This window comes from Canis lupus, chromosome 25 (assembly GCF_011100685.1).
Source record: "Canis lupus familiaris isolate Mischka breed German Shepherd chromosome 25, alternate assembly UU_Cfam_GSD_1.0, whole genome shotgun sequence".
Classification (NCBI taxonomy): Eukaryota; Metazoa; Chordata; class Mammalia; order Carnivora; family Canidae; genus Canis; species Canis lupus.
In genome coordinates this window covers 7,293,782-7,399,645 of record NC_049246.1, presented here as the reverse complement: position 1 = coordinate 7,399,645, position 105,864 = coordinate 7,293,782, and the positions used below count along the sequence as shown (strand labels likewise).

General features: G+C 41.4%; 3 long non-coding RNA genes across 5 annotated transcripts; 2 read left to right on the top strand and 1 right to left on the bottom strand.

Moving 5' to 3' along the window:
• Positions 1-45,555: 45,555 nt before the first annotated feature.
• LOC119865897 lies at positions 45,556-53,274 on the bottom strand. Of its 2 annotated transcripts, none has more exons than XR_005378354.1 (3): positions 53,120-53,274; positions 52,107-52,221; positions 45,556-46,878 (listed from the first exon to the last, which is right to left on the bottom strand). It is a non-coding gene; the product is annotated as an uncharacterized LOC119865897 (long non-coding RNA). The 2 variants fall into 2 exon arrangements; XR_005378355.1 differs by having other exon boundaries at positions 45,556-46,155.
• LOC111092358 lies at positions 51,252-64,824 on the top strand. Of its 2 annotated transcripts, none has more exons than XR_005378357.1 (3): positions 51,252-51,694; positions 53,146-53,232; positions 63,819-64,824. It is a non-coding gene; the product is annotated as an uncharacterized LOC111092358 (long non-coding RNA). The 2 variants fall into 2 exon arrangements; XR_005378356.1 differs by lacking the exon at positions 63,819-64,824 and adding an exon at positions 56,394-57,074.
• A 2,280-nt stretch (positions 64,825-67,104) lies between these two features.
• On the top strand, positions 67,105-87,729 carry LOC119865896. Its single transcript, XR_005378353.1, has 3 exons — positions 67,105-67,223; positions 83,290-83,475; positions 86,716-87,729. It is a non-coding gene; the product is annotated as an uncharacterized LOC119865896 (long non-coding RNA).
• The last annotated feature ends 18,135 nt before the right edge of the window (positions 87,730-105,864 follow it).

Here is a 105,864-nt window from a genome sequence, read left to right as displayed (position 1 = left end):
CTGAGTAGCTGTGAGAAAAAGAAAGGACATCCTCTCGTTCTAGGAATAGAAGGAACTGAAAACAAGAACGATAAGCTCCTGTGTAGTCCTTGGGTTAGGGGAGAGCACAGAACAGGTAGTCAGCCCCTGTCACCCCAGAACTTGGATTTTAATGCCCACATGGCAACAAGACATGCTACCATAAGCTGATGAAAAGGACAGAATTGGAACCGAACCAAATCCCCTCCTCCATCCACATGCTCAAGTGGCTCTACCTCCAGTGAAAGGGGACTGGGAAAACTTATGCACTGGCATAGAAAGATAGCAGAAAGCTCGTCTTTGGTTGAAAAAAAGAGACACCCCCCCCCCTTTCTCCAAATTCATAATTGCAGGGCTGTGCTTTATCTGAGTTTTGGGCAGTAAATTTATACTACCCATATGGTCCAGCAGCAGCCAAACCAAACATTTTTCATAAAAATTGTTCCCAGATTAGGGAATACAGCTAGGTCTCTTTGGAGGAATGAATGTAAAAGTGTTCTGAAGGGGAGATGTACTCCCACACAGATGTAAAAGTTTGTACAGCAGAGACAACAAAAATCAGGTTGGACCCTTAAAAACCTTAGATAATTGAATGACAATATCTTAAGGATAATATAGAATGAATACATTTAAGTGATTAAATGCAAAAGGAAGGATTTAAAGTCATAAAGACAAGACCATAGGAGAACATAATTGACAGATTTGAAAGACTCACATAGAACTTTTAGAAAAAATATCACTGGAAAAATTTAGTGAGTGTTTTAAACAATAGAGTAGACACCACTGTATAGAGGAACAGTCAAGTGGAAAATATACCTGAAGAGCTTTCCAAGAATACAGCACAGTGAGAGATGAGAAAGATATGTAAGTGATGTTAAGAAACTTGGTAGATAGAATGAGAACATACAAACTATATCTATCAAGAGTTGTCACAGGAGGGGCACCTGGGTGGCTCAATTGGTTAAGCATCTGCCTTCAGCTCATGTCATGATCCTAAGGTCCTGGGATTGAGCCCCAGGCCAGGCTCCCCGCTCAGTGAGGAGTCTGCTTCTCCCTCTGCCCCTACTCCTGTCACAGTAGAAATAGAGTAAAGGATAAGCAATATTAGAAGAGCTGATGACTGTGAAGTTCCTTGAAATGACAAAAGTTATGAATCCTCAGTTTTAAGAAGCACAATCACTCCTAAGGGAAAATACAAATAATGCCACTTTGGGACAGATCTTTTTGAAGATTCAGGATTTTAAAGACAAGAAAAGATGTTCAAAGAAGCCAGAGGAAAAAAGATATAATACCTAAAAAGAAATAAAAATTAGAATTCTCATAGACTTCACAATACACATCAGAAGATAATGGAATTATATCTTCAAATACTGAGAGTATCAACCTAGAATTCTATTTCCAATTAAATTCTCATCTAAGCATGAAGGTGAAATAGGGACACTCTTAAGTTCAAAAGTTTGAGGATTAGGGCGCCTGGATGACTCAGTGGTTGAGCGTCTGCCTTCGGCTCAGGGTGTGATCCTGGAGTCCCGGAATCGAGTTCCACATTAGGCTCCTTGCAGGGAGCCTGTTTCTCCCTCTGCCTATGTCTCTGCCTTTCTCTCTGTGTCTCTCATGAATAAATAAATAAAATCTAAAAAAAAAAAAAGTTGGAGGATTTACTACTTTTAGAGAATGAAATGCAAAAGGATGTACTTCAAGAAGAAGGCAATGCAACCAGGAAGAAAGCAGTGAAATCATGAAGTAATAGTAAGCACAGAACCTGGTAACATGTAGGTAAGTTTAAATAAGTATTAATTGGGCAGCCCCAGTAGTGCAGTGGTTTAGCGCTGCCTGCAACCTGGAGTGTGATCCTGGAGACCTGGGATCAAGTCCCACATCGGGCTCCCTGCATGGAGCCTGCTTCTCCCTCCTCCTGTGTCTCTGCCTCTCTCTCTCTCTCTCTCTATGTCTATCATAAATAAATAAATAAATCTTTAAAAAATAAAAAAATAAAAAAAAGAGAAAACAATATATGGCCATATAAGAGATGAAACCAAGCTAATGGCAAAAACCTAATGGTTAATAACAAATGTGTCACAATATAATGCTAAAGGAACAGTTCAGTGGGAAGATGTAAAAATTCTGAAGTTGGTACAAAAAGATGGTGTCACAAGGTACCATTTACACCAGCATTTAATAACATGGCCTCAAAATATAGAAAGCAAAAATTGACAGAATTACAAGGAGATATCCATAACTATGGTGAAATATATCATAATAAACTTTTCCTGGCAACTTATCCAATAGACCCCAGATTTAAAAATGATGCAATATTTCGGGGCACCTGGGTGGCTCAGTCAGTTGAATGTCTGATTTTTGGTTTTGGCTTAGGTCATGATCTTGGGTTGTGAGATTGAGCCCTGCATGGGGCTCTGTGCTCAGCCCAGAGTCTGCTTGAGATTCTTTACCTTTCCTTCTCCTTTTGCCCCTACCCCTGGCTCAGGCTCTCTTTCTCTAAAATAAATAAATAAAATCTTAAAAATAGGTGATGCAATATTTTAACAATGTAATTAACAAGAGCGATATAACATACATGTATAGAACTCTGTGTGCCTAGCATTAAAGAGCCTATGAGAACTCAGCTTCACCCATCCTGAAGAAAACAAAGCCTCAGTGGATGATGGTGTGTGCAGTGGAGGGGATCTAGGGAGCTGGGTGAATGTGTGGAGGACAGCCCTTCAGTCAGTCTGCCCCATACCTCAGGACTGCCGTGTGAGAGAAGACTGCTTTATTCTTTAAGTGACTGTATTCTTTGGACTGTCTGCTACAACATTTTAGCATTCTACCCTAATAAACCAAAGTTCTATCAAATGTTCTTTTTAAATTTTAAAATGATTTTAGATTTTCAGAGAAAGGTAAATAATAGCACCAAGTTTCACACGCCCTTCACTCAGGTTCCCCTAATATTATCAAGTTTACAGATCTGTAATACAATGATAGAAACTAGGAAATTAACACTGATACAATACTATTAACTAATCTGTGGACCTTATAAGAAATTCTCCCATTTTCCCATTAATATCTTTTTTTTTTGGCCTTATAGTCAATTCCAGATTGCATTTAGCTGTGTTTTCCTATTTTAAAACATTTTAATTCCAGTACGGTTAGCATCCAGTGTTGTACTAGTTTCAGGGATACAATAAATACAGTATTTCAACACTATATGTTACTGGGCGCTCATTGTGAAAAGTGTATTCTTAATTCCCTTCACATATTTCACCCATCCTGAATGGGTGGTGAATCCCATTCACCCACATTCCCAACCCATTTTTTACTTTTACTTCTCTCTCCCTCATGTTTTAGTGTCATACTTGACATTCTTTTATTTGGTGAATCTCTTCATTGAATTTTGATTTTGCTGCTTTTTTAAAAAAGATTTTATTTATTTATTTGAGAGAGAGAGGGTGAGAGAGAGAGAGAGAGCATGAACAGGGGAGAGGGTCAGAAGGAGAAGCAGACCCCTGCTGAGTAGGGAGCCCCATGTGGAGCTCCATCCCAGGACCTTGGGATCATGACCTGAGCTGAAGGTAGATGCTTAACCGACTGAGCCACCCAGGCACCCAATTTTACTGTTTTTGTGCTTCCTACTTTTCTTACTCCTACTTATGGTCTGTCCTTTCTACTCAGAGTACCCTTAAACATTTCTTGAAGGGCTGGTTTAGTGGTCATGAATTCCTTAATTTTTGTTTGGGAAACTCTTTATCTCTCCTTTTCTGTCCCCTTTTCTGTCCTTTCTCTTTCTGAGATCCCTATAATGTGAGTGTTATTATGCTTGATGGTGTCACTGAGTTCCCTAAGTCTATTCTCTTTTTTTCTCTCTCCTGTTCAGCTTGACTACTTTCTCTACTCTGTCTTATAGGTTACTGATTCATTCTTTTGCTTCCTCTAGTCCACTACTTATTCCATCTTGTGTAATTCTTCATCTCTGATTGGTTCTTTTTTATGTATTTATCTCTTTGTTGAGGGTCTTGCTGAGGTCCCCCACTCTTTTCTAAAGTCCAGTGAATATCTTTATGACCATTACTTTAAATTCTCTATCATTACTTTAAGCTCTTGCCTCCATTTTGTTTAGCTCTCCTGCTGTGATTTTGTCCTGTTCTTTCATTGGGGGCATGATCATCTGTCTCCTCATTTTGTCTAACACTCTGTGACTGTTTCTATGTATTAGCAAAGTCAGCTATGTCTCCTGTGTAATGGCCTTATGAAGAAGAGATCCTGAGGGGCCTGCAATATCCCCTGTTCACCAGAACCTGGTGATTCAGGGGTGTCTCCTATGTGTGTTTTGTGTGCTCTTTTCTACAGTGGCTGAGCTGCTTTTGCTTTCAGTCCAGTCATCTACAATGGGTCTCTTTGCTGTTGGGGTAGGATTTGGTCCCTGTGTTGTTAGAGGGCGAGTCTGAGACCACCTTGGGCTTGAGCTGAGTCAGACCACATATTTGCCAGAGATGCAGTAGCATCAAACCACAAGGTACTCTCCCTGTATTGTCCCCTGAGAAGCTTTTGTTGGTGGGCAGAGCCTACGTCAGACTAGATGTCTGCACCTAACCCACAGCTTGGGTGGTTATCTTGCCTTTTCCCTGGGGAGTCACTTTGAAGTGATGCTGGCCTCTCTTGGGGCTTCTTACACATGTTAGGGCTGTTTGATGTGCTATCTCTTTAAGACTGGGGACTCAGTTTACTCTTGCCCTTTAATTCTCCCAGAGATGAGCCAACTGGTTTTTAAAAGTTGCAGGTGTTAAGTCCTGCTGATGAGGTTAGGCTCATTTGGTTTTCAAAACCAGATGTTATGAGGATTCATTTTCCTGGTGTTGGTTCCCCATACCTAAGGTGATGACTCACCTCCCCTCTCCACACCTGCCGAGGTCTTTCCCTCCCATGGGCAGGACTGTGAGTCCAATTAGCTCTGAACCATGACTCCACCCCTCTTACTCTCCTTGATGGGGCCTTCTCATTTCTGGGTTATTTACACTGATGTGAGTGTTATCTAGTTGTATTTGTGGAATGAGTGGAGTTTAGGGTCCTCCTACTCTTCCATCTTCCCCAGAAATCTCTTGTCTTCTATTTTTGACAATTTCTCAGCCTTCCTTTGTCTTCTATGAACTTGACTCTTTTGGGTTTTTTTGTTTGTTTTAAAGATTTTATTTATTTATTCATGAGAGACACAGAGAGATGCAGAGAGACAGGCAGAGGGAGAAGCAGGCTCCTCACAGGGAGCCTGATGTGGGACTCGATCCCCTAACCCCAGAATCACACCCTGAGCCAAAGACAGATGCCTAACCACTGAGCCACCCAGGGGTCCCAAGTTGACTCTTTTGAAGAGTACTGGTCAATTATTTTTTTAGAATATCCTTGATTTTGAAATTTTCATGTTTTTCTCATGATTAGTCATGATTAGATGGTGGTTATGAATTTTTGAGAAGACTACAGAAATTATATTATGGCCTTCTTAATGCATGATATCAGGAGGTTCATGTTGTTGACATGTCCTTTTACTGGTGATGTTAACTTGGTCACTTGGCTTAAGGTGGTATCTGCAAGTTTCCCCACTATCAGGTTACTTTTTTCCCCTTGTGATTAATAAATATCTAATAGGGAGATACATTTAGACTATGTATATATACTGTTTCTCATCATACTTTAGCCAGAAATTTTAGTGACTATAAATAGTTTTGTTTTTATGGGAGGAGGTCTTCCTTTTGCCTGACATCTACATGGGGTGTCCCCACTCTCCCCAGCCAAAGGGTGAGGAAACTAGCTTCTCCTCCTGGTGGGCTGGGTAAGTGGCCAGTGCAGGCAGCCCAGACCCACAGGACCTAACAGTGGATAAGAGGCTATGGTGGGCAGACTGCATGGTCTGGGTAGGCAAAACTTAAGGGGAGATGTGACCAGTGAGGAGTTATAAGCTGCTTGAGAACCAACTTTCTCCCCTTCATGGTGGTAACCTAGGCTTAGCACAATGTCTGGACATGGTAATGTTTCTTATGGGCTGAACTGTCTCTTCCCTCCAAATAGAGATGTTGAACCCTTAATCTCCAGCACCTCAGATTGCAACTGTATTTGGTGATAGGAACTTTAAAGAGGTAATTGGGTTAAAATGAGGCTGTTAGGGCAGGCCCTAATCCAATATGACTGATATCCTTATGCGAAGAGAGAATTAGGACACAGGGAGAGACACCAGGGCCTACAGGCAGAGAGGAAGACCACATGAGCACACAGCAAGAAGATGGCCAACTGGAAGTTGAGGAGAAACCAAAGCTGTTGACACCTTGATCTTGGATGTCTGGCCTCCAGAACTGTGAGGAAATAGCTTTTTGTTGTTTAAGTCACCTAGTCTGTGGTATTTTGTTTTGGGGCAGCTCTGACAAACTAATACAGTGCTGCATAAGTATCTTCTGGGTAGGTAACAGAATGCAAAGGCTATTGACCAGAGATGGAGAGCAAGTTTGCTAAAGTGGTGCTTCTCTGATACTTGGAACATGTGCATGTCACCTGGGCCTCTTGTTAGAATGCAGATTCTGACTCTCAGGTTCTGTGATGGGGCCTGGCAGTCTGCACATCTGACAAGCTCCCAAGAGAAGCAGCAGGTCCAAGGACCACTCTAAGTAGAAAAGCTTTGGACCACCTTAGTGTCCTGGAGTCCTGAGGCTTGCCTTTGAATGGAATGATCTTTGGTGACTTTAGAGGAAGATGGGGAAGCTTAGAGTTCACTTCAGCAATGACTGAGCACTTTCTGGATGCAAACCCCATGCTAGCCTGTGGAGTAACCCCAGGTGGGTGGATCTGCCACAGCTCCTCCAGGTGGAAGGGAAGACAGGCAAGACAGCCTGTCTAAACTGCCAGGCCCTCAATAGTCTGGGGAGAGCCAGTTTTATTCCACTGCAGGTATAAAGGATGAGGCTTGCCCATCAGTCATGCAGGGCCGCTAGGAAGACAACTTTTTCATCAAAGCTTAAGAAAAACGAGATTAGTTTTTGAAAAGAGTGGGAGGCAGCTGAAAGATATTTGTTCATGTCAGTGGCCTTGGAAATTCTAAATGAGATTCTCTTTCATTTTGCTGCCCTTGCCTCCTTCTGTGGAGGCATCGTTCTTCTCCTGCACCTGTCTGTGAAGACACCTGGCTCAGGCTCACTAGGGGTGGTCAAAGTCAACTGTGCCTCCTCAGCCCCCCAACCCCGTGTGATTTTAATATACCTTTTCCTCTGCCAGCAATCAAGACTCCTTCAGGAGCTGCAGTAAGGAACACTTTCTAGTGCTCACATAAATAAGTAACCTATTCTTCACATGGCTCATTGTCCAAAGCTCTAGGAAAACAGTTTGTGATGGAAATTTGGGCACAAGCCATGGCTGAGAATTACAAAATGATGGGATTATTATTATTTATTAATCAACCTATAAATAGCCTCAAATAAAAAAAATCCAGGTGACTTGCCTGAAAGGGATGAAATTGAGGTCCATTTGATTTCTTTAGTGAAACCCACCCCTAGATCAGGAGGGGCCTGGGAGAGGGGCCCACTGGACATCCTGTGGGGCAGAAGGCTTTGTGGGAGCTGGTGTGGGTGGAGGCTAGAATTTCTGTAAGGAATTATTTACACAGGGGTATTAGGCTCAGGAGTTTTTTCTTTGCTTCTTTTGTTAGAAAGGACACACACACCTGTGACTTTCACCTTTCTCCTGTTTTTTTCCCCCCCTGATGGCAGGAGGCCATTTTCATAGAAGCAGAGTAAGTGGGAGGCTGCTTTCTCCTCTCACTCATGCCAGAAGCCCCCACCCAGGGTTCTAACACTGGAAATCTGAGTGTTTGCCATCCTCCCCAGCCCCGTGGCTCTTTACAGGAGCAGTTTGGGAGCAGAGTCAGCTGCCCTTGGGCATGGGCCAGGCTGTTCTCCCTGGAACCTGAGGGCCTCTCAGAGAGTCCCTCTGGCACCACAGGGAATGGAGCAGAAAAGCCTTTGTTGCTTCTGCTCTGTTTTGTTTTCCAGCTTTATTAGGTTATAACTGGCATGGAACATTATGTAAGCTTAAGGTGCACAATATGTTGACTTGATACACATATATTACTGCAAAATGATTAATCACCACCCTAGCATTAGCTAACACCTCACTTCACATAACTACTATTTCTCTTTTGCGGTGAGAATATTTATTTATTTATTTATTTATTTATTTATTTATTTATTTATTTATTTAAAAGATTTTATTTATTTATTCATGAGAAACACAGAAAGAGAGGGGCAGAGACACAGGCAGAAGGAGAAGCAGGCTCCAAGTAGGGAACCTGACATGGGACTCAATCCCATGGGTCTCCAGGAGCACGCCCTGGGCTGAAGGCAGTGCTAAACTGCTGAGCCACCTGGGCTGCCCTGGTGAGAACATTTAAAATCTACTCTTAGCAAGTTTGAGTATATAGTATGGTATTATTAGCTATAATCCCCATATTGTACTTTAGATCTGCAGAACTTGTTAATTTTGTAACTGAAAGTCTATACCCTTTGACTAATATCTCCTTATTTCCTCCACCTTCCAACCCTGGCGACCACCATTCCACTCTGTTTCTCTGGGTTTGGCTTTTATAGATTCCATATATGGTGATATCACATAGTATTTGTCGTTCTCTGTCTGACTTGCTTCATTAAGGATAATGTCCTCTGGTGCATCCAAGTTGTCACAAATGGCAAGGTTGCCTTCTTTCTCATGGCTAATATTACTCTACACATTTTGAAATATTAGTCAGCCATGAAGGCAACCCTTCCATTTGTGACAGCTTGGATGCACTAAAGGTCATTGTATATATTGTATATATAGAGAGAATTTTCTTTATCCACTTATTTACTGGGGATTAATGGTTGTTTCCATACCTTGGCTGTTGTGAATAATGCTGCAATGAACATGAAGGTGCAGATATTTCTTTGAGATCCTCTGTTCATTTCCTTTGGGTGTATACCCAAAAGTGGGATTGCTGGACCATACAGTAGTTCTATTTTTAACTTTTTGAGGAAGCTTCATGTTGTGTTCCATAGTGGCTGCACCAGTTTACAACCCCATTACAGTGCACAAGGATTCCCTTTTCTCTATATCCTCCTCAACACTTGTCAACTCTCGTCTTTGTGATAGTAGCCATTCTAAAAGGAGTGAAATGATATCTCATTGTGGTTTTGATATGTAATTTCTTCATGATTAGTGATGTAGAACATCTTTTCAGTGTCTGTTGGCCATCTGTGAGTATTCTTTGGAAAAGTATCTGTTCAGGTCCTCTGCCCAGGTTTTTTTTTTTTTTTTTAAAGATTTTATTTATTTATTCATGAGAGACACAGAGAGAGAGAGAGTGAGGCAGAGACACAGGCAGAGGGAGAAGCAGGCTCCATGCAGAAGCCTGATGTGGGACTCGATCCCGGGACTCCAGGATCATGCCTTCGACTGAAGGCAGGCGCTAAACTGCTGAGCCACCCAGGGATCCCCATCTGCCCAGATTTTAATTGGACTATTTACTTTTTGGTGTTAAGTTATAGGAGCTCTTTATATAGTTTGGATATTAACCTTTATCAGATATATAATTTGCAAAACCTTCTCCCTTGCTGTGCAAAAGCTTTTTGGTTTGATGTGGCCCCAATTCAAATTACAATGTATATATGCTTTCAAATCTAGTTTTTGGAAAATTACAGATCTTTTCTTTTTACACAAATACACCAAACAATTCAACAAGCCAAACTGATAATGATGAAGGAAGACTAACTATAATTTATAGTTATAAATCAAGAATAGTAGCAACTGGAAAGTCTAACAAACTGAAGACAATACCTACCATGGACCAATGGGAGAAAGTTCTTTCAGAAAATTGTGGAAATTACAAATCCTTACCCATGTACTTTTGTTGCCAAACATTGTGTGGCTGCCAGACTTCTTAAGAGAATGTCCAATGAGTGGCCTCAGTAAATTCCTGTCACATGTTAATTTTGTTTTTTAATTCTGTCTTTTGGTTTCTATATATAACTCATTTAGCAGATTACTACTGAGTAGCCATAATTTGTGGTTGAGTGACAGTGTGAGCCTACAAGTATGGAGGATAGGATTTTCATGTTTGAATCCCTTTAAGACTCATCAGATGGTCCATAGGGGACTTATTGGAAAAAAATATTGCTCTGGGGAAAGCTATAGGATGGGGTGGGAAAGAAGCCATATCAGAATATCTATGAGGCTTGTATAGTTTGGAAACAAAAGTGTGTTTTGTCTCTGCTTTGATTTACTTTCAGTCATGATATTCAATTTGTTTTGACTGTAAAATAATATAGTAAAGTAGGGCATGAGATTATGTTTATCCAATGGGAAAAATATTAAAAAGCTATCAAAGCACTGAGCATGTAAAATCAGTGTATGTGGACTGGTAAATGCTTCCCAAAATTTATTTATTAATAGAATCTGGTTGAATGGCAATGGATGCCCTTACTCAAGTCTCTTGCCTCAGGTCTATTGCCAGAGACTACCAGCCCCCATCCTCCCCTGCCATCCAATGACCCCTCTGAGCCTCTCTCCTACTACTCTGTTTGTAAATTACCTCTCCCCTCTGGCCATACTGGGATTCTTATTGCTCTTCAATCACCAAGACATTTTCCTGCCACAGTGCTTTTGCAATGGCTGCTCTCTCAACCTGGAATTCTCTTCCCTCAGATACCATCATTGCTCTCTCTCTGACTTAACCCGTAGTCCTCTTTCCAAACTCATTTTCACAATAAGGTCTATTATCACCATCCTATTTAATCTGCAAACTACCCTGTATTCCTTTTTCTCTAACTCCTGAATGATTCTTTTTTGTTTTTTCTTTTTAATAGGACTTCTTTTCTTCTAACAAATTATGTAATTTATGTAATTATTGGTTTATGATATTTATTGAGACATGAATCTATTGAGTGAGATTTTGAAGCCCTGGTCTCTAATAATATTTGTAAGATATAGTCCCCCCCCCCTTTTTTTTTTGTGATGCATGGAAGACAATTTTGAACATTGCAGACCTTTCTGATTTGGCACAAGTAACAGGCCCTCATATTGAATTTGAACTGCTTAAAAAAACACAAGTTAAATAAAACTTTTCAAGACTTCTTCCATTAACACTGTTTATCATCAGTTTTTATCCAGTTGGCTTTTAGGCTTGTACACTTGCTTACTCTTATTCCTTATCCTGGTCTGTAGAGGATGCCCCCTTCAGGGTCAAGACACCCATTCCACCAGCTGCTGGGAGTGTCAGCTGCTGAAGGCTCTCTGGACTTTCTTTCAGTTTAAAGGAAGCATCTCACCCAAAGTTATACCTCTCTCTGGGCATCCCACATCCACTGACTAGTTGAGGTGGGGTACAAAGGCCTAGCCTTTGTGACTCATTTAAAGACAGCTCTGAAGGGCCAGAGCTGAAGCTTTCATTCTAGCTAGTGCTTAACCCAACTTTCCTTATCATCCAACTTGCCCTTTCAGTTATTCTTACCACATTCCCCACTAAACTTCCTGCACAAAAATCTTCATCTCAGAGTCTATTTACCAAAAAACTCAACCCAAGACAATTAGAAGTGGGACTTTAGAACTGGATTACAAATCAGATAGGTGGCAGTGAGGAGTCCATCTCTGGCAGATAAAGGGTTTGGAGAATTCCTGGTAAGGCTATAGCAGGACAATTTCTGAAACTTCCACTTGTGGTGAACTAGGATGGGATACTGGTATGCTGATAGAAGGCAATGCACTGGCAGGAGCAAAATCTCATGCATTCAAGAGGTCCTGGGGAAGTAGTGACTCTAAGGACAATGGAATTGGATAACTTATTGGATGCTATCAATTAAAGAGAGACAATCAAAGGCTAGGTGGTAACTAATCACTAATTCAAAGTGATGTGGTAAAGCTAGAAGGCTTTCTTACAACATGTAAAATTTCTCTTATCTGCTTCTTTTTTAATTTTTACTTATTTTATGATAGTCACACACAGAGAGAGAGAGAGGGGCAGAGACACAGGCAGAGAGAGAAGCAGGCTCCATGCATTAGGAGCCCGATGTGGGATTCGATCCCAGGTCTCCAGGATCGCGCCCTGGGCCAAAGGCAGGCGCCAAACCGCTGTGCCACCCAGGGATCCCATCTGCTTCTTTTTTATCTCTTATCACTCCATCAGCAGGAATCTATTTTAGTTCCATTGACTGTGAGAACCTGCGGGGTCTCATCCCTCCTGAGCAGCTGGAAGGAATCGAGTTGTTATGGACACACTTGGCAGGAGTTGGGTGGGGGGTGTCTTAGAAAACCAGCAAGCAAGAGAACTCAAAGCCCTCCAAACCTGGAGAGGAGGAGGCCACCACCTGCTTTCCAACATGTCACAGGGAATCCAGGCAATACTTCGAGGGAAAGGTTTAAAGGATTTTTTAAGAGAAAGTCGCCTTTGATAGAGTTTGCACAAAATGTGTTGTAACGGCTGCGTTCATGGAAGACCCAGCTGCATCTTAAAAAAAAAAAGAAGATAAGTAGCTGGAAGATAGAAAAAGCTGAGGGTCAGGCCCAGGTATTAATTATAGGGGTTTTGGAATCTCATATAAAGTTAAACTTGGAATTTAGCAGTTCTGGTACAGCAAGGTCAAGGTCCAGGTCAGGAATTGCTGGGACCCTCAAATTTGGAATAAGGACATCTGAGTTGATGCATCTGAGGTTCTTCGGTCCCTAGATATCTCTGAACCTACTGGGCCTATAGAAGTAGCCCACTCCTCCCTGTTAAGGACTATCAACCCACCCCCAGTTTTACTTAAAGATAATGAAAGGGCCTCTGCCTTAGAATACAACATGTACCTCCCGCAGGATCTGTTGCTACCCCACTCTCACCCCTCACCCCTCACCCCTGGGGCCAAATAATCAGTTCACAGGTGGAAGCCAAGGGAGTCCATCTGGGACTAGATCCTGATGGCAATGGATCAAGGGTGGCAGAGCAAAACTTGGAAATGGAAAATTTATTGATTGGTAGCAGTCTGATTTTCTGAGAACTTATACAGGATTTAGTATACTATCATGCTGTTCTTAGAAGCTTGAAAAAAGTGATGGCTCACACAAAGTGAAGTAGAAATGCCAGAATTCCACTGCAGACTGGGAACTTCTTCTACTCCCTAAGACCAAAAGGCTTAGAATAGCAGGCATGATAAAGTTGGGACACCATGCAAGGGTGGAAAGCCCACTAGCCCACCGTAGTCCACAGAAGGGCTATGCTTTACCAAAGAGGTAAGGAACACACTGGTGAGGGCTGCCAGCCAGACTGATGGGTGAGTCTGTTAAAATTAAAAACAAAACAAAACAAAACAGATCTTTGATAGCAATGGAGGTGATAAAATCCTGAATAATAGACTCCAGGTGGCGCAATGTTCTTTATGAGCAATAGAGTGGAATAGCTGCCTTTGGGGCATGGTGTGTAGAGAGCCACAGGAATGAGTAATGATGGAACATGTTGTCCTGCAGCAAGATAGATGGGTTGCCAGCAAGAGTATTGTTCAGTTGAAGCAACTGGAAGAAATCAAGGATAGATTATCAGGAGACTGAAGGTACCTGCCTCAATAAAAAGTCAATTCCTTGTTCCATTTTCTCATCTGAACCAGTTTTCAGGACCAGAACCCATTGACTGAAGATCCTCAGGAGGAACAATTTTGTAACACTACAGCAAATGTATGTGGTAATGAGTTTCCCAGTCTTTCCCCAAAGGAACCTCTGTCCATTTTCTTCAGTAATTGTACCCTGGGGACGGGGGAATAACAGGCATTTCAAGGACTGTTGGACACAGGATCCCAGTAATTGTAATCCTGTAATCTAGCGACTGAAGTATCATGCCACCCAGTTGGAGAAGGGACATAAGGAGCCCAGTAGTATAAATAGAGTCCTGGCTAGGCTTTGTTTCACAGTGGTTCTACTAGACCCAGGGACCTACCTTGTAGTCACTTTCCCATTCTTGAATGCATATTTGAACTGGACATACTTGGTAGTTGGAACAATTCCCATATCTGAGCCTAGGAGTACGTGGTAGGAGCTAATATAGTGGGAAGGTTCAGTGGAAACCTCTGAATCTGCATCCTTGCCTCCAAGGTAGTAAAACAAAAATCATATTGTATCCTAGGGATCAGTGACACTCTTAAAGATTTAGGGGATGCATAGGTGGTTGTCCCCCTCATTTACATTTAGTTCACTAGTTTGCCTCCTATAAAACCAGATGGATCCTAGGAGTGGATTACTACCAATTCAGCTAAGGAGGAAGTCAAATTGCAGCTGCCCTGCTGACATCATTACTAGAGTAGATTAATATGACCTCTGGTTCATGGTATATGACCATGCATCTGGCAAGTGTGTGGTCTTCTATTCCTATTAGAAAAGAGTGCTAGAAGCAGTTTTTATTCATGTGGGACAAACAACCGTATACATTTACAATCTTTCTTTAGCTTTTATGTTAACTCATTGCCCTCTGTCATATGAAAGTCTGAAGGGTCCCCAACCATCTGGAAAATCTGTAAAACTTTATATTGGTCTACTATGCTGATGGCATCATGCTAATTGAACTGATGAGCAAGAAGTGGCAAGTATGTTGGAGGCCTTGGTAAGATACCTGCACTCCAGCTGATGAAAGATAAATCTAGTTGGAGGACTACCTTCTCAATATAGCTTTAGAGATCTGAGGCAAGTTGGGATCTCTTTCCAAAATAAAGAAAAAATGATTTCTTCTTATTCCCTCCCCTAGTAAGAACATACCACAATGCTGACTTTGCCTTTTGGGTTTATGTAGACAACATATTCCATGTTTGGACATAATGGTCAGGCTCATTTGCTGAAGAACAAGGAAAGCTACAAGTTTTGAGTGGAGGTCCAGAACAGAGAGGGCTCTATAGCAGGTCCAAGCTGGGCCATAAACTTGGCAGACCTTGCTCAATTTTGATAGAAAATGAAAAAAGGCAATTGCCATTGCCTGAGAAGGCTTGGTGACCAGGGACTCAGACAGGTTTTGATTCACTCCATCAAGTAAGTCACTAGGACAGCAGATGTGCTAATCTACAGTGAGGGAAATGTAGTATGGTTGGTAGAGGAAGGAAATGATGGGTATCAGTTGAGGCCTGAGATCAGCGGCAGCCCTTGGGGCTACACTTTGTCCTATTACATTCAGACTCCTGAAGGAGCTATTCCTGGAGGGGTAAACTTACTACAAATCAAATGGATCCAAGCAGCGCAAGAGTTGGACTAGAGTGGATCCTGTAGTGTGTGTCTCAGAGCCTCCTTTGGGACTGAAGAAGGATCATCTTCTCAGCTGCTAGGTGTGTTGGCTGCTGATGGCTTATAGCTGAGCCCCTCCTTGGCGGAAGCCCACATTTAATGACCAGCCAAAGTGCTGGGTGAAAGGCTAGGCCACTGGCCTTAATGTGTTACATTCTGAAAGGCTAGCCCAGCTTCAGAGCCCTCCACAGCATCAGATGGGGTCCCTTGCAACTGCATTGCCATTCAACTTCTTTCTCTGCCCAAGTCTGTGTCTTCATTCCCTCACAGGTGCTGTCCCCAAAGTCAGTCCCTGATATGCTTCCTATACATATGTATCTTTCTCAGATTCTGTTTTCTAGGTAATAAGACTGACAACACCAGGAGATCCAATATGTCATTTTATTAGATGGTAGATTTGAGGCATTTGGAGATCTGGTGATAAGTAGAGTCCTGGTCCAAGTCCATGTCCCAGTTGGTCTAGAGACTACTGCCCCAACTGTGGTCATTCTCTGGTCTCTGTGTCCCCTGAAATAGTTATATTACCAAACAGAGCCTTCAGATTGATTCCCTTTCCTGTAGTTCTCTGACCCATAGGAAAGACCAAGTGTAGGCCTCTGAGATTGCCACTCCTTCCCAATTCCCCCATCTTCAGCCCAGATAATCACTCAAAAGCAAAATCTCATCCTGGTGACTTGGCAGAAACTAGTGCCATCCTCAGAGATGTGCAGGGATGGTTGTCCAGACCATTTCTTTATGTAATTTCTTTCTCTCTGACACAGGACTGCAGTAAATTTAATCAAGTGGTAACTCCAATTATAGCTATTGTGTATAGGTTGTATCTCTACTTGAAAACACCAGTGCAGCCTCTGACACTTTGTATGTGGCTAGTGATATGGAAAATGCATGTTTTTCAATTCATTTCAAGAAGAGAGGTGCCTGGGTGGCTCAGCTGGTTAAGCGGCCGACTCTTGATTTCAGCTCGGGTCATGATCTCAGGGTCCTGGGATGGAGCCCTCCAGTGGGCTCCATGCTGAGTGGGAAGTTTGCATGAAGATTTCCTCTCTCCCTCTCCTTAGCTCCTCTCCTTGCTCATCTATGTGCTCTCTCTCTCTCTCAAATAAATAAATAAATATTTAAAAGAAAAGGAGATGCTGAAGCAGTTTGCATTTACCTGGAATTTACAGTCATGCCTCAGACCTGTGTTGTCTCTTATATTCTTTATTATAACATAATCCAAAGGTGCCTTGATTACCTAAACATTCTTTGGAACATCAGATCTGTCCACCATGTCAGTCCATACTATGTTGTCAATACTTTGTTGATTTAGATCTGGAAAGGCAGATGACAAATACTTTAGATGCTCTGTTAGGATATAAATGCATCAGAAGATGGGAAATAAACCTCAAAAAATCCAAGATCCTGGAACAGTGGTAAAACTTGTGAACTCCAGTTGTCTGGAGATATAGAAGATGCTTTATAGTGTTGCTATGGTAGACCAGAATGTTCTACAGTATTTCTGGCAAGCTCTGATAGGAGAATTGAAGAACAGAATCCTCAGGTTCTAAAGTGAGGCCATGCCATCTGCAGCAGAGAGCTATTCACTATTTGAGAAGCAGCCCTTGATATGCTACTGAGCCTTGGTAGACACCGAGCATTTGATGTGAGACAGCAAGTGATTGGAGATTTCCATCATGTCCTGGGTATTTTCAGACTCGCCAAATCACGCAGATGCGGCAGCAATCCATCATACCACAGGAATATTACATTTAGGGCATGAGTATACCTGGAAAACACAAATAAGTTATAAGAATAAATGGTCTGAAATCTTCTGCACTTATCTCTCTTATACCGGTGCCTCCCCTATGGCCTCATTGATGCTTTCCTATGACCAGCTGATCAACAGAGAAAAAACTTAAGTTTTGTTCCTAAATGGGTCAGCTCGAGATGTTGATACATTTGATATGACGCTGCATTACAGCTCTACTCAGAGATGCCTCTGAAAGACTGTCGTAGGGGAATGAGGGACATCTTCCCCATGAGCAGAGCTTAGAACAGCATACCTGGCATTCAACTTTGTGTAGGGAGGTGAAGTAGTCTGAGGCAAGGACATACTTGGATTAATGGGCAGTGGTGAATGACTTCGCTATTTGGTCAGTGGCTTAGGAGGAGAAAGATTGGAAGCTCGGAGACTATGAGGTCTAGAAAAGAATTATGGGTACATCTAGGGGAATATGAGGATCTTTGTGTTTACCTCAATGACCAGTTCAAGAGGCATCCTCCACACTGGCTGCCCAGAACAACCAGGTATATAGAGTGATTCATGCAGTGGAAATGATCCAGCCCCTCTCCTTGGTCACCCTTGTTCTCACATGATGAGGCTATGAACAAGGTAGTCATGGAGGTGGAGACTGAGGCTGTGCATAGGCCCAAGGGCATGGACATCATCACAAGGTTGATCCACCTGCTGTCACTGCTGAATGTCAGAACTGTCAAGCAGCCGAGACTGATATGGAATCACCTACAAGGAGACCAACCAGCCAACATCCTGGAAGGAATACTGAGTCATACCTGCTGGAATTATTACTTATTCCAGGTATGTGTTTTCCTTTCCTGCCTTTAGTGCTTTTGCCAGCACCACTCTCTGGTTATTGTTGTGGGATATTTGTTACATCACTTCGGACCAACAGGCCCACTTTACAGGGAAGGAAAATGAAAATGGGTATAAGACCTCAAGATCCACTGGTTCTATTGTGCTGTGCGTCATTCAGAAGTGACTGAGTGACTGGCCTAATAGAACACTGGGTTGGTCTCTTAAAAGGTGTAGGGCAATTGCTAGCTTAGAGATGACACGAAGAGGTTGATACACTGTCCTTCAAGGTAGACTAAAAACATTAAGCCAGTGACTATTACACAGTGACATTTTGCTCAGAAGTAGACAACATGGGTCTAGGAACCAAGTGGTTGTAGTAGAAATGGCTCTTTTTACCATCTTTTTCGTAACCTACTTGGGGGAATTTGTGCTTCTAGCCCCTGTAACTGTAGGCTCAGCTGGATTTGAGTTCCTGGTCCAAGGGGAGGGACGTTTTGTCAGGGGATGCAGTAAGAGCTCTACTAAATCTAAGGTTATGGCTGCTACATGTTCACTTTGGGTTCCTCATGTAAGCAGACCAGTAGGCAAAGAAGGAAATTCCCATACCGAATTGACCCGGGTTATCTTGAGGACAGTTGCTGCTCCATATCCATAACAGAGACAAGAAAGATATGTCTGGAATTTACCGGAATGTTCCTTGGCGCTTTCATCACCAAAAAATAACTATAAATGGACAATTGAAAAACCCATAGTCTGACAAGAGCATGATGGCCAGGGACTTAGACACACTAGAGAAGAAGGTCTGAGTTTTACCTTGTTAGGGAAACAATGTGACTGGGCACACTGGCTGGGCAAGCAACTTAGATCAGTGCGTTGCCTGAAGGTGAGGAGAATCTAGAATGGATTCTAGACATAGAGATGATAAGTATCAGTTGTAGCCTTGGAACCAACTGTAGCAGAAGGGGCTATTGCTTCCTACTGTACGCTGTTTCCTTAGGAAGCTGTGACCAGTTACCACCTCGAAGAAACGGTGACCAGAGTGAACTTAAAACACGGTACAAGTGGATCTCAGTGGTGCAAGGCCAAGTGACACAGCAGATTGTGTGTACCCGGGACCCTATCATTTCAGTGTGTTCTGGGTGACTTTGAGCTCTCAGTGTCTCTGCTCTGCACTAGGGATTTCTTTTTCTTTTTTTCTTTTTCTTTTTCTTTTTCTTTTTCTTTTTCTTTTTCTTCCTTTTCCTTTTCCTTTTCCTTTCTTTCTTCTTCCTTCCTTCCTTCCTTCCTTCCTTCCTTCCTTCCTTCCTTCCTTCCTTTCTTTCTTTCTTTCTTTCTTTCTTTCTTTCTTTCTTTCTTTCTTTCTCTCTCTCTCTCTCTTTCTTTCTTTCTTCTTTCCTCCTTCCTTCCTTCCTTCCTTTTTTTTTTTTTCTTTTTCAAATGCAGGCTGCCTGCTTGCCCTGAAAACCAGAAGAGACCTGGAGAATTAAGAGCCCCCTGGGGAGTTACCCTCAGCAATGACAGACAGACATTGGTCTACAAATACTCCAGCTCCCTCATCTGGTGGGTAGAACAGTTTGGACATGTGTATCTTGCATAGTTTCTTAGCATTTTCATGCGGGATTGACTGGCTGCCCACTGTTTGAGGTGGTTTAACGTGCACACTTCATTAGCTGCTTTCTCTGTCTCACTCCCCTACCTCTCTGTGACTGCTGCTTGTGACTTCTACATAAACTACTTCTACTCAAGTTCTGTGGCAGGTTCTGTTTCTGGGAGAATTCAAGCTAAGGTGGCTTCATTTACCGTTTCTACCTTTATTTTTCTTTCCCATGGATCTCTTACTTAGACTTCTCACTCCATTTGGAAGATGTTTCTAGGGGCAGCCCATCTGCAGTTCCTCCTTCATGGAAGTCAGTGCAGTTCGTGTCACCTTCAGGCTTCAGGGCAAATGGGCAAACATCATCTGGGGTTAACTAAGAGAATAAGCCTCAAGGAACAAAGGCCGCTTAACCAAAGCCATGTGGTATCAGTAGCAGAACTGGGAATAGAATGATTTGCTAAATAAATTGTGTCTTATCACAGACAAGAGGGTTGGTGTAAGTCTCACCAGCCTGGGAGCACATATGTTAATCTTAGGCCTAGATCTTGCCAAGCAGGAACTTAACATCCCTTTAAGAGTGTGCCAATTATTTCTGAGTGCTTCAAGCTGGCATTCCAGAACTCACTCAGAAATCATCTCTTGGGTTCTTTTTCTCCCTCTTGGGCTCCCTGAGGTCAATGTCCACAGCCCTGGAAATGGACAGTGAGTTCCTGATGAGAATGCCATCATCTTTGCCTAGGGGCTTGTCTCCCAGTGCTCTGGCTTCCCTGGTTGATGAGTACAGCCCAGGAATCTTCCATGACTCTCGGCCAGCCATTGTGATGATGTCCCCAGTGAGAATATCCATGTCCTCCCCTAGAGGCTATCTCTGAGGCTCTCAGAGCTGCCATGCCCAGGACACAGGAATGGTCACCCCGAAATACTGAGCACGGAGCCTCTTCTAGGTCTCTGGGACTACGTTGTTGGTACCTGGGCTTTCATCTTCCTCTCTCTTGAGAGGTTCTCCTCCATCTTCTGCACCTTGTGCCCAAATTCCCCAATAGCCCTAAGCCAATGAAAGCATCCACCACCTCCCAAGAATAAACAGCAGTTTTCTTGCACCAAGAAGCCTCCATCCATTCTTAAAAGGTGAAATGAAATAAAATATCTTCAAAGGCAACTAAATACAGAGAATAGAAGTGTACTTTACCTATGGACAATATTTTTCATGATCACACAGAGTATTTCAGCCCCAAGACCCACAGCACTGCCTCAAAAGCCTCTTTCTTCTCTAATTATGGGCTCAGCTTCCTATTTCCATCCTCAAATGGCCCCTAGAGTGGCTCCCCTGGAACAAAGTTTCTTCTGAAGGTATATTCAAGTCTTCCTCTTGTTGTACCCCAAATTCCTTTGAAATGACAGCACTTCTTCTACAGCACCTGCCCTACCCCACCTGGACTTTCTTTGTTCCTGCCATATTTTCAGAGATCTTCAGACCAAGTTTCAAGGCATCAGTGGTATCTGCAAGCAGCCCGAGACTGGAACATCTCGTCTCTCCTTTAGTGGTGACAGTGGGAAGTCCTGTGGCCTTTCCTGGACATACATGAGTAATGAATGCTTACTGAGCAGAGCCACGGGGTCGGGACCTTTTTCATCACACTCATCCCAGCTCATAGTCAGTTTTAAAGCTCAGTTTCAGGTTAGCCTCTGGGCCTAGGCTAATAACAAATGGCCTTTCTGTCTGCAAGTGTGGGACTGTTGCCCAGTGCCCCTTAGAAAGATGGGTGAGAGTGTGAGAATGGCAGGGCCACTCCTCGGAGGGCACCCCCCCACCCCAGAGGCTGGCTCTGGATAGCTCTCACCAACCACCCCAGGGGAAAGTGACCACACCAGGGGAGATGTGCTGCTCACTAGGAAGTGGCTAGACCACATGAGGACAACTAGGTGAAAGTCTTCACTTTTGATGAGAGTTTGAAAGCCTTCCTGGAGTCCCTCTCCCAATCCAGACCTAGCTAATAGAAGGGAGTCTTGGGAAAGCTGACTCATCCTGCTTTGCTCAACTTTGCTCTGCCTCCTACTCAGTCATAAATTGCTGCACAGACCGTGCTGGATAAATTGACATTAAGAGTTATTAAAGGAACGAGTTGACAGTTTAGCAAATGTGCACTCACGGCAGGCGTTGGCGGGCTCTGGAAGAGGCAGGGCAGGGCAGAGTGACTCGGTGAGTCACTGAGCTATGGCCTTGCAGCTCCAAGAGTGGGAAGCAATCCCAGTGCTCGTGGAGGCCCACAGAAGCAGCCATAAAGGAACCCAGTGGTGAATCAATGTAGCTTTGTCTGTGATACTGGGTATTATGGTCTGTGGGTTTATGTAACGATTTGGGTTTTACATGGGGATTTGTGTTTTTAAGCCTGCCTTTAAAAATCATTGTTTTTATTTTTGGCAGCCTAGGGATAATGAATCGTGGTGTGGGTAAGGTCCCTCCTATCCATATGTGAACAGCCGTCTGTACCTTCCTGTCTGTAGTGTTCTCCTGGATCTCCTCCACACCAGAAGGAGCTGGTTAAATTGGATCTCACCCAGCCTGGTGCTTCTCTTGCACACACTTCTCAAACTCTTGTGTTTACCCCTGAAGTGTTTGTGTATGGCTCGTTTTCCCTACCATATGATGACTTCCTGGTGTGGGTAGCTACCTGGCCTTCCCATTATGCTATGGAGACAGTAGGTGCTCCATAAAAATTGTTTGCACCAGTGACTGTGGAGCTGCTTCAAGGGCTGGCAGCTGGCATCGAGAGGAAGACACGTACCTGTGATTTGCGACTTCCTGTACAAGGAAGAAGATATATTTGTTAGGATTTAGTGTAAAATCAGCAGAGACTTGTCTATGACTTAAGTGGCCAGGCTGTAGTGCCCAGGTTTTGTAGAAGGCTTACTTGGGTGTTTTTCCAAATAACTGTGGTTGCCAGATGAGTGACCTCTGGATAGTAACAGTTAATGTTTAATTACATGTTTGCTGTATGCCAGAGAATGTTCTACAGGCTGTATGTACATTAACTCATTTAATCCTCACAGAGACTATTTGAGCTAAGTTTTCATATTATGCCTATAAAATAGATGAGGAAACTGAGGCATATAATAGGCTTTAAGTACCTGGCTGAAGATCACACAGCTAGCAGGTTGTGGGGCCAGGATTTAAACTCAGACACTCTGACTCCAGAGACTGAGCTCTTAGGCAGGATACCACAGCGCTGTTTAGCAAATTTAAACACACCCCCCCACACACACCCCGCAACCCCCATACCCTCCCAGCCCTCCACACACTCCCCCCAACACACACCTACACACCACTCACCCATCCATCAAAAATTTAAGTCTCTTTTGGAATAAACAGCTTATATATAATGACTATGTTTTTAAGAAATCTGTTCAATCTACTTTGTCCCTTTTCCCAAGCCCCTTCTTGGCTGTCAGACTCGATAGAGGACACCCACAGTGAATAGAACCTCTGTCTAGGATTTTGAAAGCAATAATGAACCCTGGAAATGATGACAGTAATTTGGAGTCCACTGAGTTTATTCTGGAGAAATCAAGATAGGGACCAACTGGAAATTATGTGATTTGCGATATGTATGAAAAATTCTCAGAGTTACTTGGTTACGTGGCATTCATAGTGGGTAATGTTCAAGGCGAAACTTCCATGTTTTCATTATGTTTTGATAGTTGACTCATATCTTTATATTATATTCCTGAAAGCTCTGAAAGATGTGTATTGCCCATTAGGGTTTAAGAGGGTATCTGACTCTCCTACTGAGAAGCTGCCTGAGTGGCTTGAATACGTGCGTTGGTCTAACCGTATCATCACTGGCTGACCTACATGGAAAGAGGGATGGCCTGGGTCTGTCTGGTACATCTGGTAAAACTGGGTAACTGCTGACCTCTTTGGGACTGTTTCCTCATCTGTACAGTGAAGGGAACGAATGAGAGAACCTCCACGGTCTGTCTCAGGTCTTAGTCCATGATTTTGAGTATTTTCAGCCACACTTCTGGAAGGCTAACCTTTATACACATTTTTCTTACATGTGTAACAAAACTTTTCGTTCTTGGCACTGGGTTTTTTGGCATAACAGCATCTTCAGACAAGCCTTCTTATCTTGGAAAATAACATTCAGGAAAAGGGGCAATTTAATTTATTTTTTACTTTAGACAAGTTAAAAAATGCTTTCTTCTAGTCTTCCAAATTATTTTCTCTTTATATGACTCCCAACTACTGAGTGGGCAGGGTGTCTGGTAGTCAAATAACCTTTAAATGTAGAGGACCAACCTATGACTGCTTCCAGAGACTGCTCACAGCAATCACTTTGTAGATTAGCAGGTCTTTTAATAGGGATGAAATGCTAGTGCTGCCTGCTGGTCTGTTGGCACATATCCTGGAATTCACTAATGTTGCATTCATATTCTGGATTTGGGTCTTTTGTCCCCTATTACCTCAACACCTCTTTGCTATTAAAAAAAGAATCAATGTCAGTGAAAGACAAAAACAACTAGATGTCAAAACAGTAAGAGATTAGTGACCTGAGTAACAATATAGGCATGCATCGGAAATGCTGCAGGTTTTATTTCAGACTACTGCATTGCCATAAATATCACAATAAAGGGAGTCAAATGAATTTTTTAGTTTCCCAGTGCATATAAAGGTTATGTTTACACTATGCTGTAGTCTCTTATGTGTGCAATAGTATTATGCCTAAAAAAAAAAAACAATATGCAGGGCGCTTGGGTAGCTTAGGCAGTGAAGCATCTACCTTCGGCTCAGGTCATAATCCTAGGTCCTGGGGTCGAGTCCCACATTAGGCTCCCTGCTCCGAGGGGATCTGCTTCTCCCTTTCCCTCTACCCTTCCCCCCTGTTCCTGTTCTCTCTCTCACTCTCTCAAATAAATACATAAAATCTTTTTATTTTTTTTAAGACTTTATGTATTTATTAATGAGAGGCACAGAGAGAGAAAGAGAGGCAGAGACACAGGCAGAGGGAGAAGCAGGTTCCATGCAGGGAGCCTGACGTGGAACTCCATCCCGGGTCTCCAGGATCAGGCCCTGAGCTGAAGGCGGCGCTAAACCGCTGAGCCACCCGGGCTACCCTAAATACATAAAATCTTAAAAAAAAACAAGAACAAAAACAACCTTATACATACCTTAATCAAAACATACTTTATTGCTAAGGTAAATGCCATCCATCACCTGAGCTTTCAATGAGTCAATCTTTTTGCTGGGGAAGGGTCTTGCCTCGACACTGATCTGCTTATTGATCAGGGTTGCTGAAGGCTGGGGTGGCCCTGGCAGTTTTTAAAAATAAGACAGTACTGAAGTTTGCCCCATCAATCAACCCTTCCTTTCACCTGAACACTTAGAGGCCATTGTAGGGTTAATAATTGGCCTTGTTTCAATATTGTGTTTAGGGGATAAGGAGGCTTCAGGAGAGGAAGATGGGAGGATGGCTTTTGATGGAGCAGTCAGCATATACACAACATTTGCCAAATAAGTTTGCCCTCTTAGATGGCCTTAGGTCATGGCACGCCGAAACAATTAAAGTAATGACATTGAAGGTCATTGATCACAGGTCACCATAACAAATGTAATAATCACGAACCAGTTTGAAATATTGCAAGAATTACCAAAACGAGACACAGAAACACAAAGTGAGCAAATGCTGTTGGAAAAATGACATCGGTAGACTTTCTCAAGGCAAGGTTGTCACAAACCTTCGATTTGTAAATAACTTTTATCTGAGGCACTATAAAAACAAGGTATGCGGGCAGCCCTGGTGGCTCAGCGGTTTAGCGCCGCCTTCAGCCCAGGGCCTGATCCTGGAGACCCACGATCGAGTCCCAGGTCAGGCTCCCTGCATGGAGCCTGCTTCTCCCTCTGCCTGTGTCTCTGCCTCTCTCTCTGTGTGTCTCTCATGAATAAATAAACAAAATCTTTAAAAAATATATTAAAAAAAACAAGGTATGCCTGTAATATGTGCCAACATCTATTGAAGACTTAGTTTTGAGATACGGTGGTGAATTAGTGGTTGAGTGGTGAATCAGTGGTTGAGCGTCTGCCTTTGGCTCAGGGTGTGATCCCAGAGTCCCGGGATTGAGTCCCACATCAGGCTCCTCAGAGGGAGCCTGCTTCTCCCTCTGCCTGTGTCTCTGCCCCTCTCTCTATGTCTCTCATGAATAAATAAATAAAATCTTTTTTTTTTTTTTTGAAGAAAAGACTTAGTGTTTGTCAGGCACTGTTTTTTTTTTTTTTTTTTTTTTTTTTTTTTTTTTTTGTCAGGCACTGTTTTAAATGCTTTATACATGTTGATTCATTCGGTTTTCTTTGAGGTAGGTATTATTTTATAGTTCCTCAACTGAGGCACAGAGAAGTTAAGTAACTTGACCAAGATCACACATCTAGTAGTTGTTTTCAGAACTTTGGCTTTTCATACTGGGTGTGGGGTAGGGTGTGAGAAGGATCCTGCTAAAGGATAAAGTACATTTCAACAGATTGGGAAGACTATTTGGAGGGAGATTTGCCAACTGGATTCTAATAATTATACATTAAGATTTACTGTGGAGAAATGCATGGCAACTATTTCTAATCCTGGATGTTGCAGAATGAAAGGCATATATGACATTTTCATTTGTTCATTTGCTATAAAAATATTCATGCAGTATTACTATGTTCTAGGAGGCTGCTGGGTGCTTTAGAAGAAAGAAGCCTTGAAGACAGAGATGTCTGCACTTCCAGATATAGAAAAAAAAAAAAGAGCCAAATAATTAGGAAACATTTCTGGCCTCACCTGATTAGATACCAATGTACAGAATATGAAAAATGATAAGACTTTTAAGATTTGGAAATAACTAGAAAACTATAGTCTTTTCTATGTAACCACAATGGGGTGGGCTATTAGGACTTGGCAAGTAGAATCGTGGGTTCCAAAGAAACAGATCTGGTAGGAGGCAAGTCATATTATCAGAATACCAAGAGAGGTGACCATGCTGGTCATGGCAGTTATGGTAGTTTGCCATCAGGAAACCATCTTTACACACCTGGAAAAAAAAAAAAAAATCACAGAACACATAATGGGATCTCATGGCCTAGAGACGACAAGGGAAAGAACTGAAGATGTAGGGACTTCTCCAAAAAACTTAGGCAATTAGACTCTGCCAATCCGTGAAGAAGAGTTTGGTAGGCAGGTAGAGAAGCTGTGGAGTCATACAGGGAGATCGGTTTATCTCCAATGATCTCGGTGAGGTTTTATAATGGACAAGGTGGGTGATATAAATTAATTTGAATAATCAAAAAAGCTAAAGCCAGAACAATCTCAGTGGAAATGTATAGCAAAACATATATTTTAACTATAATTGTAGTAAGAAGAAAATGAAGGACCCATGGTCTCAACAGCTCTCCATAGGTGATAAAACAGAAGCAACATTGATCAGTTAGGTGGAATTCTACCTTCTTGGTTAACCACATTCAGGCAGCATGGATTAACAGATTGAAAAGTAGACCAAGGGCTTAAAACAGGGGCACCTGGGGTCAGTGGTTGAGCATCTTCCTTCAGCTCAGGTCGTGATCCCGGGGTTCTGGGATCGAGTCCCACATCAGGCTCCTTGCAGGGAGCCTGCCTCTGCCTACGTCTCTGACTCTCTCTGTGTCTCTCATGAATAAATAAATGCAATCTTTTAAAAAGGGGGAAGGGGCTTAAAACATATCCCTCTCCTCATGGCCCCATTCTTGGCCCTGCCTTGTTGAACATTTTAAATTGAAAATTTAAATATAGAATGTAAAATATATATAAAATAGGAAATAATAGTATAACAAGCCTCCATTTATCCAACACCCAGATTCTAGACTTAGCATGACTGTGCTCCACTGGCTTCATCTACCTTTAATTTTCTCTGCTGAAGTATTTTACAGCAAATTTCAGAAAGCACATTACTTTATCCTTATGTAAATTCAGTGGGAATTTCTAAAGATTGAACATTTTCTTTCATAACATAATAACGTTATCACAGCGAAGGTAACAACCATTATTCCTTGGTACCTTCTAATATCTCGATTGTCTCAATGTGGTTATTTATTGCTGGTTTTTTCAAATAGGGATCTAAACAAGGCCCTAACATTGCATTTGGCTATTATGTCTCTTATGTCTTTTTTACTCAAGAGCAGCTCCCCCTGCCACACCTATCCTCTTTTTTGGTCTAATTGCTTGTTGAAGAAACCAGGTTAGTTGTCCTGTGGAATGCCCAGATTCTAGATTTGTCTGTTTTCCTTCTTGTGGTGTCATTTAGCTCATTCATCACATTTCCTGGAACTTTCAGTTAGTTTGATTAGACTCAGGTTTTTTATTTTTGGCAACAATACTTCATAGGTGGGATGGTGTACTTCATATGGTAGCACACAGACACGGCTGCCTGCCTCACTTTTTGGGTTCCTAATGTTGGTACACAGGCTCAGATGGTGATAACCAGTCCTTTCAATATGAAGTTCCCCATTGATAGGATGATGATAGCAGTTTTCCTGGATTAGTCCCAGATAATGACTGTTCTGCTGGTGTCCTGACCAGTTTATTATTTGTTCTTGATTTTTCATTTTTAAACAAGCCCTTGCTGTCAATACTTCTATTAAAATAAGCCAAGATGGATTTGGTAGACCTCTACTTTGTAGTTCTAGCTCCTGCCATACTTTATTTAGAAGTTCATGATATGTGCATGCAGTGAACACAATTTTCACTTTAACAAGTGGTCAGTCCGAGAGGTGACTAGCAATAACCATTTCCTGATGCAATCTAACTAGCAGCTCTCTTTCAAGGACAGCACACAGGGTGTTGATCAAACAAAGTTTGCTTGGATACAATTGGCCAGGGACAGCTAACTCTGTCCTTTTAGAAGAAAGAAGCCTGAAGACAGAGGAGATGTCTGTGCTTCCAGGTACAGAAAAGGACATTGGAGGTGGGACATTTATTCACTGTTGCTGCCCTCAAGGGGCACTTGGTATACTGGACATTGTACAGTTTGATGGCCTGCAAGATGCATGAAGCCACCAGACTGTCAGTCAGTGTGGTCATTGGGAAACATAGGAAATTATGGGACAGGTATACAAAAATGTAGGTGGGAAGAAGAGGTTGAGGTCTCCTTCTAGGGGGCACTCAGGAAGTAGGCTGAATGCTCTTGTATCATCATTTACTCTATGGTTATGTGGCTACAACTACTTATTTGTTTTTGATAAACATTCCTGCTAGCAAAAATCTAAAAAAGGTGGCAGTCTATGTTTAATGGAAAATTAAGCAATAAAATTCTGCTTCTTAAGTAAGTTGATGGTGAATGTATAACTTGCCCTAACATATTTGTCAGTATTCACAGCCCACTCCAGGGCCCATAGTGATATTACTGGCTACGTGAGAACCAGAAGATACAAACCTCATGAAGAAGCATCAGCATCTGCTTCACAAATTAGTAGTTATTTTAAGAAGCCCAGGCAGACCTCAGGGAGGTGATTTAATATGTGCAGCAGCAGAAGTCACTCCTACACATCACTCAGTCAATTATGGCTTTTTGTTTAGATCAAAACACGATTGTTCTAGGTTAATTTTGCTCATTTTTCAATCCCCAATTTTTTGTTTATCTATGGAAAGTGAAGTAATAGCTACTAAGGTCTTCATGCCATTACCAGAAGAATGGTATTTATGGTATTTATTCATATATAAATAGTAAAGACTGATTCATAATAATATTGTAAGAGCCTTCAAATAGAAGTTAATTCCAATAATGTTTGTCTTACCATCTGCTTCATAGAATAAAAATGAAGCTTTTAAGAAGTTCATTCTGTTGAAGGGAACATTATTGTAAATGCTATTATAAATTCAAATATAAGGCTAGCATTAGAGATAAAATTATTTTTATGATGATAATGACAATTATAAATTTTGATGGGGCCAAGTATTTTAAAAACCATGTTTTTACAAAATAAAGAAACCTAAAGAACATAGATATACTTGTGATTGATTGTGATGCACATGTAATTTATAATTCCATCCAACCAAGCTGCAATAGTTTACTAATCAAAACAGAAGCTGTAATTGTCAATATTTACAAATATTTGCATATTATCATAGTTGTTATAATTGAGTGACAAAATTTTTGTGATGAAATATTTATTTATCAAAACATAATGAATTTGATGAATACAAAAAAATATTGTAGGTGGTAGAGCATGCTTCCTCTTTTTGCTGCCAACTTATAGTTTAGGTATGCACATGCCTTTGAGGAATGATTTTTGTAAATCGATGTATGGCATTGAACTTTCTATAAATATTCTGATGGATTTTGGTTATATTTTGTTCAAAATCAGTTGGGCTTTTTAAAATTAGTATATTGAAAGGATGAAACCCCAAAAACTTCAGATTTGAAGCTTTTGGTGAATTTTAATGATTGAGAAAAGAGCTTGTGAAGATCAAGGCATTAAAAATTATCCCTATAAAAAGCAAGAGAAAAGCAGAACAAATTAAACAATATTAGAACAAACTATATTTAAATTTTAGTTTTGAATTATTATAATTGCACCTTGGAATACATTAAATTGTGGGAAGAATTTCTTGATGAAACTTTAATTAAAAACTTCTATTCTGTATTGGAATGAAATAAATTCAGAAGGTCTCTGATGTTGCAGCACCTTCATTTGGTGAAGCCTTGAAAACAATAATAGAGACAATGCATTTAGTGAGTTTTGTCTTATAGAAATATTTATTTTAAAATAGAGGTAAAAGCCAATTCTTTCATTTTTATTTTTAATATTTTTTAGATTTTAAATTCAGGTTAGTTAATATATGGTGTATTACTAGTTTCAGGGGTAGAATTTAATGATTCATCAGTTGCATAAAAGGCAATCTTTTAAAAAATATTTGGGCTAGGGACGCCTGGGTGGCCCAGCGGTTTGGCGCCTGCCTACGGCTCAGGGCTGGTCCTGGAGACCCGGGATTGGGTCCCGCATCCAGCTCCCTGCATGGAGCCTGCTTGTGTCTCCCTCTGCCTCTGCCCATGTCTCTGCCTCTCTCTGTGTGTCTCATGAATAAATAAATAAAATCTTTAAAAAAATATTTGGGCTATAATATTTACACATTTCAAGATAAAGAACATTGGAGAATGAATGAAGTGCTCTGCATGTCTAAAACTGGGGTGCTTAGCAGAACTGCTGAGCAAGAGGTGGCAAATCCAAGCCCTTAATCTCTGTCTCTTCCGGCAGCCCGGGTGGCTCAGCGGTTTAGCGCCTCTTTCAGCCCAGGGCTTGATCCTGGAGACCTGGACTCCAGTCCGACATCAGGCTCCCTGCATGGAGCCTGCTTCTCTCTCTGCCTGTGTCTCTGCCTGTGTGTGTGTGTGTGTGTGTGTGTGTGTGTGTGTGTGTGTCTCATGAATAAATAAATAAAATCTTTTAGAAAAAAATCTTTGTCTTTTCATGTGAGGACACATGTTATCCCTCCATGGCACTGACTGGTTACTCCAGCAATGATGCCATATTGGTGGCTCAGTGTTGGCCTCTGTTTTGGGCAGGTTGGGCACTTGGGGGTTGTGGTAGCCAGGTAAGACTTGTTGAAAGGAACACTGTGGTATGCAGCCTCTATGTAGCAAGCCCTGGGCTGCTGACTGACATGCAGAGAATGGGCTATCCTTTCCACCTGATTAATGAGAACCTCCTCTGCCATGGATGTCTCTGGCAGACATGTGCATGGGCCATAAACATCTTTATGCTTTATAATAGCTCTGAAAGATCCACCCACACATCTCTACCCCAGACTTGTCACCAATTCTCCAGGTCTCTGAGCAAGCAGCCAAACCATTAGCCATTGCTTATGAATCATTATAGATTTGTTTCCCAGGCCATTTCTCCTTTTGTGGGAAGTGGATGACCAGATGTACCACTTGAAGTTCTGCCCCCCAGGATAATTTCTTTCATCCCAGCCTTTCAGGATCATCCTTGAGTGTATGTATCCACTTCTGCCTGGTTCCAGCCTTATCATGCTGATTCATCTGCAGACAAGGTCTATATTTACCTTGTCTTCTTCCAATAACTGGACATAAAAAACTCAGAGGCCATAGGACTAGGTTAAGGGGGAGGTGGTAAAGCAATAGGAACAGGAGCCGTGGGAACCAGAGCCAGCTATTGGTACAGTTTTCCTGAACTTTCCAGACCTGCTTGGTCTTGCCCTCATATATACTGCTTCGAATTTATAATAGAATGTTGGTGTGCATGTCCAATATGGTAGTTTGGTAGATTTAATTCATGAGGGATACTCAATACATGATGGACAGTTGTGTTGCACGGTCAACTTGGTATCCCTTGGTGAGGTATAAAGTCTCTACCAGGGGCCATGAACCAACTTTTAAGAATGGAGAATAGTTGTCAGCAGAGGAGGGCTTTGGAGTTTGCCAGTCATGCTGACAGGCCCCACTAACAGTTTCATACCTTTGGGTCTGGGGATAATGAGAGTTAAGTGGCAGAGCAGCTTGCACAGCAGTCTGAACATGCTGAAGGACTCTGTTTTGTTTTCTGCCTAACTCAAAACTTGCAGCCTCTGGGTTCCTTGGTAAATGAACTACAGCAGCACATACCGTATAATGGTATCTATTGCTTCCAAACCAAAAGAGGGCCACCAAATTTTGTTTCTTTCTTTGTGGTACATGGTGCAAGGGGCAGTGACTTGGTTCTTACTTGAGAGGGAAATCCCCACACACTCCATTCTACTCCACTGAACTGCTGGAAACTTCAATAATGCAGGCCTGCATAATCTTACATGAGGACTGTCTCCAACCCCTGACATGTGGATATCTTACTTAGACATGGAAGGTGCTTGATGTGACCTGCTCACAAGACCAATTCATAAACTTTCATCAGTGTAAAGGACCAGTATGATGTTTTATGAGTTACTGAGATGATCATAGCCTCTCTAAACTACACACACATGATAGATAGATGATAGATAGATAGATAGATAGATAGATGATAATAAATAGATAGATGATATATAGATAGAGTCCTGGTAATAAGGGGTGGGGTAAAGGTAAGTATTGGCCCTGCCAACAAAGTTATAAAATAGAACTATAGCTGTACTTGTCTTTACCTCATCTGATTAAGTTTGCCATATTGTATAGTAATTCTTCATGACCCATCTGACCTTTGCTGTAGCCAGAAGTGTGAGTACTTAGGGATGTAACAGGAATCACCACTCCTTTGTCTCTCATATCTTTGCTGGTAGCACTAGGTCTTTACTGTCCTCTGGAGATGTTTTGCATCTGCTTTACTCTCTTGACTAAGAGTGAGTTTTGGGAAGGAGAGGATAGTTCCTGGGGTTTCCACTTGGCTCTTCCTACCAAAACAATCTTCACTTCACCGATTAGGAAGATGGTGGACAACTTTTGCTAGTTGCTCTGTGTGCCTATTTCCACTATACAGTACATCTGAAACTAGGGATGGAGCTACCAAATGGGCCTACAGTTCTATTGGGTAGACACAACCCCTTCTAACTCCGACCTCCATAAGACCTTACTCTAACTGGTGGCCCACAGTGGAGTTTTGGGTTCTGTGCAGTCAGTGGATGCATGACTGGGAAATCTGAATGAGGCTTATGGATTGTACCAGTACCAGTGTCTTGACTTTGTTATTGTGCTGAAGTTGTATAAGATGTTAACAACGGGCAAAGGTGGCGGGGGGGGGGGGGGGGGCTGTTTGGATCTTCCCTGTACATTTCCCTGTAACTCCTGTGAATCTACAATTATTTCAAAACAACAACAACAACAAAAAACCTTTTTCAAAACAAAAATCTTGAAATATGGTTGTAAAAACTGCTTCTTTTAGTTGGCTGTTGAGACGATCAGAGAAAAATTTCATCTAGTACAATGTAGGTTTCTTTTAAAAGATTTTATTTATTTATTCATGAGAGACACACAGAGAGAGGCAGAGACATAGGCAGAAGGAGAGGCAGGCTCCCTGCAGAGAGCCTGATGTGGGACTTGATCCCAGGACTCCGGGATCATGATCTGAGCCAAAGGCAGACACTCAACCACTGAGCCACCCTGACGTCCCTGTACAGGGTATGTTTTTAATCCATTATATCCACACAAAGGCAAACATATATACACATGCATTTATGACATTCCTAGTCTCTTGCCCATGAGACAGGGACTTGGATCAACTAAAGTTGATCTTTTTGTCATTTCATTATTCATTATAGTGATTTTCTGGTTGGTTTTATGGATCATTGTAAAACCAGTTTTGAATGAAATATGTATCCTTACTTTTTCCATCTTAATTTTTAAGAATGTGTATATCCTTCAGTTGCTAAGTAACATGCCTATAATGTGTTATCACAGTGGTTCCATCTGAATAATTTCTGTAATCACTTAGGAGATTGCTTTAATAGTATATCATCCTAAATGGTAAGAAATGACTAATTCTAGGCTGTTTGGAGAAAACTGACTGAAGTATTTTCTCAAAGGCAGGAGGTTCATCAGCCAAGGAACAGGAGACGGAGCACATGATATATACCTCACTCACAGCAGTTCTCCTTCACAAGTTTATCACTGTCTTTAGTGCCTCCAGATGGAACACACACTCACCAGGAACTTTTTAAAGTCCCCAAAAGCCAAAGGATCCAGAAGGGGAGATTTTTTAAAAAGGAGTATTTTGCTCTAGTGAATTGAAAAGTTGCATTTATTACAGCCATAAATGAAGCATGAGACAGAAGTAAGGCTGCATTGTTCTAGTTCTATCAGTGCAGAAACACAAGCAGAGCAGGAATATGGAAATACCACGACTATCCTAGTTGAAAGGAACACCTGACCAGATATGGAGCAGTGTGGCTGCGGGAGACCCTCTGTGATGTCATCTTCTTCTGCTATTTTTACACCAGGGTCTTGGGACAGGCAGCCAGGGCTCAGAAATATGCTCATTTGAGCTGGGGACCAACAGGATGGAGGCTGTGACTCTGAACCCCAAAACATGGGCCAGGCTTGTGTAGTTCCCATGGGCAGACTCTACCCCAGTCCTGACTATCATATAGAAGCCATTGTCCGGGGTGGTGTGTATAAGCAGCAAAGCACACATCCACGTCTCTTGTACCCTGAAGAAACTGTGTCCCTTAACATTTCCTTCCTTTCTGTTGACTGATTTCCTTCCTCTATCACCAGACTTTTAGAAAGGTTGGCACTGCTTCCACTGTCTACACTTTCTGGCCCTGCATTTTCTCTTCATCTCACTGCAGTCTGGATCCTTGCTCTCCTCCCCAAGTAATCACTAAACTGTTCTCCTAAGGTCAATTGTGACATCCTGAATGCCTGATCCCTGTCCAATTTTCAGCCCTCCACCTGAAGGACATCCCTGCTGTGTTCCACATGGGACACTGTCCCCTCCTTGCAGCTTGTTTCTCCAAGGGTCTTGGCCGCCTGGGTGTGTCTCTCAGTCCCACCTCCTAATTCTCCTGTTCTTCCCCCATTTCTTCTTGATTCGCTTGGCTGACCCTCTTCTTTCTGTCCTGTAATTGTTGGTGACGTAGAGGATTATTATTTTAGCTCTTCCTTCTTTTACCTCTGTCCTGCTATCCTTCCCCCTTTCCCCAAATCCAGAACCACCTTACCCACCCTACTTGGTGCTGGGCACTGTTTGTGCTGGAAATACAGAGATGAATAAGATCCAATCCCTGACTTCATTGCACACACTAGAGTCTAGAGTGAACGTTAGTGTACCATGGCATACATTTGGACAAGGAGTGGTGGGGGGAAATCAATTCTACTTGATGGGAAGGGAGTACAACACACTGGAAGTGTGTGTGTGTGTATGTGTGTGTGATGTTACGTGCATGTGTGCCCAGAAGACTTGTGCAGTTGAGGAGCTGTTCCACTCTAAGAAGGGGAACTTATCTTATTCAGGCAGTGCTACAAATGTAAGTTACCAGAAGACTAACTAGTTGGGGGAAGCTGGCTTTGCCCAGATTTGCAGATGAGTCACTAATTCTTCATATTCCCCCTTTGAATTCTATACTCAGGATATCAAATTATTTTTGTGTCTCTGAGGGTGATTTTAAAAAATATTTAACAAAGTCATCAACACAGATCAATCAGAATGAGTGATTGAACATGATTCTAGAGATGCCCTTCTATGCCATAAGGTGAATCCATTAGGTCCTTGAGATCATAGGGAAGTGTGTGTATGTATGTGCGCACATGTGTGTGTGTGTATGTGGGCACGTGTACGGCATCCTGAAGGAGAGGCTAGGCAGCTAGGGCAGAAAGGAAGGGATTTTGGGGGTCTTAGGACAGAGCAATTTTCCATCTATATGAAGGTATTTCAATATATCAGCATCCTATATGGCCGTACAGAGGCAATCTTGCCTTCCTCCTGCGACTGCAGATTCTCTGAGAACAGATTACACAATCTTATTTTCAAGGTCAGCCCATTAGCATTTCCCCTTTGCCATGTAAGCCACATAGTCACAAGTTCTGGGATAAGATGTGGACATTTTGGGAGGCATGCATTATTTTGCCTACTATAATGCACCTATGAGACAAAAGAGAAAACAAAACCCACAAGTCTCCTGACATCGTGTGAATGCTGGTTAAAGCCTGGGATACATTTCCTGTGAAATATGGTAAAGTGTCGTATGCAAGCAACACACATCAGCAGTAAATATTATCTACTTGGAAAGTTCCCTTACATGACTCAAAAGGAATCTGGTAGACGCTAACCCTGATGATCAAAACATGAAAAAGTTTGAATAAAGTTGTTCTATAAATAAGAGATTAGAAAGAGCAGGGTTTTTTTTAAAGTATGTATTTAAGTAATACATTAAATATTTTAAACAGCCATTTGACTATTTCTGCTATATCCTTAAGGGTTATGTGTTTGAATTGGCCTGAACACTTTTTAAAGATATTTTTGTTGGAAAATAGGATCCTCTAATATTGTGGTCACCTTATATTTGGGAGTGTATAAACATTTCTTTTTTTAAAGATTTTATTTATTCATTCATGAGAGACAGAGAGAGAGGCAGAGACACAGGCAGAGCAAGAGGCAAGCTCTCCGTGGGGAGCCTTATGTGGGACTCAATCCCAGCACCCCAGGATCACTCCCTGAGAGAAGGCAGACGCTCAACCACTGAGCCACCCAGGTGTCCCAGACATTTCTTTATTAAAAATTTAATATATAGTCAAAATAAAAATCCAAATGGTTAGGAGAGTAGATGGTAAAAAAAAATGAGTGTGTGTGTGTGTGTGTGTGTATGTGTCCTGATCCACCCCAGTACTACCCTCCAGAACTACTATTAATAGTTACTTGTGTATCTTTCCAGAAATGTTCTGCCTATAGGCCTATAGAATCTAGCTCCTGTTTACTTTTTGTATTAGTCTTCCCTTGCTTTCTGCTCTAGCCACTCTGCCTGCTTTTTGTTTTTCCAAAACATCTAGATCATTCCTGAAGCCCCAGGATCTTGGCACTTTTCACTTCTCTTCTTGGAATGTCTTCTTTCAGACTCTGCATGACTAGCTCTATCTCATCTTCCAAGGACCAGCTCAAAATTCCTTCCTCAGTGAAGCTTTTCCTACTAGACCCTACTATCATATAATCCTGCTGGTGTTAGTCAGCTTGGGTGACCATAACAAAATTACTACAGACTGGGTGACTTAAATAGCAGGATTTATTTGTCACAGTTCTGGAGCTGGAAGCCCAAGATCAAAGTGCCGGCCAATTTGGTTCCCCAGTGAAGACTCTTTCCTGTCTTGTAGACCTCACTGTATCCTCACCTGGCCTGCGGCGGGAGTGAGGTGGTGGTGGAGGTGGTTGGGTGGGGAAGGAGGCAAAGTAAAGCAAGCACTCTAGGGTCTCTTCTTATAAGAGCACTATCCCCCTCATGAGGGTTCCACCCTCATGACCTCATTTAAACCTATACTTTTTCAAAGTCCCCGCTTCCAGATACCATCCACTGGGGGTTAGGGCTTCAAAATAAAAATTGAGGGGGGGTACTGGGGTACTCAGTTCAGATCATAGCACTATACTAGTCTTCAGAGAACATAGAATGTTACCAGCTAAAATTAGCATCTAGTGTTTTGCTGTTCATGCGCGAGCCCATCTAAAGAACACAGACCTCACCAGGAGGACCTCATCAGTCTTTGAGTCTCCTCTTTGAGCCTCCATGAGATGTCCTAGAATAGTGCCAGCCCTTAGAAGAAGCTAGTGACAGATTTTACTGATGTATTTTCCAACAAGATTATCTCAGAATCACCTGACTACTTTAAACTTTGTCTTGCTTTCTCCACAAAAGAGTAAAAGGAATTATAATAAGTATAATTAGGTATTGTGCACTCCTGGTGCTAGAAGCACTCAGGTGCAGCATTGCTTTTCAGAGCTGTGTCAAATGTCATACAGTGAAGTCATTGGCATGGTTGACACTCTGCTCACCTGGCTGACCACCTGAGAAATAAGTGTTGAGGATTTTTTCCTTGGTTGCAAATTCACATGATGATGAAAACGCAGAGGCTCAGAAAGGGTAAGTGACAAACTCACTCAAGGTCTCACAGGGTGTTACAGAAGGAGCTGGGTTTAGAATCCAGGTCTTATCCTGATGGAGAGTTTCTTCAGGATTCATTACCTCTTCTCCTTTTGGTCAAATAGCTGTCAAATAGCCAGCCAGCCTTCACTCAGATACAGTTCCAGGCAACTGGCATCAGAGGCCACCCCTTGCCACCAAAAGGAAGTGGTACAGAAAAAAAGGTTCCAGATGGATCCCTGGGGTATATGTCCACTCATTGTTGAATTGCTGCTGGGTGGAGGCAGGCCTGAGTTTTGGGCTTGTGATCGGAGCCCAGAGGATCTTATTCCTTTGGGTAGCTGTGAATATGAGGTTCTGGGAAGAAAACCTGAACATAATGAAGAGGAAAGGACTGAATGGAACAGGAATTATCTATCCAGCTGATTGGTTGCGCCCCCCCAGGAATTCAGGAGCTTTCAAGTTGAGATGCCAAGTGACCCATGAGGCCCTCTCTCAGGGTCTGCCTCAGTGAATTTTCACCAGCTCTGTTGAAAACACAGACACACACAACTCACGTATTCATTAGAGAATAAGCTTTTTAAAATTTGCAAGTAGGCAAATGGAGAGCAGGTTGCATTCTGTATTGGTTTGTTTTCAGGAGAGTAAAACCTACAAACCAAGCGTTCTTCTTGGCTGAAATGCACAGTGAGCAAGGAGTGAAGTGTGAATTTAATCCAAAGCTAAGGGAAGACCTCTCAGCCTTGGGACAGCAGCCTGAGTGCCTTAAGACAAACAAGGACCCTGTTTGGAAAAGCCTCCTGAGGCCCTTTGCAGTCAGGTACAGTCACACAAAATTCCTGAGGCCTCTGGCAGGTTCTATTGTGTGGACACCAGAAAAACTGTGGCAGGTTCCAAACCTGGAGTGAACTGAGCATTGAGGTGACCCTGGTCATCCTCACGTTTCCCTACACGTCTGAGGTGGCTGAGCCCCACTGCTGGGCCATAGTAAAGCTCCTGGCTGCTGGGGCCTCTGATGTGAGTCTGATATGATGCCCTGCTTACTACCGATTATATCCCACACCCACCAAGGTGCTTTCACAGACTGGGAGGCCTATGCACAACATTTACTTCTCACTGTTCTGGAGGCTGGGAAGTCCAAATTCACAGAGATGGCAGATTCAGTTCCTGATGAAAGAGCTCACTTCCTGTGTCTGTCTTCTGGCTCTGTCCTCCCATGGTGAAAGGGGTGAGAGAACTCTGTGGGGTCTTTTTATGAAGGCCCTAATCCTATTTCTGAGGGCTTCACCCTCATGACTTCCCAAAGGCCCCACCTCCAAATACTATCACACTGGGGGTTGGGTTTCAACATAGGAAGTTGAGAGGGGACAGACATTGAATCTACTGCAGAAGAGGGTACCGAAGGAAGTGTAAGGGAAGTGAGCGGGTTTAGGGGAGGAGAGCGAATGAGAAGGGGTTTGGCACACAGTGTGGGTTGTTTGATGAGTTGGGTTGCATAATTGGCCCATTCTTCGCTCTCCTTTGGACCCTCACTCTGTGCCAGGTGACGTTGTAGCTACTCCCACTAGTATATTTCATCATCTCTGATTTGGCTGTATGACTAGCTTTGTATAATAGAATGGGACAGAAGTAACAGTGTTGCTGTCCCAAACCTAGACCTTTGGAGGCTCTGCATGACTCTGCTAGTATTCTTGTGCCTCAGCCTTTGTCATGAGAAGAACATTCCTCAATGGTCTGCTGGTCCTAAGGAGGAGAGGCATATGGAGCACGGCCTAAATCAGTCCTGACATCCCAGTGATCCAAAGTTATGTGAGCAAATTCAGCTGAGATCATCAGAACCACTCAGCTGAGCCCGGCTGGGTCAACTGACTTCCAAACACATGAGAAATAATGAGAGGTTGCTGTTTCAAGCCACTGAGTTTTAGAGATTTGTTACACATTAATAGTTAACTGGTATAACTACCTACCAGCCACAATCCCCTTCTGCCTTGTTGTAGAATCCTGGTTTTGTTAATGATGACAATGTACCATGATTGGCATAAGCAAACCCTGTCCCTTCTGTTACTGTTTGCTAGATACTTTCCTTCTCAGACTTCTTTGCAGCTTCTGGTGACCATGTGACCTAGTTCTGGCCAAAGAGACATAAAGGGATATTTTACTTCTGGGAAAGATTTTCCTCTTGATAAAAACAAAGTCCTTTTCTGTGCATCCCTTTTATTCCTCTTTGAGCCCTGGTCTGACTCTATGATGCCTGGAACTGTGGAAGCCATCTTGTCACCATGAGGCCACCTGTTTGAGGATCAGAGGTCCACACACTACAGAGGTCCAAACAGGATGAGAAAACCCTGGGGGTTTTTTTGTTGTTGTTTGTTTGTTTTTTGTTTTTTTACTGCATCGTTAAGCTTCAGAACAAATGCTGAGACTGCCTACCTCTGGCCTCTCACTGAGAAAAACAGTGATCGGGATCCCTGGGTGGCGCAGGGGTTTAGCGCCTGCCTTTGGCCCAGGACGTGATCCTAGAGACCCAGGATGGAGTCCCACGTCGGGCTCCCAGTGCATGGAGCCTGCTTCTCCCTCTGCCTATGTCTCTGCCTCTCACTTTCTCTCTGTGTGACTATCATAAATAAATAAAAATTTAAAAAAATAAAATCTTTTTTAAAAAAAGAGAGAAAAACAGTGATCATCTTTATAGTTCAAACCACTGTTAGTCAGGTTTTCTATTATAGGAGCCCAATGCATCATTGAGTGGCAAGGGATACGGTTAGGGTGGAGGAGAGGATTGTGGGTGACAAATGAGGAAGGTATGGGCCATAGTGCTGTGAGAAGAACATTAAAAATTGAAGACCTTTTCCTAATTAGCTGTGTAAACTTGAGTAAGTCACTCACCTCTCCGGGCTGCAATTTCCTCTCCCAAGAGAAGGCATTTAACTACATGATCTCTAAGGTTGTCACAGCTCGAACACAGACTCTGAACATATAGTCAAGTCTCTGGGTACCACAGCTGGGCAAATATTCACAGTGGATTTTGGAGAATTATTAATTACACCCCAAGAAAAGGCTGAGAATAGTTGTTCTATAGCAAATGGTTAGCTCTGGGCTTGAAAATAGTTTCTTCTTCATTTCTGAGTTTGTGTCTAACGTAAGTCTTACCTGCTCTAAGGGACTTTCATCAAATGCTCATTAGATGCCTTGTTTATAAAAAATGATTTGCATGCAAGGAGCAAATGCTTCCTTTTCAGGAGCAGGTGTTGTGGGATGAAGAGAAACATGCTGGCTAATGCCTTGTCATCCAAATTCACAGAAATTTTTGGTATCCTGGGCAGGTTTGACACCATTCTGGGGAGACAGCTAAGGGGCACATCTTCTGAATAAATTAGTCTATTTATTTAGTTTCTGGTTCTGCAGAATAGAGCTTTGGCAGGATTCCAGAGAAGCATCAGCTGGGGAAAAAAAAAAATCACTTTATTTTCTGCTTTAGCCAACAGCATTTTCCTGCCCAGACTCTGCAAAAATGGACTTGCTTAGCTTTGCAGGCTCCTCCAGCTGCCACTGTTTCTCTGTGGCCTTCTGCTTACATATGCCCCCAGCTCAGTCAGGTTTCTTCAGCTCTAATATTTTTCCTCCAGATGATTTTTCTGTAATTCCTCCTTGCTTTTCACCACAGTGATGTACCAAAGCCTTCCTTTTTTCTCCCCCTTGTTTTCTTCCACCTTCTAATATCTTCCTTGCTTACCTTCTCCATTTACTGTTACATCCTGAAAGGCTTTGAATTTTGTGTAGAGATGTCCCTAAAATCTATTAAGAACTCTGGGGGTCATGATTATCTGATATAATCATGTACAAGTATTTTACCAGCTACTATTTGCTGTTCACAGAGAATTTTACCGTTATAGTCTTGCTCTATTTTCCTTAGAGTATTCTGTAGCATGATTTATAGCTCTGGAAACAAAATGCTAGACAAAAGTGGAATTTGGGAAGAAGGGTGAATCTGGGGTAAAACTGGGGCAGAACAGTGAAGATTACCTGGGCGTGTGAATGTTACTCATTTATATACACATTTTACAAACCTTTATTGAAGATGACTGAAATTTTAAAGCATGGAGCTAAGGACTATAAGTGGAGACAAATCACTTTATGCATGAATGTGTCCTATATGGAGCTTCCTTACAGGAGAAGCAGGTGGGAATTTTAAAAGAAAACATTTCCCCTTCCAGCAACACATACCTTAGGAGATATCAAGATTAAATGTGTTTTATCATGACTGATTCTACTCAGCTGAAGTGAATCCCAAACCAACCCTCTACTGGACTCAACTAAAGACTCTTTCTTGAACAATGAACAATTAGATCTGTTTCAACCAACCAGGTGTAGATCTGTAGATTAATTTCCAGAGTGCTGTTTTTCAAACTTTAACCCCTCTTTCTGGATTAAACAATCTGATCCTCCGCCTCCTCACTACCACCACCGCCAGCCTTCAGCTAACTAGTCAGTAAATTTCTTCACTCGTGTGTGTGTGTGTGTGTGTGTGTGTGTGTGTGTGTATGTGTGTGTGTGTTTCCTTGGCTGGCAAGTCAACAAACTTGGCTTTGTGGAATTTATTTATTTTATAGCTCTGGTAATCTTCATTTTATTTGTTTTCAGAATATAGGCTGTAGGGGAGCCAACTATGTTTAACATCTGGCAGCAGCACATAAGAAATTCTGAACATTAAAAACAACTAAAAGAAAAACAACCAAATCAAACCAAACCAAACAACCAGTAACAGCAGCCGTAACATAATAATAGCAAATCTTACTCGGGAGACGGGGCCCTGCTAAGAAATGAGATCCACACTAACTTCCCAGTTCAGGTCATTTCTCAGTAGGAGCTAGTTTCAACTGGATGAAGCCAATTTCAACAGTGGTCTGATCCAGATCTGAATATTGCTTTCTACGTTTCTGTGGCTTCACTGTTCATTTAACATTGCAAGTTGAGCAAGCTGATAAGGAACGAAGGCCATAATTTTAACAAAACCTACCTGCCTTTTTTACTTTTTAATGATTTACCAGGTACTGCTGTAGAATTTTGTTAGTTTAAGCAGGAATTGTGCATCTTTGACTTTTGTACTGTGATAATCTGGATTTTCTCAGAAGAATCCTTCCAGAACTCGAATTCATTTTGTTTTGTGATTTTCTTAAAGGAAGTTAGGAGAGTTTGACTTCCTAGCAGTGCTTTTTCAGCACACCTTCCAAACTCTGGGAATTACTGGAGCCCTGCACATCATTCCTCATGGAATAAAACACCCAGCACTTTCCCCATATGTGTACTTTCCTCCTACATCAAGATGCTGTTATGATTTGTTTTTTCCCTTATGGCAGATTACTAATATGCCACATATTTGTGAAGGGAATTTATAGGAAAAAAATAGAAGAATCTTTTGAATGTACTCCTTGTTGTAGCTTTTAAGTATTACAGCTCAATCATGTTTCTGCCTCTGGCTGTCCCAGTATTTTAGGGATTTTTAGTCTGCCCTGTGAAGTCCTAAATTATATGGGACTCAATGTCTTTCTTGCTTATTGGCATCTTTAAGTAAATGTTTATTCAGTGCCCACCACCTAGGACTTCACCTTGGGCATATGCAAAATGGTGTCTGAATATACTCCCTTGGCCTCCAAGAGCTCAAGTTAAGCCATCTTCCTCCCTCCCTCCCACATTTGTTAATGGGCAGAAGAATGAACATAAGGAGAATCCTTTGATAATTTAAGAGGTAAGCCAGAGCAAAGGCCCCAATTAAAAGTGAATGTTTAATGGCTTGTTTCCAGAATGTAGAGAGTAGGACAGTGTAAGCCAATAGTGGAGTCTATCAAAGGAAGGAAGGAAAATATTTCTCTTCCTTCTGTGGAAATATTCCCATAAGACATGGTTTCTTGAAATTATCAGCTATCAATTGCTGTATAATGAATGACCCCAAAACTCAGTGACTTTATTAAAGCAGCAATGATTTATTTTCTCCTGTGATTGTTAGGGTTGGAAATCTGCACAGCTCTGTTGCCTGTCTTACAATGAGAGTTGCAAGAATTTGGGGGTAGAGTGTATAAGACGGCCTCACTCATTGTCAGCGGTCAATGCTGGCTGTTGGCTGAGGCACGTCTATTCTCTTTCACATGACCTCTTATCCTCCAATACACTAGAATGAGCTTTTTCACAGTAGGGTGGTCTCAGGGTCTTAAAGCCTAAGGTCTAGAACTTGTACAATGCTACTTCTGCCACATTTTACTGGTCCAAGTAGGTCCCAAGGACATTCAAATTGGAGGGGTGGAGAAATAAGAGTCCACCTTTTAATGGGATGACCAAAGGGGCATAGATCCCAGCAGATGTGATTCATTGGGAGCCATTATTCTGACAATCTATCACAGAAGAAGTGGGGTCAGAAGAATGGGGATGGGGGCAGGGCTGAGAGGTAGGAGGAAGATAATTTAAGAACTGAAGATGAAGGCTTCCTTCAGAATCTTTGTTCTTGTATTCAATTATGGAATTCTGTGTGTCAGAAAATAATTGTCTCTAGTTATTTGTTTCTGGGGATACAGACTTAAGGGGATGTATTAGTGAAAGAAAAATAATGGATGCCTACAATTTTATTAAAGTTTGGCATTTAGAGAATACTATAAAAAATGGAAAAGCAGAAAATATTTCATTGCCAAAGAGATGAGGGGAAACAAGATTTTATCAGGAAATTATATACACATTCCAGATTATACATGCACATTTGAGCATACATATGAGATGCTTTCTGCTGTGAGACAACTTTAATTTTATGGTTGAAGATTTAAAGAGGGTTTTCCATTCCTTAGCCCTGCAATTCAGGCAGTCTGTCACTAAGTGATGGACATATGGCTTTAATTGAGAGCCAAGTGGGTCCTTTTGTTCAAGTCTCTTAGAGTCATAATCTCAAATTTTCTTTAAGTAATAAAAAAAATGATAGTCTGTATTAAAGGAATTGAATCTTAAAGAATAACTGATTCTTTTAAAGTTGAGTTTTAGAAATGATACTCATAGCTCGATTTTGTACCTTTCTCATCAATCTTTAACTTTCTCTTTATCTAGATCCTGAATCTAAAGCCAATACTCTTTCCCAGAGTTCCTGTCTTAGTAGTTACTATTGGGTTTCTGTTAGAATTTCTGGAATACTGAAGAGGTTGTTGGACCTAACTGAAGAGATGGCTTTAGTTTGTCTTTCCATCATGCCATGACTGTTTTATCTGAGTGCACATGGGAAAAAAATGTAAAATAAAGCATGGGGGAAGGTGCCACAGAGATCATAATTGTGTTTTTATTCACCAGTAATTTACTCCTGAGTTTTATTTTTGCAGGACTAGTATGGCCTGACTAAAACATAGGTAGTTTACATTCTCTCCTTCCATTGTAACCAATAACCACTTCCTTACACACTGCCATAACCTCAGGATTCTATAGAAACGTCCCTGGTAGATTTACAATTTTGAACAGTTTGAAAACTAATCTTCAAAGATTTGGAATAGTAACTTAAACCACGCTTATTATGGAAGCGCCATCTTTATTTTGTGAGCCAGGGCAACTCAGGTTAAAGAAGAAAATAAAAAAAGCAAGAAAAATCTCTCAGAGATGATCACTCTTAATTGTATTCCAAGCCGAGTCATCTTTTTGAGAAGTGAAGCTACCTAAGTCTCCTCCCCAGACAATCTGTTCAGAGTACACAAACAGCTGTCCTCTTCACCTATCAACCAATGGCAACAGTGCATATGAATCTTGAGTTGCCCCGTGGCGGTTCCCCTTGTAGGGTCTTGTCTCTAGCACTCCGTGAGGGTGTTGAAGATCCTTCTTACTTCCCAGTTCTCTCTGGGGAATTTTAGGGGTAATCGGCCTCAGCTGAATCTCAATATGAACAAGATCAAAACCAAACACGTCCTTAATCTTGAGTTACTGTAGTTGGATGACAGTGAAGTCCTTACCAGGTGCACCAGCAGGCCTTCCAGCCCCAAGGCCACAAGCAGAATGTTACAGTCTCCAAAGCTTAACGATTGCAGCATTTATGTAGCCGCTTCAGTTTCCCCAGCCTGCATTCAACCAATTTCCACAGCTCACTCTGGAGGTGAAGATGGAAATACCACCAACTTCTGCAATGGATGCAATATCCTGTCATTGGTCAATGATTCACAGCAATACCAACACTAAGGCTGCAATTCTGGGGGATGCGGGGACCTCCTGAAGTATCTCTGCTCTGCAGATCAGATGCTCAGGTTCCCTCCTTTAGACTATCAGTTGTTTCTGCGGGATATTTAGAGGACTCTGAAGGGCAAACCATGCATAGCTGAGGCCAGTGGCATGTGCCTATTCAGCAGATAAAAAACAGCTCTAAAGAGTAAGCATGTAGATGACACCCCCTGGTGTTGGTGAGGATGGAGCAACAGGCACACACTTAACCACTGCTGGGGCCGTCAGCAAGCACAAATCCCTGGGACAGTCAGCAAATACAGTAACAGCATGGTTGTGTGTCATTATTTTAACTGGCTGTGTAGGATATATCATAATTTAGGTAACCAATATTTAAGTTGTTTCCAAATTTTCACAGTTATCAACAGTGTGTAAATGAAGAACCTTATACATACTTCTCTGTGAATTTGACCCATTAGATCCTTGGCAAAAATTCTCACGATTGGAAATACTAGATCAAAACCTATTATGCCGGGATCCCTGGATGGCGCAGCGGTTTGGCGCCTGCCTTTGGCCCAGGGTGCGATCCTGGAGACCCGGGATCGAATCCCACGTCGGGCTCCCGGTGCATGGAGCCTGCTTCTCCCTCTGCCTGTGTCTCTGCCTCTCTCTCTCTCTGTATGTGGCTATCATAAAAAAAAAAAAAAAAACCTTATTATGCCAATATATAGTGTTAGGTGACCACCTAGAAAGTTGCATACTAAGATTACCAATTGATTACCTATGTTTTGTCTCAGTATTTTGACTAAAATATATACTTTTTACATTTAGATATTTGCTCCAGCTGGAAATTATTTTGGTGGTAGCAATGCCTATTTTTCTAAATGACTAGGTCAGTTTTCCCCACTCACTTTTACCCTGTATCAAATTCTCATTAATTTATGAGTCTGTTTCTGCATTTTGTACTACTGAGCTTTGTATTAATTGTATAATACCTTAGTTTCCATACTTGTATCATATTTTTTAATGTCTAGTAGGACAAATATTCACTCATTATTCTGCTTGGCTATTTATTCATGCTTATTCTTTCAGAAGAACTTTGATATCATTTTTTTCTGTATTAAAGGAAAAAAACCCTGTAAATTTTTTTTTTTTTTTTTTTTTTTTTTTGCTTGGAATTTACATTGAATTTGCAGTTTGATTTCAGGAGAATTACTTTCTTACAATATAGAGGATGTGTTCAAAAATCAAATTTATTGTTCCATTTATTCAAATATCACGTGTTCTTCAGTAGAATTTTATTGTTTTCTCCACAAAGGCCCTGAACATCTCTTGTTAAATTTATTCCTAGGAATTTTATACTTTTTTGATTGCCATTATTAAAGGGATATTCCCCCTTATAGCTATCTAGCCCATTTTACCAAGTAGACTAATCCACTTAGCTCCTAATGCACAATTGTCTGGAAGCTCCTACAACCTACAAGGAGCAGCAGAGTGCAGGCCCCTTGCCTTCTCTCCTTCACCTTCTGGGTCCTTCCTCCTTGGCCGCAGGATATGCCTGTGGACCCAGTTGTCATAGTAAATAAGGGAGAATCAATCCACGTGGTGAAATTCCCCACAAGTGGCCAGCAGTGAAAATATGAGCTTATTTCTACATGCCCAGTACCTGGGGTTCCTCAGGCTGGGCCAGATGCCTTGTGGCTGAGGGGTTAGGCATTAGGGCCAGGAGTGGGTAGCATCACTGATCTCTTATCCTAGCTATGGCCTTGTGACCCAGAGCCTGGGTCTCCCTGAGGGTACTCTCTTATCCAGGGCATGCCACTGGAAATTTACTGAGAAGGATGGCAGCCCTAGCTTTTCAGAGGAGCTAGGCCATCTCCCCAGGGCTCTGGCCTGCAGGAAGAACAAGCTCTAGAAAACAAGGCGGTTCAATGTTGTTTTTATTTTTTTATTTTTTTTATTTTTTTTTTTTAATTTTTTTTTTTAATTTTTATTTATTTATGATAGTCACAGAGAGAGAGAGAGAGAGGCAGAGACATAGGCAGAGGGAGAAGCAGGCTCCATGCACCGGGAGCCTGATGTGGGATTCGATCCCGGGTCTCCAGGATCGCGCCCTGGGCCAAAGGCAGGCGCCAAACCGCTGCGCCACCCAGGGATCCCCAATGTTGTTTTTAGTTCTGATTTCTATCTCAGTCAATTAAAAATCAAGCTTTAAATATAAGACCTTATCCCCCATTATGTTTTAATAATCATCACTGGGGCTTAAAGTGATTAATAATGGAAAGTTTTTGTTTAAATATTAAACATTAATGGATTTATTCTGCTCTTGAGAACTGGAGACAGAGTTGGAAATGGTCTCACAACATGCTTTACCCCTGGGGTCTGGGTTGATTGCAAAGGTGACCCTTGAGAGATGGTGCCTGTAATCAGAGGATACTCCTCTCCGCTCAGTGATCCACGATCTGGGGCTGCACCCTCTCCCCAGCAGCATGAAGTCTCACAAAAGCCTTTTACATTTTTGTTTTCCCAAATGACCTATGGATCTGCTAGAGGGGAATTTATTATCAACTGCTTCATTCCTTTGATGCCACATGATGACTTCGGGGCTGAGGAAGCCAAATCCCTTAATAATAATAGCTATTATCTGGCACTGAGCCGACACTTTATATGCATTATTCTATTTAAAGTTTACAAGTACCCTGAGGGACATGTAATATTATTCCTATTTAAATATGAGGATATAGAGACTTAGAAATGTTAAGTAACTTTTCAAGTATCCCCAGCTTGGAAGTGGTAGAAGTAAGATTTGGAATCAATTCTTATCTGATTCTGAATAACATGCTTTTTCCATTGCCCTGTCTCACCTAACCAAATAATAATTAAATGTCTGATGCAACTGTCTTGGGATACTACTGTCTCCTAGACCCTAGACCAGTTCCTGTTCTTTTTCGAGTAAGTGATGTGTCAGTATGATTTCAGAGGGTGGGCAACTGGGAGCAGTGGCATAAATATAAAACAATATACCAGGCTTTACCCTGTGCCAGACACTGTGCTAAGTACTTTGTAGGTAATAAGTAATTGAATCCATAACAACCCCCAGATGTAGGTTCCACTATTGCCTCTCCATTCTATAGTTAAATCACAGAGACACTAAGCAACTTGTCTAAGATCAGATAACCAGCAGGTGGCCAAGCCAGGACCCACCCAGATAGGCTGGCTCCAGAGTCCTGTGCTCTTACTATACATTTGGAGTCTCTCAAACTAAGATGGAGAAGGCTGGGAGAGGAGCTTTTAGGGATAAGGGCTGGTGTTATCAAGAGTTCTGTTTGAGTATACTATATCTGAAGTAGATTATTGGGTATCCCAATGGAACTATCAAGAAGGCATGTGAATATCATCTTGGCATCGTCAGCCTATAGGTGGTAGGTAAAGCCCAAGATAAGATGAGATTACCTCTAGAAAATATATAGGTAGAGAAGAGGAGAGGTCCATGGCCCCTTCCACATCCTGAGAGTGGAAGGGGGAGGGCTGGCAAAGGACCCAAGCGACTCTTTCCTTTCTCTCACACTCCACATCCCAACCATCAGCAGGACCTATGGATTTCTACCACTCCTTACCACTGCCCAGCCTCCACTGCCTTAGAACAAGCTATCAACATGGCTCACTCCTACAATCTAGAGGAGTCCCATCTGACAGACCACTCTAGTCACCCCACCTTCCTCACTAAACTCCTGCCACATCAGCCTTCTTGCTCTGAATGTGTGGGCATGCTCCTCTCTGGGCTACTGTACTTGCTATTCAATTTATCTGCAAATACTCTTTCCTAGAGAATCCCAGAACTCCATCTACTGCTTTGTTCAGATTCCTACTCTACTCAAATGCCACCTCCTTGCAAGGACCTTTCTTGATCATTCTATCCAAAGAGCACCCCCAATTCTCTTTCCTAAGATCTGCTTCAGTTCTCTTCATAGCCCTTATTACTTTCTATTGTTCTACATTGTATGACATGTTCAACGGCCATCTCTTCCCTATGATAGTAAACTCTGAGAAAGTGGGGACCCTATGTTTATTCACCACTATATGCTTAGTGCCCTGAAGAGTGCCTAGCTTGGTGGGAGGCACGTGACAAATATTTGTGAATGAATAATTGATGAAAAAGAAACTGAGAAGTAGTGGCTGGGTAGGAGGAAAATAAGGAGGAGCGTGTCATCACAGAAGCCAAGAGAAGAAATTGTCTTAAGAAGACAGATGTCTGCCTACACCTAATGCTGATGATGGTCAAAGTAATCAGGATGGAATCTGAATGCAGATGCTCTCCCCCCTTTCACTTTATTATTATTGGTGTGATAGAGACTCTTTTGCTGCATTGTAGGTAACCACAAAACATTGAAACAAACTGAATAAATAGGCATGGTTAACTTAATGGTTGAACACCTTAATATAGCTGTTCTATGGAATACTACGCAGTCATCCAGAATAAGAGGAAGATATACAACATTTTCTAAAATATTGTCCAGATATATTAAATAAGAAAGTAAACTGGAGTCCAATTTATACTATGATTCTTTTTTTTGTCTGTTAGAAAAGATATATATCTGTGAAGGAAAAATTAAGATAAATAAGGGATGCCTGGATGGCTCAGTGGTACAGTGTCTGCCTTTGGCTCAGGGCATGATCCTGGAGCCCTGGGATTGAGTCCCACATCAGCCTTCTTGCATGGAGCCTGCTTCTCCCTCTGCCTATGTCTCTGCCTCTCTCTCTCTCTGAGTCTCTCATGAATAATTAAAAAATAAAAGGATAGATAAATGATAAGTAAATAATAAATCATTTAATAAATTATCTTGGTGGGGTTGTAAGGGGAGTTTTCACTTTTTGTTCTGTATAGTTGTGTTTTAAGTGGTAGGATTATTTTTGCTCTTTGCAGTTGCCATTTCAAGTAATTGAGAAAGGAAAATAAATAAATAGGATGTGTGTATATTCATAAATATACGAAAAAAATTGAGGGTGGGGGCTGGAAGCTCTGGACCAAAGATGAGCCAGAGAATACAGAAGAAAAGCCTCAGGCAAGAATGGAAGACTTTCTACTCATTTGCCCTTGCTCTGGGTATATTAGAGGCCCTATGCACCTGGGGTGATGGGTGGCAATTGTTATGACATCATACTGGTTTTGAGCTAGCTACTCTGTCTCTCCCTCAGGGAGAAATTTCCAGTATGTTCCAGCAGCTGAATTAGTCCAATGGCCTGTGGAGAGCTCCTGTAAATTATGGCAAAATTTAGCTGCTGACATCATCGTTCACCATTTTTTTTTCTCCTCAAGACACCAGTCTGTGAAGTATATTCTGATGAGAATATGGCACGCTGGCCCAGTTCTTCTCTCTTCCAGATGCATCATTTGCCCAGATTCCTTTGACAACAATGAGCTGTGGGACATACTTGGCTTACCTCCTAAAGTAAGAGTCAAGGTCATCCTCTGAAATGGATTTTCTTGCAAAATGGAAATTGGTAATTTACTCCACGAATTGCACTTCTAAAATTAAATTCTATTTCAATAGTAAGAGATGATAAAGGATGTTTTTACTTTGTTAAGTTATCAGGATTGAGCTACGTGTGTGTTAGTAAGATCTCCAACCCCATTTCCCAAACTTCTTGAGAGAGTAGTCTATATTTGATGTCTTTTTCTCACTTCTAGATCTTTTCCCAGCCCTCTGCATTATGATTATCCTCCCTCTTTCTCTTTCATTCTCACTCCTTTGTCTGTCACTCACATGCTAGGAGACTGTCTTGTGTCCCCAGAGCCCCTCCTGGCCTCTGAGTGGCTCTCCCTGCACAACATGCCTGCCTCAAATGCTCACATTGCCTTTGCTTAGTGTGCAAAGGCATGCCTTTCCCTCACTTTTCTACCCAATTAACTTACCTTTCATAATTAGTTCAGTTGTCACTTCTTTGGAGGATCTTCACTGGCCTTTCCCTCCTATCCCCAAGGAAGAACTGAGTCTCCTCCAGTCTGTGTTTTCATAGCTGTGAACAGACTACAGGTACAGAGCTTACCTGAGAATCACTGTGGCCTTGTCCTCACGTGTCTCCCGTCTGTCTCTTCCATTAGACTATCTTTCTCTTCCATTAGACTTACATCCTCAACCCTAACACAGCAATGGGAGCAGAGGAGGCACCCAGCTTGTGTTGGTTGAATGAAAGGATGCGTTTATTGATTACCAGGGGGAAATATGAGAGGCAAAACCACAGTTTTGCTGGGGACTCAGTGATGATAGGAATACTGAAGAACCACATGCACATAGACCCCTGCCCAGTTACCACTCTGACTCGCTTCCTTCTCAATCTGTGCTGGGGCTGGCCCGAGAGTTTTAAATCCCCATTCCCAATTCTGTTTCTGACTCACTAGCTCTTTCTGTTACTCACTTCCTGTCTACAGTGGCACTTGCTGGTTTATAAAGCAAGGTGACCCTTGAGGGATGACAACAACCCAGAGCTTAAAAACAGTTCCAGAGTCCCAGGGACTGTGTAAAGCCTAAATGTTGTTATGAATCAGTGAAGTGTGTTGCATGAAAACTGCTAAGCTCTCCCCTGGATTGCTAACGATTTTATTTGTCAAGTTTGAAAAGTACTAAAACCACCCCAAGGGGGGAGTTTTGATATTCACTCTTCCTCTTGAGTAATTTCTTATGGAGAAGAACAAATAAGGCAGGAAGCCAGGGTTTCAGCCGACAAGGGAGTGGGGTGAGGTGAGGTGGCCTCTCCTGCTCTAATTCCCAGTCTCAGTGTATTTAAGTAAGTGTCTGCAAAGACAACAATGCATAAATTATGAGTACTCGAAGGCAGTTCCTGCGAAAGGAAGAGAATTTATAAATGTTGCAGCACTGTTTCCTTCTGAGGGGTACCCAGTGAGTCAAAGGTCACTGTGATGTTTACCTCTCTCTGTCTCCTGCTGGGGGAAGGAAGGGGTGACTCCTGCGTCATTTCTCAGCATCTCAGCAACACCAGAGGGGATAGGAGGTCCTTCACTCTTCTCCAGTCAAGCCAGGGTAAGTGGTATGGGCTGTGGATCCCTGGCCTCCCCGACAACGGGTACCTTCCAGATCAGAAATAATTAGCTGAGTCATCCCATGGCTAGAAGAGTGAGAACATGCCAAATGCCAATTAGCTTGGCATAGAAACACAAAGCTTCCCAGCAGTCGGGTCTAAGGTTAATATAAGGACTAATGGGAGTAAGAATTCTTTTTCAGAACATGGTTGGCTTCAGGCCTCAAAGCGAGGACCTGGATACCCCAACTCATATCCTGGGCTTTCATAAGAACCTAGTGCACACTACCTAGTATTATGGGTTTTACTGAAGCTTTTTGTCTTTCTAGTTGTGGGGGTGGGGAATGGCAGGGTGGTAGGGGAACACTCTTGTCCCTGTCAGCTTTAAGGATGTGGATAGTGGACTCTTTCCCATCCCCCTGTTAGGTGTTGTGAGGTCCCCTTTGCACTTCCAAGTGTCCTGAGGGCCATGCAGGGTGGAGTCTCCGCAGGCAGCTGGGAAGGAAGAATCAATGGCTCATCCTGTGGGCTTTGCTGGGAGAGAGAGAGGGATGGTCCCACCACAGGAAGACTAGATGGTCAGCATCTGCAGATTTGGGAGTGGTTCTTATTCAGGGAGAGGTTTTCCTTCTCCCCTTGAAGGGCCAACCGGACCCTCAAGTCGGGTCAAATGCCTCTTTCCAATGTTAAAAATAACGCCAAAAGGCTGTATTCAGACATTTCTAAAAATCTCAAATATTCACACAGAGTCCCTTATGTAAAATACGCATACATAGTGTTATAACTGTTTATAATATGTGTATGGGTGTGCTGGTATATATAAACATATATGTAATGTGTGTGTATGTGTGTATGTGTGTGCACTCTCATAATCTCAACAGAATAACATATCTTGGGAAAACCCTTCCCTATCCACGTTTATCCTGGCCAACATGGTAATCATCCCCTCAGTGCAAGCTTTCAAAGACAAGCAGTTCTTTCCAGGTTAGAGCAGCACACAAGAACTTAAAACTGGAATAGGTCACCTGAGATTTGTATTCAATTTATATTTCATCTTATTATTATTTTTAAAAGACTTTATTTATTTAGTCATGAGGGACACACACACAGAGGCAGAGACACAGGCAGAGGGAGAAGCAGGCTCCCTACAGGAAGCCTGGTGCAGAACTCAATCCCAGGACCCCGGGATCACAACCTGAGCCAAAGGCAGATGCTCAATCACTGAACCACCCAGGTGTCCCTATATTTCATTTTAAAATGTGAAAAATATCTTGAAAAAAGATATATCTACTGCCACGAAGTAGGTTGGGGGCTGGGGACAGTCATACGCTAATTAACTCCAAGAGACTCCCCAACACCCTATATCCAATCCAGGGCTAGATGCCTGTAGGTTAGTAGAGTCCATCTTTATAAGAGATCCCAGGACACATGAGTTAGACCACCCCTCCCCTGACAAATGTTGAATACTTAAAAATGCAACAACAAGGGAGTGAAGCTCAATGAAGCCCAATAGGAACATTTCATATCTTCAGGATGTTTAGGGACTTCTATGATGGATGGCCTCACAACATTGGTCATTTATTGACATTTTACACTCTATGGGGCATGATCCCAGAAAGCCAGTCCCCAAATGAAATCTGTCCCCATATTTTAAACGACAATTCTTTGCTTTGACAAAATTATGGGCCTCTCAGCTTCTTGGATATTGCATCCAAAATTATAATGGTTTCCTTATTGATAAACTTCGATTCTGAGCTTCTCAGGTTAATATTTTACATGACAAGTAAGATGTTTGGACATGGCTATTATATGCATAAGCACGTTATACTTTGAATGATCTTGTTAACAAATATGTTAGGAATTGTGTAAATTGTGGCAGTTTTGGACTCTGACTGAGAGTCAGTGGACAGGAATGGGCTGGGAATTGGCCCAACACAAGGGTAAGACTGGCCTTTCCCAGGAGAGAAGGAAACTCTCACTAAAATGAGAACCGTCTATGAACTGGGTTGCAGAGCTCAGTAGTAGCCACTGGAGATTGAAAACTCTGAATATATACTGAATATATTTCCATAAACCTGTTCCTGAGGACTATGGAGTTAGCAGGGCTCTCTTTTCATAGGTCAGGAAACAATTCTTATTGATGTGAGACAGATGTATTCTTATCCTCTTTAAATTTATAGTTTAATGACTTGGAAACACACACACACACACACACACACACACACACACGTATGTCAGGGATGGCAAGTAGGTGTCATTCTTCATGGAAATGTTAATTGCTTGGTGGAGATTGCCCTGAGCAATGAGAGCTGTGGAGCAGTGGAGAGAAAAACCCCTGGTGGCAGCTGGAGACAGCTGCTAAAGGCATGGAGAGTGGCGAGGGCTGAGGGCTCTTGTAGGGGAAGCTCAAGCAGCATGGAAGGATCAAATATCACATCAGCTTAGGTTTCATACCTGTCAAGAGCTATTCTATTTGATTCAAGCTTGTTAAAGTAACTGCAGCAGGCATTCAGCACATAGTAATAGTCACCTCCAAACACCGAGTTCAACTAGAATTTGTGTCTTGAGTGGAAAACAAGTGACTCAATTTAAAGCAAGAAATGGAAAAGAAAATTGGTGAGTTCATTTTAAGCTAGTTCTATTGGAAATAATCAACATTACGTTAAGTTCATACATTATCCCCAAACCTACGTTAGCCATGCTTCATGACTTCCACTATTAAACATATTTCACAAACCTAATCCTTCATAAACACAGAAAGTATACATTTTAATTGGGTAAAGATAGGCTTTATAGTAGAATAATTTTATAAGAGGGCCGTTATCTCTTTGCATTAGCTAGCACAGAAGAAATCTGTGACTTGTGAAGGAAAACAGGGATGAGACCAATTTATATTCCTTCAGACCTTTGCCTCAATCTGATTAGTTAGCAAACAGTTTTTTTTTAATTGTTTAGTTCACTAGGCCATAAATTCAGCTTCCTTATCAGCACAGAGCAAGGCATTTTATAGCGCAGCGTCCAGAATAAACAAAAGCCCTTTAAGCTCTAGTGATTTGCTCCATAGGTTCCCTTTAATTAAAGCTCTCCTCTTAAATAGAAGCTCATGTTTATGATTTCATATTTGCCTTTATTAGAGGACTTGTATCATTTCATTTGTCCACAGGAAAAAAAAAAGGATGCTTTCAGACAGTGATTGTATCATTTCGGAATTGCATTTTGCTGGCCTTCACAGAGACCTGACAGTAGCAACTTAAGCAGATTGGGTTATTTCCCTCTGTCGTAGGAGGATGATGAACATTAACACATGCACAGCAGCTCTGGGAATCATCAAGAACCCAGGATCCTTGTGACTTTGTGCTCTTTCACATTTGGCATGTGGCTTTCATCCTCAACCTTGCCTCATGGTGTAAGGTGGAAGGAGCTTCAATAGCCATTGTGTCTCCATTCCAGGGAAGAGGCGGGAAGAAGAGGGTCTGGGTATCTTTCAAGAAACCTTTCCAGAAGTTAACACCCAGAACTGACCACATTCCAGGAGACTCCTGGTCTCACCTGTCTCCATGGTCCTCAGCTACTGGATCAACTCTGCATAGACTCGTCACAGTGTGACCTTGCCGCCTGGCTACGCTCTGTAGCTTTCCTTGCAAGGCTTCCCCATCCCCACCTAGGAGTGGGGTTCCATCTGACCTGGGGCAAAGGAATAGGCCTCATGAAATTGAGCGATCAGTTGTGTTTGATGCCCAGCAATGCCCAGCTTCATAACACATCTTCATATCGGCTCTCTCTCCTTCCCTACATCATGTCCCTTACCGCTCCTTCCCTAGGAGTGCATTTCCTAAAAAATTAGCGACACATCCACTTTGTCTCAGGCTCTGCTTTCTTGGGAACCCAGACTATAATAGGGCAAAACAGGGTGACATGAACGTATTAGCTAGGGCACCCCAGCAATGTAGTCTTTTAGCTGGGAATCTTGACTTGTCAAATCAGATCAGATTTCTATTGCTTAGGAAGTATGAGAGAAGTCTCTGCCACAGTGACCTACAGTTAAAGGAAATTAAGCAGAGGCATGGTAGAGAGTGACTAGGGGCAGGGTCACTTCTAGGTGGTGGGTTTTGTTTTTTTTTAAGATTTTATTTATTTATTCATGAGAGACACACAGAATGAGGCAGAGACACAGGCAGAGGGAGAAGCAGGCTCCTTGTGCAGAGCCCGATGTGAGACTTGATCCCAAGACCCCAGGATCACACCCCAAGCCAAAGACAGACACTCAACCAATGAGCCACCTAGGCATCCCCACTTCTAGGGTTCTGTGTGCACCTAAATTGGTCTCTTCAACAGTAGGCAAACAGCACTGAAAAATTCCATTAGCTACATTTAGCTAAACTAGAATGCCTGGTGCCTTTGGGGCTGTGCCATGGGAACAAAATCCAAATGAGGCAAATTGCACCAGCCGAGATCTTTTTCTTTGAGGCTAATAGAGCCTGGTTGTCTAGAGGTAGCTTGCAGCTACAGTACCAGTTTTGCTTGAATTAGACAAGGAGGTCTTAGGAGATTTGGGCCAATATTATTAGGACGTTACCCTAGAGGCTACCTTCAAAGGTGTATTATTTTTTATCAGGACTGTGAAAGGCAGGAGATAGTGGGTGCTGGCAGAAGTAAAGTAAGGTGGGAGTCTGGATGAAAGTGGAAGTCAAGGTTTAGTGTGATGCAAAACTGAAAAAGATGCTACTCTCAGGGGGCAGGGCTGTCAGCACCAAGAAAGTAGCTGAGTAAGAAGAAAGCAAAATAAAGTGGAGTAACAGAATGGGGTTATCCAGAGGCCTTTAGAAGTGGAAGATGAGGGGGAGGCATAGGGAGTTGGACCTGTGTGGAAGTTTTCCTTGGTTGTGCCTTAGAGAGCCTGAGGGCACTCCCCCAGTTAGAATGGCTTGATTCTTTTGGATTCAGACATCTCCCCCCAACCCCCTAATGTTGAATATTACTTTTTTAAAAGATTTTATTTTTAAGTAATCTCTACACCCAATGTGGGGCTTGAACTAACAACCCCAAGATAAAGAATAGTGTGCTCTTCCTACTGAGCCAGCCAGGAGACCCTGGATATTACTTTTAAAATGAAATTTAAAAAAATCTCTGGGATATCTAACATCTGATATTACTCATCAGTTCACTCACTCAAACAGTGATTAGTTGATAATTGTTGAGAGCAATAGGACAGTGGACTAGGGTGTGTGGAGATGGGCATGTGGAAAGAGGACCCCAAAACTTGAAGTGCAGAGAAGGAAGAAAATTACTAGCAAAAAGCTGCCTTGGCTCACAGTGTTGGATTCCTTTCCCTAAGCAGTTTGGCAAAACTCCAGAATGTTAGAGAGACCAGGAAAAGTACCAACTGGGTCAGTTATACTACAAACCATTAGTCCAGAATCCTGTGCAGCCCAAGTGGGTTCAACAAAACAAAGCCAGGCCAGACTGTCTGAAGCATATTTTTATTAGATGCTTCTCAAAATACAGAAATAAAGGACAGAAACAGATACAGTGCTTTTGGCTGCAAGTAACAGAAAAATGTAGATTCACTGCTTTTAAATTATATGACTAGTTTTAGGCTTATTATTCAGATACTCAAAAGCATCTTCAGGATCCCACTATTCTCATTCCATCCTTCTGTACTGCTCTGCCATCCTCAGTTTGCCAAGATGGCTGTCATGGATCCAGATGTGGAATGGAGACACGACAATGTCTGGTGGAAGAAAAAAATTTTTCAAGTTCTGATTGCATCACTTTTCTGAGGACATCCAGATGTCTAACAGACACATGAAAGGATGGTCAATATCATGCATCATCAGGGAAATGCAAATCAAAACCACGATGAGATACCACCTCACATCTGTCAGAATGGCTAAAATTAGTAACACAGAAAACAACAGGTGTTGGTGGGGATGTGGAGAGGAATGCAAAATGTTGGTAGGAATGCAAAATGGACTGGTGCAGCCACTCTAGAAAACAGTATGGAGGTTTCTCAAAAAGGTAAAAATAGAACTACCCTCTCTTAAAAAAAAAAAAGTTATGAAATGGAGCCCCATGTCAGATTCAGCCCTGGGCATGGATCCTGCTTAAGATTTTCTCTCTCCCTCTCCTTCTGCCCCTCTCCTATATCCCACCACTCCTGCTCACACACACACTCTCTCTCTCTCTCTAAAAAAAAAAAAAAAAAAAAAAGTAGACCTACCCTTATAATCCAGCAACTGCACTACTAGGTATTTACCAAAGGATACAAAAATACAGATTCAAAGGACTACATGCACCCTGATGTTTATAGCAGCATTATCAACAATAGCCAAACTATGGAGAAAGTCCAAATATCCATTGGCTGATGAATGGATAAAGAATATGTGGCATTTATATACAATGGAATATTACTTAGCCATCAAAAAGGAGAGAAATCTTAGGGTACCTGGGTGGTTCAGTCAATTAGGTATACAACTCTTGATTTTGGCTCAGACCATGATCTCAGGGTTGTGGGCTCCACACTGGGCATGGAGCCTGCTTAAGATTCTCTTTCTCTTTCTCCCTTTGCCCCTCCTCCTCCCTGGTCACACAAGCATGCACTCTCTCTCTTTCTCAAAAAAAAAAAAAAAAATCTTGCCATTTGCAGTGACATGGATAGAGCTAGAGGGTATAATGCTAAATGAAATAAGTCAGAGAAAGACAAATATATCTCACTCATATATGGAATTTAAGAAAGAAAACAGATGAACATATGGGAAGGGGCAAAAGGGAAAAAAAACCCTAAGAGACTATTAAAAATAGAAAACCTGAGGATTCATAGAGGGAGGTGGGTGGGGGATAGGCTAGAGGGATGATGGGTTTTAAGGAGGGCACTTACTGTGATGAACACTGGATGTTGTATGTAAGTGGTGAATCATTGAATTCTATTCCAGAAATCAATATTGTATGTTTACTAATATTTACTAATTAATACTAATAACTAATATTTACTAATATTGTATGTTTACTAACTAAAGTTTAAATTTTAAAAAAGATATATATATATATAAAGAAAAATTCTGATTGTGTCAGCAAGAAGACCTTTTTCTAGAAGACCTTCAGCTGGCTTCCTCTCATGTCCCATTGATAGAACTGCCCCTGCCCAAGCCATATATTGGGAGAGGAAAGGAGCTGCCAGCATTGCCTTACACTAATCACGGTGACACTCTGTAGGGCTATGCCTGGAGCCAATTTCCCATAAAGCATTTGGCCATGTGGAAGAGCCTGGGAACCTGAGGAAATGTATTCTTTTGAGCCTCTGTTCATCCATAAAATTTCGAAGACTGTTTGTGATGAACAAATGAGGTAATGGACGTGAAGTGTGACCCACACAGCAAACACTCTGCAACTGGTCGCTATGATTATGGGCATTTTCTATTCCCTAACTTCAGTTCCAGAATGTGAATCCCTCTTGCCAGCACACACAAAAGATTATATACTAGGTCAGGGATCACAGTGAGAGCCATAGAGCCCCGGCTTGCAGGGAAGATGTTCTTTCTGTGTCCGACGCCAAAGCTCTAGTCCTGGCTCCTGTGTCAAAGCTGTAGTCTACTCTCTCCCTTCAAGAATTCAGGGATGTTTCAGGATGCTGGCATTATAATTCTCCTCTTGTCAACTTCTCCACGACAGATGATACATCGGCTGCAGAATGTGGACAGTAAAGTAAGGAAGGATTAAGCACTTATGTTTCCCTATGCACTGCCCAAAGGAAAAGCAATATTCTCTGGAGTCTCAGTCACTATGACTGGGTTTCAGTGAGCTGGGCTGGCAGATAAAGACTCTTCATGTTCTGACTGCAAAGTATGTCTTTGGGCCACTGGCCTGCAGCTACCCAGTGACTGCCCCGTTGCCACCTCCGGCTTCCCTAAATAAGGGCAGATAGTGGTCTGACTAGTGGAACAGGGGCTTTAGAATCAGATAGAACAATCTGCATGTGAATACCGGCTCAGCCACTATGTGACCATGTAGAAGTCACTGAACTTGTCCCCTGCTCAGTTTATTTTTCCATCTACTGGAAAGTAGATGCTATGGATTGAATGTTTTACTCCACCACCACCCTCCCACCCCCCATCAAATTTGTATGTTGCAACTCTACTCCTCAATGGGATAATATTTGGAGATGGGGCACTTAAAACATAGTCCTTCATGAATGGTATTTCTGCTTTTATAAAAGAGACTACAGAGAACTCCCATCCCCCCTCCCCTCCCCAATCTGAGGACATGGTAGGAAGGCTGCTATCTGTGGACCGGGAAGCTGATCCTCAACGGGTACCACATCTGCTGTGCCTTGATTTTGGACCTCTCAGCCTCCAGAACTATGAGAAATAAATGTTTGTTGTTTAAGCCATCCAATCAATGGTGTTTTGATAGGGCAGCCTGAACAAGGACAGTAGGTTTAATATCTACCTTGGAAGGTTGTAAGGTTACAGATAACACATATAATGTATCTATCACAGAACATACATTTAATGAATGATAACCACTATTATTAGTAAACCAGGTTTGTCTTTATGTTCATACATATATATATATACACACACACATATATATAATGTGTATATATGTGTATTATATATATAAAAAGTAGGTTTATTGAGGTTTAATTTATATACAATAAAATTCATTCATTTTAAGTGTATGGTTTGGGGAGTCCTGGCAACTGTATATTCATGTAATCGTCACCACAATCAAGATCTGGAACATTTCTATTGCCATTCGCCAAACTTTCTTTGTGCTTCTTTGGAGTCAGTCCCTGACTCCTCCATTGCTGGACTCAGGCTATCACTGATTTACTTCCTATCATTAACATTTTTGCCTTTTCTAGAATTACATAAAAATAGAATCATGTACTATAATCTTTTGTGCCTTGCTTATTTCTCTTTGCATAATGTTTTTGAGATTTATCCATTTTGTGTGTATATTAGTTTTTTTTCTTTTGCTGACTAGAATTCCATGTACCAATTGATGGACATTTGGAGTATTTCCTTTTTTTTTTTTTTTTTTTAATTGGAGTGCAATTTGCCAACATACAGCATAACACCCAGTGCTCATCCCATCAAGTGCCTCCCTCAGTGCCCGGTCATCCAGTCACCTCCACCCCCCGACCACCTCCCTTTCCACCACCCCTTGTTCGTTTCCATTTGTAGAATGTTGCTATGAACATTCATATCTGATGTGTATACATATGCATATGGTTTAATTTCTCTTGGGTAAATATTTAGGACTGGAATCGATAGGTGATAATGGCATATTTAATTTGATAAGAAAGTACCATCTTCCAAAATGGCTATACCATTTTGTATTTCCACTAATAATGCATGAGATTTATAGTTGCTTTTACTCCTCACCAGTACCTGGTATTGTCACTTCTTTTCATTTTAGCTGTTTTAGTGTGTGGATGGGGACATCTCATTGTGGTTTTGATTTTTCATTTCTTTGATAACTCATGTACCAAGCATCTTTTCGTATACTCATTGGTCATTAGCATATTTCCTTTTGCGAAGTGTCCAATCTTTTGTCCATTTTAAAACTAACTGGTTTGTCTTATTATCATGCTGTAGAGTTCTTGAGATATTCTGGGTTCAGGTCCTTGGTCAGATATATGTTTTACAAAAGTTCTCTCCCATTTCACAAAATGCATATTCATTTTCTTAAGGGTATCTTTCCAGAAGCCTAAGTTTTTGACGAAGTCCACCGTATCAAATTTTTCTTTTATGGTTTGTATTTTTGCGTGTATGTCCTATCTAAGTACTCTTGGCTTATCTCAAGCTAACAAAGATCCTCTCCTATTTTAGTTTTCACATTTAGGTTTATGATCCAGTTCAAATTAATTTTTATGTATGATGTGAAGTAAAGGGTCTTTTTCTCCATAAGGATATCAAACTGCTCCAGTACCATATGTTATAAAGATGATCCTGGGGCACCTGGGTGGCTCAGTGGCTGAGCGGCTGCCTTCAGCTCAGGGCATGATCCGCAGGTCCTGGGATCCAGTCTCACATCGGAGTCCCCGCAGGCAGCCTGCTTTTCCCTCTCCCTGTCTCTCTCTCTCTCTCTCTGTGTGTCTCATGAATAAATAAATAAAATCTTAAAAAATAAATAAATAAAGTGGACATCTCGGTGGTTCAGCAGTTGAGCATCTGCCTTTGCCTCAGGATGTGATCCTGGAGACCTGGGATCAAGTTCCACATCGGGCTCCCTGATGGAGCTTGCTTCTCTCTTTGCTTATGTCTTTGCCTCTTTCTTTCTGTGTCTCTCATGAATAAATAAATAAAATCTATAAATAAATAAATAAATAAATAAATAAATAAATAAATAATCCCTTCCGTATTCAGTTATCGTGACATCTGTGTAAAAAAAACAAACAAAAAACCCCAACGGACCATATAAGTATGGGTCTATTTCTGGATTCTCTATCTACTTCTATTGATCCTTATACGTATCCAATGCCAATACCATGTTGTATTGGGTAATACAGCTTTACAGTAAGTTTGAAATCAGATAGTGTTAAGTCTTCTAATTTTTCTTTTTCAAAATATTTTGGTTATTCTAGGTCCTTTGCACCTCCAAATATGTTTGCCAATCAGCTTGGAAATTTCTATAAGAAGTCTGCTGGGATTTTGATTGAGATTGCAATGAATCTGTAGAATAACTTGAGGAGATACAACATCTTCAACAAGATTGAATCTTCTGATGCACAAACATGGTGTATTTACCCATTTATTTAGGTCTTCTTTAATTTCTCTCTGTAATGTTTTGTAGTTTCCAATATAAAGATATTGCATACATTTAATCAAATTTATTCCTAAGTGTTTTTATTTTTAATGTTATAAACATAACTGTTTTTTTTTCTCAATTTCATTTTCTGAAATGAAATTTTGTTGTTAGTATATAGCGATGGAATTGATTTTTGTATGCTGACCTTGATGCCTGCGGCCTTACTAAATTCGCCTACTAGTTCTAGGAGCATTTATGTGGATTCTTTGAGGTATTAAAGATTCATGGTTTGATTATCCAAAAATATAGATGGTTGATTTCCTCCTTTCCAAACTGCATGTCTTTGCTTACTTTTCTTGCCTATTGCATTAGGATCTCTAGTAAATGATAGAATAGAAGTAGAGGTGCCGACTAAGGTGTCGACTAAGACTAAGGCCTATCTCGAAATAGGCAGACAATTGCTTTATTTGCTGTCATACTGAGGAGACAATATATCAGATGGCTCTGATAGAACTGCTTCCGAAGCTTATCAGTTTACCAGTGATTATATGAAGAAAGGGAAAGGAGTGTACGTGCTTGCAAGCAGTTCTCCAGGATGTCATTGCACATCACAAGGTATAATTTATTTGGTTGTAAAAATTAAGGCTTACTGATTTCCATGTAGACATATGAAATACCCTTAGGTCACCTAAATACATTGTGTCTATCATATCTGATTATTTAAAAATATTTCCTGCATGCCTCCATTCAACTGGTTTTCTGGTTCGTTTTTTGGTTTCTCCTTGAGGTCATTTGAGAGGGTCACAGGAGGCTAACATCAGCCACCTACTGTAGTGTGTGGGTGAGAGTAGTGGTGGGGAGGTTGGGGGGTAGGGTGGGGGAGGGTGGAGGGCAGACATCTCTGCTTTGTGACTGGTCTTTCGGTCTTTCACCTATAGGAATGATTTCAGTTGTAGCAGTTTCATAAGTCCTTTTTATCAGGTTATGAAAATTTCTTTCAATTTCTGGTGTGCTCAGAGTTTTTGTCATGAATGGGTGTTTAATTTTGTCAAATACACTTTCTGTGTCTATGGAGATGATCATAGGAGTTTCCCACTTTACTGTATTAATATAGTGAATTATTTTTAAATAATTTTGTTTTAAACCAATCTCACATTCCAGAATTTAATGTATTATTCTTTGTATATATTGCAGAATTAGATTTGCGAATATATTTTAAGCATATATATCTTTTGTATCTGTATTCATGGTGAAGTGATATTGTTTTCTTTTGATATTTTCAAATGTTTTTGGTATCAGTAATTCAGGCTAATAAAAACATGTGGAAAATGTGGTGTGGTGGAAAATAAGCTAAACAATGCCCCCCAAAATACATCCATGTCCTAATCCCCAGAATCTCTGAATGTCACTTTATATAGAAAAAGAATTTTGTCAAAATGATTAAGTTTCTTGACATGGGGAAAGAATCTTGGATTATCAAAATTGTTTGTGTTAAAGAACAAAAATTCAGCTGAATAAATTTGAAGATCTAATTGGCTTTATTCAAAGACTCACAAATCAGAGCAGCATCTCTTCTGGTAAATAGACAAGAGCTGGAAGAATGGTATAAAATAGATGGGGCCAGGGGTCGGGTTGGGGGATTAGTCAAAGACTAGAAAGTTATTAGCAAAAGAAAAGACAGGATTATTTCAGGCTAGGTTACCCTCCTTTAGGGGATGGCAGGGGGTTTTATCAAGCAGATTACCTCACTAGTGCTGACCAGAAAATTCCAGACTGATTGGTTTAAAATTCCATCCTGGGAGAGGTTGAAACTGCAATTAAGACTTCGTTTGTTATCCTGGAAGCAAGTCATTCTACCTTGGGCCCGTATTTTTCTTTTCTTTTAAATATCTGTAAATGCAATCATAAAGGTCCTTACATGTGAGAGATAGATAGAGATTTCACATAGTCAGAAAAGGAAAAGGTACACAGAAGAGGAGTCAGTGTGTCCATGGAGGTATAGATTTACATGTATTTGGGTATATTCCAGATATATTTTTGTTACTGAGCTGTAATTCTACTCTGCTACGGGTCAGAAAACACATGCTGTATGAGTTCAATCCTTTTACATTTATTGAGAATATTTTTTAACCTGACATATAAGGTCTATACAAGTGAATGTCCCATGTGCCCTTGAAAGTCCTGCTATTGTTGGGTGGAGCATCAGTAAATCTCAATTTGATCAAGGTGGTTGGTGATTTTGTTCAAGCTTTCTATATTATTACTGACTTTCTGTCTACCTGTTCTATCAATTTGTTGAGAAAGCCTTGGTTCTAATTGTTATCTATTTCAGTCTAGAGTTTTTGCTTTATGTATTATGGAACCCTTTTATTAGGTGCTATACATTTATGATTGTTCTATCTTAACTTTTTCCTGTCTCTGGAAGTTTCCTTGTCTTAAAGTCTATCTTGTCTCATATTAATCGTGTCTCTCCATCTTTCTTATGCTCACTGCACGTGATGTCTTTTCCATTGTTTTATTTTCAACCTATTTTGTCTTTGTATTTTAAATGCTTATATGATAGCATATTGCTAGGTGTTGCTTTTTAGGTAATCTCAAATGCTCTACCTTTTGATCAGTGATAAGTCAATTACATTCAATGTAATTAATTTACAATTGGATTTAGGTCTTTCATTCTGTTATTTAATTTTAACTTGCCTTTATTTTTGGTTCCTCCGTTCTTCCTTTTCTGTTTTCTTTTCTGTCAATGAAATGTTTTAGTGCCTTTGGCTTTTTAGGTATTTCTTTTCATTAATTTTGGTGCTCACTCCAGGGATTACAGCATTCATCTTTTACTTATCACAATTTACTTCAAGTTACTATAGGAACCTTGCATCCGTATATGGATCCACATTTGTATTTTAATACTACTTTTGGTTTTTATTTGGTGCAATGCTATTGATTTTTTATATATATGCTGGTTGCAGAAGAGAATGGTTGACCTCTGCTAAAGTGAACTTAGTGAGTCATTTGCCATAGGAAAGTCTGAGGAGGTAGAAAATCTGAGGAGGTAATTGGAATGATGGGGAGGGGCAGGGGTATGACATCATATGGGTAGATTACAAAAGGTAGAGGAGCTTCTGAGAGGTTGTGGCTGTTGGAGAACAGGAGAGAGGAATGTTGTTCCCGAAGGTAGGACAAATCTGAAGTACAAATGTATGTGAGCTGTGGCTTTCAAATGACAAAGAAAATTGGAGAATGGGTGAGTAAAATTTGGAAACTCAATTGAGGCACTTTTTAGTAGTAGATAAAATTAAGAAAAAGTTGTGTTAGTATGGAAAAGTACATTTTCCTGGGACTTTGACTATTGTACACCTGAGTGTAAGCCGAGCTAGGGAAAATCTATCCATGGAAATGTTTTGAGACATTATGGAAAGGAATAGAGTAAAATGAAATAAATAAGCAAAAAACAAAACAAACAAACAAACAAAAAACAAAAAACTGGATGTCACATTGCCATGACTAGCAAATCTAGGTATTAGCCTCACTTTGCAGATGAGAAAAGCAACTTTTTGTTTTTGCATAATATGGAAATTTGGGATGAATTAACAAAATCTTGCCTTGTTATAAAATTTTTACAAACACTAGCAAGTCAATTCTGATATGCTTATTTTTTTTAATGTCTGTTCTTGAGAAAAGTCTTAACTATATTGCACTTGTTCTTGTATTCAAAAAAAGCATTTTAATCACCAGCAGAGGTGCCCGTGGCAAAAGAAAATATGAAGTCCTAAGCGTCTCATTAGACAAACTCTAGGATAGGATCAGTTACATTTAATTCCCAAGGCCCTCTCATTATATTTCTCTTTAAAGGGCTTGTTGCAATATAGTTCTCATGAACTGGGAGGTTGTCTTACCTCGGGAAATTTTAATATTTTATCCGGTCCTTTAATGAGCCTGCCAATATATTTAAAAGGCGAATAAAAATTACATATATTGAGATGATAAAAAATATTTTAAAACATAACCATTTAAGTAAACTTTAAAGTATTTAAATCATTTACCATCGGAAGTAAACTCAAGAAGATAACATTAATTAAAGAAGCTGAGGTATGCTGCCACATAGTATTGTCATAGTTGAAACTGGACATGGTGATTTCCCAGAATCCAGTGGTTGACAACTGAGTGTAATTAGCTACCTTGTATAACCCAAGACTCCTCAGCCAATGGCACTATCAGGGTCACACCAACATTTTATTGTCTCTTGCCCTCATGTGCTGACAGAGTCCCTCCCACCCTTGCAAAGTCTTCCCAAGGTGTGTTTGAATGTTTCTGGGGGTTTCTTATACACATTCCTGAATGAACCTTCTCGTAAATTGGCCACATCTGCCTACTCTATGTCAAAGGCTCATGTAGATGCATATGTGTTGAGGCGGGGAATGTTCCCTTCCAGTCCACATTACACTCTATAAGTCTTGGTGGAATGCAGGACTACTTGTACTCTCTCCTGTTTTATAGAGGCTGTAGGGAAACTGCTCTTTCATGTTTCCTGCAGCCGCTGTCTCTCTGGAATGTGACCTTGGAAGACAGACATGGGATCATCTGTAGGATAAGTAATGCTGTAGCCTAAGTAGCTGCTCTTTTCTGCTTCTATGGTTTGACACATGGCAAGTGGGATGTTTCTGGCTTCTTTGCCCCTTAAGGGAAACTTTCTACAGGGTTAGGCTTTCTGCTCTGGGAAAGCAGATCCATACTCTATGGTTCATCTCTGCATCATCAGAGTAGGCACACGCTAAAAACTTGTCATCTCTCTGCCTGGGGTTCTTAAGTTTTTCCACTAAATAACATTCTTCTGGGGCTGGCCACACAAGCTTGCCAGTTGCCTACATCTTATCTTCGGGACGAGTTAAAACTCTCATTACATTTAAGATGCCTCATGAAATATCATAGTTACTTTAGGCTAAGTTGCTTTTTTCCTAAAGCGGTTGGAAATTGTGACAAAATTTCATTGCCCTTATTGTTACCATTTCAACTTAGGCATCTCCTGATTTCTATCATTTTGTGTTTGGTTTAAATATAGACTAATGTTGGCATTTCAACGATTCAATCATGATGAGATCATTGGCTCTTGCCTTGCCACTAACACACCATATTGGGCTAGTGTTGCCAGAGAAAACACAAGATGCTTAGTCAAATTTGAATTTCTAGTAAATCTAATGAATAATCTTTTAGTATTATTAAGTCTTTGCATTTTGGCAATGGGGCAGAGTCCCAAATTTATACTGAAAATTATTTTGTTTATCTGAAATTCAGATTTATTAGTTGTCCTGTTTTCATTTTTCTGGAAAAATCATTTCTCTGTATTTCTGTTTCTTCATCTATAAAGTAGAATACCAACCTTGTGTATCTCATTAATTTAAAGCTCAGATGACATCAAGTACATTAATGTTTTTTGATAAGTAAAAATGTGCTGTACATATGTGAGACACTACTAGCCATTCAACAAAGGTTTATTGAATATCTACTATTTGCTTTGGCTGATGTTAGCATACATTTGCATAGTGAACTCAAAATAAGCAGAAGACATTTGCTTCTAAGGAGCTTTTCAGAAGTTGAGTTGGACCAAAGGACCTCATGGATTCTGGATTCCTTGCTGGGAACCCTCGGGAATCCTGTGAGCACCCCTGTGGAATGCCAGAAATGTAGGAAACATAATAAAATCCAGAGACAAGGCATTGGAACAAAGAGGAAATTGTCCTTGTAGCATAATATCAGATCCAGTTTCCAAGTTCCAATGTTGTGCATTCTCATTTTTAATCTTAATTTCAGCTTGAATAATAGCTTCAAAAACCAAATTAACATGTTTTCAAATGAGAAAAGCCTCTACAATCCCATAAAATCCAAACATATATATATATAATGGGAGATTATATTGTTTTTTCATTCATTTGTTCATATGTTATGTATTCAATAAATAGTATTGACCACCTCTGCTATGTGCCAAACAATGTGCTCTGTATACAGTATTTAGAGATAAAAAAGAGACAATCTAATTGAGATGCTAGCTTTACATGTTTCTATAAATAGATTCTGAGATCTTGCTTAGAGATTCTAGGCCAGATAAGGTTTGAGTGTGCCCTTGATCTAGGAACCCTCTTTATTCCTGTGGGAGGAATGTCTCTCTTTAATGAACCTTATAGTTGGGTAAAATCACGTGATCCAGATTAGCTGACTAACTCTGGTCTCCCAGAAAGTGACTGATGTTATAAACAGATAACCCTTATTTCTTAAAGTCTAGGAGAAGTCAGACATGTAATGCATATTGTTAATACTGTATGATGAGGGGCTTGTGGAAGGTGCTATAAGAACCAAGGAGAAAGTGTCAGAGAGGGATTTCTGAGCAGCTTTTTAGAGGAGGCAGCCCTGGGAGCTCACCAGGGTGTGAACGTGGGAGACTATTGCTGGTGCAATGAACATCTTGTGCTTCTAAATAGCATTTGTCGTACTCTGCCTTATGGCTTTCTGCTGTCCTGCCTCAGACTATAGGCTCCTCCAGGCCTGAGAGGTCTGTGTCTTGTCTTTGCATCCCATCATCTAGCAGTCTTTCAAATTGCTATTTTAGCTCAATGTGCTGAAGTTGCACTAATAACTTTTTTGAACAGACTTCATAATAATGAGATAGTATACATTAATAGGCAGCGTGAAGTCAAAGACTTTGGTTCAAATGTTGGTTCACCACTCACTGGGCCATATAGTTTTGAGTATGACTCCCTCCCTGAAACTTTTCTTTATGAGAAAAAATAAGATATACTTCATATGTTGTTTTGAAGACTATATAGTTAGATGTTCAGTACTACTGGTTTAATCAGAGACCTCTTATTCCGTATTAATTCCCCATCTCCACCTATAATATGCTTCTTACACTGACTTGGAATTTAGTTGCTACATTTGTTGGAAGAAAAATTTAGGAACCTGGAATACAACCACCTAAACAATAAAAATTCTGCTAGTGTGAAAAATAATTATGTTTACAGCTTTATACACATTCATATACATTGTGATATATCCACACATTGCCAGGAGATCATGTGTAGATAATTCTCTTGGGAAGATGCTTTTGTTGGCTGATGGTCATGCATGATTCCCAGATGTATTCTGGTGATGCAGCATCTGGGAATCAGGAAGCTATTTGCAGTATACCATGAACATTTGAAGTGTTAAATTAAAAAAATATACCGAATATGCATTTTGCTGTGGAATCATTGTAGATAAAGAGTAACCCATGAAGGCTCAGGGTGTGATCCCAGGGTCCTGGGATTAAGTCCCCCATAGGGCTCCCCATAGGGAGCCTGCTTCTCCCTCTGCCTGTTTGTCTGTGTCTCTGCCTCTCTGTGTCTCTCATGAATAAATAAATAGAATCTTGAGAAAAAAAAGAATAACCTATGAGAAGTGGTTTTAAAAATAATTTTTGGAAAAAGCTAAGTATTCTCTCCATGAGTCCCTATGGATCAGTAAGAGCTGGCTGTTGAATGAGGGACGTGGTAGGATACCTATATTCCTTGGCGGCAGAATTTGATTAACCCATTTCAGTGAAAATCCGTCCTAATCATTTAAAGAATTCCTTAAACTGGTATCTTTCTAATAAGACACAGCCCTGAGAGAGGTGGGTCATTTTGGGGAATAGCTAATTTCTGGAATAACAGAAGACTTAATTTAAGCACTCAGGACATTATTAAAAGATATAAAAGGCTTCATTCCTCTTACTGTCCCACCCACATCAACACCATTTTTAAAAAAGATTTAAGAGCAGCCCGGGGTGTGATCCTGGAGACCTGGGATCAAGTCCCGTGGCGGGCTCCCTGTGTGGAGCCTGCTTCTCCCTCTGCTTGTGTCTCTGCCTCTTCTCTCTGTGTGTCTCTATGAATAAATAAGTAAAAAATCTTTTAAAAAGATTTAAAAAATTTATAGATTGATGAGAGACACACAGAGAGAAGCAGGGACGTAGGCAGAGGCAGGCTCTCCATGGGGAGCCTGATGCGGGACTCAATCCCAGGACCCCAGGATCACAACCTGAACCGAAGGCAGAGGCTCCACCACTGAGCTACCCAGGTGTCCCTCAACATCATTTTTGAAGAGGGAAATAATTAATTCCGTATCAAGGCTCCTTATCTTATGAACCCTCCAACTGCCTGTTCCTGCCAGGGACCAAAGAGAAGAAGCTGAGACTCAAGCATTGTCTTTGATGGAGAGTGTTTCCCACTTTCTATCCTGGTTCAGCATCCAAGAGTCAACTTCAGACTTGGTCAGTGGATGGAAGTGTTTTTATGTCTCCTCCTCTCCTTATGTCATCTCTCTTGATTAAAACACCAAGGACAGAGGGCTTCAGTGGCTTGATCTGTGAGTTAACATACCTGGGAAAGACTAATTAAGTAAGACAGTGTGAGAGGGTCCTGTGGGACTAAAGAAAGCCTGGTTCCTCTGAAGAATGTTGCAGCATAACTCCCTGCTGTATTCTCCTTTCTGGCCACATTTCCTGGCATACCCTCTCTCTCCCAAACATCCTGTGCTCCAGCCATGTTGAGCTGTTAATGATGATACTATGACCTTGAGGGGAATTCACAGAGCTGCAAAACAGAAATATATTCCAAGCACATTTTTAAAAAGATTTTATTTATATATTTGACAGAGTTAGCATAAGTAGGAGGAGCGGCAGGCAGCAGGAGAGGGAGAAGGAGAGGCAGACTCTCTGAAGAGCAGGGAGCCCTATGTGAGGCTTTATCCAAGGACCCTGGAATCATGACCTGAGCTGAAGGCAGACACTTAACCAACTGAGTCACTCAGGAGCCCCCAAACAGATCTTGTATTTGCATATGCTATTTCTTTGGCTTAGATTATCCTTCACCCCAGTATCTGTAGGAAAGCTCCTATTCATCCTTAAAAACCCTCCCCAGTATCACCTCTTCTATAAAGCTTTCATCAACATTCCAAGGCAGTTACTCAGTTCTTTTCCTGGGCTCCAACAGCAGATTTAATATCTCATAGTACTTATCACACCATTTTATATTTTACTTGCTTATCTGTCTGCTCCCTGGGGCACCCATCATTAGTTGCCTACCAAAAACCTTTCTCCACCTTTTCTTACTGATAGAAACTTGATATTTTTCAGGTATTCAGCCTCAAAGAAGATTGGACTTCTTTCTCTACCCCTAGGGGTGAATTTTGGTTGCCTTATGCCAACAATGGCAATTCTAGTCTGCCTGCTAGTAACTGGCTTCAGCTGGAGTGTGAGATGCAATGCTGGCCAGTGGAGTCAGCTGTGGAGGTGTTTCCCCAGCTTGTTTGTGCATGTGCATGACCTGGGATTCTGCAGATTCTGATTCTGGCGGCCTGGGGTGGGGCCTGTGGGTCCCACACGCTGTCCATATGAGACCACCTTTTGAGTTGTAAGCCAAGGGGCTTCTATGTTAAGCTTCTTTACTTTTAGAAAGAGACCTGAGAGGATAATGGGTCCTTTCATGTCTCCAAAAGTGGGTCACCCGAAGCTGCTGTGTGAAGTGTGTCACCTAAAGCTGCTGCTGGCATCCCGTGAATGCCAAGGAAGTAGCGAACGTGCTGGCAATGGCAGAATGGGAAGATGGAGAAAAGCAGAGGCTGTTAAAATGTTGAATTAAGCAACCCTGGAGCAGTCCATCCTTTGTACATTTTATTGTTTATGTTCCAGGAGGTATTGCTTTATACAATTATATATTTTATGATTCAATTATTTATATATGTGTGTGTGTGTGTGTGTGTGTGTGTGTGTGTGTATCTACAGTGCCATGATGGGTTTGCTCATCAATGTTTGAAAGCACTAGCCTGGCCAAAGGCCAGTTGTTCCTTGGGGGTACTATGCACCTGCACTGCACTCACAGGAAGCGAAGCTGGTTCCTCGAGCCCTGTTATCCCTGCTCCCATTATTTCTCTCTCCAGTCCCCAAGCCCTATGCTCACCAATGCAGCCTATGAGCTGTTTCTGACTTGGAAGAAACAGCACGAAGTGCTCTCTTCATTCAACTATTTCTTATACTTTGTGCTGATACTTTGAGCCACATGAGTGGACTGTCCTCTTGTGGGCTGACTCCCAGAGAGACCACACAGATCCCAGCCAGGGGCAATTTGACTCCTGGGTCCTGCTCTCTGTGCTCGCTTCAGTGGGACATGGACCAAAGTCAGGATTTGTGGCTCAAGGGGCCTTAATCAGTTAGCAGCCTGGAGTTTTGAACCAGATCTGGCATCATCTGCTTCTTGGAGTGCTGCTGAAGGAGCACATTTAATGACAGGACTTCAGTTCTGAGCCTGAGACATCACTCTGGAAACTGTTGGGAGGAACGCCCTATAAAACCACTCTTGGGATGGTGCATAGAAACCCAGTTCCTCATCTCTTTCCTCTTTCCATATTCTAAGCCCTACTTTCCATCCCTGACCCCTGGGGCTCTGCCAATCTGGGCAGTTGTTTGAGGTGCTGATGGAAAAGACATCAGTAACTTACATTCTTCCCATGCAATCTCTCTCCACATTCAACCTGTGTTCCAGCCAAAGTGAAGCCTCTGTAATTTCTCACCTCTGGACATTCCCCTACAATGCACCTTTCATCTGAAATTGCTTCCCCCACCCAGCTTCTGCATGAGGAGATCCTATCCATATGCTAAGGTGGAGCTCTCACACTGTCCACACTATGAAAACTTGCTCAGTATCCACTGCCAGAATTAATTGTGCTTTCCTCTGGACCCCTCAGGGTTTTGTTTGTGCCTCTTTTTGAGCACATGTCGTATGCTACCTCATTGTAGTTGTTTGGGTTTCTGTCTGGCCTCTTATGTGTACTCCTGAACTCCCTGCAACTGGATTTTATTCATCTTTATTTAGCAAACTTCTGGACATGCAGCAAGTGCTACTACACACATTGTAGGATTGATATGCTATTATTTTCAGGGTTAAAAATGGCCAATGACCCATATAATCAATTGATTTTCAACAGGGGTGCCAACACCACTCACTGAGGGAAAGGACGGTCTTATGAACAAAAGGTGTTGCGAAAATGCATGTCCATACACAGAAAGATGAAGCTGGACCCTTTATGCTATATACAAATTTAACTCTGATGGATCGGAGACCCAAATGTAGAGCTAAAGCTATAAAACTCTTTGAAGAAATAAAATAAAATAAAATAAAACTCTTTGAAGAAAACATAGGGGAAAAGTTTCATGACATTGGATTTGGTGATAACTTCTTGTTAATGATACCAAAGATAGCCAAAATAAAATGGATAAATCAGATTTTATCAAAATTAAAATTTTGTGTATCAAAGGACACTGTAAATAAAGTGAAAAGATGATCCACAAAATGGAAAAAGAAATTTGAAAACATGTATTGGATAAGGAATTAATATGTAGGATATATAAGAAACTCTTAGAACTCAACAACAAAAATACAGACAATCCAATGCAAAAATCGGCAAAGAACTTGAATAGACAGATGTCCAAAGAAGACATACAAATAGCCAACAATTGTATGAGAAGATGCTCAACATCACTAATCATTAGGGAAATGCACATCAAAACCACAATGAGATACTACTTCACAGTATTAGGTTGGCTATTATCAAAAAACCAGAAAATAACAAGTATTAACAAGGATGTGGAGAAACCAGAACCCTTGTGCCCTGTTGGTGAGACTTTAAAATGGTGCTGCTGCTAAGGAAAATAGCATGGGTATTGCTGAAAATTAAAGTAGAATTATCATATGATCCAGCAATTTCACTTCTGGGTATATACTCAAACGAATTGAAACCAGGGACTTGAACATATTTGTATACGAATGTTCAATGCAGCGTTATTCACACAGACAAAAGGTGGAAACAACTCAAATGTCCATCAGCTGAGGAATGGATAAACAAAATGTGGCACATACATGCAATGGACTATTTTTCAGCCTTAGAAAGGAAAGTAAATATGATGTGTGCTACAGCACAAATAAACCTTGAAAACATTATGCTAAGTGAAATAAGCCAGACACAGAAGGATAAATATTGTATGATTCCACTCCAGGAGGCACTTAGAGTAGTCAAATTCACAAAGATAGAAAGTAGAATAGATGTTACCAGGGCCTGGAAAAGGGCGCAATGGGGAGTTATTGTTTAATAGGTTCAGTTTGGGATGATGGAAAAGTTCTGGGGATGGAAGGTATTGATGGTTGCACAACAGTATGAATGTATGTAGTGCTATTGAACTGCACACCTAAAAATGGTTAAAATGGTAAATTTACATTATACGCATTTACCACAATAAAGCAAAATAAATAAAATGGTCAGTGAGTTGCTAGATTAGTAGGGATAAGGTGGATTCTATCTTACTGAATGGGGAGAGAGGATGGAGGCGTTTTCAAGAGCGCAAGATCAGGGGCCTGTGGTGTGCTTAAAACACAGCCCACTTCTCTGTCTGCCCTCAGTGTCTCCTGCATCTACATAGAGATACAGGAAGTTGCTATGCCTATGGTTCAAGAGAACCCTGGACACTGGAATTCCTAAGAATCACAGTCTGAGGAAGGGACAGAGTTCTGTACTGTGTGTTTGGGTTTTGAAATTCTGCTGTGGAAGGAGGCTGAGACCGCTGCTCCACATCCTGTGTTAGCTAGAGCACAAGCCCCTAGCATCGAGGCTGTGCAGGGCCGTGTGTCGGGCATGCAGGGTAACAGTATTTGTCTAGGCATCTCCCAGAACAAGAGCTCCAGGTGGGGTGGTGGTTTCTTGCTGAGGCCTGTGGGCCAGGAAGATCCACCTGCTGAGGGGATGCCCTGTGTAGAATGCGGACATGTCCCGCTCTCCACGAGAGTCACCCAGAATTCGTGACCTCTTTCTGAGTGAAGACCCAGCTTTGACTCCTGGGCCTTGAGGCAGCTGAAAGAGTCAGAGTCTTGAAAAAACACCTATTTTCCCTTTGAAAGAAAAAAACACTCTCAATTTAGCAGAAATGGAAATTATTCTCATTGTTTTTAATCCATGCTCTTTTGGTAGAACAATGGTGTCTGTGTTGTCTTCACCCTGCTCTGTGACTCTGAACTCGGAGCCTCCTCCCTTCCCTGAGCAGGATGCAACCTCCCCCTTTATTTTTATCTTCTGAAGATCCTTCGATTGCACCCAATGCAATGGTGGTCACACACCATAGGTGTGACTGCGTGGGACTTGTTAAAATCAGAGACTTCACCTTTAATCCTGATTCAGTGGGTCCAGGACAGAGATGTATACTTTAAAAACAATCTTGTGGGACGCCTGGGTGGCTCAGTGGTTGAGAGTCTGTCTTTGGCTCAGGGCGTGATCCTGGTCCCAGGATCGAGTCCCACATCAGGCTTCCTGCATGGAGCCTGCTTCTCCCTCTGCCTATATCTCTGCCACTCTCTGTGTCTCTCATGAATGAATAAATAAAATTAAAAAAAAAAAAAAAAGAACAATCCTGTTGATGTGTAATTCACATGGCCAGTGTATTTCAAGCAGCACCTCTGGTGATTCTGATGAGCAGCAAGGTTTGGGGACCATTGGGCTGAGGTGGAAGTCAGGCAGATCTGGCATTGCTCTGGGAGATGCAGAGGGGAAAGTCCAGTAAAACAATGCCCATCTCACGAACTTGCATTCTAGTCAGGTAATGATAGTCTAGTTCAGTAGGTAAGTGAGGTCAGTAGGTAAGGATAGACCTTCAGTAGGTAAATTTCAGATGCTGAAAAGTGCTATGGATAAAACAAGGTCATGTGAAGTAGAGTGACTCCGGAGGATGCTTCAGCTGGAATCTGGGAAAATGTTCTGAGTGAGGAGAAACCTGAATGGTGAAAAGAGCAGCCATATGAGGAGAAGGGGGTGACTCTGGTTCCAGCCAGAGATAGGAAATGCTGAGGTCTTAGGGAAGGGTGAGCCTGGCAGGTGCAGGGGCTGAAAGCAGTCCAGGTGGCTGGAGTGTGACAGGTTGGTGGGAGAGTAGGGGAAGGTGAAATTACTGAGGCAGGCATGCAGGTCACGGTCAGAGAGTTTGAGTTTTATGATAACCATCATGGGAAACCCCTAGAAGGTCTTCAGCAGAGGAGTGACATGATCTTGTTTATAAAGAGCATACGGCTACTGTGTGAAGGACAGACTCAGGGCCCATGGAGACAGGGCACTGTTGTGGAAATCTAGGTGAGAAGTAATGGGGGTTGGGTTAGGGTTGTGCCAGTGGAGATGTGGAGAAGTGATGGGATTTGGGATTGATTTTACAGGTACAACTGAAGAACTTACTAACGGATTAGATAATGGGTATGAGGGAAAGTGAGGATTCAAGTTTTGGGCTGATCAAATCGACAGAAGGCTCAAGGGGGTGAGATGGCAGGTTTGGTCATGTTAATTTTGAGATGCCTACAGGACATACGAGTCACGAGGTTAATAGGCAGTTGGAAGTATATCTGCATCTGATGGAAGAGTTCTGGACTGGAAACACACATGTGAGAGTCAATATTATAGATGGTCTTCCTGGCTGGGGAACTGGATTAGATAGTGTGGGGGAGAGTGTAGACCCAGAAGAAGACCACAGACCTGGGTTCACTCCGACATTAGAGGTTTGGTGTAGGAGGCCAAGAAAGGGAGATGGACAAGGGTGAGCCAGCCACGAAGTGGGAGAGAACCAGGGGGATGTGTCCTGGGAGCAGAGACAAGGCAGTGTTCAGGCAGGGAGCGGTCAGCCTTGATGCTGCTGAGAGAAAATGTAAAAATGCGCAGAGAATTAACAATGCTTTGGGTAACATGAAGGTAGTAAGTGGCCTCCATAAGAGTTGTGTTAGTGATGTGACAAAAGCATAACTTTGGCATGGTGAAAAGAAAGTCCCTTGTCCTAGTTCTTTTTTTTTTTTTTTTAAGATTATTTATTTATTCATGAGAGACAGAGAGAGTGGGGCAGAAGGAGAAGTTGTCTCTTCACAGGGAGCCCAATTTGGAACTCAATCCCAGAACCCCGGCATCACACCCTGAGCCCAAGGCAGATGCTCAACCACTGAGCCACCCAGGCTTCCCGCCTTATCCTAGTTCTATGAGAATAGTTGCTTCTGCAGACTGGGGAAACCTAAGCCATCAAAGAGATAGCTCAAGATTGGTGGGGGTGAGGCACAGCGGGGGCAGTCAGGAAGAATAGCAGTCCTGGGGGTAGGAAAGGAGAGATGGTTCTCTCTGGATCAGAAGGGAAGGACAGAGACCAGATGGCTGAGCAGTGGCTCCCCTCAGAGGCAAGGGCTGGTGCAGACTCCTTGCCTCTGGGCTCCAGGACTTGACAAAGATTTTGGGAATGGAAGGCAAGAACTTTAAGGGACCACATGAACTTGGGTCTGAGAGTACCATAGCAACTACCATAGACTGGAGGTAAGGGCCTTCACTCCATTTTCCAGGCGGTTCTTAAGCTTCCTGGATTCTACAGCAATAATTCTGATATTGATGGGACACCTGGGTGGTTCAGTGGTTGAGCAGCTGCCTTCGGCTCAGGTCATGATCCTGGGATCCTGGGATCAAGTCCCACATCAAGCTTCCCACGGGGAGCCTTCTTCTCCCTCTGCCCATGTCTCTGCCTGTCTTCTCATGAATAAATAAATAAAATCTTTTAAAAAATAATTCGAATATTGAATATCTTCCAGTCCATTGGGATAGACCTTGATTCAGACTCCAGTTGACCTAAATAGACTGGTATTTCCTTTACACCTGAATTTGTGGACTGAAATTCATTTCCACTATGCTCTACAGTTTTCTTCAGCCTCTTTCTCTCCTAAATGAAAAGCATCATAATTAACTTACATGCACCAGAGCATAGGAGTTTTTGGAACAGTGCAATTAAAAAAAATGGATATGCTTTGAAAAGTTATAAACACTGAAGAAATGGAAAGGAGGAAATAGGAATGCCCCGCTTGGAAAGAAAACCACCATCTCATCATTCTAGAAAGCTCTAATAAACCTGAGACCAGGAAAAACTAGAGTGAGTAACTCTTCACTGGTGTATGATTAACAATGTTAGCTTGAAAATGTTCATATCTTATCATAAGAAGTCTCCGGAGAGCAGGAGCTAGTATAGAGCCCTGCTAAATAAGTCACTACTTCTCTGTTACTGTTTTTTGTTAAACAGAAAGGAAGGGAGGGAAGAAAGGAGGACAAAAGATTGCTTTTCCTATTTCCTTTGTGAAATTCTACCCTGCATCCGAATAATGTAAATACTCCTGGGGCGAGTAGGGAGTAAGCAGTTTATCAATCATTTATATTTATACTCGGCTCTGTCATAGGACTGGAGGAGATTTGCCAAAAAGTGTAAACACTGTGAGCAGTTCGAAGAAGCTCCCTGCTAGGAAAAATCGCCCTCTCTTGCCCCAAATAATTCAGTGACGAGAATAAACTCGGGTGTCTTTGTAACTTGGCTCAGGGCATTTTAATCAGTACCAGACCAATCTGCCTTGGATGCAGATGGCCATTTGATAGCCTCTACAGGAGATCATTCTGATTCTCATCCTACAGTCCAGCGTTCAGGCTTCGATCTCCACACAGTTTTGTTTTGACACGGTCATTTGTTCTTTGCCTGGGGCACTCTTTAGCTTGGTGGCCAGGCTCACTTGAGCACGGGCAATCCTGCACGTCGCTGTGGCCCTGTCCAAGCAGAAACAAGTCCAGAGGAAACATTAATCAGGTGTGACTCTTACAGATGAGAAAATGGTGAGGGGCGGCATGGCAGCGGAGGAGCAGCATCTGCCTGGTGTTTGCTGGATCACCAAGCCCAGGAGGCTGGGTTGCCTAGCAGCTCCCAGCCACTTCAGGCCAGTGCTAGGCAACGAGATGTAATCTGTCAGCTGCAGGCCATCCATGTTTCCTCCTGGTTTTTAGAAGACATGTAGGTATTTCAGGAGCATCTAATTATCTTTGATCTCCTTCGCTTCGCTGTGTGCGTCAGGTACCCCATGTCGGCACTCCCCCATCCCCGATGTTCAGATGCTTTTCTCACATAGCAGAGGACCTACACCTTGCAGGAAATTTTCGCGCATTTCAGAGAACAGGAAGATGAGAATCTGTTGCTGTGGATGCATTAAGCCTGCCCTCCGTGGTCATTTTCAAGGCTTCCTGCTGACATACAAATTGTTAGATGTACAAAGAACAATTCACTGACGGATGCTGGGGAAACCAGGAGACATGTTTTACTGTGTGAGCAGCCATTCTACTACCTTCTTGCTCCCCCAGTAAAAGGAGAGAAATGGATATGGTGGTGCTCAGGTCTCATCTCATTTCCACGGCCAAGTGATCAGCAGTCTTTCTCGTGCACTTTCTATGTGTTAATCCTTTTTTACTTTTTAGTTCTCATGATAACCCTATGATTATTTCCATTTTATAGTTGAGAAAACAGGCTTAGGAAGTCTGTGTCTCCAAGTCATATAGTTGCTTAGTGGCTCTAAGTGTTGCTCTGGTGCCTCCCCAAAGTTGTGTGAGACCTGATCTCTGCCGATTAGGAAAGCTCTAATCTAGTTGAGTAACTTGTGATGATTTTGAAGTACTATTTTTTTTAAGAACACTAAGACAATATGTAATTTAGAGGGATTCGGTAACATGGGAGTCTATGGTTGGGCATCTCACAGGGGATGAGCCTAGATCAAAAGATTGAGGAGGAGAGTTTCATGTCTCCTAAATCTTCTACTGAAAGAAGTTCCACCAAAGAACAGTGGCATCTGCAGGCCAATCTTTAATTTTCAGAAAGTAGTATGACAACTGGAAGCAAAGATAAACCTAGACTGTACTCAGCTCCCTGGTTTTGGTTGAATTTCAGACTCATCCACACCCACCGCTACATATAAGTCCTGGCTGCTGAATAATCACCTCTTCAGGCACTGGGTTGAAATGTATATACACATATGTGTATGTGCATAAATCCTTCCTGGCATTGTGGTGCCCAATTCCTAAGTAGGAAGCAGGAAACAAATGGGAGATCAAGTGACCCAGAGAACAGGAAGAAGGGAGGAAAAAGAATCAAGAGATTTGGTTCTAGGTCAAAGTGAGTAAGGTGAGAATTCACAAATGTACAAGCTATATCTTCATTTTTAAAATAGCCCCCTTAAAAGTTCATTACTTTTACTTTTGGAAAGGAGTTTAATGACATTTGGATGCTCTAAGACCTGGGCATCATCCCCTACACACGCATGCATGCATATACACTGTGGCTTTGTTCAGTTATTGATTCTTAGTCCACGTATGAAGGATATTATATAAGGCAGTGACTCTTAAACTTTAATATGGATATAAATCATCTTGTCAAGATTCAGATTCTTGGATGGGATGGGTATAGATGGAGGGTGGGGCCTAAAACTCTGCATTTCTTTTCTTTTTTTTTTTTTATTGGTGTTCAATTTACTAACATACAGAATAACCCCCAGTGCCCGTCACCCATTCACTCCCACCCCCCGCCCTCCTCCCCTTCCACCACCCCTAGTTCGTTTCCCAGAGTTAGCAGTCTTTACGTTCTGTCTCCCTTTCTGATATTTCCCACACATTTCTTCTCCCTTCCCTTATATTCCCTTTCACTATTATTTATATTCCCCAAATGAATGAGAACATATAATGTTTGTCCTTCTCCGACTGACTTACTTCACTCAGCATAATACCCTCCAGTTCCATCCACGTTGAAGCAAATGGTGGGTATTTGTCATTTCTAATAGCTGAGTAATATTCCATTGTATACATAAACCACATCTTCTTTATCCATTCATCTTTCGTTGGACACTGAGGCTCCTTCCACAGTTTGGCTATCGTGGCCATTGCTGCTATAAACATCGGGGTGCAGGTGTCCCGGCGTTTCACTGCATCTGTATCTTTGGGGTAAATCCCCAGCAGTGCAATTGCTGGGTCGTAGGGCAGGTATATTTTTAACTGTTTGAGGAACCTCCACACAGTTTTCCAGAGTGAACTCTGCATTTCTAACAAGCTCCTAGGTGATATTGACGCTGTTGGTCCAAGAACCATACTTTGGGTAGGAAGGCTGTTGGGATTTCCTAATTGGAGGATGGAATTGGGAAGAAGACCTCACAGGTCCTGTAGCTCTTCTCTGGGACCAGAGTGTGGTTTAAACACAAGCTATCAAAGATAAAAATAATTGATAGATTCATCAAATTTTGTTCTCTTTGTTGTCTGAAAAACTGCTTGACAATATAACCTAAGTTTTATCCCAGCAGCAGTGAGATTTGAAGCAAAACCTGACATCTTGGTATGGAATCTCTGTGAATCTTCCACAGAGCTCTTTGAGGTACTAATAATTATTTTTGTGTTCACAGTGAGGAAATCGGTGGTGAGTGTTGAAGTCAGGGCTAGAACCCGGATCATTTTCCTTCAAGTCATGAATTGTGCCTCCAAACCACACAGAAACACTTCACAGACCCCAAAGGAAACGATGAGTAGCAGAACTGATCATGAGTCTCCTAAGATTGGGAAGGAAAGGATTGGAATTCATTCAAAATGAGGTATATTTTATTTGTTAATTTCCTTGTTCCAGAAGTAATTTGAAGACATCAATAATAATACACATTTACTGGGTTGCCTGGGTGGCTCAGTGATTGAGCATCTGCCTTCAGCTCAGGTCGTGATCCCAGGGTCCTGGGATCGAGTCCTGCATAAGGGCTCCCTGTGAGGAGCCCGCTTCTCCCTCTGCCTATGTCTCTGCCTCTCTCTCTGCGTCTCTCATGAATAAATAAATAAAATCTTAAAAAAAAAAAGAGAGAGAGAGGCAATATGCACTTACGGTCTCACCCTTTCCAGGGTAGCTGGGGGGATATTTAAAAGGAGATTGTTCAGCTTCAAGGACAGAATTTCTGAGAGTAGAATATGAGAGATTTTCATCCGTGTGTGTGGAAGTGGGTTAGGGATGGGTGAGAGTATCAGACGTGAACAGCGCCGCCCTCAGATGCTCAGGCCCATCCCTAGGAGTGCCAGCCCAGGTACGGGAGAGGGCAGGGTCCCACCGCGGCAGCAGGCAGCACCATGTGCAGTGGCTTTTGAAAGGTGCTTAACACCATTTAGAAAAACAAAGTCATATTAGGTGGGTTTATACAAATGGGTTGGGACATGTCCATGAAGTATGAACACAGGCTGTGGAGAAGTAAACAATGATTAATAGCAATGTCTCCTGAGCTGCTCAAGGGATCTTTATTACATTTTATCTAACAGCCTCATTAATGGTCTAGAAGAGGTAGACGCTAACAGAATTTTAATTAAATTCATGGTGGATATTAAATTGGGAATGATTGGGAATCTCAGGGAAGGCAGGAAGGCAACCTAAGAGTACGTGAGAAGATAAAATAAAATTCATTATTAACGGGTGAGAAGAAATGTCTTCGAAAAGACTTGTGTGGAAGTAAGGGTTTCGGAGATTGGCTTATTGTGTGCCAGACACTGTCCTGGGTGCTGTGGAAGTGTAGCTCATTTGTTCATTCCAATAACACGACGGGATATGTGCAAAGAAGAAGGCTGAGGCAGGAAGAGGTGAAGGGGCTTGCATAGGGCATGCAGGTGACAGATGATCTAGAAATTTTTTTTAAAAAATCCCATTGGGTCTTTTTATTTTATATTTCTTTTCCTCTAGAGTTACAAGGCTGTAGTAAAACCATGCTTTTAAAATGTTTCTGGCCATTTGGTTTCAATGGAAATGTGTATTTTGTGTATTAGCCTAAGGATAATCTTTTTAAAGACATGTTTTTCAGAAAGAGATGTTCATAGTATCCATTTTGTGGCTGCTGTGAATTTGGGCCTCCTGTGAGTTGGCTCTGAAAGGGCAGGCAGCAGGGGCTCCACCTACAGAAAACAGTGTGTTTGGGGGCCTGGTTTGCTTTGGCCACTGCTGTGGTCACCCAACTCCAAGAAGAGTGCTCAGCACACGGGAGACATTCAAGAAATAATTAATAAATGCATTTCTATTAGTCCACGTTGATTTCCTGTCAGCTTCAATTTAGAATTCAGAAAGTGTAAAGTAGTTGTTTTAATGGCAGAGGGGAGGGCTGTGGAGGCTAGGTAATGATGCACCTGCACTCCAGGGGCTTATATGTTTGAGCTGTGTCACAATTACCATTTGTAATGTGCACCCCAAGCAGGAAACTCACCACAGTGTCCTTGCCCATATGGGAGATAGTGGCTATGCCCTCTCTCCTGCCTCCTCAGAGTCGGGGGAATCAAATGAGAGGTGGGCTGGGAAGTAATCTGTCAGCCAGGATGCACATCACCAGTGTTAGTTACCACACAGTTAGAACCTTACGTTGTGTTTATCAAATTTGCTATCATCCCCAGGGTACTTTTTGGAAAACATTTAAACTAGTTTAACCACTCAAATAAATTTACTGTGATACAGAGATAATCCATGGTAGGGTGGCTCATCACTTAGGAAGAGATGGCAACAGACTCGGCTTTCTTTCCAGGTGAACTTCAGAGTCTTTGGGCATCAGGCCCAGGAATGTTGTTCTTAAAAAGGGTACATGTGATCGTGATGTTCATCATGTTTGAGAATAATGACAAGTTCAAGAGAAAAGCTGCTTCCCGAGAGGATAGTTGAAAGGGGTAAGGCTGGGGAACAAATGTCCAGAAGGCAAGGGAGTGGCCAAAGGATGTGGAATACTGGGAACCTTGATTTTTTTTAGCAGAGAAGAGGTCATAGGAAATGATGTCAAAGTCAAGGCCAGGGACTATGCCTCGCAGGGTGAATGCAGGGCCTTCCATTGCCCAGCTGAAGGCCTTTTGTGGGGGGTGGGGGGTGGTGGTGGGGTGGACAGTGTCTCTCAGGACAGGAAGCGGAGTCAGTAGTTGCTAGTTCTGGTAATCGAATATCTTCTTGCAAAGAGGTGAGTTGTTTCTAGGGTCAGCTTTCATGCCTTTGACTGAGCTCCTATACCTAGAAATCTTAATTCATCCCCCCTGACCTGGCCATTTCTCTGAGACCAGCAGTGAGTGGAAACTGTGGTCTTTCATTGAGTACCTACTATGTGAGGCCCTGGGAATACAACAGAGAGCAAAACAGACATGTCGCTGCCCTCTTAGAGCTCATGATGAAGTTGGGGAGACGGATACGAATGAAATAATCAAGTAGGGGTGCCCAGGTGGCTCAGCAGTTGAACATCTGCCTTTGGCTCAGGTCATGATCCCACAGGGCTCATGTGGGAGTGTCCTGCATCAGGCTCCCCACAGGGAGCTTGCTTCTTCCTCTGCTTATGTGTCTGCCTTTCTGTGTCTCTCATGAATAAATACATATTTTTAAAAAATAAGAAATGATCAAGTAAATGCATATATAATTTCAAAACCTCTGTACATGCCATGAAGAAAATGTCTAGGGTCCATGAGAGTTTGTAGCTGGGTCTGCTGTAGTGACAGTGTCCATGATGAGAGAGAGAAAGAAGGGGATGAGGGATGGAAGGGAGAGGGAGGGAGGGAGAGGGAGAGATAGAGGAGGAGTAGGGAGAGAGGGAGAGAGAGAAGCCATGTTAGTTTGCTCAGGCTGCCATAATAAAATACCACAGAGTGAGGTGCTTAAACAACAGAACTTAATTTTCTTACAGTTATGGAGGCTACAGGAAATTAAGGTGTCAGCAGGGTTGGTTTCAGCTGTGGCCTCTCTCCTTCACTTGAAGATGGCTGGCTTCTTAGGTCCTCACCTGGCCTTTCCTCTGTGTATGTCTCTGTCCTCATGTCTTCTTCTTCTTTTTTTTTTTTTTTTTTTGCAGGTTTTATGTATTTATTAATGAGAGACCAACAGAGAGAGAGAGGCAGAGACACAGGCAGAAGGAGAAGCAGGCTTCATGAAGGGAGCCCCATGTAGAACTCGATCCCGGGACTCCAGGATCAGGCCCTGGGCTGAAGGCAGCGCTAAACCGCTGAGCCACCTGGGCTGCCCTCTCATGTCTTCTTCTCATGAGGACACCAGCCATTCGGGATCAGAGTCCCGTCCCCCACCCCCACAAACCCTCTCTTTTTAAAGAGAATCACCTTTTTAAAGACACTATTTCCATAAATGGTCACATTCTGAGGTCCTGGAGATTAGGACTTCAACACAGGAGTTTGGGGGTAGGCGGACACAATTCAGCCTAGAACAGAGGTGTAAGCAGACTTATGTTTGGAGAAGCTTCTCTGGCTCCTGGGTACTGGGTGAATGAGGGAGGGGACTGATGGCAAGAGGCCCTGCCCAAGCATGAGGGGTAGAGCCTATTCAGGCAGGCTTTCAACCTCCTTTCTGTCTCCTGTTCTGACTTCATTGCATTTTCATGCAGAATATTCAAATGCTATGGAAATCTAAACACTGCTGTATAAGCTATACTTTTTAAAGTAGTCAAATGGGACACTAGAAAATCTTACATTTGAAGCAGTACTTCCAAGTTTGAGTTTAAAAAAGAAAAACCCAAACAAAAACAATTCCCTAGTCACCTAAAGGCAAAAGGGAATTTTTTTTTGGTAGGGGGAAGGAGAGAATGATTTTTGTGACTTAATTATGAAAACACCAGATTAAAAAATGATTTTATTTTTATTTTATTTATTTATGAGAGACACACAGAGAGAGGCAGAGACATAAGCAGAGGGAGAAGCAGGCTCCCTATGGGAAGCCTGATGTAGGACTTGATCCCAGGACTCTGGGAGCCAAAGACAGATGCTCAACCCCTGAACGACCCAGGTGCCTCAAAAATGATTTTGTGTTATTGAATTTTTTGCTGAAACGTCACTTGAAATAAAAATAAAATAACAGATATTAGCTGTCCCTTAATATATGCTTCTTGGATTTGTCGGTGTTTTGGAGAATGAAAGATGAAATAAAATGACATTATTAGCTATTGAACATTCATTTTCTTTTTCTAGTACTTGATAATATCAAAATTCAGAACAGCAAATCAGAATTGTCTCCCAATCACAATAATAATAATCCTCACCACATATTCATCATAAGGAGATGCTTTCGAAATTTCCAAAGTGTATTAATAGGAAGAAGCACCTCCACAAAATAAGCTGTGGCCTACACTGGAAAAGATGATAGACACCAGAATCACCAGTCACTCAATCATACCTGCTTTGTAGGCTTTGCGTACAAGAGCAGATCTTGGATATGGCAGATAGGCCACCTGCATTGGAATCACTTGGGAAACTTGTCACAGATGCAAATTTTGAGGGCTCATCTCAGCTCAAATCCAGATGTTTGGACAAAAGACTGAAGCATCAACAAAACTCTAAGCCACCAGAAAGCTTTACAGGTGATTGTTAAGCCCAGTATGATTTGAGGACCACTGTGTATGCTGTACCGTGGGAGTAGGAGAGAGGATCAGTATTTTGTGTCTGCTCTGAGGACTTACTGTTGGGTGGGGAGCCTGAATGGAAACATGAAGTCATAAGGCAACACGCCATTGCATATAATTTCTTGACTTCAGGAGACCACTAAGGTCATTTAAGCTGAATCTTTTCACTTTTCAAAGAGCAACCAACACAGAGAAGGCTTACTGACCAGGTCACATGCTTAGGGGGTGTGCTGGAATTTGCTCTTGCTCAGCATTTGGTCCACTGATTGCTATCCTTGTGTTGCTTCAAACGCATTCAAATGAATTCACAGCACATGGTCCTTACAAAGATGGGAGGGTGAACATCCTACTTAAGATGTTTGGTTTGTTTTTTAATGGGACACATAATCCTTACTCTTTTCCAAGTTTGAAATAATAAAATCACTCACACAGTCTGCAAAGTGTGGCCCTGGGAAAAGCTTACCCTCTGTGCTGCATGTTGATCAGAACATTGACTAGGGGAAAAAAAAAAAAAAAAGGTCACCCAGGCAGTACAAGTGGCCTGTTGAGCCTCACTGATTCCTGGAAGGCTTCAGTGGCCCTCCTGGAATTAATTTTTAACTTATCTAGGTATGTTTCTTAAAATAACATTTTAATCTTACTGAGCTAAAAATAAAGGGACTGGAGATTAGTTTATCCTAAAAGATTGAGGAGGAGTTAATATCGTCAAGAATGCAAAGTGCCTTATATAAGTTAGAACCAGAGAAGAAATCATTATCTGATATCATGCAGGATTTAGGAGCTAAAGAAAGGGATTACTGCCAGGAAGAATGTGATACCATCCCTTTTGCAAAGGACTTTGAGGGCAAATGGACCTTGCCTATAGTTTTCTTGGGTTTTCTCATCCAAGCTCATGGCTTCAATCACTCTCTACATTCTAAAGTCCTCCAAAGCCCCTATTGCACTGAGGATGCAATAGGGATCCTCCTCCTGCTTGCCTTGGCATACGTGTCCGAAGTGCCCTAGTGGCAGATGTAGCTGAAAGTTCTGTGGGATTCTTGGTGTATCCACTGGTAGGTATATCCCATTTTGAGAGCCAGAACCTGCTCACTTACAGAGCTCAGAGACGTAGAGATGAGAAGGCAAACTTTCCTACCTGGTGATAAGTGGGGCCCCTCTTGTTCCAGGGCCTGTATATTTTTCCTACTTGGGACAAAGAACTATACTGGTCAGTGGTTTAGTGTATTTACTGTGTTCAGTAGGATGCACCCCATCCGTGCAGGGTATTATGTCCTAACAGGCTCCTCCGTTGTACCTTCAGCAGATAATTGTCTTTCCTTTAGACCAGCAGCTTCCCTGTGATGTGTTATGTGAGAGAACAGTGGGTCCCATGGTCATGTGGGCACTGACATATCTTGTGCTGTAAAGTGGGCTCTTGATGTTACGTGGGCTACAATGTCATGTGGGCTGTAAGAGTGTGGATCAGACACTCTAGAGCTTTCAGATAGCAGTGCTGGTGGAGCCACTGTGAGAAAGGCAATCCCGTATCAGAATATTGTCAATTCTATCAAGAGGAGTCACACTCTTTCTAGGATAGAAGAGGTACCATATAGTCATTTTTCCACCAAGAAGCTGGCTGGTTGGTCTCCTTGAGGGAAGGTGCCATCTTGGGGTCCAGCATTGTTTTGTTTTCTAGGGTTTTGCTCAGCAGTGGCAGTAGCTAGATCAGCCTTGACCAGAAAGAGGCCATACTGTTGGGCCCATGCGTGACCTCTATCCCTGCCCTATGGCTACTTTGTGCATGTGACTATCGGAGCAGTACAATAAAAACAAATATTTAAAAATTCCCCTAATTTAAATGTCAAATGTGGTAAATATTTACAAATACAGCTCAAATACTCCAAAGCTCTTGGGGTCTTCCATAATTTTTAAGAGTTTAAGTGGTATTGAGAACAAAATGTTTGGGTTTTTGTTTGTTTGTTTGTTTGCTTTTTTAAAGATTTTATTTATTTATTCATGAGATAGAGAGAAAGAGAGGCAGAGACATAGGCAGAAGGAGAAGCAGGCTCCATGCAGGGAGCCCGATGTGGGACTCGATCCCGGATATCCAGGATCATGCCCTGGGCTGAAGGTGGCACTAAACCGCTAAGCCATCAGGTCTGCCTGAGACCAAAATGTTTGAGTAGCAGAGTAACACTGCTCTGAATCAATTGAAGTATCTCTGATTGGCCAGGGCTACTGGGTCATGGGCCTGTCCCACCAATGGGCTGGAGTTGGGGCTGTCATCAGCCCCCCATGAAACACTGTAGATGGTAAATGAGGGGCCAGTGGCTCACCAAAAGGAAAGCTAGGAGCTATTGTCAGCAAAAGGGGGAGTACGTACTGTTCTCTGATCCAAATAAACAAAACACAAAACCAGACAATGGGCTTCTACCACATTAAAGGTCTTGGTTTCACTGTTTTTGAATCCTCAGGGCCTAAACCCATGTTGACTAAATACTGTTTACTCAATGACTAAATGAACAAGTGAGTGAAGGAATGAATAAACAAGTGGCTGAATAAATGAGTGAGGGAATTAATGAATGAATGAATGAATGAGGGAATCAACAAAGGCTGGCGAATGATCCAGATAACCTCTTGCGGTCCTTCTAACAGCTTGATTTTACATATCTCCCATGGAATAACACCAAGAAGTGTGTGTGTGGTCTGTGTATGGTGTGTGTGTGTGTGGTATGTGTGGGTGTATGTGTGGTGTGTATGGTGTGTGTGTGGTGTGTGTGGTGTGTGTGTGATGTGTGTGTGTATGTGTGGTGTGTATGTGTGTACATTAAGCAGGTAGGAGGATGGTGACGATGACCTGAGAGGGGGCCCTCCTGCAGTGCTCTTAGCCCAAGGGGCACTGAGAAGATCAGACCAGGGTTTAGCTGGGAACTTAACACAGGCTAGAAGGTGGGACCGTGGCCGCAGTGGCTGGTTCACGGCCACCTGCAGGCACAAGCACAACCTATTCGAAAGCCAGAGGCTTGGAGGAGGAAGCTGGGCAACCTGATGCAACTGTGCAGCAGAGGCCCATGAGCTCACAGGAAAAAGACAGGGTTGAATAGGATACAGGAAAATCACAGGGCGGGAAGGCAAGTCCGTGGGTCAATGAGCTACAGCTATGCCTTTACGAGAAATTGCCTTCTGGTGGAGTTTAGGTATGCCGTTCCTGTATCTGGATACAAAAAAAAAAAAAAAAAAAAAATCATATTTAGGGATGAATTTACAGGGACTCAGAGAAAAGTACAACTAATAGAGTCCTGCGGGACTGGGTAGATGCCAAGCAGTTATGGGAGGGAAGTAACAGATTGCTTTTAATGAATAATTGCACTGTGGGTGCCCAGGGCTGGGAAACTGCTGTAGTGAGTTGAAGCATCATGCTGGGCCAGGAAGGTTTAGCTGGGATCGCTGATCACATCCCCAACGCCAAGCCCTGTGCTCCCTGTCTCACTGGTGCCACTGCTGGAACTCCGAGCGCCAGGTGAGCTTTTGCATACTTCTCTTCCCTCTTGGAGAGAAGCACTCCAGTAGTTTTCCAGGTTTCCAGATGCCTCCGATTGAAATGTGTGAAATCGGATATTGCTAGCAAACTAACTGAAGCCCAGCAAAGTATTTTGGAATTCTAGTAGGGACTTTGTCACCCAAAAGAGATAAGGCAACTCCTCTTGATTGTAGGGATGGCTCACCTTGCAGCCCACCCGAGAGGAGGGGCAGAGGTTTCAGCGGCCATGCAGATGAAACATGATGTCTGAACCCAACACGGCCTCACAATCCGAGGAGGATGGGAGATTGGTAACTGGAATGTGCAGTGAGATGAGGATGACACTTTCCACCTCAATCTGTCCTCAAAGAACAAGCATTCAAGAATCAGGCTACATCAGAACTCAGGGAGAGATTGTTAAAACTGAGCTTGTCCTTGGCAACCATATGAACTTTATGCTTTCAAATCCTGTGCTTTGGATTTTTATCATTTTATGAATCTGATGGGGCCCCACTTATATGAGTAGGGAAAGTTTAAAATAAAAATATAAAGAAGAAAAATGTCACTGGCAAGTCTGCCTTTCACAAAGAGCCACTAATGCCATTTTAACACTTTTTTTTTGACATTTAACTATATACATTTTAAAAATAAAATGGTAATTGTATTTTCAACAAGCAAACAAGCTAGCGAAAGGATAGTGAAGAAATCTATACAAGTGCACAGATTCTTAAAGTGAAGGCATGCAGGTCACTATAGCTGAAAATCTAGTCAGTGTGCTCCCTGAGGAGGAATTTCAGAGAGAAGAGTGGCTAAGGAGAGCATTTCAGGGCCATGTCTACAACCAGGCTGCAAAAGAAGGCAGAAGCATCGGTGAACAAAGGCAGAGAAGGTGCCTGAACAGCATGAGCCAGAGTACCAGGATGGTATCTTACAGAGCATTTGCTTTATTTCATTACTGTTAAAAATCAACTTTATTTTTTAGAGCATTGTTAGGTTCACAGCAAAATTGAGCACAAAGTACAGAGATTTCCCATGCACTCCCTCCCCTCAACATGCACAGCAGCCCCACTATTAACATCCCCCACCAAACTGGCGTATTTGTTACAATCGATGAAGCCATATTGACACATCATTATCACCCGAAGTTCATAGTTTAAATAAGATTCACTCTTGGTGTTGTATATTCTATAAGTTTTTAACAAATGTAAAATGAGGGATCCCTGGGTGGCTCAGTGGTTTGGCGCCTACCTTTGGCCCAGGGCGCGATCCTGGAGACCTGGGATCGAATCCCACATCAGGCTCCCGGTGCATGGAGCCTGCTTCTCCCTCTGCCTATGTCTCTGCCTCTCTCTCTCTCTGTGACTATCATAAATAAATAAATAAATCAATAAATAAACAAACAAACAAAAAACAAATGTAAAATGACATGTATTCACCACTATAGTATGACACAGAGTAGTCATATTGCTCTAAAAATCCTGTTTCTCACCTTTTCATTTGCTCATTTGTCCCTTATCCTTAGCAACCACTGATTTTTTCTTTCTTTCTTTTTTGTTTTTTTATTGCCCCCATAGTCTATAGATTTTTTTCAGAATGTCATATACCTGGAATCACAGACTACATAGCCTTTTCAAATTGGCTTTTTCACTTATTATTCATTGAAGTTTCTTCCATGTCTTTTCATGGCTTGATGGCTCATTTCTTTTTAATGCTAAATAATATTCCATTGTCTGGATGTGCCGCAGTTCATCCATTTACCTACTGAAAGAAGTCCTTGTTGTTTACAGGTTTTGGTAATTTTGAATACAACTGATATAAATGTGTGTGTACAAGATTTGTTTGTGTATATATATGTATATATACAAGTTTTATTTATGTATGTACAAGACTTATATATTTATTTACTTATATTGTGGCAAAATCCACATAACATAAAATTTACCATCTTAACCATTCTTAAATGCACAGTTCAGTGGTATTAAGTACATGCATAATGTTGTGCACCACAATATTATGGATGTCACCACCATCCATCTTTAAAGCTATTTTCACCTTGAAAAGCTGAAACTCTATACCCATCAAATAATAAATCCCATTCCTCTTCCCCAAGACCCTGACAACGCCAGTCTACTTTCTATCTCTACAAGTTTGTCTAGTCTAAGTAACTCTTATAAGTGGAATCATACAGTATTTGTTCCTTTGTGTCTGGCATATTTTCCTTAGCATATGTCCTTACGGTCCATCCATGTAGTAGCATATGTCAGAATTTCCTTCCTTTTTAAGTCTAAATAAAGTTCCATTGTATGCATATACTATATGCATATACTACATTTTAAAAATTCAGGTATAATTAACATACAGTATTATATTGATTTCAGGTGTACAATATAATGATTCAACAATTCTATATACACATTTCTCAGTGCTTATCAAGATAAGTGTACTCTTAATTCCCTTTATCTATTTCACCCATACCCCTCACTCACCTCCCCTCTACCAGCCACCATTCTGTTTTCTCTGTATTTAAGAATTTGGCTTTTTGTCTCTTTTTCTTCCTTTCTTTCTTTGCTTTGTATCTTAAATTCCACATATGAATGAAATCATGCAGTATTTTGTCTTTCTCTAACTTATTTTTTTAGTAAAATTTTATTTTATTTTATTTGTAAATTTATTTTTTATTGGTGTTCAATTTGCCAACGTATAGAAAAACACCCATTGCTCATCCCATCCTCAGCGCCTGTCACCCAGTGGCCCCCACCCCCGCCTACCTCCCCTTCCCCCACCCCTAGTTCGTTCCCCAGAGTTAGGAATCTCTCATGTTCTGTCTCCCTTTCTGATATTTCCCACTCCTTTTTTCTCCTTTCCCCTTTATTCCCTTTCACTATTTTTTATATTCCCCAAATGAATGAGACCATATAATGTTTGTCCTTCTCCGATTGACTTATTCCACTCAGGATAATACCCTCCAGTTCCATCCACATCGAAGCAAATGGTGGGTATTTGTCGTTTCTAATGGCTGAGTAATATTCCATTGTATACATAAACCATATCTTTTTTATCCATTCATCTTTTGATGGACACCGAGGCTCCTTCCACAGGACTAACTTATTTTACTTAACAGTATATCCTCTAAGTCCAACCATATTGTTGTAAATAGCAATATTTCATTCTTTTTATGGCTGAGTATATATGTGCCACATCTTGGATATTCATCTATCAATGGATACTTGAGTTGCTTCTATTTATTTACAATAGCCAAGATGTGGAAGCAACCTAAGAGCCTATTGTTAGATGAATGGATATGGAAGATACAGATATATACCACATTTTGTTAATCCATTGATCCACTGATGGATACTTGGATTTATTCCACATTTTAGCTCTTGTGAATAATGCTGCTATGAACCTGGGCACACATATATGTCTTCAAGATTGTACTTTTGATTTTGGGGGATACATACCCAGAAGTGGAATTGTTGGATCATATGTGCATGTGTACAGGTTTTTGTATGTGCATGTTTTCATTAATTTGAGTAAATACCAAGGAGCATGACTGCTTTATCACACAGTTAGAGTGTGGTTTATTTTATAGGAAACTTCTGAACTGTCTTCCAAAGTGACATTTTGCATTCCTCCCAGCAATGAATAAAAGTTCCTGTTGCTCTACATCCTCACCAGTATCTGTGGTTGTCAGTGTTTTAGATTTTTGCTGCTCTAATAGGTGTGTAGTGGTATTTTATTGTTGTTTTAATTTGCAACTTTCTAATAGCATATTATATTGAATGTCCTTGCTACCTGTACATCTTCTTCTTTGGTGAGATGTCTGTTCAGATCTTCTGTCTACTTTTTAATTAGGTTTTTTATGTTCCTATTATTGAATTTTAAGTGTTTTTAAAAAAATATTTTGCATAACAGTCTGTTATCAGATATATCTTGTACAAATATTTGCTCCTAGTCTGTAGCTGCAAATATTTCGGAATTTTCCAGTTATCTTTCTATTTTTGATTTTTAGTTTAATTGTCTTGTGGTCTGAGGGCAGACATTGTATGTTTTCTATTTTTTAAATTTGTTCAAGTGAGTCTTATGGTTCAGAATGTGGTCTGTCTTGGTGAATGTTCTTTGAGCTTGAGAAGATTGTATATTCTGTTGTTGCATGAAGTAGTGTATAGATGTCAATTATATCCAGTTGGTTGGTGGTGGTGTTGAGTTCAACTATGTCCTTACTGATTTTCTGCCCTCTGGATCTGTGCATTTCTGAGAGAGGTATTGAAGTCTCCAACTATGAAAGTGTATTCATCTATTTCTTCTTGAAGTTCTATCAGTTTTTACCTCATGTAGTTTGACACTGTTATTAGGAACATACACACTAAGGATTGCTGCATTTCTTGGAGTGTTGACCCTTTTAGCATTCAGTAAAGTCCCTCATTAATCTTCATCACTTTCCTTGATCTGAAGTCTGCTTTGTCTAAGATTAATATAAGCACCAGGTTTCTTTTGCTTAGTATTAGCATGCTGTTTTTCTCCAATATTTACTTTTAATTTGTATGTGTTTTCAATATTTAAAGTTAATTTCATGTAGCCAACATACAGTTGGGTCTTATTTTTTGGCCCATTCTGACAATCTCTGTTTTGTGTATTTAGATCACCCATGTTTAAATGATTACTGACATTGTTGGATCAGTATCTACCATTTTCTATTTGTTGTCCTTGTCCCTTGTTACTAATCTTGTTTTCCACTCTTTGTATATCTTTTGTGGTTTTAATTATTTTATATGATTTCATATTCTTAGCACATCAATTATGCCTCTTTTTGTACTTTTATGGTGGTTTCCCTAGAGTTTGCAATATACATTTGCAACTAATTTGAGTCCACTTTTAAATAATACTATACTGCTTCTAAGGTAGTGCAAGTACCTTACAATAAAAAGGTATTCCTAATTCTTCCCTTTAGTCCCATGTATCATTGCTGACATTCATTTCACTTATATATGTTATAATAATCAGATATATTGTGGCTATTATTATTTTGAACAAATGGTTATTTGTTGGGTAAATTAAGGATAAAAAATAAAGTTTTTATTTTACCTTTTACTTATTTCTTCTCTAAAATTCTTCCTTTTTTTATGTAGATCTGAGTTTCTGACCTATATCATTTTCCTTCTTGCTGAAGAACTTTGAGTATCTCTTGTAAGGCAGATCTATTGGTATCAAATTCTCTCAATTTTGTTTGTCAATATTTTGTTTCTGCATCATTTTCAAAGGATAATTTCACAAGGTATAGAATTCTAGGTTGATGAGTTTTTCCCCTTTCAACACTTTAAACTATTTATTCTATTCTCTATTTTCTTGCATGCATGGTTTCTAGGAGAAATCAGATGTAATTCTAACCTTTGCTCTCTATAGGTAGTGTTTTCCCCTCTGGCTTCTTTAAAGATATTTTCTTTATCTTTGATTTTTGCAGTTTGAATATGATATGCTTATTATATGCATATGAATCTGATATGCTTAGGTGTAGTTTTGGGACATTTATTCTGCTTGTGTTCTCTGAGCTTCCTGGATCTGTGGTTTGGTGTCTGACATTAGTTTGGAGAAATTCTGAACCATCATTGCTTCAAATATCCCTTCTGCTCCTTTCTTTATTTCTTTTCCTTCTGGTATTCCCATTATATGTATGTTATAGTTTTCCTGTAGTCCTTGGATATCCTGTTCCTTTATTTTTACTCTTTTCTCTCTTTCTAGTCTTTTCCTCTTTTTTGCTTTTCAATTTTGGAAACTTTTACAAATATACCTTCAGCCTCAGGGATTTGTTCCTCAGCCACATCCAGCCTATTAATGAACCCCTCAAAGGCATTCTTCATTTCTGTTACAGTGTTTTTGATCTCTAGCATTTCTTTTTTAGTCTTTCCTAGAATTTCCATCTCTATGCATACATTACCCATCTGTTCTTGCACATTATCTACCTTTTCCATTACAGTCCTTAGCATATTAATCATAGTTGTTTTAAATTCCTCGTCTGATTATTCCAGTATTTCTACCATATCTGAGTCTGGTTCTGATGCTTGCCTTGTCCCTTCAAGCTGTTGCCTGCTGTTTAGTATGCCCTGTAATTTTTTTTTGTTGTTGTTGAAAGCCAGACATGATGTGCAGGGTACAAGAGACTTCTGTAAATAGGCTCTTAGTAATGCAGTGGTGAAGTATGGGGGAAGGGAAACATTCTGTAGTCATATGATTGGATCTCTCAGCCTTTTAATGAGACTCTGCCACTGGGCTGTAAACTTAAGAAGTACCTTTCAGTACCTGATCTCTTATCCCCACCCCTGCTCCATCTTAATGGGACAGGAGGACTAGAGGGTGCTAGAGTTGGGTATCTCCTATCCCCCCAAGTCAGTTAGATTTTGATAAAAACCCAGTAAGTTGGACTCTGGTAAAATAGTTTCTTCTGAGGGTAGGGCTTGTTAAGCAGAGAATACTCTGGTGTATTTCAAAATGGTTAGCTTTTTCCTGTCTAATGGGAAGCTGGAAGGGATTTTTCTCCAATATTCACTGTGAGAACCTAGTAGAACTCCTGAAGGCAAAACCCACAGAAATATGGGCACCATCCCCCAAAAGTGAGCCCTCCCTGAAGTTTTTATCTTCAGATTTGTCCACTATGTGCCACCAGCAATTTGTCAATGATAATTCAAGCTTTCCTATGCTGCTACTGGTTCCCATGGGGATTTCTACTAGTAGGTCTCTGCTCCAACAGACTCTCTGTATCTACCTGTCTCTTTCTAAATTGGGGGATAATAGTTTGTCCCATAGATCTAAGAAGAGTTACTGATTGTCAGTTTGTTCAGCTTTTTACTTGTTAGCATACAACGATGACTTGCAGGTCTTTTACCTGTCATACTAGAGATTGGAACTGCAGAATTCTCTTCATTACTTTGTAACACCCAGAAAAATATCAATTAATAGTACTTGGTCTTCAGCCAGCACAAATAACAAAGAAATACTTAAGGTAACAACTTTGAGATAGTGGGCCATATAGAAATCATTATGCTCTGGGAGGGGACTGTGGATGTTCTGTCCACTTACTTGGGTGGTATTCCCTGCTGGAAGCCATAGGGGGCAGGCACAACAGAAAGAAAGGAAACGTGGAAGGAAGAGAAAGCAAAGTCTTAAGAAATGCTGACAATAAAACCTAGTCATTTACCAGATGGCCTGTTCACAGTAAGATAGGACTAGTGAGAGAAGCATTTTTTCCTTCTGGACTGTGAAGGACTTTACCAGCTTTTTTTCTTTATTGTAGCAGAATGAGTCATATTAGAACACTTAAAAGATACTTCTCTGATATAGTAAACTTCAGATAATAACTACTGGTGCTCAAAGTAAGGCATTATACTTTTAAAACGGAAACCTATGATATTTGTCTACATGTTGCAAATATGGACAATGTACAGACTTTTGACATATTTTGGCACATGGGCAATAATTTAAGCTTTGAGTTATGTAATACCTATGACTCAATGAAAATGGAGAAATGTTATCACACAGAGCAGTTTTGCTCAAATGGGAGGCAGAATCATCTGGAAAAGGGATCAGAGCATTTGCTCTACAGAGTTGGGAAGAGCCCGTGGAGAAATTTCTACCTAGACCCTTTTCAATGCCTTCCTTGGGGGTTCTGATCTTTTTTTTTTTTTCCTTGGGGGGTCTGATCTTTTTTGCACTGTATTTAGTACCATCACTTGCCTTTTATTATAGCTGGTCTTTGGTCCATTCTTCCAGATGGCTTAGAGCAAGGGGGAATGATAGAGAGAAAGATAGATGCTGGCTGTTAAGCTACTGCTTAATTAGCCATTCCCTCTTTGTTCTTTCCTTGTGTTTTGTAATCTTATTTACAATGCTTTTTAACTGTACCTTCCTATTTCATTAGGTAGTGAGGCTCAGGACACAAAACTCTAATTTACCGTCTCATCTTCTACAGGGCTCAGCACACGCCTATTACATATTGGGTGCACCACAGCATTTGGTGGAAATGAATTGAAATGAAATAAATTGAACTGAATTATGCTAAAAAAGAAATGGTTATCCAAGGTCTATAGCAGTACAACATAATGATTAAGGGCATAAGCTTTCCAGTCAGGCCAGTGAAGTCTCCAGAACTTCCATACTGGATGGGTTTAGGGGTGGCTGGTTGGGAGAGAGGACAAGGAGATATGGCCTAAAGTTACATTTGTACCTTGTTGTGACTCGATTGAGTTTTTCAACTCAATTCTTTTTTTTTTTTTTAAAGACTTTATTTATTCACGAAAGACACAGAGAGAGGCAGAGACATAGGAAGAGGGAGAAGCAGGCTCCCTATGGGGAGCCCTATGGAGGACTCGATCCCAGGACCCCGGGATCATGACCTGAGCCAAAGGCAGATGCTCAACGACTGAGCCACCCAGGCATCCTTCAACCCGATTCTTAATAGCACCCCTGCCTCAGATAAATGTGGGTTAAAATAATTTCTCCAATTTTCAATTTACACATACATAGATATGGAAATAATGATAATTATAACACTGACCCCAACAGAATGTTGTGAGGATTACTGAGATAATACATTTTAAATATTTAACTCAGTCCTAGCATATAGTAAACACTCAACAAAAAGCTAACTATCATTATTATTACTCTCATGTCAAAAGTTGGTTATATTAATAAAATGTCAGAATGTTGGAGCTAGAAGAGGGCTCAGGCACAGCAAAGATACAGACTGTAGTCTCTATACACATGAGTGGGAATCCTGCCTCTGCTGTCTCTCTCCCAGAAACGACCTTGGGCAAGTGACCCACCCAATAAAACCTCAGTATGTGAGAATAACCTGGGCTAGTTAAAGTTCAGACTCCAAGGCTCCTTGCTAGATATTTTGATTAAGTAGTTTTTTGGTGGGATCCAGGGATCTGCATTGTAGAAGTTTCAGGGGGATTCTGATCTATGAATCCCATGGGTCATACTTTGTGGAATGTTGACTCAGTTTCTTAAAGCGTCAGGCCTTTCCCTATACAGGGGAACAGTGACACCTGCTTCTTGGTTTGTGTATGGAGAATACCTGGCCACGAACCTGGCATATTGCAGTGCTTAGAAGAGTTGGCTCCCTTTCCTCTAGATATTATCTATTCAACTATTCTATCCAACCATGTGAATCCAGTGCCAAAGAAGAGACCAATTCTCCAGAATGTGCTAAAAGTTGACAGAGATGAGTTAAGCTATTAGGGAGCATCACACTGTAAAGTGTGCAGAGTCTGTGAAGTACATTAGGCATATTTTGAAGAATATAAGCCAGTAATAGAATGGATTTCCACTCCCACCCCACCAATCGGCATGTATGGAAATAAAAAATTCCACTCTGATGAACACATTTCCCTGCTTTCAAATGCCAGAAACCATGTCAGAAGTGAGCACAACCTGCACCATTACTGTTGGCAGCAAACGGTTTTCTAATGAGTTTTAGAAATTTGACTACTTGCCGGACTCTGATTCATCAAGGTAATATTAGAAGAAAATTAACAGGGTATGATGACTTCAGAGGACATTTGGGTGGAAAGCCAAGTCCATGCTGAACTGAGTCAGCTACAAAGAAATGAAACTTCAGTTTGTCCACAAACACTGGAGATTTTAAGATTCTTGTTTGCTATGTGTGCATCCTATTATCTTAGCTGATGGTGGCTCCTGCTGTTGCTATAGATTGGGAACTTTGCAGCCCCGGTGTCTATAATAAGCCAGATGAGCTCACTTGTCAGTGCTTTTCCTTCCTGTTATATTTTTCAGGATGGTAAGCTGCTATTTAACTTTGAATTGTCACAATCTGTGGCATTATATACTGATATAATTTCTTTGCTGTGTAATTGGTAAAGAACTTAGTGATACTCCTGATTGCAGGGGGATAAAACTATAGAGAAACATAAGACTGTTTGTAGAAAATTAAACAAAATCAATTCCATCAACTCTCCCAAAAACAGGTTGGGCAAAAACATTAAGAACGTCTTTATTTTTTTTTTCTTTCATGCAAAGAATATACTTTCAAATGAATTTTTCCCCCTTTCATCCTCTGTTTGTGGACACAGGATATATAGCAGCAGGGGAGGAGATGAGAAAAATCTCCCAAAAGCTGGTTCTGTTTAACAGATTAAATTCAAATTTGCTTTTAAAAAGAAAGAGCTTGCAATGTTTTATTCAGGTTTAGCAATGGCAGCATCATCAGAGTAGAAGCCTGCCTTAAGGAAAGAGTTTTGAATTTTGTAATTAGAAACTCTTAAATAAAGCTTTGAAACAGAGTCTGACTTGTCTACGGGGAGCTTTTTTGTTTGTTTTAATTTATTCAGATATTGGTCAATTCATTCAGCAATCACTGGCAGCTGCCATCTGTGCTAGACAAAGAAAAAGGAAAGAGAGAGGATGATGGCCTCAAGGACACTGTGATCTCTGGAATCTGCCTCGGTGGTGTCCTGTGCTCCATCATAGCCCGGGTGACATTTTATTGAAACTACTGATTCAACAAACACCTGTTGAGTATTTCCTTTGTGGTGAGCACAGGGCTTTCTAGTCCTTGTCTACTGCCTGGGGCTGTTGTGAGGAATATTCGGGTTATTGATGGCATATGCTGCAAGTCTGGGGGTGTAGAAGGTCTTTAACAGATATGTGAGGCCTGGCTGGCTTAATGCCCACTGAGAAGAGGCTGAGAAATGAGACTATGGTGGTGGGCTTCAGTAGATGAGATGTGAAGGATGAAGCTTTTTTTTTTTTTTAATATTTTATTTATTTGAGAGAGACAGAAAGAGAGAGCATGAGCAAGGTGGAGGGGTAGAGGGAGAGGGAGAAGCAGAGCAGACTCCCCGCTGAGCAAGGAGCCAGAGGTGGGGCTCAATCCCAGGACCGTGACATCATGACCCTAGCTGAAGGCAAACGCTTAACCAGTCAACAGAGCCACACAGGCACCCTGAGGATGAAGCTTTTACCATCTTCTGGCAGCAGTAATCCAACGGCTCTTCTGCAGTCATGCTTTTTGACCTTGTGGTATCCCCAACCTTTCTCAGGTTTCCCTTTTGGCTTCTGCCACTTTGTGGTTTCCTTCCTTCCTCCCTCCCTCCTGTTGTCTCTCATAGTCATTCTATACATACTGCTGCCATGAAATCCTAGCAATATTTTACTCCACCAACTTTATTCAAGGAAATATGAATGGCTATTAGGGGACAGGCTGCCCAGGAGGACCCAGAGGGGCCCTGAGTCATTGGCCTGTAGGAGTTAGGGCAGATGACCAACCTGTAAAGGTTTTGTTTGATGTTATAACAAAGCAAACCCTAACTTCAGTTTACCAAAAATAACTTTCTAGTTTTTGTTTTTTTTTTAAAAAGATTTTATTTATCTACTTATTCATGAGAGACACACGAGAGAGGCAAAGACATAGGCAGAGGGAGAAGCAGGATCCCTGCGGAGAGTCTGATGTGGGACTCAATCCCAGGATCCTGAGATCACACTCTGAGCCAAAGGCAGATGCTTAAATGCTTTCCTACCCAGGTGCCCCTAATTTTCTAGTTTTAGCAGCAGCAAGTTAAACAACCATACCCAAGCCATTTGAGTAACCCCTGGATATATATAGCCCCATAGGTGAGCTCAGCAGGTTTGGTTTACTAACTTGAATCACTATGTAGTCTGCATTAATCAATGGCATTTGGCTTTTTTTTTTTTTTTTTTTGCATTTGGCTTTAAATCAGATCAAAATACGCATGAAGGGCAAAGAATTTGATTCAGTGGCTTACCCAAGACATACATTCTAGGAAGGAGAAAGAAATTTGTTTAAGCCCAAAAGAAATCCAGATATGTCAAAATAATTTTTTTAAAGATATAAATGGAAAATAAACTCTCAGAATTGTGTCTGCCAATGAATTACTGGATCACATTGACAAACTATTGGTAAGGGCTGACAAGTATTTTGTTTTTGGATGAATTTCCTTCCCACCGACTAGAAAACATTTTCCATGATACTCTGTTATTAATAAAGGGTTCCAAACTATAACTAACCAATAGTTAGTTGCTTCCTGTGTTAAAGATAGAGACTTCATATAGCAGAAAAGTTTGTTTTAGGGAACTAACAGAGTGTGTCTGTAAACAGGCAGCTGAATTGGACACAAATGGAAGATTTGGTTCTCAAATTTTCTATGGCTCATTAAGATAATACTTGGAGCAGAGGGACAATTACTTCTTGGATTTTGGTGCTTGCATAGTTGCATAAACAGGCCACAGAGAAATGGAACGACCAAATTTTTCCTTGCATCTATTTAACAGTGCATATATGCATATGGCTATGATGTTTGGTGCCAGTGAACTGGAACACAAAAATGTTATTTCTAAATATTGCCAATATCCTTAATGGAACTACCTACAAAATTATACTATATGAGGTAGTTTGCTATTATATTGTTTTAACTTTTTTTGTTCAATCTCTAGCAGTTTCCTTTTTTTAAAAAAAATTATTTATTTATTCATGAGAGACACACAGAGGGAGGCAGAGACACAGGCAGAGGGAGAAGGAGGCTTCCCTTGGGGAGCACAATGCAGGACTCAATCCTGGGACTATGGGATCATAGACCCCAGTCAAAGGCAGATGCTCAACCACTGAGCCACCCAGTTGGTCTTCCTTTTTTTTTTTTTTTTTTTCCTTTCCTAATCATTGTTGAAATGCGTAGTACTCACAGACAGAAGGAAATGGATCTAGGGCATCTTTGTGTAAGGGTACAACTCTGGACTGCCAACCCTGGGCACAGAATCTTGAGTGAAATAGCCATGACCTTGTCCCAATCTCTTCTCCTTATGAAACCGGGAAGCTCTTCACTTACAATTTTCTGAGAATATCAGAACCAGCTAAGGATGACTAAAATCGTACTATAGATTAGAACAAAAACTCTACATAATTTACAGATGACTCAAGTTTACTTTACAGATAACTCACATTTGATCAGTTAAACACTAAATCTCAATCCCCACCCCCACCCCCAGCCCCTGGCAACCACCCTTTTACTTTCTGTCCCTATGAACTTGGCCACCCTATGTAGTTCATGTATGTAGAATCATACAGTATTCGTCCTTCTGTGCCTGGCTTATTTTACTCAACATAATGTCCTCAAGGTTCATCCATGTTGTACCCTGTGTTGGAATTTTCTTCCTTCTTAAGGCTGAATAATAATCCACAGTATGGATAGACTACTTCAGTAAACCATTCATCTGTCAATGGACATTTGTGTTGATTCTACCTTTTATCTATCGAGAATCATGCTGCTGTGAACACAGGTGTACAAATATCTCTTTCAGACCCTGCTTTCAATTATTTTCGATATATACTCAGAAGTGGAATTAATGGGTCAGAGGGTAGTTGTAATTTTATTTTTTTGAGCAACCTCCATACTGTTTTTCGCAGTGACTGTACTGTTTTACATTTGGAATACATTTTTTTTTCTTTTTTCTTAGATTTTTAAAAATTTATTTGAGAGAGAGAGTACATGAGCTGAGGGAGAGGCAGAGAGAGAGAGGGAGAAGCAGGCTCCCTTGTTGAGTAGGGAGCCTGATGCAGGGTTCAACTCCAGGATCCCAGGATCATGACCTGAGCCAAAGGCAGACACTCACCATCTAAGCTGCCCAGGTACCCTGGAGTACATCTTTCTTGACACAACCTCTTTTTGATATAAAAATGTGAGGCAAGCAAGTCTTCTGCTCTGGGGAGAAGGGGTTCCTGGACTTTTTTGTTGAACATAGCAGTATCTCTTCCACCCATGTTCAGGGCAAGGGAAAAGAGGTGGACTAATGGTGCAAGGAGCCCCGGGGCCACATTGATACCAAAGGATCTATATCTTTACTGCTGGTGTTAGTCGGTGTGTTTTCCCGAATGGATTCCATACTGGAGAGAAAGGGGAATATCATGGCATTTCTTGTGCTCTGTGCTGTTAAAACTCTCAGGCTGTAGGACCTAAGGGAGTTAAGGCAAAATTTCTTGCCCACTCTCTTGTGGGCTCTGGTTTAAAAGAGCTATCAGGACACAAAATTAACATATTTTCTTGATAAAAAATATTATGACAACATTA